Source organism: Mangifera indica, chromosome 17 (genome assembly GCF_011075055.1).
Source record: "Mangifera indica cultivar Alphonso chromosome 17, CATAS_Mindica_2.1, whole genome shotgun sequence".
Lineage (NCBI taxonomy): Eukaryota > Viridiplantae > Streptophyta > Magnoliopsida > Sapindales > Anacardiaceae > Mangifera > Mangifera indica.
In genome coordinates this window covers 5,152,389-5,296,567 of record NC_058153.1, presented here as the reverse complement: position 1 = coordinate 5,296,567, position 144,179 = coordinate 5,152,389, and the positions used below count along the sequence as shown (strand labels likewise).

General features: G+C 32.7%; 13 protein-coding genes and 1 pseudogene across 25 annotated transcripts in view; 6 read left to right on the top strand and 8 right to left on the bottom strand.

The window, feature by feature from the left end:
* Positions 1-24,077: 24,077 nt before the first annotated feature.
* Positions 24,078-26,057, bottom strand: LOC123201106 (probable 2-oxoglutarate/Fe(II)-dependent dioxygenase). Its single transcript, XM_044616566.1, has 4 exons — positions 25,716-26,057; positions 25,293-25,540; positions 24,567-24,894; positions 24,078-24,368 (listed from the first exon to the last, which is right to left on the bottom strand). Exons 1-4 carry the CDS (start codon positions 25,959-25,961, stop codon positions 24,132-24,134), a joined length of 1,059 nt encoding a protein of 352 aa, XP_044472501.1. The 5' UTR covers positions 25,962-26,057; the 3' UTR covers positions 24,078-24,131.
* An 8,098-nt stretch (positions 26,058-34,155) lies between these two features.
* LOC123200373 (U-box domain-containing protein 35) lies at positions 34,156-37,667 on the bottom strand. The gene is made up of 8 exons (XM_044615543.1): positions 37,320-37,667; positions 37,124-37,212; positions 36,579-36,700; positions 36,304-36,507; positions 35,956-36,226; positions 35,780-35,881; positions 35,225-35,653; positions 34,156-35,146 (listed from the first exon to the last, which is right to left on the bottom strand). The coding sequence occupies exons 1-8, from the start codon at positions 37,516-37,518 to the stop codon at positions 34,445-34,447; spliced, it is 2,118 nt and encodes a 705-aa protein (XP_044471478.1). The 5' UTR covers positions 37,519-37,667; the 3' UTR covers positions 34,156-34,444.
* Positions 37,668-49,833: 12,166 nt separating this feature from the next.
* LOC123199882 (protein ALP1-like) lies at positions 49,834-51,852 on the top strand. Its single transcript, XM_044614904.1, has one exon. The coding sequence runs from the start codon at positions 50,169-50,171 to the stop codon at positions 51,639-51,641; it is 1,473 nt and encodes a 490-aa protein (XP_044470839.1). The 5' UTR covers positions 49,834-50,168; the 3' UTR covers positions 51,642-51,852.
* A 13,683-nt stretch (positions 51,853-65,535) lies between these two features.
* Positions 65,536-75,504, top strand: LOC123200699 (serine/threonine-protein kinase tricornered-like). 7 transcript variants are annotated; one of them, XM_044616034.1, is made up of 14 exons: positions 65,536-65,754; positions 67,308-67,482; positions 67,657-67,740; positions 68,838-69,079; positions 69,211-69,454; positions 70,267-70,346; positions 70,468-70,552; positions 71,307-71,438; positions 71,524-71,637; positions 72,490-72,537; positions 72,983-73,067; positions 74,095-74,133; positions 74,248-74,340; positions 75,269-75,504. In XM_044616034.1, exons 1-13 carry the CDS (start codon positions 65,618-65,620, stop codon positions 74,337-74,339), a joined length of 1,557 nt encoding a protein of 518 aa, XP_044471969.1. In that variant the 5' UTR covers positions 65,536-65,617; the 3' UTR covers position 74,340; positions 75,269-75,504. The 7 variants fall into 7 exon arrangements, with proteins under 7 accessions (XP_044471969.1, XP_044471970.1, XP_044471972.1 ...); XM_044616035.1 differs by lacking the exon at positions 75,269-75,504 and adding an exon at positions 74,430-74,706; XM_044616033.1 differs by having other exon boundaries at positions 65,537-65,754; positions 74,095-74,145; positions 75,269-75,502.
* A 1,131-nt stretch (positions 75,505-76,635) lies between these two features.
* Positions 76,636-78,220, bottom strand: LOC123200129 (NHP2-like protein 1). The gene is made up of 4 exons (XM_044615263.1): positions 78,063-78,220; positions 77,741-77,965; positions 76,954-77,085; positions 76,636-76,871 (listed from the first exon to the last, which is right to left on the bottom strand). Exons 1-4 carry the CDS (start codon positions 78,063-78,065, stop codon positions 76,845-76,847), a joined length of 387 nt encoding a protein of 128 aa, XP_044471198.1. The 5' UTR covers positions 78,066-78,220; the 3' UTR covers positions 76,636-76,844.
* A 4,299-nt stretch (positions 78,221-82,519) lies between these two features.
* Positions 82,520-86,966, top strand: LOC123200612 (protein phosphatase 2C 53-like). 5 transcript variants are annotated; one of them, XM_044615884.1, is made up of 6 exons: positions 82,521-83,119; positions 83,212-83,264; positions 83,940-84,899; positions 84,994-85,311; positions 85,393-85,498; positions 86,363-86,966. In XM_044615884.1, the coding sequence occupies exons 3-6, from the start codon at positions 84,009-84,011 to the stop codon at positions 86,695-86,697; spliced, it is 1,650 nt and encodes a 549-aa protein (XP_044471819.1). In that variant the 5' UTR covers positions 82,521-83,119; positions 83,212-83,264; positions 83,940-84,008; the 3' UTR covers positions 86,698-86,966. The 5 variants fall into 5 exon arrangements, with proteins under 5 accessions (XP_044471820.1, XP_044471819.1, XP_044471818.1 ...); XM_044615888.1 differs by having other exon boundaries at positions 82,529-83,264; positions 83,940-84,042; positions 84,147-84,899; XM_044615885.1 differs by lacking the exon at positions 83,212-83,264 and having other exon boundaries at positions 82,520-83,119.
* On the bottom strand, positions 86,948-100,077 carry LOC123200615 (annotated as a pseudogene).
* On the bottom strand, positions 92,469-97,951 carry LOC123200611. The gene has a single exon (XM_044615882.1). The coding sequence runs from the start codon at positions 97,939-97,941 to the stop codon at positions 92,695-92,697; it is 5,247 nt and encodes a 1,748-aa protein (XP_044471817.1). The 5' UTR covers positions 97,942-97,951; the 3' UTR covers positions 92,469-92,694.
* A 186-nt stretch (positions 100,078-100,263) lies between the features above and the next one.
* Positions 100,264-102,405, top strand: LOC123200614 (uncharacterized protein At4g33100). 2 transcript variants are annotated; one of them, XM_044615891.1, is made up of 4 exons: positions 100,264-100,399; positions 100,494-100,578; positions 100,690-100,827; positions 102,203-102,405. In XM_044615891.1, exons 1-3 carry the CDS (start codon positions 100,314-100,316, stop codon positions 100,792-100,794), a joined length of 276 nt encoding a protein of 91 aa, XP_044471826.1. In that variant the 5' UTR covers positions 100,264-100,313; the 3' UTR covers positions 100,795-100,827; positions 102,203-102,405. The 2 variants fall into 2 exon arrangements, with proteins under 2 accessions (XP_044471826.1, XP_044471827.1); XM_044615892.1 differs by lacking the exon at positions 102,203-102,405 and adding an exon at positions 100,998-101,421.
* Positions 102,338-106,345, bottom strand: LOC123200613 ((S)-coclaurine N-methyltransferase-like). The gene is made up of 8 exons (XM_044615890.1): positions 105,912-106,345; positions 105,291-105,399; positions 104,721-104,945; positions 104,458-104,557; positions 103,122-103,232; positions 102,896-102,979; positions 102,752-102,810; positions 102,338-102,668 (listed from the first exon to the last, which is right to left on the bottom strand). The coding sequence occupies exons 1-8, from the start codon at positions 106,096-106,098 to the stop codon at positions 102,476-102,478; spliced, it is 1,068 nt and encodes a 355-aa protein (XP_044471825.1). The 5' UTR covers positions 106,099-106,345; the 3' UTR covers positions 102,338-102,475.
* Positions 106,346-108,251: 1,906 nt separating this feature from the next.
* LOC123201010 (probable WRKY transcription factor 50) lies at positions 108,252-109,735 on the bottom strand. The gene is made up of 3 exons (XM_044616454.1): positions 109,364-109,735; positions 109,154-109,277; positions 108,252-108,685 (listed from the first exon to the last, which is right to left on the bottom strand). Exons 1-3 carry the CDS (start codon positions 109,590-109,592, stop codon positions 108,562-108,564), a joined length of 477 nt encoding a protein of 158 aa, XP_044472389.1. The 5' UTR covers positions 109,593-109,735; the 3' UTR covers positions 108,252-108,561.
* A 9,845-nt stretch (positions 109,736-119,580) lies between these two features.
* On the top strand, positions 119,581-124,952 carry LOC123201175 (AUGMIN subunit 1-like). Of its 2 annotated transcripts, XM_044616650.1 has the most exons (6): positions 119,581-120,006; positions 120,086-120,218; positions 120,302-120,436; positions 120,544-120,667; positions 124,368-124,505; positions 124,601-124,952. In XM_044616650.1, the coding sequence occupies exons 1-6, from the start codon at positions 119,748-119,750 to the stop codon at positions 124,706-124,708; spliced, it is 897 nt and encodes a 298-aa protein (XP_044472585.1). In that variant the 5' UTR covers positions 119,581-119,747; the 3' UTR covers positions 124,709-124,952. The 2 variants fall into 2 exon arrangements, with proteins under 2 accessions (XP_044472585.1, XP_044472586.1); XM_044616651.1 differs by lacking the exons at positions 119,581-120,006; positions 120,086-120,218; positions 120,302-120,436; positions 120,544-120,667 and adding an exon at positions 122,817-123,679.
* Positions 124,953-127,520: 2,568 nt separating this feature from the next.
* LOC123200068 (17.9 kDa class II heat shock protein-like) lies at positions 127,521-128,275 on the top strand. The gene has a single exon (XM_044615171.1). It carries the CDS (start codon positions 127,623-127,625, stop codon positions 128,094-128,096), a length of 474 nt encoding a protein of 157 aa, XP_044471106.1. The 5' UTR covers positions 127,521-127,622; the 3' UTR covers positions 128,097-128,275.
* A 10,358-nt stretch (positions 128,276-138,633) lies between these two features.
* Positions 138,634-144,179, bottom strand: part of LOC123200172 (17.1 kDa class II heat shock protein-like) — a 5,746-nt gene continuing 200 nt past the window's right edge. The window contains exons 1-2 of the mRNA XM_044615315.1: positions 143,802-144,179; positions 138,634-138,761 (exon numbers count right to left, since the gene is read on the bottom strand). The exon at positions 143,802-144,179 is cut by the window's right edge and continues 200 nt beyond it. Of these exons, the coding sequence (XP_044471250.1) occupies positions 143,811-144,179 (369 nt within the window). The 3' untranslated portion in view covers positions 138,634-138,761; positions 143,802-143,810. The remainder of the gene's footprint in view (positions 138,762-143,801) is intronic.

Below are 144,179 nucleotides of genomic sequence, written 5' to 3'. Positions count from 1 at the left end.
GGTTCTTTTAATACTATCTTCCAGCTAAAGCAGATGTTTAATCTACACTATCGAATGTTCTGTTAAAATTTGAAAATAGAGAGGAGGAGGAGGACTTTGGGAGAGTAGATTGGCAAAGCAGCAGAGATGAGGACAACAATACTGCATGAAATTAATTATTGAATAGTTCCTTTTATTATCCTTTTTTTTTCGTGCATTTATTATCTTTAAATTCAAATGTTTAGGTTATACGTGGTACGGTAATTATTTAATCTTCAAAGCACATAAAATTCAAACCTTTTTTATATGTACATCAAGCAAGTCATCGTTGAACGGGTTCACCTATAGTCATCCAAAGAGGGACACATTAGATATGCGCACTGATGTGGTGCACTCGTATTTCGGGTGCATTCATTGCATTCAAGAATTATTTGTGTACATAAACTTTTAGTGAAAAAAATATATATATCAAATGTCTGTATAAATAGATAATTAAATATAATATATAATTATTTATATTGTAATTCTCTAATCGGAACATCTTGATATAATTAATATTAGAATCAAGCTTAATCATTAATTCAATTCAATGAGTAAATCCAATTATGTTTTAACATAGTCCCATTATCATTTTATGAAGAAAGAGCTATTGAAGAGTATAATCTAAAATTTTTAAGTTGATCTAAATAAAATATTTATTCGATCTCAGTATAATAACAACTTATATTTTTAAGGATTAATAGTTAATTTTTTCCCACCCTTTCAGATACTAGAGTACACCCTTGGCATCATGAAAAAAATACTTTCACACCCTAAATGCTATTTTCATCTCACAGTCTCTTTTTCCCAAATCCCATTATTGTTTCTTCTTCTATGCAAATTTTTATTTCCCTTCTCCAGCTGTGGTATCTGTTAAAGATTTTGTTTGCGGTAGCAGTAAGCTTGTGTTGTGAAAATTTTGTTTATCTATTTGTTGAAGATTCTATTTATAGTAGCTATGTTGGAGATTCTGTTTGTAGTAGCTGTGAAGTTTTGTGTATCTGACAAAAAAATTGTCAATGCCTCCGGGCAGCAGTGAAGATTTGTGCAGTTAGTGAAAAAAAAAAAAAAAACAATAGAAGTAGTTTGGTTTAAGTTGGGATGTTGAGTGTAAGTAATGACGTGCATAAGAGTAAAGATCAGAAGGAGAAATTAGAAGAATGTTTGATTCAAGTGGGGACGTTGAGCAGAAAGTTGTCATTAGGTCGAATCAAGAGTCTCTAATTAAAGTGGGGATGTTAAGCAAAAGGTTGTCAATTTCCAAATATGTTGTGTAGTTTAAGTTATAATGAAATATAGATGTAAGCTCTGAAATGTAATTGTAGTTATAAGGTTACAGTTTCCTACTGTTAATCTCGACGAACTCCATTAATTGTTTTTCACATAAATAGAAATTAGCCCATTTTGTAATTTACTGATGAGAGTATCGCATTCTATCAACTAAACAATTTTTTTCTCTCAAATTTCTTGATTTTACTCAATCCTTTTCAGATTTCAAGCTCGAAGAAAGTGAGAAAGGATAGGATCTTGCCTATATTGCTCCTACAATTTATCGTTTTGAATAACTATTTTATTATTTTGGTATTTGTTCTTTGAAGAAAGTTGAGGGATATTATCATCGCAATCGAGGGAGAAATCAAGGGAGTGATTTAAGGAACTTTGTTGTATTTATGGGGTATCCATTTTGATTTTAAGTAGAGAATTATTTTGACTAAAATTTCAAATATAAAGAATTTCTTGAACTTGGCTTTCTTTTACTTATAATTTTTTATTCATCTTCCCTGTTCGTATCACTTTCTCCCTCAAAACCACCGTACCCATAACTTAGAATCATCATCTTTAAATTGAATAGAGAAGATGAAGACAAAATTACTGAAAATACTTGGTGCTTAAACGATGATAGAGGTGGTGGCCAGTATTGTTTGGAAGCCATTTTAATGGGTATACACGTCATACCTATTTTTCTAGTTATTAGAGAAGGAGGAGTAGATAGTACGAGAAGAAGCATCAACAACCAGATTAGATTCTATTTATGAGATTTCAAAGATCTGAAGAAGAGGAAGGAGGTGGGTAAGAGAAGAAATTTTTTAGACGTGAAAAATGGGAAGAACACTACAACAAAAATGTTTCTTAGTGGTATTTATAATTGTCATTTGTGTAGCATGGAAACAGAATCATGAATACGTTGTTGAAACATATTTAAAAAAAAATATATAGGACGAAAATGTAAGGAACGTATAAATATTAAAAATATAAAACTTATTTAATTATATTAAATATACAATTTTATACATAAATTATGATATATTCATATATAATTAAGTAGTTTTTAATTAGAAATAAAATAATACCGTATCACATAATAATATGTATAAAATTGTATATATTATTTATACATATAATTTTGTTATTTTTTTATAAATACCAATTTTTTAAATAAAAAATACAATAACATGTATTAATAAAAATCAGCAGCAATTGCATACATTTTCCACTTCTTCCCAGAAGTATTTACAAACTACATTAATATAAATAAAATCTAAAATAATATTTTAAAATATATTCAACTTTTAAATTGAAAAAGAAACATGATTATAAACCAATTAACTGTTAAAAATTAATAACTAAAATTATAAACCAATGAAGGTAGTACAAAAACTACTTAAAATGACTTATATTATTTTGTTGGACAAAGATCGTTGAAGACGAACCATTCCTAAAGGAACAAAATTGTTAACAAAGATGGTGCTAAAATTCTTATATTATTTAAGATTGTTACTCATAGCCAACAAAATTCTCATATTAAATCAACTATTAAAATGTTATTGTGCTAAAATAAAAATTGCATCAACATACCAGAGATAGATCGTCGATTTATAGAAGACAGAACATAAAAGATGGAAGAACTAATGAACTTCTCGACGAAGATGAACTTTTGATGGAGAGAGTTGAGACATTGGAGACGAACTGAGAATAGAAAAGACGGTGAAGATGGAAGAATAAAAAAGACAAACTAATGAAGTCAGAGACAGTGAGAGCTGAAGCACTAGAGATAGAGAAAATTCGTGAACAATGGAAAGGGGAATGAATTAGGGTTGCACTATTGTATTTTACTTTCAGCGTAAAAGGAGAACAAGGTTTGCTCTCCTTATTTTCTAGGAAGAAACGTGTTTTTGTTGCATAAATATGTTTCTTACTTATTATGAATAACTAAAATGACCTTAAAACGTTTCAAATTTATTTTAGAAACCAAAACGTTTTAAAAAGTAGAAACACACGCCATGCTTCTTAGATTGTCACTAATATTCTTAGCAACATCTAGACATACATCATTGAATCTTGCATAATCATAAGTTTTAGTGACAACTATTTACAAGGCAAGTATAAATACAAAATATTTGTTGGCAAAAGTTTGATAATATTGTGACAATTATTAATAGTTGTATTAGATTAAACTCACATTTTTCAAAAAGTTAGTTTAAAATACATTTTAGAGGCAATTACAATTACCATTAATGAGAAACCATCATAATCTATATGGGCATTTATTTTTGTCATTAAAGAGTAGCTATCATAATCTTTACCTACACATGTAATTGTCATTAAAGAGTAATTATCATAATCTATATTGGTATTTTCAAATATCATTAAAAAGTAAATATTATAATTTATACCAACATCTAAAATTGTCCTGATAGAGTAACTATCATAATCTATATGGATAGTTGTAATTATCATTAAAGAGTAATATTATAATCTATACTGGCATTGACAATTGACATTAGAGAGTAATTATCATAATCTATAAGAATATTTACAATTGTCATTAAAAATTAACTATTATAATCTATATTGACAATTACATTATCATTAAACAATAATTATTATAATTGGTACTGCTGTTAACAATTGCCAATAAAAACTTAATTATATTATCTTTGCATTAATTATTACTGTTTTTAATAATAATAGTAAATTACATAAAAGTTTTAAATAAGGTTAATCATTAAATTATTATGTCAATCATGATAGCCACAGAGGACTGTTTTGTCAATTAAAGTCTTTTAGATATTCTTAAAATAATATATATATATATATATATATATATATATATATATTAATTGAAATATCAACCTTATATTATAAATAAAAAAAAATTATACAATGTCAATGCCTGCATGAAAATTTAAATTTCTTTAAAACATATATCTAACTACTTGATTAAAATTTTGTCCAATAAAAATCGAAAATATATAAATTAAAATGAAATGTAATTTAAATAATCAATCAATTTATATTATATAACCTTAAAAAAAAAAACTATGAGTGAATGATTTAAATAAAGCATTAAAACAAATATATTCATATTATCTAACTCAAGAACATTTTATTTTTTTATTGTGCATTACTTTATAAACATTTTATTAACTCTACTTTTATAAACTTAAGTAAACCATTACCTGATAAATAAAACAATTCTTAAAAGAGTATCAAAATTAATGATGAGAGCTACTTGTATTATGTAACTATCACAAACAAAAAGAAAAAAAAAACATATTTATGTGACATGTTATTTAATTTTTTTTCCTTAAAGCATTATATGAAATCTTGTAGATGCGTTGCTTGTCCATTAGAAACTCCATTAGCTTCAGACTATGATAAAATCGTAGAAAGTTGAGCCTTTAATGTTTCTTAGTTTTCTTTCATTGCCTTGATTTCGTTTGCAAGATGTTGTTCCATTTGTTTATTTCTTCTTCCAATTGTTGTATTCTTTTCATTAGATAATGTATCATTTTTTGAAGTTCCTCCTAAGTGATTGACATGATTATAAACCCCACAAACTTGTAGGAGTAGGATCTAATCCTAAACTACTCAATTTGGAGTGTTTCAGTTTAGATGAAATTGAGAATGAAATTGGCTTATCTAGTAAGATTGAATTTAGCCAGTTTGACTTTTTCCTTGACCACAAATGACCATGCATGATGAATCGAATTTGGCTAAAACTTTATCCAAAACTGTGCCCTGAAGATCTAGATAAATCACGAATTGTACAGGATAAGGATCAAGGATGAAAAGACCGTGCATTCACAATGAACAATCATTAATGGAGTTTTTATAAATAGAGACACGATTTTGCAATTTCACATCTTTACACATAAATCCCTAGACAAACATTCGTTTTTGCAAACACTCTCCTCATGCATCATGTTCTAGCGAACTTTGCTACACGGTTTTAGCCTCCTTCCATTTGTATTTCATGTGGATATCAGGGTGCCCTCCATCATGGGTTAGAGAGCAAAAATCTTGCCATGCAAAAACTGAAGGAGCCTCCAAACCTATGTATTGTTTCGTTGAAACCCCTTATGGTTGCGTTAACATATTCATGTAGAATATCATCTAAAACTTAATCCAAAAAAGGAATTTTTGGGTTTTTTGCTTTTAATTTATAATTTTAAAATTTTTTCTGTTGCCTTTGGAGGTTTCTAGTGACCCAAAAATTACCTACAAGAAGAATCTTAAAAATTAAACAAAATATGCACAACTTATGATTATATTAATTGCTAATAAAACCAAATTAATATTAGTATGGGTATGATGATATTATATCTGATGTATTTATTTGAGTCCTCCTATACCATCAAAAATTGTTATCATATCCAATACTAGGTCCAATAAGGAGTACTTAACTTTGTGATAACTTTTGAGGATCATTTGGAGAATGTTTGCTTCATAGCATTTGTTCTTGAGATTGGATAGCAATATTAACTTTGTGCAAAACTCTTATTTCTTCCGTTTGTTACCAACAATATGCTCTTCAAAGAAAGATTTGTATGAAGTACTAGTAACTATAACCATATAGAAAATAATCTCACAACAAAATATATATATATGTTCTTTAATAATTGATGTGGAATTTCACACACACACACATATAAACTCCATCAAGTTCATTACAACTTATTATTCAAAAAAAAAAGAAAGAGAAAAGAATAATAATAACATAGATAAAGCTAACCTTGTTCTCAAGAGCCTTCACTATCAAATGAAGTTTCATGTTAATTAACACTAACTAGATCATCATCTTGTATTACTTGATTATAAAAATTCTTTCAACATCATTCCTTACCAAATCAAAATTATCATTTTCTATCTTTAGCTTGATTCTCCAAATCACCAACAATAGAAATTTCATCAACCATCTTCATATTGATATTTTCATCAAAAGAGTCCTCTCCTAAATCAAAAATATTTCTAGACTTTATTGGCAAAGGAACAAACCACTCATGATCTCAATGATCTTGGACAAAAATAATTTGTTGAGCTTGGGATGCAAATACAAAAGATTCATCAAGTGTATGATCACCCTGTGTGTGTCAAATATGAAAAACTAAAAAGAGTAAATCTAAAGGGATCTTGTAATTTTTCTCTACCATGAGTTACGTCAACCCAGTCACATCTAAATAAAACAATTTTAAATTCATCATAATAGCAATGCACCATAGTAAGCAACATCTCCTAACATCGATCTTGAATCACTAGTACTTGCATAACTTTGAGTTTTTGCAACCACCATAACTCCATTATTTTGAATATTCATGACTCTTTCGTAGTCTTTTGTTGGAGACCTATATCTATTATTTACATCAAATACTTTAAATCTTCATTCAATATAATTTGGACCATGAGCAAGTATTCTAATTTCATCTGTGATTTTCCCATCATTTGTATTTTTCAACTCCTTAACCTAAATTAAGTTTCAATAAAATAGGAGTAATTAACATTTTCCACTCAAGGTTTGATGCAAAAACATTTTTCCACCTGTAGTTAATATTAATAACATTTTCCTACTTAAATTGTAACTTTGTTAACAGAAAATTTTGAATAAAAGGACAAAAATGTAATTTTGGGTTAATATAAAAATGATTGCATTGGGCTCAATGTATAAAAATATTTTTATTTAATCAAAGCAAAATTATTTATTGGGTGATACATGTTCCAAAATCTTTCTCCCTCTATCTTGGTTTTCTCTTTTTAAAACTCTCTGTCGCTTTCTTTCTCTCCATTGTTGCTCAATCAAATTAATTATTTGTCATCCCCATTGCCTTCCATTTGTTTGTTGCCCTTGTAAAGTTCAATTTGTATTTGTTGATTGGTGTTAACTGAGTTTGAATTGAGTTTCGTTTGATTGAAATTGGAATCAAGTTAAGTTGATTGATATACCTGTGCTCAATTAGAGTTTGATTGTTGTCTCATTGTTACTGAAGATGTTGATTGGGTTGTCTTGATTCTATGCATGTTGGATGTTCAATAATAAGCCCGTGAGGAGAAGTTTTTTGTTCCTTGCACTGAAGGTATTTGTTTTATTGCTCGATTGAGTTTTTCTTGCCCCTCACGTTTTATCAAATAAACACTCACTTGAGAGTTAAAAAGGATATTTTGGTAATTTAATATTTTACAATACTTTTTTTGTTAACGAAGTGGAAGAATATTATTAATGTTCACTACGGGTGAAAAAAATTTTATACTGAAACTTGGGTGGGAAAATGATAATTACTCATAAAATAACTATTATTTCCGTTTATATCTATATATTACTAATTTAAGCCTACAATAATAGCAACACCACTTACTCTTTCTTTGAACCATTCATGAAAATTTGATTATGTAATCGATCTATCTTATGTTGGGTTGGACGTTGTAATTGAAGAAGTCTTTTAATAGCTCTTATGTGTTCTTTGTGATTTACAAAGTTTTCAATAAATTTTCATCACTTATAATAATTATTTTTATGAATATTTTTGTTACTACTAACTCTTTGCAACTTCGAACTATAATTGAATCATAGTTGAATAAGTCATATCGTTCTGCTTGTACCCATATTTTCTCATCGATCAAGATACCTTGGACACTTCCATATGATTGTCTAATGGTTGCCTTTGTTTCATGGCCAATTTCAACTTATTTTTTCAACTGTATATATCAACTTTTAGGTATCAAGACCAAAATGTTGAAGCAAAGTATGCTTCGGCTATTACGAACATGTTATTTTAAACCTAGATAAAATATAAAAAGATATTTTTCAATAAAGAGAATTAGTTTGTGATGTTTACCTTTCAATTGGATACATTCATTAATGACACATTGATCAGAAAATTCTAACTTATGTTGCCAAATGAACTACTAAATGCACCATAATTATAAAAAATAGAGGAAAAATTGTTTCCATCTTGCAAAGTGTTACAACAACCTTCGCTTCATGAATCATAAGAGATTTAACAGATAATGCACAAAAGAAGTTAGATAGATCAATCAAAGCTAAACTTACTTTGATGGACAAAGTTCCATATAATGCAAGAGGGAGAAGGTATTGCATTAAAACATGACAATAATGGGTTTTAAGACCGGATACTTTGCGTTCCTTGCGAACACATTTTGATATGTTTAAGGCATAACCATCTGGAAATTTCACATTCTCCAAAACTTCATAAAAGATTTTCTTCTCAAGTGAAACCATAGTATAACATGCATGAGGCAAATATGTTTTTCCAGAATCTCATTGTTGAGGCCACAATTCTTTAATTATATTCATCTATTGCAAGTCACAACAAACATTTACGCTATACTTTGACATGTTATCAATTTTGAGTATAGTATTCATTACATTATTAATCTCAAAAATTTTTCTCTATATGCATCACATCAAGGTTATGTTGTATTAAATTATACATCTAGTAAGGTAATTTTAAAAATATACCCTTCTTTTTTCATGTTTTTGGTTTAACTTCAATAACTTCCTTGTTAATCTTCCCATAGGCAAATTTGATATCTTTTAATTGATTGAAAATTTCTAATCTAGAGGATGGAATATGAGTAGATCTCAATTTAGAAGTCCCATCAAATGATCTTATATCAAATAGAAACTTACGATTTATATCTAAGAACGTTAATGACTCATAAAATAAAACTTTTTACTACTTTTTAATCGCCTAGAGCAAGTATCTATCTTACTAGAAGGACATGCAAAATGACTATAAGTGTTCCAACCAAAAAGATTATTATAAGCTAGAAAATAATTTGTTGTCCACATAATAGTTGCATACAATTGAAAACTTTCCTTAGATGATACATCATAGGTATCAACCCTTACCTCTCATAGTTTATTCAACTCCTCTATAAACGGTTACTAGTAAACATCAATATCATTTCTAGGACCGAACAAACTAGGAATTAACAATGAAAACATAAAGAATTGTTGTTTCATACACAACCACAGTGGTGAGTTATAGGGAATTAAAATAACCGGTCATTTGTTATAAGTTTTTTATATTATACCAAACCAATTGAATCAATATATCACTTGCTAAACTCAATCTATAACATTACGAGGGTCTCTAACAAGTTTAGGGTATCTGGAGTCAAAATTTTCCATACTTCAAAGTTAGTTGGATTTCTCAAAATATCATCCTTAATGTTGTCTTTATCATGTCATACTATCAAATATAAAGTTTTAGATGACATGAATAATCTTTGAAGTCTAGGTTTTAAAGGAAAATACCTTAACACTTTTAATGGGTTTTTTTTTTAATGACAAAATTCAAATTTGATACATTATTATAAAAATTATTGTCACTAGTTTTCCAACAAGAAGCCCCACAAATTGATTACACATCATCATTAGACTTTTCTTTCCTAAAAAACATACAATCAACAGTATAAGCATCAATTTTTTTATACTTAAGATCTAATGCATCAATAATCTTTCTTGTTTCAAGGAAAGAATTTGATAATGTCTCACCCTCTGGAAAAGCAGTGTTTAGAAACTTAATCAAGGCATCAAGTGATTCATTAGACCAACCAAAACAACATTTAAATTATGGAGATGCAATATAAAAGACAGTTAATTAACATTCTTAGATCCTAGATATAATTGTTTGTTGACATCTTCCATTAATTTTCTTAAATTTTCCACATTTGCATAGATTGCTCTACATTACGCTCCATTGAATTCATCCTATCCATATTTACATAAACATTTTGTTAACATTCCCATTATAATATTATCTCTAGACATTTCTTGTTCTCTTGGACATCTATGTGAGAACTTTGTGTAGACATTGGTTCCAGTATTATACCCTGACATAATACCATCAACCATAAGATGATCATATATTTATGCTTGATCTCTATGGTGGTAAAACACACATTTTTTTTTTGCAAGGATATAGAATTTTTTCTTCATTTGATTTGTTTCTAAATGCAAAATTTATAAAACTATTCACTCTCGTATAGTATTCCTCGCTTAGTGCAATAAAATTCATCAATTTCGGATGCGTGCGATTATTCATTAAAGATAACTAATAAAATAAATAATATTTTTAATTATGCATTTATTCTTATTAACAAATAAAGTAAAATGATCATATTTTTGTGGATATAAAGTAACACGCATGTATAACTATAATTTATTGTCATAATTTTTCGTTTAGCGCTAAATGAAAATATCATTGTTATTGAATCATCAAACAAGTTGATTTCAATTATAACTATAACATAGTTAAAACTATCAAAACTAAAACTATAAAACACACCTCGATTTGGATTGTAGGTTCAACACAAAAGTATGTCAAAGAAGCTACTTTTTTTTTTTTTTAATTATAGTAATTAAAAGAATGACCAACGATAAGACATAAAAGTGAAGGCATGAAGACATTAATTTTAATAATTAATATCATGTAACTGCAAGGCAAGGCTCCTAAGTATTATAGAATAATTATCATGATTGGACTACAGAATTGAGATCTGCTCCTGAATATTATTGAAGGAATTGAGATCTACTCCTGATTATTATAGACATGAAAAAAATTATATTAATTTAAATAATAAATATCATGATATATATAAGAAATTTAATTCTGAATATTATAGAAGCTCATAATTTGACTTTGCGAATTCATGTAAAATTCAATTACATGTAAATACCATGTAAGAGCAAGGCAAGGCTTATAAGCAGAATCTAGAACTATGGACTAAGAAGCAAAAAATGCGCACCTGAACCACCAGGCCACTTTATTTCTTCAATAATAAAGCTATTTTATCACACATATCTTTTGGGGCCAAAAGACTTACTCCCACCAAAATTTTAGTCTATTATCAAATTTATATTTGCCAACTTTGTAAAATTTAAATATCTATCCATCAATTATTAAAGTTAATAAAATTTATTAGGTCTAAGAGTATAATTGTCATTTAACCTGTAATATTTAAAAAAAATAAAATTTTATTTCTTTTTTCCACCTAAATTTTATAAATTAACAATTTTCCTCTAGTCTAAGTTTTGAAAACTTAACTTTCTCCCCGAGAGTTTTTTTTTCCTTCCTTCTTTGGTGACCATCTCTACTTTGACCAACCTTGTCTTCCCACTCATCTTGTATGTCGGCTCTCTCTCTCCATCGATTATCTTTGTCGACAAACCTTTATCAAAGACAAATCTTCTCTCTCTTCATCAATGAAAAGACAAAGACAATTTGTTTTTATCTTCGTCTCTTTGTTGATAAAGACAGACAAATCATCCAAAGACAAAGACAAGTCGTCTTTGTCTTTTCATTGACAAAAAAAGAGATGACTAATCTTCTTCATCATCATGGGTTTTTTGTCGGCTCGTTTTCTCAATCTTATGTTTGTTCAATCCTTTATTTTTCATCAATTATCTTAGTCGGCAAGATTGAGCCATTGTTCTTTGGATTTCTTCGTCGATTGAAGATGAAGGGAAAAGTCTCTTGCATTTGCTGTGAAAATTGTAGAAGACGAAGGTGCAAGTGTAATGTTTCTAAACTTTGGGGGGAGGGAGGTGACTGTAAGATGAAATTTTTGAATAATATGAAATCCTAGAACAAGGGGGGGAAAGTCATTTTTTGAATAATGCACTCCATCAAATGTTGCTTTTCCATGTGTATGTTTACATAAATATTAAAAATGGTAAATTAGTAATTTATAATTAAATTAATAAATTTTGATGAGTAGATATTTAGATTTTTGAAAGTTAGCAGGTGTAACTTTGACAATGTACTGAACTTTGGGTGGGAATATGTCTTTTGGCGGTAAACCTCATAAAAAGGCTATTTCTCATGCGTTTTTTTTTTTTTCTACATTTGACTGTCTACATAACATAATATGGTGCGTGAAACTTTAATGTATTCCTTTACTATTTATAATAATAAAGTATTATATTCCATATTCCACACTTAAATAACCTTTTGCTGATATTCTTACTCGTAGGTTTTTAAAATCAATGTCCCAAATTTCTTAGTGTTTATATTAGCCAAATCAGATCTTTGAATTCCAGAATACCTTTTATTTTTAAATCATTATTACAGTATATAAAACTTAATCCACAATCTAATGGAAACAAGACCGAATATGTTCATCTCCATAGAAGAACATTCTAATTATAACAAGTTAAATCCTCAATGCCTCTCTTAGAAGAAATTGTCCAAATTCTTTTTTGAACTTTATTTAGTTGGAATAAGATATTTAAGCTGTCTAACATTGTTTTCCTTTGACAGATTTCAGTGAGAGAAAGTAAAATGCTTCTTGGCTTCTCTGATTCATGAGAGGAATTGAGCACAACCCAACAAAGTGAGGGACCACAAATGAGAATTAATGAATCCATGTATAGCTACATCTCAAATTAAACATATATAAACTCTCCCCTAAGGATACTTTTAGCATCCCTTGTGATTTTTTCTCATCTTCCCCCTTTTTTTTTTTCTCTCTTAAGAAGTCACTCTTATTGTTTTGACTTATTTGCAATAGTTTAAGGTTGTGTGATAATTAAACTTATACCTAGATTTGACTTGTCTCTTCTCCATTTTTGTTAACATCTCGAGTGATCACTCAGAGTTTTTTTACCAGCAACATAAAGCGTGATTACGTTAGTTGTAGTGCAGCAAATTTTCTAGCTAGTGGTATTAATGATTTTTGGTTTAGCATATCTTATCTGACGCATACAAGTCATGCTTGTTGGAAACAGAAATTCTAACGTTGAGGCTGAAGGTAAAAGAAATATAAAAAATGAATTCAATAATAACTGAAAAACTATAAAAGTGGAATATGGCTACACAATCTTAGTCATAAACAATTTTTCACTAACAAAAAAACTGAAAGAAATGCGGAACAGAAACCCTACTTTTTTTGCCACTAACAATATACAGCAGAAAAATAGAATGAACATAACAGGAAAACTAAGACTTGGTCTTGCCAACAACTTCTCCTACTACTGAGGCACAACTTCAATAATGCCATTTCCATTTCAAATGGAACAGCAACTGGTATTACAAGTACTGGTGGTGATCATGTGAAGGTTGGCCACACCAGATCTGGAAGATTTTGGAGAAAACCACCAAGGCTTACTCCAACATCAATCAGTTGTAAACCTAGGTAGATAGTTATGCTAGCAATTCCAAGCAGTTGCCAAGCTCATCTACAATGTAGAAATTAGGGTTTTTATTGTTTCAAAGTTGTAAAATTTCGAAGTTATACTATGTTAGTGAAGATTCAAACACTCAAACAAAAAAGAAATGAAACAAAAATAAAAGAATAAAATTTATAGTAGATAAAGGGAAAGATTATACACGCCTGAGGAAAGAAACAGAGATAGATGGTGCAAATTGTTCAAGCCTTAATGAGTGCAACAAAAAAAAAAAAAAAACGAAAAATACCTTTTAGCGGAAATTATTATAAATGCCACCATATATATTAAACTTTTTAGCTCCCCATTATTTTTAGTCACATTTAATGTAAATAAAATAATAAAAATGCTACTAAATATTCCTATACCGTCACTTATTATAAATTTGAGTCTTTATCCAAAGACAAGGTAATGCATATTATCTCCATTCTTGGAAGCTAGGGCAAGCAATTAAGCAAATCAAAAGCTTTCATTAGTAGAGGTCATGAACATTAGTAGTGTTTAGAAGCATGGCTAATTTCAGATTAATTAATTAATTTAGAATTTATGAAGTATTAGACATACATTCAGGTGTCATCAGCTTGAGATTACTGACAAAACGAATCAAAAGAAGCTAGGCTTTTGGGCTCAATTTGAAAGACAATAAACCTTCCACAGTGACTACTGAGGATTTAAAATAATTATTCAATATATGGCAAAAACCTAGCTAGCTGAAGGGATGCTAATATACGCTCGGTCTGAATTTGTAATGATTTTCATAATTTGACAGTAAGCTCTTGCTGAAAAAATCAATGACAGAATTCTTACTGACACACACGGGTACTGCAAATCCACGCAAAATATAAACACAAAAAAGCCAACAAACAAACATATAAAGAAAATTCAGGCAAATTAAGAAAGAGAGAAAGAGATGGTGATGTTGATGGGGTGACAGATAGAGACTGAGCACGCAAAGCTTCAAGCATGAGCCAAACATGCAAGAAAATACCAAGTGTGCTCACTCTCTTCTGTCACCTCCACTTACTCTCAATGGAAACAATTCAATTCTAACACATGAAACCGGCTGTTGCCTCTTATTTTGATTGCTGATCATTTCCCTTCCATTGGAATGGAACATATGTTTGTTTGGTTTGTTGTGTGAAGAAGTTGAAGGCCTGTTGTGGTTTATATAGCAGGAGAAAGAGGCCAGCTGCATCATGTATCGAATAAATGTATTATCTCTTATTGGTCACTCACCCTTATTTTATAAACGTAAACAAACATTACCTGATTTAAACAAAAAACAAGTATAAAGACCATATCTTTTCATTTTCAACGCTTTCATTCCAAGACAATATCTAACCACACTCATTTATTCAGTTACTGTTACCAATGCGTCTTGTAATTCTAAATTTTTCTAACCGTTCCGGTTCTCATGTTTTCTCCTTTATCATCCTCCCATGCTCTCATAAATTTGTTTGTCCGTATTAAATGGCTTCTCGGTTTCAAGATTGTAATTTTTGGATCTGTGCACGTTCTCTGCGCAGAAAGAGAAAGAGGAAGAGATGTCACATTTTACTCACCCTGCTTATTTCTATAAAGGCCGAATTACTCTTTCCTATTCAAGGCAGGATGAAATGACAAATTTGCAAATTTTAAGTTTGAAAAGTTCAATTTCTTACTCATCTACTTCTTTTATTGAATTGCGTTTGATTTCAATGTCAATTACTGTTTTATACAAATTTCAATCATCAATAAGTTTATAGTTTTATTAAAATTACAAGATTCTTATATCAAAAATATAAATTTAATTGACTAATTTATCCTCTAATCATATTTAATTTACCGATTTATCTTTCAATAATTATAATTATAATTTTTTTCTTTATTTATTCATTCTCCTCCAATCATCTTCAATTCTTCACCACCCATCATCAGTCATTGACCATTTATTTCTCCCCTAGTCAACTTCATTAAACTGTCGGCATCCTCTTCTCCTAATAACTCTAGATTTGTATTTATTTATTGAAAAAAAAAAAAAAAGAAAGAGTGGGATAAATAAGAGGAATGAATATATTGACATTTATTGAAAAATATACATAGAAGAAATAAGAGAAATAGATAAATTAAAATTTATTGTAAGAGTGAGAGAGAAGGAAAAAAGATAAATAACATTAATTGAAAAGAATTGAGTGAGAAAAGAAGTGGGAAAGTTCTTGATGAAAAAATGAGTGGGAGTTAAGAAAAAGAAAGATTGAGATTTGTAAAAAATAAATTAGAGAAAGAAGAAAATGAAGACATAATTCTGGAAAATTTAGATTTTTCAAACTTAAAAGCTTAGAAGTCCTTTTGTGTGAAAAATAGTTATTTAACATCCTACTGTTCATCATTGCATGATTTATAAAGTTCACCGCCCCGCCATGGATGTTTATATTTTACATCCCAGTGTTCATCATTACATGATTTATAAAGTTTACCGCCCCGCCATGGATGTTGATATTTTACATCCCCGTGTTCATCATTACATTATTTTGCTTTAATTTTTCATCTAAACATTAAAGCTACCCAATCATAGTTGTCAATGTCTTGTTAAATCCTGACAGAAAGTACGGATTTAAAGTATACATGCATACATACATACATACACACACATATATATATTTATATATATATATCTTCTTCTCAATCTCTAATTCAAAGTTGATTGTGTTTACAATTAAAATTAATTATATGATTTAACCCACATTAATTTTTAATCTACAACGAATATTAAGATATTCATAGATATCTATTAAACTGTTGCCATGTCTATATGAATACTAATAGAAATGTAAGAGAGAAAGAATTATCTACCTGGGGTTTCGGTCTCCTAAATGTTGGTTATAATAAGGAGGTTATATCTTTGTACTTCAAGACATGAATAATAGACCTAAACTCCACAAGGATAAATAAATTAACTTTGTCATATGAATATATTGGATTATAATTAATTGAAATTTTGGTCATTATTTTAGCTCTTATACACACAATTTAATTTGACTAGTTCGTCTAGTTGTGACAAACAAATAAATTAAAAGAAATGTTACCCTAGCAAAGAATATGTAAAGATAGATATCCATTGGTTTGCGCCAACAAGCATGCAAACTATGAAGTATAATGTAATTGGATGGTCCCTTGGCTTTGGAAAAAGTGAAAGCAAAAGCAAATGCAAAGAAAATTGTTAATAAATGATCAACCAGTAGAAGTTCAACAGAGCTTTATAAACGCATGGCCTCCTAAAGATCTAATACTACGCTAAAGCAGCTTAAAGTATATATGATTTAAATTAATTATTATTAGTTAAACAATTGCATATGCTTTAACCTAAAAAATAATAATTATGCAAAGAATCATTGACAATTTACCAACCAATCACTGCAAATTGCGTGGTTCCCGGAACGTCATGCCTTTTCTACATTCCTTGTTGAGATTTGATTTGATTACTTGCGTAAAGCAATTAACAAACTTAATCCCCCAACTTGATTCCTTAATCACTCGTCATTTCTTTTAACAATCATCCATGCAACATATGTATATATATACATGGTGCTTGTTATTTACCTATTGGTGAACCGAAGAGACCCCAAGAACTCTATTCATGATTCCTGTTAGATGGAGCCACGAAATATTTACTTGGGATATTTTTACCTTTTTACTTGGTTGATTTGGTTAAACAATATGTAACATGGGTAGATAAAAAAAAGTTTTGAAAGTAAAACCTTAAATTTAGTAATTGATTCTATAATTATTATACCAAATAAGTAAAAAATTTAATATTAAAATATCGTCAATTTAAACCCATGCCCTTTAACAAATACATGAAACTCTTTTATTAAGTTATCTCTTAAGAGCTTTCATGTCACTATATTATTAAACAATCTCAATAAATCAATCAAATGAGATGGTGTGACTGTCATATGTATTTGTGTTTCAGTCATTTGATATATAATCTTGTAGTTGAAACGATGGTAAGTGTGATCGATGATGGCTAGAAAGAATAACATAGCTGGACAGAACCTATCAAAGAAGCCGCTCTTCTTCCTTTCGTTTGTGCATCTTTTTTTTTAAAACATTCCCATTTTGGAAGTGGAAATTTTTTAAATACGTTAAAACTTTCCCTTTCAAGGGTGGGGGACCCCATCATACGCGTTGATTCCCATCACAACTTTGAAACAAGACAATATATGCAATTCTTTTTAAATTATAGAAAGAAAGACAGAGCTAGAGCCACTTGCATCGCCTGTTTGGATAAGCATCTTCTACTATTTCAACACTAACTTTTTCTAGTAATCATAAATAATGGCAGAGTAAAAGAAGTCTTTGGCCAGGCGTGTTCTTGTTCTAATCCTATCTCTTCCACTTTCGGCAAGAACAAACGTGGAAATATGTTGAGATAGTCAGTGGCTTTATAGGGTAATTAGAAGATACACACATTCCATATGATGGTTTAAGGCCATATCCATAAGAGCTTGTTGGTTGCATGCCAACCATAAGTAATTGTTGCCTTAGCCACTGCCTGTGGCTCAATTTGTTCCCTTCTATCTTAGGGTTCCATCTTTCAAAATATGAAAGAATCCAAAAGATTTGAGGTGGGTTTAGTGATAAAATGAGAGAATCTATTGATGTGGTCCAATCTGTCCATTATATGTGACTGGGGGAAGAGTTTCTTTGAGTCATGATCCAAATAATAAAGAAATAATGCAACATTTTTTTTCCTTTTTCTTTTCCTTTTGTGTTATTAATAAAATAAAAAGATAATGAAATTGTGTACTTTTTTAGTTGGGGTGGAAAAAAAACATATGCTTTACAAATATATAATAGAAAATTATATATTTTATATATATGCAAAAGGAAAATTGAAATGGTTAAATTAATACTGTTTAAAATGTGGATATTCCCATATTGATGAGGCAGCTGTGTGTCCCAGAAACTGAGTGCAAGCCATGTGAACATGTGATTCATCACATATTTCTATCTAACTTTGCAGTATGCATGCCATTGCTATTGGCTTCATGAAGAGGTGTGGCAGATCTCATCTGCTCCATATTTCTTATTTCCTTATGACAATGATCAATCTTAAGTTATTTCATTCTGCACTGTAGGTTCTTTTAATGCTATCTTCCAACTAAAGCAGATGTTTAATCTACACTCCCTTTTTAGAGATAAATGTTAAATTTTTTTTTTTTAATTGATGTAATTATTATGGAAGAAAGAACATTTTTTAATTTCAACTAATTATTATTCTTTTAATGCTATCTTCCAACTTAGCAGATGTTTAATCTACACCATCGAATGTTCTGTTAAAAAAAATAGAGAGGAGTATCATTTTTGGGTAGTAGATTGGTCAAGCTGCAGAGATGAGTAATAATAAGTATGAAAAACACCATTGCTATCGTCTCAATGCACAACTAGTATATAAACTCCAGTTTCTTTCTTTCTAATCCCATTGTTGTTTCTTCTTCTTCCCATTTTTCACGTCTAAGAAATTTCTGTTACCTATCTTCTTTCTCTTCTTCAGATTTTTCAACTCTCATAACAAAAGTCTAATCTGGTTGTTGATGCTTCTTCTTGTACTTATCTCCTTCTCTCATAAATAGAAAGAAAGGTATGATGTGTATACCAATACCATGAGTGGCGCCTGAAGCCGCATGGCAATGCAAGGTCGTCACTACCTGAATTGGTTGGGCCACGCGTGGCCGTTGCTGCCAAAACACGACACCCACCCCCATACCTATTGCTATATATTATTTTAAAACAATACTGGCCTCCACCTCGATCATCTTTTAAGCACCAAGTTTTTTAGTATTTTTGTTCTTCATCTTCTTTATTAAATTCAAAGACGATGACTCTAAGTTATGGGCACAGTTGTCTAGAGAGAGAAAGTGATGAAAGCAGGAAAATGAATATAAAAGGCCAAAAGACTTACTCTCACCCATGGTTTGGTTCATTGTCTAAGTGATATTCATTAACTTTTGAAAATCTAAATATTCATCTATCAGTTGTTAAAGTTAATAAAGTTTATTAGTATTAGAAATATAATCGATATTTAACTAGCAATATTAAAAAAATAATATTTTATTTTATTTTCTCATTTTATTTTTAAAAACAAACAATTTTCTCTCAAAGTAAGTTTTAAAAACTTACTTAACTTCCCCCCCCCCCCACCCCTCGAATGTTTCATTTTTTTCCTCCCTTCTTTGGCAATCAGAATCGAACCGATAGCCCATCTTCTCCGTTGACGTTCTCTCTCTCTGAATCCGACTGAATCATGAGATGAAGGAGAAGATGATTTGGCTCTCCTCATCACGCTTCCATCTTTGAATCTAACTAAATCATGAGATGAAGGGGAAGATGAATCAGTTCTCTCTCTCTCTCTAACTATGAAGTTTGCGTTTTCTCTCTCTTTGAGATGTGATGAAATGGATGAGGAAGAGAAGTCTAACGACAACAAAATAGGGGGAAGTCGTGTCATGATTTGCATTGAAAAGGGGCTTAAACGCCAAAGAAAAAGTGGGGTTGACGTTAACTCAGTCTTGAATAAAGAAAGTGGTTAGAGATGGAGGAGTTTGATCACCGAAAGAGAATGTGCATACCATTGAGGGTGAAATGAAATTTTCAAAAAAATCAGGGGGAAGGTGGGAAGGGGCAACTACAAAAATAGAAAATAGAAATAGATGAAATCCTAGAGTTTAGGTAGAAAAAATAACTTTTTAAAATTAGAAAATATGAGGTTAGAGAGAAAATTGTCAATTCAAAATTAAAATGGGAAAAGAGGATAATTTTTTTATATTATTGGTTAAATAACATTTTTGCCTTATAATTTATAAAAAAATTTAACAAAAATTGAATTATGAGTGAATATTTAAATTTTTGAAAGTTAATGAGTATTATTTTAACGATAGACTAAACCCTGGATGGGAATAAATCTTTTGACCAATATAAAAAATAAGTAAAAGAATCCCAAGTTCACGGAAATTCTTTATTCTTGAAATTTTAGTCAAAATAATTCTCTACTTAAAATCAAAATACAGAAAAGTTCCTTAAATCACTCCCCCGATTTCTCCCTTGATTCCTATGATAATATCCCTCAGTTTTCATCAAAGAACAATTACCAAAATAATAAAATAGTTATTTAAAATCATAAATTGAAGGTGTAGTATAGGCGAGTTCCTATCCTTTCTCCCCGCTTGAAATCGGAGAAGGATCTACTAGAAGCAAGAAATTTAAGAGAGAAAAAAAAATTTCGAGTTTGACAGAATGCAATGCTCTCATTAGTAAACAATATTTTTAAAACCGAACCAGTTATTTTATTGATTTATGATTCGATTGGTTCAATCGGAGAATCAACCAATTTAATCTATTATCAAGTTATTATATATTTTTTAAATAGTATTAAACATTTATCACAATTTTGAAACATAAAACATGTAAAACATAATTTTAATTATATTAACTAAATAATTGACATTTCATTACATAGAGAAAAAACAAATTACAAATTTTATCATTAATTCAATTAAAATCTTAAAAATTGTTACTCTTTTAAGCTTTAATAAGACAAAAATTATGTAGAATTATGTAAACCTAATTTTGTTAGTTTTAAATAATTATTTTTGTTCAACAAATTCATCAAGTTTGATAGAATTTTAAACAAGTCAATATTTATATATAAAACAGATCAGATTATAAACTAATTCATAGTTTAATCCGTTAAATCAGTTACTCTAATTTTAAAAACATTGTTAGTAAATTATAAAATGCGGCTGATTTTTTAAGGTTGATTCAGAAATTAATTAACATGTGTTAAATATCAATAAGACTTGGTCTTTAGTTAATAGTGTTTTAGTTGGAATGAGTTCATAATTTTTCTACATGTCTATTGTATGGTACTATTTTTTTTTTTTTTTTTGGTTAAGTCAAGGCATGTTTGTGATTGTGCCCACTTTTTTCTCATTCTGTTTTTGATAATTTTTAGTCTATGTAATGTCTATTTAAAGGTTGATTTTGTTCGTGAATAATATTCAAGTCTTTGAGTTCAGTTCCACAAAAGATAATTGTTCTATTCTTGGTTAAAATATGAGTTATTTTCCCAATATTTGTGGTATCAGAGCAAAGTTCTTTCAAATTGGACATAAAAGTCATGACAACTAATGGAAATGATGTGAGTGTATCTCAACCCATGATTCTTGTCTTCAAAGGAGAATGTCATGAGTTTTGGAGCATCAAGATGAAGACGTTGTTTAAGTCTCAGGATCTTTGGGACCTGGTTGAGAATGGATATACTGATCCAGATGAAGAGACCAGACTGAAAGAGAATAACAAGAAAGACTCCAAGGCATTATTTTTTATTCAGCAAGCGATTCATGAGATTGTTTTCTCCAAAATTGTTGCACCAACTATAGCAAAAGAAGCTTGGACAATACTATAGAAGGTGTCCCAAGGGTCTTCGAAGGTAATCACTGTAAAGCTTCAATCTTTTCGATGTGATTTTGAGGCTTTACAAATGAAAAGTGGGGAATCAGTACATCATTTGGATCGTATGTGACTCTAAAAATATTCTTACGTCCCACTACACTCATATCATCTCTTTGTGTTACCAAGGACTGGTAATTATAAGCTCTAATGAAAAATATCTTGTTTCCAATCAGGACATGACAAAGCATTAATGAAAATATTTAAGGTTGTTTTTATCTAGCTAACATAGAATCAATATTTGTTTGACTGTAAGTTGGATAGTGTTAGATGGTTCAAGAGTTTGGAAAGAATTTTGAAAAGGAAGTTGAACAACCAATTTTGCATCTAGATAGGAAGTAGAGGACTCAACTTGCTAAGGTGAATGTATAAGAGTATCAGACGTATAAGTGACGAACTTATCAATAAATGATGTAGGGTTAGGTGTAGGTGTTTGTAAGATAAGAATAGATGCATTTAAGTCGATATCATTTTGTTCTTGATATGTGAATTCTTATTGACTAGAGATAGATGAGTGTTTCATAGAAATAGAGAGAAAATGTAACATAAGGATATAATTATCCTTCGCTACGATGTATTATCATTATGAACTTAAAGATTTAAAAGTGAGAGCATTAAAAAAAAAAAGGGAAATTCTAACTCATTAAGCTTCACACTTTGAGTAACGTAAATTCTTTCACTTAAGTTTGCCTTTATAAAAAAGACTATAACCAAGACAAATATTTCTCAGTATGAAAACTAAATTTACTTCTATTATAAGAACTAAGATAAGGAAATGTTGCACACCCAGATACATTTAGACTTGAGCAGCTTGGCTTTTATGAGTTATCAATTATCATTCTAGCCTTTGGGCTTGATGATTTAAGCTGTCTTGCCAATTGTAATAAGATGATGAGCTATTACAAGATGACAGTAAACTTATAGTTACCCTGCAAATATAATATTGGAGTATTCCTAATATAAATTTGAATATAGAGATTTATTTCTATTTTCATTGCACAAAAATAAAATTATATAATTCTGATCTGATAGAAGATATTCTTGTGATTTTTAGGTGATGAACTTTCTATTAATATTCTAACGTAATCTACGGTAGATGGTACATTTAGTCACCATCTCAAATGAAAAGCTTATTAATGAATAATTACCTTTTGTGTTGTTGGGTCAAGAAGAGTGTTTTGGGACAACAATGATAAACTAATTAACGATATATAGTTAAGTCTTCTGTTGATTAAATTAACAACTATGCAGGGCTAATTATCATCCATGCATTACAGTTAGGGTAAAATAATTGTTTCAATTTATTGATATATAAATATATAGTTTCAATAGATGAAGATTGATTCTGAACTTGAGTTCGAATCAAAATATCTATTGTATTTGTGAAATCTTAAAAAAAAATAATTTATTTAAAAATAATAATAATAATAATAAAAGGCCTGAAGATATCCACATCAGAGAGGTGATCGACCTTTGGGACAATCAGTACAGGAAACAGGCACATGTACAACGTCACCCAGCTTGGAGTATTCTGGTGAATGGAATTATAATTTATATAGGACGGCAATAATTGTCTCGTTCTGAAACTAAAGAAAAACAACAAATATTGTGAGTTCATGTTTGAAAATGGAACACTTTTCTGCTAACCTTTCTTGCCATCAACCATTTTTCCTGAAACATCTGCCCCTCCTGGATAATTATGGGTTGTTGAATCATACACTAAGATTGGCTTTCTCTTCCATCTGTCTTAATTACCCCCTTCTTCGATTATTCATCTTTTAACTGATTCAGTTTTAACCTTTTCCTGTTTATAGAAAACAATCTCCTTCAGATATGGTTGCTTCCATGTTTCATTGTTTCTAAACCAACATTTGCACGATCGTGCAGAATCTAACAGATATAACGAAATCCACATTTTTTGGTGCAACAGAAACATCAGGCTTAAGATTTTCTACATGCAGCTGTGACTTCAGAAAAGTACCATTCATCTCATCTTGCATACGAAAATAAAATAACTATTGTAATAAAGATTAGAAATTTTAAAAAGATGCGTAAGGCCTTCCGCAAGATAATTTAGCTGATTTATTTTACATCAATTGAAGTTGTCTTTACATCCCAAAAAATCAGTTATATCGGAAACAAACAGAGAGAAAGACTAAACTTTAACAGTTTCAAGTGCTACCAGTCCTTTCTGATAGCACTCGTAGTTGATAGCGCCATAATCCTTCACATTTCGATATATCCTTGGTCTTTGCTCATCTATCAAATCCTCCACCGGTCCTATCTCTCTTTCCGGCTCGGGTTCAATGAACAAGGCTAAAGACATCCTCAACCTTTCTGTGTTTGTCACCACCCTGTGCATTGGGCTCTTGTATATTCCATTAGTCATTATCTGCACAAGTTCATTCATACCAATTAGAAAATGAAATTGCATACAGCTATCCAGTGCAGAAAAAGAAGATAAAAAGATAGAATGATATATTAATTACTGTCTTATATGTACTAAATATCAAAGCGCACACACAAATATGTCACTTGCAAATATATTAGCACATTTGATCACTGAGATTGAGAAAGTATGCAAATATACCTGCATTTGATCACCAAGATTGACAAGAAGAGCATTAGATATGACAGGAACTCTATACCATTTACCATTGATGCAAACTTGAAGACCTTCGACATCTTTATCTTGGAGGAGAATTGTAATTCCCGATCTATCCGTATGGGGTTTGACCCCAAGAACCAAATCGGGTCTGGAACATGGCGGATAGAAGTTAAACCGTGCTTTCGTTTGAGCTCTTGCTCCAAACTGATTAGAGAAACTTTCTTCATCTACATTCAGTGACTTTGCGATAGCCTTGAACAGAACCTCTGTTACTGTCTTTATCTTCATTGCATATTCATCAAGGATCTCACTGAGCAACAATCAAATTCACTAATCAATGCAAGAGCAACATTTCCCACAATTTATAAACAAAAATTCATTCCCATTTGTTACCACTGATTGGACATTTATCCCCTCAATCTTTTATGCAGCACCTGACCATTATTAAGATGTTGTTCTCGGATTTGTCTCTTACCCACCTCATGGTTTCATTATTGGAAATCTTTTGATTCATTTTCAATAATAAAATCAGGTTTGAATTAAGGGGAATGCATTCTGAGCACCACTATACGAAGTTTGTAGGAGACAAATCCAAGAACAGTGTTTGACTATGGTCAGAGTTACCTTCATAAGCTATGTTCTTAGATGCATAAGCTATGATTATTGAAAACGTTCGTAAGTTTGCACTGAATTAATGATGTGCGATACCTAAATTGAGATGGGTTTTGAGGCCAAAGATTGAGCCTTCGTTTATCTTCAGGAAATACAGTTAGAGACAAGCGCTGAGACCAATCAAGAACTTGTTTTTGAGAGACAACCCTGTCACTTCCATACCCTTCTGATTCATTAACAGCTCGACCATAAAAAAGCTTCTCTTCCTCCGGAAAAGCAAAAAATTGTGTTGCAACTTCACGTACTTTGTCAAGAAATGATTCCGAAATCCCATGCCCAATTGCCTGCAACCCATATTGTCTCTTTTTTCTTTAAAAATGATCAAAACACCAATCCAAATCAAAACAAACATTTAAAAACATGTAAATTTAAAACAAGTCCCATATGCAGAGAAAGTCAACTCTCATCGGGGTAACATAAAACTAATGAAAGCAACAATGGAAACTGAAAAAATTAAACCTGGAAGCAACCAGAGGAGCTAAGAGATGATCTGAGATTTTCTAGTTGAAGTTGTGCTTCTGGAGAGGAAGAGTTGGAGAAGTGAGAGATGTCAATGACTGGAAATGGACCTAAAGGTGGAGAAGTATCAATAGACCCAAATTGGAATTCTTTAACAATGAATTCTGAAGGTGGTTGATCGCCATTTATGGACATTATTTCAACATTCTTTGACACTGAAATGGGTTCAGCTTGTTGGACGGACATTTTGGACAGACGGGTGATTCACCGAGCTGAAGTGAGGGCTCACGATTTTATCGAATGAAGCTGGCTGTAGATTGATGAGAAGACAAAAGAGAAAGTGACTGATTACGTAAACCTCTTAGTTATTACAAAATAATTAAATGGAATTTCATTTGGAAAATCACGTTTATATTTTTACTCCAAAATAGGTGCTAACTGCCTTAAGTCAGGAGGTCTAAGTCCTACAGAGTTTATTTATCTCGCAACTAAATTGAATCAATTTTTAAATTTAAAACCAAACAAAAATAATTAACAGTTTAAATATCGATTTAAGAATATAAAAAAAATCAATTCATTAGTTTAGTTATCGATTTGTTTATTTTTTTTAAATCAGTTAATTGAACCAAATTGGTTTTAACAAAATTAAATAATAAATTAATAGAATATTAAACCTATATTAAAAAAATTAGAAAAAATAATAAAATGGGATAATCCTTCGAAATTTAATTTAAAACCAATCAACCGAAAATTCAATTTATTTAATTAGTATTTTTAATTTAATTCAAAATTAATTAATCTTTAGATCAGTTTATGAGTTTTTCCAAACTAAAAATTCTATTTAGTTTGAAGTATTATGAAACCAGTTTGATTTAATGGGTTTAAAATACCTCCATCCGATGTATTACTGATTGTAACAATTATCAACAAAAACACATACTTAGGTAAAATATAATTTTCTAAGATTAGTCGAATATCAAAATAATTGAAATTTTAGTTTTTTAATGAGAAATCATCTCTAATTATTATTTTTATTATAATTTAAAGCAAAGAAGAAAGATCTAATTATAAAAAAGTCTCCCTTGATAATAAAAAGGTAATTAGGTATTTTATTGTGGGCGAAAACGACAATGGGTTAATTGCATCCAGGGCACAATGTTGGGTTAGGAAAATGAAATCCTGCAAATCAATGGTTGCCGAATGGCAAAAATACTAAATTAATTGGGGCAAGCTCTCCATATTTCCGACAGGTATCCTGGTATTATAAGCAATGTATCATTCATCTAATGACCTTTCTTGGTTGGCTGGTTATGGATGTTGATCTGCGCTGGTAATTTGATTGCCAAAAGCTTCATATTAAAAAAATAAGAAAGAATTGTGAAAGCTGCAAAAAGAAAAAAAGGGGGTAATTAATAAAAATAGCTATTTTTTAGAATTTGTGTATGAAATTAATTAACACTCTACGAGTTATGCGAATATAGTTAAACATTAAGTCTTATTTTATCGTTAACTTTGTAACACTTACGAAAACCCTAACACTTTTCGTGGCCTAATTATCACATCTAACAAGTTTATTAACAACTTCTTCTTAAAAATTTATAAAATTAATCAAGAAATTTCATAAAATATTAGGTTTATGAATGTGCATTTGTTTTTTTTTTTTTAATTAATGACTGATAAGTTTTAAGGAAAAATATTGTTGAAATCATATTATCAAATCATTTGGGAAAGCTAGATATGATATGTTTTAATAGACGAATTTCTATCTATTAAACTATAGCATAATTTTGTTTTGTTTTATAAAATTAGGGTTGTTATGCTGTTTTTATATTTTAGGGATTTTAATGATATTTTATGGATATGGTTCTATATGATATTTTATAGATAGGTGTTGTTTGATAGTTTCCATTATCAGGGTAAAATGAAATTATTCACCTAGAGTTTTTCCCTTTTTTCAACGTTTCTTCCTAATTAATTCTCATATATTTAATTTCTTAATGCAAGATTTTACAAAATGTATGATGTTATTAGAGATGGCGATAGTGTAGGACAGACTCAAAATTTTGATTTCACATCCCTGTCTTGTTTTCACCATGAGGATAACTAGAAATTCTTGGCCTCGTCTCAAATAGGAAATATGAATATCTTTCCTTACCCGTCTCATCAACCATCCCCCGACATACCATCGCAAAATGGTGGCAAGCCAATGATGATGAGCCTACAGATTAAAATCAAGGAACCAAAGGAGATGGGGGATGTTGTGTTGGCCCATTTTGACAATGACTTACCAAACAACAACAAATTGGTAGTATTTAAAAAAGTTGTCATTGATCATAACACTTATAAATATATCTTAAGAGTATTTCGGTCATTTTGAATATCTAAGTATTAATGAATAGTTATTTATGAAAGTCAAACATTTATTAAATGTCTATCAAACACGTGCATGTAAAAGAGATGACCATTTATAAGCAAAGTTATTGGATAATCGTGATTGCAAAAAAAAAAAAAGGAAACACGATTCAAGTAGGATAAATTGTTATGAATGCCGGTGCATAAAGGAAACACTACCATTTCTTGTGGTTGAATTTGAAAATCCATATAAAAGGGATCAAGTTTCAAGCGTGAAAAATTTTATACACCCTTTATATACATCTATAGAAACATTTAGAGAGTATTTGAGGGTCGAATTGAAGCTTCTTGAAGGATCATTGGCTGGAATTTATAGCTTGAAGAAATGCTTGACGTTAGGGGATTGGTAAGCAGGAGTTATCATCCCGTTTCAATTGGACATTCATTAATATTTGCAGGTTGTATTATGTCTCTTGTATTCTAGAATTAGATCTATTGTCAATAAATTGTTCTAGTTAGAATATTGACATGAATACAAGTATTACTGGCGTGAATTTATGATGAAAAGATAATGATATTAGCATATTGTACATAATAAGTTATCGATATCACCTACAAAATAAACAAAAAAAAAATCTACCATGATGAATTTTCTGGATATATGAGCATGCAATTTATATTAACTGGACCTAGGTACGTAAAGACTTATATTTAATGCAATAAGGCATAGAAACAATATCCCGGAACATGTAACTTTGAATTACAGACGCAATCGAATGCTTGTTTATGATGGAGATCGGTCGTTCACTTGCAAGGTAGAAGATGATGAGTAATGTACTGTTGATGGGATGATAGATAGATAGATAGTGACGTGATGTAAGACATATAAATGGGCATTAGCCTTGATCCTTTTGAAATAAAGTGATAGAATAAGAGATGATGGCTTAAGTTATGCGAACCAAGGCAAGTATTATGAAATAAGCAAACTAAGAGTTAGAATTATGTTGAGGAAATTGTAGAATGTGTGAATACGGCTAAGTATGAAAGTAATAAGCCTTTGGTTGTGTGATTCATGGCATGAGGTTAAGAAACAAGAGTTAATGTTGTGTGATTTCTTACATGAAAAGATTGAGTGTATGCTAATATCCAATAGCTTATGATCAATGATTAACTACAGTTACAATGACTAAAAACGTCTCCTATCTACTAATCATCTAAGTGTGTGTATACGTCTCTTACTTAAAGACAAAGAAAAAACTCCACAAGATGGTACATCTTTTCAAAACATCGAGAGAAAAAACATTGTTTACCACTGAATAAGAAACACGTAATTAATATATTTATTTTGTTTTAATCCAATTAAAATATAAATAGATCTTATATTTGAATCAGAAATACTCATATACATTTATTTGAATGTAACTTCTTCTCTTCATGAATAATCAATAAAGAGAAAAGGACTAGTCACAAGAGAGAGGTCAAAAGTCACATACACAAAAAAGATATCTCTCTTAAGAATTGTCCTTAGATAGAGTAGAAAATCCTTACAAAAATTTTTCTATTTTCCTTAGAACCCTTGTCCAAAGTTGAGTCATTCTAGGTATATATTTCATTGTATCAACATCAATCAATAATATACCATGGACAAAGGTTTTTAGTCATAGCACTAAACCACGTTAAAAATGGTTGTGTATCATATTTTTTTTATATTTTCATTTTATCTCATAATGTAGTAGATATCAAAATTATTTAAGTGATCCTTACTAGTGGTATCGTAGTTTCTCTTATACAACACTCTAAATTGTGTACACCAATTTGTGACAATAAATCTTATAAGCAAATACACATTAAAAAATACTTTAATTTTATAAATATAACAAATAAATTTTACTTTAGTGTTGGAGAGCCTTTCAACTAGAGATGGCACTGGTCGTATTGGTTTGGCTTTGGCACGACCCATTGTGCCAAAGGTTAAACCGACCAGCTAAAATTATAAAACCTATGACATGACTAAGGCCCCCTTGGTCGTGCCTTTGTGAGCCCTTAACGAGTTGGCTTGCATGCTTTTACAAGTCAGCTCGCTAAATTGTATATATATATTCATTTTTAATTGTTTGGTATAACATCTTTTAAGTTTCTAAAATATTAATTATTAATGTTTCATGAGAACTAAAAGGTATTAAAAATTAATAAAAATTATATAATGAGAAATACAAAATTTATAAACAATCATTAATTCCTATTTGGTTTACAAAAAATATAATATTATTTGTTATTTTATGATAATGTTTTTTGAGTCTCTGACATATTAAATATTGATGTCTCATAGAAACATAAAAAATATTAATAATTAATAAATGTTATATCATGTGAAACACAGAACACATTAATAATTATTAGTGATTTTTTTATTTTATAAATATATAATATTATATTTTTATTTTTATTTTTTAATGTTAAATAGTGCCATGCCAAATTGGACCAGCTCATGAGTCTAATTTCTAGGCCTAAACAAGGCTCGAACAGTTTATAGGTCTAACACGATCCACTATAATAATGGATCATGTTTTTAACACTAGGGGATTTCAGCCAAGCCTTGGGCTAACTAGGATCCCTTAACATGTCTAGTGCTAGCTATAGTGAGAGGGTAAATAAGAAAAAAAAAAAAAAAAAAGTCTTTTTTATTAAACTAATTATGAAGATACCATATATAAATTTTCGCCCTAAAAAAATGTATCCTTAATTATTCCATAGAATTTCAAGCAGTTGCTGGTAGAGACGAAAATGTTACTAACTAAGACTACATAAAGTATGTCCCTTCGTTATGTGAACAAATATGATTGTTAGGCACGAAAGATACATTAGGAGGTTGGCTTTCCGACGTAAATGTGCATACAAGAAAAGGAAATTAATTAGATTAATCATAGTTAACTTAACCTAAACATAATGAACCAACATTTTTAGTGTTATACGTCCATAACAAATATTTTAAATTTTGACGAGAATACCCATTTATAAACAAGCCATGCGTGTGATCTGTGTAGTGGAGCTCTTTTGTTTGGGGGTTTTTATGTTATTTTTCATTTTGGGAGGGGGGCAAATTAATAAACTTCAATTTCAGGTTTCGAAGGGTAGTCTTAAAAAATTTCGTCTATTTCTATTGAATAAAGCTAGTATAACAAAAACTGAGCTATTATTATTTGTTTTCTTACATAATATTGCTTCAAGACATAAAAGAAAGAGACAATAGACATTTGATGATATGAAATTCATTCAAGAACACCACTTTAAGGCACAAATTACTACGTACGACCATTGAGACACTGTGGCCACTAGTTGATTTTGCGAATTGTTGTTACACTTCTTCATTTTAAGGTGGTAAAGGAAAATTCATATGAGGAGTTTTGGTTCAAGATTAATGGTATTAATATTTGATTCATCCCATATAAGTTTGCCCTTATGACCAGTTTATGTTTTAACTGATAATCTAATATTCATTAGTATACTACTTGCCATTGACCACATGGTCTGAGAAACATATTTTGCCGATGAGACCTCAGTTACATACATTGACATAATGCACGTCTTTGAGCAAGAACCATGAGGGCAGGATGAATTTGATGCAATTAAGTTAGTGTTTCCCTAGTATCTTCATTTTGGTTTATTAGAGATTGATAACAAAAAGGCGATCCCGAAGGAGGTTCTCTAATTAGTTGATCATATGGATCGATTTAATGCGTACTCGTGAGAGGTATAATTATGATAGATGACATATCAATTGACCTATGACCATATCGACTAATTAAGTGTGGAGCCCAGCCTGATTAAGAAGATTAGCCCCCCCATGCATTAGGGTTCCCCTGTGCTTTCTAGGTTAGTGTATTGTTTAATCATATTCATTATTATCAACCACAGATTCAAAGGCAACACTGATGACGTGGTACAACACTGCCACCTCCTCAGATAAGCGAAAGGTGCATTGTTGCGGACAAAAGAGTAAAGAGTAATGAGGAGTTTTGTTCAAATGGATGTCCAAGGAGGTCAGTAAACCACTAACATTAATTTGTTATTACTTTTAGCACAATATAGATCAACTAAGTTTATTGTTCATTTACGGCACGTTGACTTGGCTTTGGCATTACTATATCAAAACCAACATTCCGACGTGAACAAGGTTCGTCGCTATTGGACAACTATCCATGCTTTTTTTGTGGCCCATCTTCTATTTGTGTATGCAAAGCTCCTTGAGCGCCCGTTGAAGTGTTTGTGGCCCGATTCGTACGCGAAATTGATTGATGTGCGCACTCAGCCGAGTATGCATTTCAAGCCTCAGAGTTTGGTGGCTGAGGTAGTGATTAAAAAATAATGCTTTAGTTTAAGTACATTTTAAATGAATTTCTGACCATTCATTGAAACACTCTTATGTTTGTAGTTTTTGACCGTTTTAAACTTCGAAAACAAGCATTAGGCGTGCCAGGCTAGAGAGCATTTCTTCTTTCCCCCGGGGTGCGACATTGTGGACCTTCATGCTTGAACGATCATAGTGTATAACTCATCAGAGAGCTACACCGCTAGCACAGAGATATTTGAAAGAGGATGTTTAAGTACATGAGGATGGTTCTATATATGTCATATTGGGTAGACTTAAAATGTACACCCCATGATGACCTCTTGGTGTTGCATCTGGTGGTGGATGTGCCTTGGTAACCAACAAGATCAGGGGATTGTGGCATGTACATGATGCACTTAATTGAATGTCTCGCATTAAATAGGAGTTCAGACTTTCGGGACATGGACATAGGACGCATCTGCACGAGATTGGTCACACAGATATTTCAGGACGACATTGATTGATGTGTGCGTGTGTGTTTGTACATTTATATGTATATGTTTATGTTCTATTTGTTTATAGCTTGTGCATACCATCTGCATTTCTCATGGAGACATTTGACCTCTCAACAAGATTTCATCAACTTACAAACTCTGTACTAGTGTGCATTCTTAATTGCATGCCGTCAGAATGCATCTTGCAGATAGTCTTTATTTGAGAAATGTCATTCACTTTAAAACATGTTCCATCACTCTATACTCCTTGCACATTAGATGTGGACTACTAGTCCGAAAAAAAAGGTAATCAATGAAATGCACTGTTTAGAATATTCTTGACATCACATTGTGCATTATTATGCACCGTATTTGAATAATGGAAACTACTTATACCTGTTGTACCATAATTAACATGTTTCTTCTCTTCGAACTCCAATTTCTCAATAGAAATATCATCCATTTCATCCTCATGATTAAAAAAACCTCAATTCAAAACATTTTCTTCATTGCCACTTTGCCATTTCTCTACAGTATCCAATATGTCAATATCATACAACTCTATCTAGTTGTCATCATCAAATTCTTGTTCGGGATTGAAGTCGACATTTTGAACCCCTGCTAAACCATTATCTTCCTCTTTGACATAATCATGTGTCTCCACCCCTTGGAAACTATCATCGTGTTGTACATCATGATGTGGCTGGCGAACATCGAAGTTTATGGTTTCTCTCGAATGGATGGAAAGGCCACTTAAACAATAACATCTTGATCATTTACAATGTTCATTGGTGTGTTATTGCTAAGACTTCATGGTTTTATGCTCATTTTGCTCCCGGTCCATATAGAGAAGATTATTGAACAATTGGATTTAACCTTTGAATGCCCTCCAACATATTTCATATGGTCATTATTTCCTTTTATCTATTCCCCTGCTTAATAAACCAATGTATAACTCGTCATTTCAATCAATTCTACAAATAAAAATATTCAAAACTAAATTTACAAGAAAAATTCAAAACATTCGATGTATTGATTACACCCATTCCAAAATTATCCTACATAACGTAACTAATCAAAAAAAACTTCACAACAGTCCTAATAAAAATATTATCATTATAAAAGTGCCTATTTGCATCACACATATGTAAGACATATTTCGACCTTATTGCAAATCTCTATTTGCAATGACCAGAGTTGGTTAGTTCAGACTATAAAGAGAGTTAACTAACAATAAGTTTCAAATAATTTAAGAAGTACGTAATTTTGATAATCAAAGGAATAACAACAATCCATGCAGCGGGAACAAAGAGAGCAGAAGTTTTGTAGAAGCAAATTTTTACAAGCACTGACAGGAAAAGGAGACAGAAAATATACATTAATTTCTACTATACATCAATGTTGTATTAGAAATTCTCGAATAAGTGTTGTCTAAGTCTAAGGCTCAGTTAAATCTGTCAACTGGCTCGTATTGCATGAGGTCGGATGTGACCTTGGCGCAGAGTGCAACCATGGCCACTGCTGTGTCCATGGTGGTGGTTATATATACTAATTTAGTGTGTTTCAACCTTCTTTCCAACCTCACACAACCGATTAAGTTCCGGTACTATAACTGTCCCAAGGTCAGGCCTGTCCTTCTTCCTCAGCTCTGCACAACTTATAGCCAATTTTGCAAAACTTAGAGCCTCTTCAATAGGCCAATCAGGCACTTCATGATCGAGCATCTCTTTAAAAGTTCCTTTCTCAATGGCTCTCCCAACATGATGAGCTATACCCATTGGAGGCTTCGCCGTAATAATTTGAAGCAGCATTATCCCCAGTGAATATATATCTGATCTAGTAGTCAACATTCCGGTCTGTTGATACTCCGGATCTATGTAACAGAATGTTCCAGCAGCTGAAGTCATGTGATATTGTGTGACACTATCAGCAACCGCAGGTGGAACTAGCCTTGCAAGCCCAACATCACTAATTTTGCTTACATAATTTCTGTCTAAGAGGATGTTAGCTGGCTTCAGGTCCCTATGCACAAGCGGCTCTGGCTTTGCTTGGTGAAGAAAGAGAAGGGCAGTGGCAATCTCCGCTGCAATTTTGAACCTTTTTCTCCATGAAAGTGGAGGGCTGTTTCCTCTTCGCAACAATCGATCTTCTAAGCTCCCATTGTGCATATATTCATATACCAAACATCCATACTCAGGACAGGCCCCAAGGAGGAGTACCATGTTTGGATGTCTAATGCAACTTAGGACCTCAACCTGACAAGATAAAAAATTGGAAAATGTAACTTCAAACTGAAATTAGATGGCTTCAAGAAAATGAAAATTGCAGCTTACTTCTTGTTGAAATTGCTTTTTCCCTTGAGCAGCATCAGGTCTTAAAACTTTGATGGCAACTGCGGTGTGATCTAGTTTGCCTTTATACACAGGTCCATATCCGCCTTCACCGATTTTCATATTGTCTGCGAAATTACATGTAGCTTCCTCGATCTCTTCGATGCTGTATCTTCGGTACCTGCTGTCATTATGCGCCAAAGCAGTCAGAGCGCGGTTCTTCTCTTCAGCTTCTCTCTGAGCTTTCCTTTCTGCATGTCTTCTTCTCTGTGCTTCCATCTCTGCTAGCTTCTGCGCCTTCTCGGCTGCTTCAATTGCAGCTTGGCACTTGGCTTTCTCCATCTCTGCAACCACAAGGGCTGCTTCTTCAGCTAGCCTAGCCTCCTCGTATTTCTGAGCCTCCTCTAGTTTCCATTGATGAAGCTCTTGAGCCTGTACATGAATAGTTAATTGTACATGCCAGATCAAGAATGAGTAACTTCAACTAATCTCCAAAAACTTTCCATTGTTTTGAACTTTCTATTTTCAGATTCAATCAAACAGTTGGTAAGCAATTACCTTCTGTTTAGCATTGAGTGCTTCTTTGCAAGCTGAGCTATACAATTCCATGGTCTGTTTGAGTTCCAGCTTTAGTCTTCTCATCTCCGCCTCGAGGTCTCGCTGCAAGTAAAAGTAAGGATCATAAAAGTCCTATAAATAAACCCCCTTTTTTTTAACAGGAATTGGGTACTTACTGAACTTGCAGGATTTGCAGGGCTAAGATTGACATTTGAGAAATCAAGATTATGAGCTGACATATCCATGGATCCCGCAGGCCCTGAATATTCTGAATTGTCGGAGAAAGAATCACGGGTCGTTGAACTCCTTGATCCACGAGGAGGATAATCAATACTTTCCAGTGACATATTTGTTGGAGAACTTCTATGTTTCTCCCTTGATACTCCTCTCATTAGTTCGTTGTTTTTATCCCATGAAGCCCTATACATTCCCTTCACTGCTTGTCCCCTGCTTCAATAAAATATCAAAACAAGCACATTGATTCAACTAACTTAAAATATAACCTACCAATAATAGCTAACCACCTGTTGCTATCATCCGCATCACGGTCGGATGGAAACGGAGGTGGAATTCCGGGGGACGGTTGCCTTGGAGGGGCCGGAGTATTAGCAGCCGGCCGCTGAGCTGTCCGCACTGAGATTATCTTCCCTTTGGAAATTACATACACGGAACAGAAATCCGGAGCGGATTTCATCAAACTAGCTGTTACATCATAACTTTTGAACTTCCTGTAACATTCATAACAAATTAGAAACAAGAAAATGAAAATAAAATTTTGAGTGTGTTAATTAGAGACAACCTGGCGAGAGCATTCCTTGTTGATGCCCCAACAACAATGTTGTTGAGTACATTCTTGGAGACAAAATCCAGGATTGCTTTAGGAACATCATGATCTTCAAGAACAACCTCTTTTAATAGAACCTGAATTAGCAATCAACCAGCATTAGGCAAGGTTTTTTATAATTGTAACTCTCGCGTCACTCTCAAAATGTAATCTTTGGGTTTGCATTTTTTTTTTTTTTTAACCAAGGAAAGTTGTACATCTTGGTTGAATAGATAAACCCTAAATACAGTAATCAAACTCATAACTTTTATACTGAATAAATAAGAATTTTAAGCAGCTCCCTTTATTAAACTCAGACCTCCCTCGGGAATGGTCATACTCTACCAGTTTTGTTAATCCTGAAGTCCCGTTTGCCTTCTTACCAACCATCAAACAGTTTCTATGCCAATAATAAAGTCATAGTTCAAGGTGGTTAAAAGACAAATTCAAGACAACATTTTTGACAATGGATCGAGAGTTACAATAATGATATAAGTTTTCTGATGAGATAAATTAGGTACCCCTTTTCTGGCACAATAACCACGGAATGGAGTGAAAAGCTGATGCATTTCAGCATCAGAATCAACATCAGTAGTGCCATTGGAATTCTCTGCAAAAGTCTCAAACAAGAACAATTAGAATGAGAAAAACTTACAGTGCATATTGTAATGAGACAATTAACAACCAATAAGAAAATAAATGAGAAAGGGTACCTACGATGTTGATGCTGATGTTGATGATTATGATGACCGTGCTTGTGCTTAACATGGATCAAGACGATAAGTGGGTTGCTTATAACAAGATGATCAATGGCCCATCGAACGGCATGGGGGCTGTTCTTGTCTTTGTCAATGGCGACGGCTGTGGAGTTGGGGGGTATGCTATCATCGTACGCCACGGGTTGAGGATTAACCATAGCTCAATGTGATCAAAACTCGAAATTGTCGCGTTGGTAGCATAAAAATTTCAAGTTTCAATGGAAGTAACAGAAAGGAGAGACTATTATAAAGAAAGCTTTAAAATCGGAGGCAGCTCGAGGTTGGCCATGCATAATTCTTGTACATATTTAATTGGTTAAACTTGTTTTAGGCATTTGACCTGGTCGTCCATTTTCATCCACTTTTGACAGTTTTCCCTTCTGTTAACTAAGTTGAGGAGGGATGATGAGATTTAATAACTAATTATTCATGGATTATGATAAAAATATTAAATTAAAATTTCTCTATCTAATGCTTTCTCATTTTTGCTTTCTAGCTATTACTTCATTTTTCTACCAATTAAAGATGGTGTTGTTATATAGTATTTACTTGCCAGTAGATTGTAGAATATCATCTTGAGAAACATCTATTCGAGGAAACATATCCAAATAAATATAAAAAATGACCACTTTCAAAACTAGTAATTTAAAAGCATCTCTTCTCCGATTAACAACAAGGGATGCCGGCAGATTCTCCAACCCATGACAACGAGAAAACATTATATAGCAAGAAATTACTTCAAAATCTTCCACAAGGGTTTCTTTGTTCTTTTAGGTGACAGGAGACAAAGTTATTTCTTTTTCCTCAATTGAGATATTTTTGTAATTGTAAATATTTCATTTTAGTTCAATTTGAATATATAAGAATAAATCTATGAAATCATGTTTGAATTAGGAATTCTTTAATAATCCTAATTTGAATGTAACTTCTTATTAGATCTTAATATAAAGGATCAAAATGATATATATAGTCTCATAAACACACATGAAGAAAGATAGACTTTGTTCATTGTAAACTTCCCCTACAAGGATATACATCAACTAATAGCTACACTATAGACATAAGAAATTTGACCATCAAGACAAACCATATTAAAAATCTTATGTCTTGTTTATTTATTTCATTCATATCTCATTATAGCAAACATTATGTCTTATCAGATCTTTATCGTTGTTATTATAACTTAACTTACGCAAAACTCTAAATTGGGTACTTTGATTAGTGATGAGATATCTCATCAATAGGTGTTGAAGGGTCAAACTCCTCCTTAATTAAATTTACAGAAGCAAAACTAAAGAGACAATCATTTGATGCATAACGGTTAGTTATATCTCGTCACTAATTAAGTCCATGACACAATGCAAGTAGATGACCTTTTATGCAGAGTACAAAATGATGAACTCTTGACAGTTATAGTTGTTTCCCATGATTTTCTCAACATGTGTTTTTCATTTTCTACCATTATGGGATTCATCAATTTTCCTTAATAAATGGATTTGTCCATATTCATAGCATAAAGATCATAGCATTCAATTATGCAATAAAAATGTAACTTTTCTTTCTATCCCATAAATGAAGGATTGTACAGAGGCTTGGGGATGACATTTTTAATATTAATATTATTATGTTGTCATATTGTAAACTCAAACATTAATAACGTAATGGTAGACGTAAGTAGTAGGTTGAACTATCTTAAAATGTGACTTTGTTAATTGTAATTTCTTTTATTCTCAATCCCTTGCACTAAATCGCAGTCATGATTTGATGTACTTTTCATTGATGCAATTTTTAATATCAATAATTTGACATTAGAATGTGGGTCATCATTAAAAAAAACTTTATTTTTTTGGTAGAAAATCTCCTTGTTTGCCACAAGCCTCTTTTTGCTTGCTTATGGAAGAAGGATTAAGAAAACCTTTAGTAACCAAGTTATTGAAGAGCACAATCTTTGTCGCAATGTTAATCCTCTATGACAACTTGATCATATCAATGAGATCTAACTTGATTTGGTAGTTGGAGATTAGTTGACTGCACTTAACAAATAGGTGAAACTTAAAGATATCATTGCTGGCCTATAACCAATGTCCTCACCATTTTAATCCAATAACTAGATATTGATGCCCTAACAACAACATAAGGCCTCTAGTCACCTCATGATCAATAGTCATCACGAGAGCCCAAGCCTTTCTCATGTTCACTCCATGTCTTTGCCAATAGAGACAGTGGTAAGGTACCTTCAGACCTAGGGGTTTATACCCTCTTTGGTATACAAATGAAACTTATGCAAAGAAACTACCATTCCATATCACAATGCGAATGCACAATGTGAAAGCCCTAACTTGTGTGATAATAGTGTCGACCCATAACATGTAACTCTTTATTAATGCCATGATAAGGCTAATCAACAACGTGAAGAACACAAGTCAAGTCTGAGTGGTGTCAACCCTAGACCTGAAGAATATAACTCATCTTACAGCAACATAAATCATCAACCTAAATATTGTAACTTATCTCATGACATTGTTAATCAACAACGTGTAAAACATAACTCACCCCAACAAGGAGGCAACCCATGACATGTAAACATTAACTCATTCCATGAAAACATCGACCCTTGCCATGTAAAGGCTAACTTTTGTAATAAGGGTACCATCTACTCACGCCACCTTACGATGGGTCAAAGACTATCTTTCATATATCCTAAAGATACAATCTTTGTAATAACTTAATGAGCCTTTCCAAAAAAGATGGCTAAGGACCTCCCGCTATAAGGGCTTAAGCAAGCCCTTGACAAACAGGTCAACTAAGAGGATGAACCAGATCTAGAGTTGGAGAATCCTCATTCTCATACGCCATATGCCATTACCAAGCAATTTCAAGGCACTATCAATGGCTACATTTGATTGAATTGGTGATCCACATGATAGCTTTGATGCCTTTAATAACCTTATGGAGCTCCATTAGGTTTTTGAGTTGAATGGATGTCATTGCCTAGTAGTTACTTTCATTAGAAGAGCAAAAGGTTAAGTTGTATTACGGATTCATCATATCAAGTAGTGCAGTGGAAGAAAAATTCAAAAATTTTAACATAAGATATTAATTAACAGTTTTACAAGATTAGTTTATGATTCATATTATGTATATTTTACAACATAAAACAACCATAGGATGTTTAGATTGACTTACTCACGTCGAGGCTTTTTTGTCTTTAACACAGATATGGTAAGTGTCTCACCCTTCAGTCTAATGGAGTATGGCACTAAGGTGATCCAAATTTAGCTCATAGACAAAAAGAGGTTATAGAAATGGTCAGGTCATCACTAGAAGACCTAATGGATGAAATGTGGAAAAAGTGTTTGCAAAATAGTTTGTTTATGCACCTACTGGTTTAAAAAAAAAAAGAATTTCAAAAGGACAATCACTAGTTATAGGTGTGATATAGTTGGCATAGTAGTATGACACATCATTTGAACGATCGTTACTTATTCATGCAAATCTATTTCAAATCCACAAATGATATTCGAGATATTCAATATCACATTAGATAAGGTCAATTAGAGATAAGAAAAGGTCGTTCATTCGACATGAACACCCATTCATCTAACATGGCACTTACCTAATATATAAATCCATTTTATCCAATTCTAATAAAGTCAGTTATCCACTATGTCATTCTAACTCCTTCATTTTTGGGTTATTTTTGTTTGGTCTCTGAAGTTGATGAAGTCACATTTAAGTCTAATAATTAATCTTATAAAGTTTAAAACCAATGTCTTGGATTCCCGAAATGATTCACTATGTATAACCAAAAGCCTCAAGATATCGTGATCTGGCTCTTTAATGTATGACCTTTAGGCTCTCTGTCATGTTGGTAGTAAGCAGAATTATAAAGAATCTAAAATCTATCTGCCATCTATACAAAAGCCAAGATTAGCCGCAAACAAGGTGGCTATCACCATACAATGCAATCTTTTCATCAATTAATATCTCTTTGAGGTTAAAGGATAGAAGTACTGTCTACCTCAAATAACCATTGACTTGCATTAACTGACTTTTTTAATAATGACAGGATAACATTGGATTGAGTGACAACTCAATCTCATTATAGGCACATATTGAAATGAAATTGGCATTTGTTAATAAGCCTAGTAAAGATATATACTTTTATATTCGAGAGCAATGACTCCTCTATTACTCTACCATAGTTTTCATATATATCTCAATATAGTCAATCACTACTGTTCTAATAATCTTTTTTGAAAAACTATATTGGGTTGATGTCAAATCATATTAATACTTATATAAGACACTCTGGTGACCTCGAATTAAATGATTATATGTATCATCGTTTGTTGTAGACACGTTCTATAGACAGTGGCAGACCCATAAATGATATTTAGGGGAGTCAATGTTACAATAATATAAATATATTTTAAATTAAAATAATTATAAATATTTATATTAATATATATAGTGTGGCTCACAAATATTAACATAAATATTTATTTTGGAAAAGGGTTGATAATGTTACGGAGAAAGGGGTAAGCAAGTAAGAAACACAAATGACTTTCTCTCATATACTTTGTCTCTATTACTTGTTTATAGCGTTAGATTCGAGTCAAACTAAACTTAAGTTTGACTTGATTTGAGGGGAGTTAAACTTAAGCTCAAACTTACCAAACTCCCATTAAAGTTGTTCAAGTTCGACGCACTTGAAAGGAAAAGAGCTTAAGTTGAACCAAGTCAAGCTTTGAGCTCAACACGATACTATAATGAAGCAAAAAATGACTAAAATTATGTTGTTTTGATATGTACTGGTCAAAACGATCATTATTTTAATTTATTCGTATTAATTTTTTCAAGTTTGTGAGCTTAATTAGTCGAACACCCCTTAAACTTGAACTCGAGTTCAAACTAAAAAGTTTTAATTTTCAAACTTGAACTTGAACTAAAGCCCAAATTTATTTTAATCAAGCTTGTTCTGGGTTTGTTCGAGTCAAACTCATTTTCGAGTTTAAACAAACTTAACTCAAATCCAACTACCCTTGTTTACTTATTCAAAAATGGAAAATACACTTGATAGCATAATATATCATAGATATAATATAAGGTGCTAAAATGGTGTGTGAGTGTATATATATAATTGATTTTTTTTAATAAGTTAAGGGGGGTCAAGTGACCCTGCTTGACCCCCGCTCTGTCCACCCCTGTCTATAGAAAATGGGGTTACCATTTATATAAAATCCTCTTAACAAGTTAGTTTGGTAAACATGTCTACTCAATATGCATGCATGTATTGCATATGTTGTACTAGGTTGTTAGCAAACAACTTTGACATGCGAGGTATTGTCACTTCTTTTTTGTAAGGTTATTTAATTTTATGATAATCATAACCATATTATGTCTTAGTTCAAAATAATAGCGAAACTATGGATGTTTTTATAATGGTCATCATATGAGAACATAGTTCTCACACAATCAATGACATGCACTAATTCTTTTATCACAATTCTATCATCCTAAAGGCATTCATTTAAATCCATAAAATAAAACAATTGATGAAGGAATGCAATTTTTATTAATATGAACATGATAGAATTACAAATTAATGCTAATACATTGACTGGATGATCGGCTTTAAAGCATATACTCTAACAATTTTCTATTTGCATTATAGTTAATCAGTCGTCGGTCATATCAGAAAATGTTACATGGCTATCATACTTCTGTTGCGATAGAAGCTCAGTTAGTAAGTCTGTTATATCATCATATATATCAACTTTATAAATCTATAAATGACCACAGTGAACTATTTCTCTAATCAGGTGGAATTGTTTGAAATATTGGTGAGACTGCAACTTCTTTGCTTGAGCTATTGCCCCATTATCTTCGCAATAAAACTCTATTGGGTCGACTATACTAAGAATCACATCATGTTCAGAGATGAAATTCTTTTTCCAAACTGCCTTTTTTGTTGATCAGAAAACTATAATGTTAAAGTCTGCACTTGAGCATGGCTAGGTAGACTTTGTCTATTCCTTAATCTCCAATTGAATTCTTTTCACTTATCTGTAAGCTTCATGCCAATTATATGTGCAAACATTTTACATTTACTGTCGTCTGGAATCGACCTAGGAAAAGATGAAGTTGGAAACAGTGCAAATTTCCTTTTATTTGTGACCTAAAACAAAATTATGATGATGAGTCTAACTATTAGATCATTTATACAACATTTTTTTGAATTGTATCTTCATATGCAGTTGGACTGGTACTGTAATCACTTATTTTTTGGCATGGTTTTACATATTAATTTGGTTCCGTGTCTAGATCCCCTCACTGGACTTAAAAGTTTTTTCGTGAATCATTGTGCAGAATCACATGTCCCGTAAGGATGACACAAAAATGACATGTGCATGATCCTCTTTTAGAAACTTTGTATTTAGTGATCGATTTTGTAACCATTATATCAAGTGAGTCACAAATTTAATTTTAAAATATCTTTAAAAAGGATTTAAGCTCATTATTTTCATGCTTGAAATCCAACTTCATTACCATTTGAACTACCTCTTGAAGCAACCATGGAAAGGTTACTCAAACGCCATTCAAGCCAGCATCCAAGAAACTAGGAAGAAGTTTCATCCAGCCCTGAGTGCGTCTTCAACTGAAAAAGCGAATTGCTTCTCTTTTGGTATGTTGCTTTTCTGCTTTTCCCTCTGTAACTTGATCTTTTATAGGTTTTACATTAGGTAAGGTTGGACAGAGCAGATATGAATTTTCATGTTCCGTATGAAAATGGTTTTAAATGGCATCAAATACTTGGACTGCAGCAGGTCCCAGTCATTCAACCAGTGTGAACAGTTCTGAGATATGGGCTGCTCCATTAACTAAAATTTGAAAACTCTATAAACATTTGACTTATAACTTGCGAAAAAGGGCATCTTTCCCTGTCAGAGACTTTAGACCATTTGAAGGGCCAACGGCACCAGAAAGATTTGACAGGACAGTTGGCTGTCTGTAGAAAATCACATGGGCTGTGTTAATTGTCTAGTTTGACATTGGCCTCAGCTCACCCATCATCGGGATGATTCAGGTAAGTAGCTGTCAATTAATAAAGAATGAAACCCATTTCTAGAATCACACCATCAAAACTATGAATTAAGTTAATGAATTGACATCCACAAATGGATTGTTTGGCATATGACACCTTATTGGGATAATATTCTTAGGGTACATAACTTTATTGAATCATCTATCAGAGGATTTAAGTTTAAGAAATATCATTCAAAGGATATTTATCTGTATGACCATAATAATTGATGAGCAATATTATGCATATCTACTTTTGATACATAATTTATATATACAAATGATGTATTTTATATGAATGAATATTATTTTATTTTTAATTTAAAATTATTTAATCACATTATAACACATTATCTGTATACATTAATTTGTAACAAAAGTAAGTACACAAATTTTATTAATAATAAATAAAACTATATATACACACTTTTGTTAGATAATTTAGGTATATAAATAATGGGTCATCATCTGATTGAATAATTATAAAATAAAAATAAAGTAACATCTAATCACATGATAACAAATCATTTATGTATCTAAATTGTGTATCAAAAATACATACACGTAGCATTGTTTATTACTAATAGTGATTAATAAGTAACATGAAAGGTAATTTAATTATTATTTTTACCTTAAGTATTAAAATATTACTAACTTAATCTTAATTTTGTTATAATTTAATCCTTATTTATTAAATTTTTAGAATAAAAATACTTTTATTTTCAATTAATATACCAACTAACATGAAAAATATTTTAGAATAATCACACCCAATAATCTCTACCACATTTAAGTGAAATAATATCTTAATATTCTTCTGTTATATCGAAACAAACATAATAATTATTTACACCTATCAATTTCGATCAATAATAATTTTTACCCAATAATTTTCTAATAATCTATCTTTGTGAAAATTTTTCATTTTTTGATAATAAAATATTATCTAAATCAAATGTTTTTTTAATACATTATATCATTTTAAATAATCATTGTAAATTATTTTTTTAGCTTTTAAATTTTTTTAAGTGTCTCATTTTACTTCAATTTTTTTTCTTGAATTATAGGGGTACTTGTGTTATTTTCTTATTAAACAGTTAAATACAATGGCGGACCCAACTGCTTGGTCTCTCGTTGATATATTTTAAACTTATATACTCTTTGGTAATTTGAAGAAACTTTGTGTACTGTTGTGACAATATCCCAAATTGAGGCTGCGGCACCGAATGGTCATACTTTCTGCTTTAATGTTTTCACACTGGGATTTTCGGATGGTCAAAAAGTGGCGTAATTTGTTGACATTTTAGTGAGACGGGGCTAAAGTCTAATCGTAACGAACACACAAAGATAAAAAATATTAACTTTTACGGCGAATCTTTAACCGTTTTGTCTGCTGCTGCCACATTCACAGTTTGGCGCCTACAAAAATGACGGAAAGGAGAAGAGATCCCCTCAACTACCAGTATTAGGCTTTTGCTTCAGGGGTACGTGTTTTCAGATACTTCTTCGACGGTAAAAAATGAAAGATTATTTTTAAAATAAATTATTTTAAAAAATTAATAAATATAAATAATTATTATTATATTTAATTAGATATAATAAAAATTAATAAAATTATATATAATTTTATATATAAATAATAATATATTATTATATGATTAGATAACTCTAAATTAGAGGTAAAATAATATTCAATTACATAATAATATATTACATTTAGACACAAAATTGTATACATAACGCTACTCTAAAAGAATATTAAAATATTATTTTATTTAAATATATTTATGTATAATTATTCTAAAATAAAATTAATAAATAATAATATAATTATAAGAAAATTAAAAATATCTAAATATTTTTTTAATACTTAATATAAAGATGATCAAATTACTTTTTCTATTACTTATTACATCAGTATTAATAATAAAAAATTACTAAAATATTTTATTATTTTATAAATTGAAATATTTTATTATTAACAAATCAAATAACATAACATAAAATACTCCGATAATCTTTGGTTAGTGAAATCAAATGCCTCTTTTAACTATTAATTTCATATAATTTTTAACTTAATAATACTAATAAAATTATATATATCTATTTTAGATATATAAATGTATATACACTTATATGTTTTATTATAAATTAAATTATTTTAAATTAAAGATAAAATAATAATATTATAATAATCTTAAAGTACTCCAAGGGTGAGTAGGTTTTGACAATTCATGCTTTACTTTGGATGGCTTTATTTGCAATTTTTTCTTCTTACTTCCTGGTGAAGGATTATATATTCCCTTTTTATTATTATTATTTTTTCGCTTTATTATTATATTATAAATATTAATATATAATTGGCTTGACATTTTTCAAGTATAGCCTATATTGCCAGCTAAAAAGAACATCATAATCAACAATTACATGATGAAGATGACATCCTTTTTTAATCATTTATGGTCAAATGACTATTTCCCATTTGAATTTTGATCAAACCAAGTTTTTAATTTTAAAAAATCTATTTTTTTATTTATCTATTAAATTTATTAATAAAATTTACTGAATTTTTTATAAAATTGATTGAAAAAAATACTCTTCATCTTTACCCAAGTTAAATAATAATTTGTTCTCTCCCAAATTTTCAAAATTTGCATGCACCTTGTCATCACCCACATTGTTTGGCTCTGTCTGTATTACACTAGTTAACTTTTTCCCTTGTTATTGTTTGAATATATAAACTTTGATCGATAAGAGTATAAGTGATATTACTCATATTATATATTATACAAAATAAGTAAAATATCTTTTCATTGTTAAAAATAACGTTGTACTTTTGATATATAGATGGAAAATGGAGTTTTCAAACTTTAAAAGAAGGAACTTGTTGTTTAATTAAAGTTTTGGTAGGAAATAGTCATTCGGTCATAATTTAAATAGTCAGTCTACACGGCACCATTTCAAATTAAAAAATATATAATATTGTATGTACATATTTTTTATATATAATTTAAGTATATGTCATTATATGATTAGATATTATTTAATCTTTAATTTAAACTTATCCACTTATATGATAACACGTTATCTGTATACTTAAATTTTCTTGGCAATCCTTGTTTATTAACATTTTAATTTAATTAGTTTTAAAGTTTTTGTCCTCCAATGCCATTTTTCACTTTGCTTAAGGATCTTATATAAAATGAGGTAACAAACATGATTCTTTCTAAGTTTCACATTATTGGTGTCAATCAATAACAGTTCTATATTGGTCCTGGTTAGGACAAATCATTCACCTTTATTGGAAAATTGTCAAAAAAATAATAGGAAATGTTCCAATATTCCATCAACACAAATATGAATATGACCCCAAATTAAGTGGAGGCGGTTTGACAAATTTCTCTTGTACAATTGTTTGAAGTTTTTAATGTCTGTATAAAATGTTAGGGATCCATTATTAATCTCAACAAATGCAAAAAAAAAAAAAAAAGGTCATCAATTATTAGTTTTAGCCAAAACCATCGAATCGAAGAATTGCACACATGCATGAGGGTTTTCTTGTTACAATAAAATTATATGTATAAATAATATATTATCATATGATCGGATATTATTTTATCTCTATTTTAAAACTATCTAGTTGCATACTAACACATTAATATTTATGTATAAAATTGTATATATTATTTATGTATATAATACTACTATTTTTACTAACACCGTTCTATTATAAATAATGTTCTAATGTACAAGGATCTCATGTATGATCATATCAAAGGAATCATCCTTAAACATTGTTATAACAATAAAACTATAAGTACTCGTTTTAAATATACAAATGTATACATATTTATATGTGTTATTATGTGATTAGGAGATTTTAATTACGAATAAAACAATACTCAATCATGTGATGATACATGTAAGTGCATATATATTTATGTATCCAAAATAGGTACTATAGTATTGCTCTTGTGATAAAATATGTATACGGAAATTGTTAAGTTGTTGTATTTAAATAAGATAGTATGACATGGTAGTTATATTTATATTTATCCAAAATTTCCTAATTAAAGAATTGTTTTATGTATATTATAAGAGTTTTTGTGTATTATTGTTGTGTTTCCTACAACTACCCACTGATAATGAAAACAATTGAGATCCAAAGTTGGGACAACCCTCACTCTTTCAAGGAAACAACAAAAGGGGTGGTTGATTAATACAAACAAAATTACCTTTTGTTTAAGAATTTTGAAAATTCTTAATGCTAGTCTTTAAATTTAGACATTCCAACTAGGAGTGGCACGATGTTGTGTTTTCTATTAGGGTTGCAAATAAATGACGATAAATTTATAACAAAATTAAGATTATCTTAAAAATATTTAATACGGAGATGATAATCAAATTATCAAATTTACTTGTATACCATGTCACCTTAATAATAAAATATTTATTACCTAATATTAGTAATTAAGTATAGATTATCAATATAATCAAATATTAGCTCGAATTAAATATCCCATTAGGAGTATACATTAAAACAAACAAACTTACCACTTATTTAAGATATGTGAAAGCAAGTGGAGGAGTTGAAAACAAAATTTAGACAATTCAAATCCAAAAAAAGTAACTTAAACTTGAAAAAAAAAAATAATGTTACATGTAAAAATAATATATATAATTTTATACATAAATAATAACGTATCACTATATGATTTGATAGTTTTAAATTAGAAATAAAACAATACCTAATTATATAGTAACATATCATTATTTATATACAAAGATGTATACATTATTTATATATATAGTATTATTGAAAAAAGACAAAAGAAACCCATCCTCGGTTATTATTATAATATATGATACGGATAAAAAAACGATATGTGTTTTAAAATATATTAAAATCGATATGATACGGTTAAGTTATTATATGATATAATACATATTTATTTGTATAAATAATTTTACCACTACAAATTAATACATAATTTTAGAAACAATAAAACTATGCAGTTGTCTATAATTTTGTGTATAAATAATGATGAATCATCATATAATTAGATTTTATTTTTGTAATTTTTATCTATTTAATTATATAATAATATATTATTATTTATATATATAATACTATTTTTTAAGAAAAGTGATAACATATCAGGATAGAAGTGTATTTCAAAACTTTGGAGTTTGATTAAATTAAAATTTGGTGTTGTTTCTATGCACAATTGAAGCAGTATGATCCATCTGCATCCGCCTAAACCAAGTCACCGTCCAACGCCACCTACCCCACCACCCCCAGCCCACATCATCAATTATTATACTGCTGTAGTTGCCGTGTTCGTTCACACTACCACCGCTATTTTGTTTATATTTTACTTAATCCTTCAACCCAGCCATGTTTATGTTTGACCTTTTTCTCATCATTTTTCTTTGACATTTTATGGCTTTATGACAAAGCCAAACGAAATTTCATCTATTTTAATTATTATAATCAAACTCTGCCTTCTCTCCCCCGTTTCCATAGTCCAAATCTTTGTTTTCACACCGTTAACAACCCAATTTCAAAGACTGTTGTTGATTTTTAGATTTTCTTTGCCCCCTTTTTCTGTCCTTATATCGAACTCTTCCTTCTCTCAATTCAAGTTCAATCAACGAACCCATCATTTGTATTTTATTGTTTGTACAGTTAGTTGATCAAGCTTCAGTTTTTCTTCAAATTATGAACGACGCCACCACTGTTAGGAAACGGAGGCGAAAAGATGAAGGAGATCATCGTGTTCAAAGCGGAGACGATGATGGAGAAGGAGGGAAGAAGAAAGACTTGAAGGGTATTATTACTTCATTGATATTGTTGGAAGAAGAACACAAGGGCGATGAAGAAGATCAAAACAAAGCCTCTGCTGAAACTAAATCACTTTTTGAGACGAATCGCAAGAAGAAAACGAAGACCATGTTGGAGTATTACTCCAATCTTCAAAATTACTATTCCGAATTTGAAGAAACTGAGCGGACAAACAAGAAGAAATCCCGCCTTCTCGCTTCTTCCGTTGCCACCATCGCCGCCGTTGCTGATTCTGATAATATGCAAAAGTCCGCCAAGCAAGGAAGCGGTGGGCCAGGAACAGCCCAGCATAGGCGGTTGTGGGTCAAAGACCGGTCAAAGGCCTGGTGGGATGAGTGCAATAGTCCTGACTACCCCGAAGAGGAGTTCAAGAAATGGTTCAGAATGAGAAGGCAAACGTTTGATATGATATGTGAACAACTGAATTCAGTTATTGCCAAGGAAGATACAACTTTGCGGAATGCAATTCCTGTGAGGCAAAGGGTTGCAGTTTGTATTTGGAGACTTGCCACTGGTGAACCACTTAGACTTGTGTCAAAAAGGTTCGGTTTAGGCATTTCAACTTGTCATAAATTGGTTCTTGAAGTTTGTACAGCTATTAGGAGTGTGTTAATGCCAAAGTATTTACAATGGCCTGATGAAGAGGGTTTAAGGAAGATTAAAGAGGAGTTTGAAGTCTTGTCTGGGATTCCAAATGCTGTTGGTTCTGTGTATACCACACATATTCCTATTATAGCCCCTAAAATTAGTGTTGCAGCTTATTTCAATAAGAGGCATACTGAGAGGAATCAGAAGACATCGTATTCGATTACATTACAAGGCGTTGTCAATCCGAAGGGGGTTTTTACTGATGTATGCATCGGTTGGCCTGGTTCGATGCCTGATGATCAGGTGTTGGAGAAGTCTGCTTTGTATCAAAGAGCAAGCGGGGGTCTTTTGAAAGGAGTGTGGATTGTTGGAGGTTCAGGGTATCCTTTACTGGATTGGGTGTTGGTACCCTATACACAGCAGAATTTGACATGGACTCAACACGCGTTCAACGAGAAAATTGGAGAGATTCAACGGGTTGCGAGGGATGCATTTGCAAGGCTGAAAGGAAGGTGGAGTTGTTTGCAGAAAAGAACAGAGATTAAATTGCAGGACCTACCTGTGGTTCTTGGGGCATGCTGTGTGCTGCATAATATATGTGAGATGAACAACGAGGACATGGATCCAAGCTTGACATTTGACCTTGTTGACGATGAGATGATCCCCGATGCTCCTCTGAGATCACCCAACTCAATGAAGGCAAGGGATGCCATTGCTCATAATCTTTTGCACCATGGCCTTGCAGGCACTGCATTTTTATAGTTGAACAGAGATGTGTTTGTTTATTTATTGAGAATATGATTCTTTTGTTAATGAATTATCATAGTTGGGCATTCATCCTACTTTGATCGCCCATCCCTTAAATTGATAAACACTGCATGTCTTATATAGCTTCAAGTTTATATCCATAAATCACAATGTATTCTAGGTTCCATACTCCAACAAAAAGAAATAAAGATTATTCTTTTTGCAATGGTTTGTAAGTATTAGTGTCCATTGTTAAAAGTTTGTGCTTGCTTAGTTGCATATAAAATAAAATCCCCAGAATCACAAACTAATGTTCTTGCATATTTGTTTAAAGGCAAGTCTTCTATCTGTTGCAGAGGGAGATCCTGGATTATACCCAGTTAGCTTATTCAGAAGGTGATTTAGAATATTTTTCATTTTCTATTATGTCAAAGCATAGTGCTGTCTATTCTTCTCGCACTTTGACATAAGTGGCATGAATCTGTCTTTGACAAATTGGGAGTTAGAGGAGAATGGGCATATCATTTTCTATTGGTGCCAAACACCTGAAAACATAAAGTTGGATAATGATATAGTTAAGATTCTTCTCCTGTTTGAACATTCAAACAAGTAACAATGAATATTTTAATTTTGGATAGGTTTCTCCATACTGAAAAAATGACTCAATATATTTGGTTAAGCAGTATATGAAATAGGGGATCATGTTCCTCTGCTAAGATTCCTATCCTAATATGGGAAGGTGTTATTTATGTTGGTACTGCACCACCTGCCTAACAAAATCAAGGTGTTATTTATATTTGTCTTCTCTTTTCTCTAACTAACCATTATTATAACTCATCGTTTTAAACTGTACTAGGACAAAATCAGCACACATCTCATCCAAGACTCTGAAATAAATGTAAATAAATTTGCTTATCATGGTGCTCTCTTTTTTTTTTTCTATTTTCTAGACAAACTTTTAGTTAATTAACAATAACGAAACTACTTACAATATGGTTTTATACGCTGGCCAAATGTAGACATGGTGAAGGGGTTCATCTAGGTCAACTAATCATCAGACCAATTAAGCAATGGTCAGATTAGTAAACTCTTTAGGAGTGTTATTGTATATTTTATTTTATTTAGAGGTTAAACTAATATGTATTTAAAAATGGTTTTGTCCTTTTTATTTTAAGTAGAGCCTAAAGTAAAAATTTCTCCGAAGTATATAAAAACCCAAGTTGAAAAACTCAAGTTACACATTGATTCTTCTAGTTTTTCTCTTTATTGACAACTCCTTCCGACGATAATATTGTCATTTTCATTTCCTCCCAACATTGATCTCATCATTTCTAGTGTCTATTTCATCATTTGATTCATTTTCAACATCAATTGTAACTTTTTTGATGACTTATTCCTACCCTAAACCAAAGAACCAGCCACAAATCAGTACAAGTTCTCCGATTGAATTGTGATTCAATAGAGTCCAATTGCTAATGTCATTGTACCATCATTTGAAGTTGTCGTCATCAATGTATCCCAATCGAACCGATTAAATTGACTGATTTGATTGAGGTTTCAAATGTTGGCTTAGAGGTACACATTCCCTTAGTTTATGTTGTTTCCATATGTTCTAGCAAAGAAACCGTACAATATTTTTGGTATGAATGAGCGAGTAATTCTGCGATAATGAATGTAACTCGATGATGAGAAGATCCATATATTTCACACAGGACGAGGATACTGAAAATGACACCTTTCCAATCCCATATATTCACTCTGAAGCCATCAATATTATCTCTTGCCAAGAATCAAAAACATTAAGGAACTCACAGCCGCACCCACAAATCAATGACTGACAGAATTTTCCTGACTGTACACTAGGAAAAATCCATACAAAATGTCATGGAACACACTCAAACTGAAACTTCATCCAATTTCAATTCTATGTGAAACCATGAAGCATACCTTAGCCAAATTAGAAATGGCAACCGCAGGGGCAGAGAAGAGATCTAAATTCTTGTCTCTGTCTTTATTCTTATAGGAGATATCAATTTTCATCCCTATTATAGGGATGACAAAGATTTTTTATCTCTTTCCTACGAAAAATTTTTTTTCCTCTTTTCCATAGAAAAAAATCTCTTTTCTGTACTCACAAGACAAAATTCTCTTCTTGTATTCGTAAAAAAAAAATTTTTCCTCCTTATACTCTTTAAATACAACATAAATATATTAAATAGTAAAATTAAAATCAACTCATTATTTCAAATGTCACAAATATTATATATTATCACTTTAATATGTATAATAAAAACTTAAATAAATTTGAATAATATAAATAACTAAAACTATAAAGATATGTTAGTATTTTAAATAAATATATTAATATAAATAAGTGGGGTCAAGGACAATAACAGAGACAAGACAAGACTTCTGTACCCCTATCTTTAATTGTGGAAATTTTTTTCATTTTTATCCATATCCCTTTCCCTATAAGAATTGAGGAGGGTTGAAATTTCTAAATTCGAATTAAAATTGTCATTTCTAAACCAAATATCTTTTTCCTTCGTATGGAGACAAGATTTTTTATTAATGAAGCATGCATGATTCTAAACATTTCAACCATTTGACTGGCTTGATGTGAGATTTCAATTTTTTATGCGCTGGATACAATACAATTTCCATTCATATGTTAAACTTTAAAAATTTTAAGATTATTTTACACCTTTGATAACCAATTTAAGGCAAGGAGGAAACTCATGTGATAATGAACAGAAGGATTAAAGAAAGGCCAAAAGACTTATTCCCACCCAAAGTATGTTGTTTCCTCACATTTCCATCTCTTAATTTTGAAAATCTCATTTATTAACTCATAGATAGTTAAAATTAATCGAATCTGTTAGTTATATTATTCTCCCCCCTAAACCCTAAAAACAAATAATTTCTCTCAACCTAAGTTTTCAAAAATAGTAGTTTCCCCCTAGAATTTCCAATTTTTTAGATTCAATTTTTCCAGTGACGAAGAGACTTCTTTGACAATCTCCAAACAACGTATCTTCCCCTTCGACGAATCCTCTTTTCGGTGTTGTGCGGTGTTGTCGTAGTCAAAGAACGAAGACAACTCGTCTTCATCAAAGATGAAGACAAGGTCTTCTTCGACAACGAAGAGTCTTCGTCGACGAAGACTCTTCATCTCTAGACAAAGACAGTTTGTCTTCGTTAAAAACAAAGATGAGTCGTCTTCATTCTCTGATGACGACACCGTCAAAAGGAGGGCGCATTGAAGGAGAACTTGCTGGAGAGGAAGAGACATTGTCTAGAGATCATCGGAGAAGTCTCTTCATCACTGAAAAAAATTAATATGAAAAATTGAAAACCCTAGAGGGAAAATGCTAATTTTAAAAACTTGGGTTAGAAAAAAATTGTTAGATTTTAGGGTTTAGAGGGAAAAAATGAAATCAAATTTAAGTTTATTTTTAATATTAAATATTAAATGGTGATTTTATCTTTAAAACTAACAAAATTAACAATTTATGAGTAGGTAAATAAGATTTTCAAAATTAAAAAGTGAAAGTTTAGAAAAATAACATATTTTGGGTGAGAATAAGTCATTTGGCCTTAAAAAAAAAATTGAAGATGGAATTAGAACGTGTTAAGCTAACCCGTAGAAAAACCAACCAAATAGAATAAACACACAACATAAAACAATTGATTCTGAATATTCCTTCTTTTGTTCACTTACTCAACAAGATTGCACCCTATTACTCTTACCTGTAGGTGTCAATGGGTTGGATCGGACCAGCTTTGGTTTGGCCCATCGGGCTAATGGGTCGGGTCAGCTCGAAGCCCAAATAGTAATGGGCTTTCGGGTCGAACTGACCCATTAATATATAAAGACTCAAGGCCTAACCCATATAATAATGAGTCTTAACCGAGTCGGGCTTTAAATGGGCTAGCCCGACCCATTTAATTAATATTAAAAAAAATTATTTAAAAATTTTTAAACACAAATTATTTTTCAATTATTAAAATTGAAGAGAGTACTTCAAATACTTTATTTATAATCTCTCACTTATAACGGAGGAATATCATAGTATAAATATTATAAATTAATAACATAGTATAAATAAATTAATTTACATATTGTATAAATTACAAAATATAAATAAATATATATTATGATAATATTCAAATGGATTGAATTCATTTGTAATATTTTGTAACGATAAAATAAAAATAAAAATAAAATTATAAATACAAAAAATTATTATTTGTGAATTTAGATATTTTCTAAAAGAGAGTTGATGAGAGAAAATGAGATTGAAAATATAATAAAATAATTGAGATTGAGATATTTGTAAATAAAAGTGAAAATGAAGAAAAATTGAATGGATTTATATAGAGAAAAAATAAATAAATTACAAAATTTTAAAAAAATAATTAAGAAGGCCAAGACTTTTGCCACAAGACAGAAGGAAGCACACAAAATAGAAGCAAGAAAAAAAATATTTTTATTTTTAAACAGTATAGGGTCGGGTCGGGCCAGCCTATGGGCTTAATATTAAAGCTCGAGCCCAATAGGCCCATGAACCTAGCTCAACATACTACAATACCAGGCTGAGTCTTCTTATGTCGTGCTTTTTTTCGTACTTCATGTCAGGCCTCCATTTACTTCGGCTCAATTGACGTGTCTACTCTTACCACAACCTGAACTAAAAGAAAAGAATATAATAAATTTGACCGTGGATAATCTTTGCAGTTCGAGAAGTCGGAGACCTCCTTGCTACTTCAACACAAACTTAATTCAGACTGCTCATTCTCTCCCTCCTTTCCCAGTTAAATCCTCACTCTCTAACCATTTTTTTCTCCCAGTTATGTAGTAATTTCAAATTAATTACTACGTATATTTTGTGTTTTATTATTTATTAGTTGAGCTTGATTATTTACTAGTTTAGTTTGGTTTCTAGATTCCAATTTATCGTAAACTATGTACATATTTGTTTGTAATCTATGAAAAAAATTAAGCAAAAATTATTCAATTTCTAAGTTCTTGTTTCACGGCATCAAAAGTTGAGCATTCTTGTTGACATTTCATTATAACGTGCTCACATTGCACCTATGTGTAAAGATGAGTTTATCAATTTAGTACACTCACACTAACAATTATATATATAATGAATTTATCCATTCGATACACTTACATCGTCACCTACGTGAAAAGATGAATACCTCAATTTAGCACACATATCATCATCTTTGAAGGAAGGTGAGTTAGTAAACAGTTACCTAAATGACCATAAAGTTAGACATCATTAAAGTCGCATTGGTAGCCGAAATCTTTAAAAATAATCTCATCTAATTTGGAAACTTTTCTCACTAGATCATCTCATTTGATGAAGATAGTATCTATTCAAGGATAACATATAAAATCAACAACAATCCATGTTGAGAATAGAAAATACACTTGGGGAGGAGTTTTGGAAACTAGAAATAAATTCCTAAAGTTTAGAGATCTAATTTCAAATTAATTAGTGTATATATTTTGTAGTTTAGTATATCCTAAATTAGCTTGATTATTTTTTTTTTAAGTCTAATTTTCTAGGTTCTAATTTATTGCGAACTATATATATATTTGTATGTTCTTTATGCATAAAATTGAGTAAGAATTATTCAATTTCTTATTTCTTATTTCACATTGTCCATAAAAAGGCATTTTTTTTAAACAATTGAGTGAGTGACTCAACAATCTTCTTATACCCTTTATGAATCTTTTATAATAGTTTGTTAATCCTAAAGAACCCCACGATCTTTTAAGGGACACTTGGTTTAGATAATATTTTATTATTAAAAGGCCAAAAAACTTGTTTCCACTTAAGGTATAGTGAAATCTCAAAGTCCTATCCTCAAACTTTCAAAAACCCAAACATCTACCTATAAACTAAAATTTATTAAAATTTCTAGTTAGAATTAAGGGTAAAATTGTTATTTAGCAATAATATTTAAAAAAAATAAAAGGTTATATCATTTACCCCATTAATTTAGAAAACCAATAATTTTCTCTTAAAATTAAGTTTTGAAAAGTGACAATTTCTCTCGTACCTAGGGTTTCAATTTCACTGACGAATTTTTGACAAACAACAATTGATCTCTCTCCCTCTGATGTTTTTCCTTTGGTCAATGATGGCTGAATTTGACTGAATCCAGATAAAAAATTTGAAACTCTTCATCTAGACAATGAAAGACGGTCCATATGAGGAGTCTTTCTCATCGGGACCATCGTCATCATCCAGACGAAGAGTTTCAACTCTTTGTTTGGATTTTATTTGGATTTTATTGAATTCAGATGTCGTCGATCAAAGGGGAGGCACTGGAGGGAGATATGTTGTCAAGAGGGAGAGAGATCGACCGTCATTTGCCAAAAATTCATCGACAAAATTTGAAACCCTAGGTGGGGGGAAATTGTCACTTTTCAAATCTTAAATTTAAGGAGAAATTATTAGTTTTTCAAATTAAGGGGGTAAAATGATATAGACTTTTATTTTTTTAAATATTACAGTTAAAAGATAATTTTACCCTTAACGCTAACTGAAAATTTTAACAGATTTTAGTTCATGGATGAGTATTTGGGTTTTTGAAAGTCGAAAAATGAGACTTTGCGATTTCACTATATCTTGGGTGGGAATAAGTTTTTTGGCCTTACCAAAATTGAAAAATTACCTTAAAGATAAATTATTTAGAAGATTAATAAATATAAATGATTACTATGTTTGACAAAATTTGATAAAAATGAGTATGTACAAATAATTATTGTGTTTGATTAGAGATAATAAAATAATACTAATAAATTAATTTACTTAAATACCCTTAGATATAATTATTCTAAAATATTTTTTATATTACTTATTATATTAATTGAAAATGAGATTATTTTTTTTCTAAAAAAATTAATAAATAAGAATATAATTATAATAAAATCAAGATTACTTTGGTAATATTTTAACACATAAAATGAATGTGATAATCAGATTATCATCTACATTACTTTTCATATCACTATTGGTAATAGAAAATTACTATAATATTTTATTACTGACAAATCAAACAAGGTAATATAAGTAATAAAAGATAAATTACTAAAGTAATCTTTATTGACTGAAACCAAACGGTCCCTTAATGTCTTTTGGATTGGGCCAACTCACCGTGCTCTATACCTTGGCCAGATTAGCCACCACTTCTTGTGTCGAGATAACTTCTTATAAGCAAAAAGGGGATGATCCTATTACACAACCAAAGTTATCCCCAGATGCTCCAAATGTGAACTCAAATCCTTATTATATATTAGAATATCATAAAAAAAAAAACCAAAATAAATTTTCAAAAATAAAGACAAAAATTTTCATTCATCAATGATTGCAAAGTCATTCATGCATTTGATAAGTCCAATGACATCCACAAAAAATTAGAATGAATATCACATGTTTGAAATGTCACTTTTTCATATCTTTATCTCAGGATTTGATGGTAACTTGACTTAAGATCTAACTTAGAAAAAATTGTTACTCCTCCCAATTTATCTAAAAATTCATCAATGACAGAAATCGAGTATTTATCAAGAATGGTCAATTTGGACGGAAGCATTGAACAATACAAGACTAAATTGATAGCCCAAGGTTATTCTCATGTTAAAGGGCTCGACTACAATGAAACTTTTGCCCTTGTTGCCAAGTTTGCCACAGTCAAATGTTTGACTCCAGTTGCAACAATGAAAGAATGACCATTATACCAACTGAATGTGAACAACACATTTCTCAATAGATAATTAAACAAAAAGTATGCATGAAGGCACCACAAGGTTTACAATCCCAAAACACAAAATTGGTCTGCAAGCTTCATAAGTCCTTTATATGACCTCATGTAAGCTTCATGATAATGGTTTGGTAAAGTTTTTGAAGCTTAACTTACTTATCATTTTAAACAAAATAACTCAGACAATTCTTTATTCACTCTTCATCAAGACAATGTAAAATTGATCGTTCTAGTTTATACTAATGATTTGATTCTTGTTAAAAATACTGATGAAATATGTTCTCAATTTAAGAAATATCTCCAAAGTTGTTTTCAAAAAAAAAATTTGGGATATCTACATTTTCTTTTATTGGCCTCGAAGTTTAAAAGAGTGAAAAATGAGTCTTTCTCAACCAACATAAATACACAAACAATATCATCACTAAAGCAAATGTTAAAAGTTCAAGTAAAGTCGAAATTCCCATTCCAAAATAACATAGACTCTCAACAGAAGACAGTGAGCTCCTAACAAGTGCAAGAGAATATCAAAAATTGGTTAGAAGGCTCTTGTAACTAACTTTGAAGTGACTAGACTTGGCTTATATAGTCCATCTACTAAGTTAATTCCCCCGAACTCCAAGAAAACCATATATAGAAATGGAACAACTAGTGATTCAATATCTTCATAATGTCCCCAACTACAAGATTATTTATTCTGAGGATAAAAAAGTTGTTCTCAAAGCCTTCAATGGTGCAAATTAGGTTCATCAAAATCCTAAGTAATGCTTAACCAATCATTGAACTCTCTGTAATAGAAACAGAATATCGTGGTCATGGCCAAAACAATGAAAAAGATAATTTGATTAACATTAACTTAAAAGATTTATTAATTAAAGTCCCTAAGCAAATCACCTTGCAACAATAAGTCAGTGATATACATTGCTACTAATTATGTTTTCCCTGAGCAAACCAAACACATCAAAATAGATTGTCACTTTGTTTGCGAGAAATATGAAGAAAACCATTTCAATTCAGGTTTGTCCCTTCATGTCAGTAACTTGTAGACATTTTCACTAAGGGACTTGCACATGCTTACTTTCAATTTCATACTTAAAAAGTATTGGCCTTAGACAACATACATGGTAGATCGAGGGAGCCAACCCTTCAAAAAGATATTTGATTCTACACTTTTGGCAAGTTGACAAACAATTCATTTCCAGCTTGAGGGAGGTCATTGACAAAATCATACATCATGATTCTTTTCTAAAATCCTTCCCTACAAATGCTCATATTCCTATTCAAGATGCTAATTGTCAAGCACATTTGCAACTACTAGATTACAATCCAAAGGATATTTATGTTTCCTTATCCACCACATTTCCTTATTCTTTTTTTAATTGTTGTAATGTTCTCATGGAAATAGACATGGAGGAAAAATCATTCTTTTCATTTTTATTTTTTTTCAAATGGTAGATGAGATTAGTGCATATTGTCAAAGTGAGGAGGTACTTGTATTTATTTATAATGAGGTATTTAAAATTGACCAAGTTTGAAGCTTAGGAATAAATAGTTATATTAAAAAAATTTAGTAAATTTGTATATACCTTGATCAATTACAATCATGGTTTTAGAAACTGAATCGAATCGGCTAATCTGACCTGTTAAACCATCAATCATTAGTCAAACGATTCCAATTCGTTTAAAAATCATTTTTGCAATTAAACCGAATTAGATCAAATATAAACTAGGTTTGATTCAGTCAACATAAAAAATTAATTTTTTTTCAAAAATACACTATGAAACTTGAACCTAAGATCTTATTTATCACATTTGAATATATATATATATCACAAATTATATTTATAAAATAAGTAAAATAATAGACTTAATAATAAATTATATAAAAAAAATTTAATATTATTTTTAAATAGTTAATTGATTTGATCACCGGTCAACAGATCTGACTATCAGTTAAATTAGATTGTCCTCTTTATTATATTGATATTTGATTAAATTTGAAAAACATTCATCACCCTTGCTCATGGGTTTTATTCGAATGTACCTTAAAAAAGGGATTGGATGGATATTTTTATTAAGTGGAAAGTTGAATACCCTAAATTAATCGTCCCAACCTATTTTGGCATAAACACCATCATCGATTTAATTAGGAAAATAAAAATCTAATGATTAATAGGGCCCATAAATTATTGGGCTAGGTGCTGGCCCAAGAACAATAATTTAAAATCTAGAACAAATATTGAGGGCCGTCTGTCTATATTTAGTTCAACATCTGCACTGATGCGTTCCACGTGTTTTTTGTTTTTATTAATTATATCTTTTATATTTTATTTTGTCCTTCGGCCTTGCATCTCTTAATACACCAAACGTAACAGCTGTTTCGCTGCATCATGTGTTGTCGGCCTTGAATCTTTATATAATAGGTCAAAGTACTATTTTTCATCCAAATTTTAATCCAATTTAAAAAATAAATTTATGATAATTAAAAAACTTAAACATTTATTTAATAATTAATTTTTATTAAAATTTTTATTAAAAATTAGGATAAAATTATTATTTTATTATTAAATTTTATATTATTTTTTCTAAGTTTTAAAAAACAAATAATTTTCCTCGTATTAAAATTTTAAAAAGCTGTATTTTTCTCTTTAGGATTTCTATTTTCTTTTTCTCCGGTGATGAAGTTCCTCTTTGGCTAATGTCATCTTCTCACCTCTATTCTTCGATGATGAAGTTTTTTCTTCTGCCGAAGAGCATCTACACTCAATTAACGTTTTAGCTTTGCTCTCTCGTTCATCTTCTCTGAATCCAGATCTTTGCAACGAAGTGAAAATTCGTGCTCCTTGCTACGTTGCATCTAGATCTCTGTGTTGCAACACATCGAATCCAAATCTCTTGGACATGATGGGACAAACCCAAATCTCTTCGTCTGGAAGACGATGTATCTAGATGAAAATCGTTTGAATTTTTAGATGAAATTTGATGGTTTTGTGGTCGACAAGGTGAGAAGACTTTGACGACAACGTTTTAGGGTGGATTTGATGGTCACAGAAAATGAAAATAGTATTTAAAGACGAGAAACAAACCCTAAGAGTAAAATGTTAACTTTTCAAACTTGAAAAATTGAGGTAAAATATTAATTTTTAAAATCAATGAGGAAATGATATGAACTTCTCTAATTGATGATTTTACCCTTGTTTCTAATTGAAAATTTTAATAAAAATTAACCTATTAATGGGTGTTTGAATTTTTTAATTATCACGGGTGTGTTTTTGAGATTGAATTAAAACTCGAATGGGAAATAGTTCTTTGGCTTATATAATAAAACTATGTGTACAAATAATATACATACTTAACAAAGATAACAATTTAACAATTTGGTAGGTCTAATGATCGATCTCACGATTACTGAATTAGGTAAGTCAAGATTTTGATTGCGATATTCAAAAACGTGATCATGATATATCATCAAAAAAAACTTGAACTCATATTTTCTAATATATAGAACTTCTTTTTCTTTACTATTTAAACTATTTGTTGTAGTATTATAAGTTATGCATACTCACTTTTAATACAAAAATAGATATACATTTATATATTATTATATAATTGAGTTTTATTTTATCTTTAATTTAAAATTATTAAATCATATGTTAATATATATTAAATATATATTTATTTATATATTCAAAATGAGTACACACAATTTTATTCACATGTCAAATTTTGTTTGTTAACCAATCATTATCTGCCAACTCAATCAGAAAAAAATAAAGACTGGGGCTGTAATTATGCTACAACGCATTCCACCAGGTAATATAGCTGTGTCAGTTTACAGCTAGACTGACGAGCTGAATTTTTCTGTTAATATTTTTTATTTATTATAAATTTTCTGCACCCAAAGTTTGAGAAAACTACAGTTTCTACCCTTTCAATACTTTTTTTTTTTTTAATTTTTTATTTTCAAACATGAGCGATCTACTTGAATTTAGTTTGAATTGTACAAACCAAGTCGTGATCTCGTTGATTCGCACTAAACCCTGTATGATGCAGACTAAATCCAACCATATCACACTCTGCCAAAAATGATGGCATCTAATAATTAAAATATACATCAATCAAAGTATAATCTTGTCAAATTATACACCTTTACTTGGTTGAAATCCTACCGTATTACACTTAAAAATGTACTTAGAAATGTAAATTCAGGCTAAATTACACTTAACAAGTTTGATTTTAATCAAATTACACCTTTTTAGATAACCATTAGATTGAAATCACGCTAATCCAAGATGTAATTGAACAATTTAGCATCAATCATTTTTTTTCACTTGTTATTTTTTAAAAAATTGAAAAACTTAGCTTTTAATTATTTTCTAACAAAATTAGAATTTTATTGAAAATTTCTAGTTTATTCAATCAAATTGGAAATTAGTTCCGGGTCGAGAATAATTTACTAAATTAACACTTGTCACTTGTGTCCTTTTCCAATGTAATATGCAGGGAATATGAGACAACTATGCTTCTCTAATTAATTTCAGAAAAAGTCAGAGGACTTGTTCTCACCCAAGGTAGGTGTAAACCCAACTCATAAAATTTTATTAGAATTTTTAATTAAAATTAATGATAAAATAATTATTTAATAAACAAATTTTAAAAACTAAAGTTTTATTAAATTGTCCCCCTTTAATTTAAAAATTAACAATTTCTTCTCATCTAAAGTCTAAAAAGTGTCTATTTTCCCCTTAGGGTTTCCATTTTTTTTCAATGCCTTCTCCAGCAACTAGCGTTGGCCTTCCCACACATCTTCCATCAGTGGTTGAAGAAGAAGGAATGCCTACAAATTCATATATCCATTCGGTCATATCGAAGAAGGAAGGTTGTGCAACGATCTTCCATAGATCTTGTCATCTTGTCGCATGACGAAACATCTCCCCAATATCGTCAGAGTGCCTCTTATCATCCTTTGAGTGCGACAAAATGAGACATCGACGGAAGTAAGAGCGACAAAGTTTTGTCATTTTCATTGACGCTTTGTTGTCTTTCGACAAAAACCCAAGAGAACGAATTGAACGGTAGTTGATCTTCCCATCCAAGGAAACACTTCATTGTCTTCCAATCTTTAAAGATGAGATCAGTGGTTACCAAGGAGAAGGATAAAAACTCCTAGAAGGAAATGATTACTTTGACAACTTTGCGTGATAAAAAATTATTAAATTTATAAACATAATAAGAAAATATAATAAATTTTTAGTTTTTTAATATTTTAAATAAAATAATATTTCTACTTTTAATTATATTAATAAAATATTAAATTTTTAAAAGTAAATATAAAATGAGTTTAGAATTTCACCGAACCTTGGTGAGACAAAGTGTTTTGGCCATCAGAAAATCACATGTTTTATTTTATTTTATGCTCTTCTTATTATTCATTATTTCATTAATAATAAAACCCTTCATAAATATAAATAAAATTAAATATAAATAAGTTTAAAGATTATTAAAAAGTAAATTAAATTATTTGTTAATGTGAATGGTCGATCTACAAATCCATGAATTCATAGTCATTTGAAACGTTTAACAGATGTTCATCAATTGGTGTTGATTGGAAATAAAATATTTTAGTAAATATTTTATTTTTCAACTAACCAAAAAAATAAACAGGCTATTTAAATAGTTAAACTTTAATTAAAATTTGCAAAAAAAGTAATTGTGCGAGAAGCGGACAAGAGGTACAGCGTACAGTCCCACACTTTAAGCAGTGACATCCAATCACTGACCGAGAATTAATAAAATCCACATCGTTTCCAAGGCAAGTACACCTCACTCGCCTATCACACCCAACACCTGGGCCCACCATGTGTTTAAAAAATCATGTATGACTAGAAAACGACGTTTTATTTCTATTTCGATTTCTATTTCCACCACAACTCTCCGGTTAGAGCGCGTGCACCCATTACTCCTTTACTCGAAAACAATCGTTTAAGGCTTTACACTACAAGTGAGTAAACAACAGCTCAGATCCTCTGCTTCGTACATCACGTGAAGCACTGATTACCTACATTAAAATATACACGTGGCGTCACAGAGATGGCGAAGAAGTGAGTGTATGTCCGCAGTGAGTCTGGCTTCAATCTCCTAGTCGTTGCAATTAATAAGAAGTCACTTCGAGAGAATTTTAGAGAGAGAGAGAGAGAGAGAGAAAGAGAATGAATACGACGGAGGAGACGGAGGGAGAGGAGGTGTTGGGATCCAGGTTGACGATGGAGAAGGTAGCGGCGGCGAAGCAGTTCATAGAGAATCATTATAGAGCTCAGATGAAGAATATTCAAGAACGGAAGGAGAGGTGCTTCGAAATCACTGATTTTGTAGTTTTAATCACTAGCTTTATTTGTTTGGTGGCTGAGAAAATGATATGTTTGTTTCGGATTCCTTGCTAATTAATGATGTTTTCATCAGCTAAAACTGATTTTAACTGTTGGAGTTGAGTTTTACTGTTGTTTGGTAACCTTTTGTTGTGTTTGATAAATGAGAAATCAAGGGAAGAAGTGGTGGTAAAACTACTTCTTTACTTAAGCTAATGTCAGACCACTCATTCGAAGTGCTCAGATTCCTTTTTTTTTTAATTTTAAACTTAATTTCGTTTGTTGTAATTAGATTATAAAAAGTAAATCTGAATTAGTTACATTTGAAAGTGTTTTTTATTACTAATACTTGTGCAATCTGTAATTTTCTCTGTTTGGATGGTTGATCTATTTATAGTTGTTTGTCAGCTGGATTAATTACATTGAGTTAATGAGTAAAATGTTTAGGAGTATTTATTTTTAGTAATGAAGTTGCAAGATCATGCACTTTGCGTGTGTGCTCGCTTGCGCGTGTGTATATATATGTATATATAGGCTGAAAATGAGTAAGAGGATGCTGATTGCGAGATCTAGACTGGGTCCGCATGGATAAAGTAAGAGATCTGTCAACTGTTAGTAAGCTGTAAATGCTCGATTTTCTGAGAGTTGATACTATCTCAGAGAATTTGCTTGTAGAATATGAGTGACTCAACCTAAAGTTACAAGGTGTGAAAGTCCCATAATCAGTGCCCATTTCAAAAATTTTGATCCGGTCTTGAGTTGGACTAATGATAGCAAGTTGGAACTTTTTATTCTGATTACAGTTTTTAATGATTTGTATATTAACATCTAGGAAAACTCTCTGTTGTGATATTGACTGGATGCAGGTTTAGTTGGACATTCAACTACGAAAATTGGAATATAAATGAGTGCTTTCTTGTTGTTAATTAGGATGCATCCAACATTGAATTGATTGGAAGCTCAGAATCTAGCAGATTAGATTGGTTTCTACTTGAGAACCACATCAATTAATTTTTTCTTTTGTGTATGTAGTAAAATGATGTGTTTCCCCAGTTGGACTACTGCGTTTTGTATATGTCTGGTAGATTGGCTTCATGATAAATGTTCCAGCATATGTTTACTTTGTATTTACACTCGACGTCTTGCTATCTGGTACTCTGACTCTCACAAGGATATCATGTGGCATAGCTAGATACTTACTAGTTGCGTCCATTAAACTGATAGCTCTAAATAAGTATTGATCATAGTGATGAGTGACGTGAAGCTACATTTTAAAACTTCGAAACATCTCTATTATTTAGAGCTTCATTTAAAATAGTAGTGAGCCAATATTTTATCTTGAAAAATCTTCAATGTTAAAAGAGGGCTTTAGATGCTTTGGGTTTTGAATTTCACGTCTACCTAGCTACTCAGTCTCAATAAAATTAGTTTCTACACATTGATATGTGGTCTTGATGAAAACTCCTTTGGTTGGTGTAAACTGACTGAGAAGTTGTGTTTTAGAAATGCTGAAATAATTTCCCTTCATTTACAGACGATTTGTGTTGGAGAGAAGATTAGCTAGTTCTGATGTGCCCAAGGAGGAACAGATCAATCTCATAAAAGATTTGGAGAGGAAAGAGACAGAGTTTATGCGACTTAAGAGGAACAAGATTTGTGTTGATGATTTTGAGCTTTTGACTATTATTGGGAGGGGGGCCTTTGGTGAGGTTAGAAATTTGTATGGTACACCTGCAATGCATCACATATTCTTTATTCTCAAATTAAGTAGACAATTAACAATTTTGACAAGCAAGTTTAGCTCTTCTGCTTCTAACATGTATTTTTCAAACACAACAATGACATTTTGAAAATCATTTTATTCATAATTTCTCATACCGCAGGTTCGGTTGTGTCGGGAGAAGAAATCTGGTGACATCTATGCTATGAAGAAGTTGAAGAAATCTGAAATGCTTAAGAGAGGACAGGTGAGATGAAACTTGCTACCCTTCACAATGTGATAGTTCTGCAGTTTAATCTAAGAAATGATTTGTAGGTTTTCCATGATCGACTGTTGCCAAGTATTTGCAGTTTGTACCACACTAAATCAGAATTGTTGTCATATATAGTTATGGAGGATTAGAAATCTGCATCTCAGGTTGTGTTCTAGCGTTATTCAGAGAGTATTTCCTTCAAATTCATTTCTAGTTTGGGCTGTTGAGTTTTGTTTTATAGTACAATATCATTTCATTAAACAGTGGTTTTAAGTGCGAACCATTCACACTACTAAATATTGGTGTAAGTACTTACTAGAAGTTTGACTACCAATATGTGTTTGGATTTTGGTTGCCAAGCATTTCCATTGTCAATAACACTTTGGTATCAATAGTTTCCACTTGGCTCTATGTGTGTGTGTGTGTACATATATGTATTTGATATTGACATGGATGAAACAGCAGTAGGAAACCTAAACACTATAGTGTTTTGTGCATGGATGAAACAGCGGTATGGAACTTGAGCACTATTATTTTGTCTTCATGTATCTTCATTGGAAGTCTGCTTAAAGGGTTCCATGTAAGGAGTTGGATAATAGGGGAGAAGGATGCCAATATCCTTGTATCTTCGCTAAAATTAATTCTTTAAAAATATTTATAATATATTAAAAATCAACTTTAATTCAATGGAATGAAATATGATATAATAATTTACATTTATTCCAATGTAGATAAGTATTTAGACAATTAAATTTTAGTTAATATATTTTTATAACAATTTCAAAATTAATTTAATGTTGGAGTTTAAACTGATTATTGTAAATAATTTTTGTTTCGTTTTTCAACCTATTTAGTTCAACGTCATACCATGCAGAGTATAATAATATATATTATAAATACAGTCCCAAGGAGCAAATCCAGTCTATAATATGCACCCCTTAAAAAACTTTATTTAAATTATATGGAACATTTGGGTGTCAATTATCTGTATGCATTACCACTTTGACCATTTTTACTTCCTATATATTAACCAAGGAGCTGTACCTTTTATATCCACAGTTTGTGTGTATTTTAACAGAATGTATCTGTAGGTAGAACATGTCAGGGCTGAGAGGAACTTACTGGCTGAAGTTGCTAGCCACTGCATAGTGAAGCTCTACTACTCATTCCAGGATGCAGAATACTTATATTTGATTATGGAATATCTTCCTGGTGGTGATATGATGACTTTGCTGATGAGGGAGGACACATTAAGTGAAAATGTGGCTAGATTTTACATTGCTCAGAGTGTCCTGGCTATCGAGTCAATTCACAAACATAACTACATTCACAGGTTAATACTTTAGCTATGCACTTGTACTGATGAATTGAGTTTGAAGTTAGCATTTTTTGAGATCTACCCCAGTATTTATTTAAAGTAGCTATTTGCCTTTTCTCATTAGTTTATGTTCACATCCATTACAGAGATATCAAACCTGACAATCTTCTTCTGGACAAAAATGGTCACATGAAGTTATCGGATTTTGGCCTTTGCAAGCCTCTTGATTGTTCAACTTTGTATGCAATTCATGAAGATAAAACCATTGATGATGAAAATATGGCGGAACCAATGGATATCGATGGGTGTTTTCCTGATACCGATAATAAAAGTAGTTGGAAAAGTGCCCGTGAGCAGCTTCAGCACTGGCAGATGAACAGAAGGAAACTGGTCTGCAACTTACCTATTTTACTATATTGCATAAATTCTTTGCACGCACTACAGATCATATCTCCAACCCCGTGTGTGGTGATAGCTGAAATTGTTTTTGTTGTCATTTATTAATTGAAAAAAGAACAGCATTGTTGTGGTATTAATTGACATCAAGTTGGAGAAATTACAGAGTTTTGATGTTTCAAATTTTTTGCAAACAGGTTTTCTTACACATTTTTTTTTCAATAAGTAATTTTTTTAGTGTTTCACAAGTGTGGCAAAGATTCGAACCCAGGTCTTCTACCTGAAAGTTTCAATGTTTCATAAGTTTTGCTAACCCAGATTTTTACTTACACACAAATTTAGGAACACTTTGGACATTGCTTTCTTTCAACTTTCTCAATTATTGAGCCTTGGAACAAAATAATCCTTTCTAAGTCTTCCTTGTCTACAACATTGGGCATTTTCCCAACCAAAAAATTTCTGTTTTTAGTAACAAGAATGTGCATGTCTTTTCACCTTTTTAATGGATTTGTGCTTATCTGGCAGTCAAAATCTGAATTGTTATCCCAAACCAATAACGGCTTAACACAAAGTTCCATTTAAGAACCTTTCCCTTTCTACATGAGCAGCAAATAGCACCTTTGTTAGCTAAAATTAAAACTCTTAAAAGTCAGAGGCATTAATTTATTCAAATAATTGCTTATAGCATGGCATATATATTATTGGTGCACTTGATTTATGTTTTGAACAGCAGCAGTTTAGATGCCAAAGATTCTTCTTTTATTTTTGGAACTAATGGCTGTTGGTTTTATTATATGATTTTGAAGGCATTTTCAACTGTGGGAACACCTGACTACATTGCTCCCGAGGTTTTATTAAAGAAAGGATATGGCATGGAATGTGACTGGTTAGTCTCATTTGTGGCTAATTAACCATGATGATAGATTAAATATAGTTCCTTTTTGTGCGCCTCTCATTATTCTACCTAAATAGTATTTATATGTCTTCCATAATGGAATTTTATTCAGGTGGTCACTAGGAGCAATAATGTATGAAATGCTTGTTGGATATCCTCCATTTTACTCAGATGATCCAATCACCACATGTAGAAAGGTGTGTTCTGCTTTTAATTTGTATCTTGTTCTCTTCAACATACGATCTTTAATATTTTTATTTTATTTCAATGTTTGTTTCATTATTTCTATGCAAAAAAATTATTTTTAAGTTCAAAACTTCTGCTTTGCATATCTACATAGTGTATGATACAAAATTTTCCTTAAAGTCCAGCCAAAAAATTTAAAAATTACAACAATTCTAGGAATAAAAGAAAAAATTTAGTTCAAGTTTCCATTTTTTAATTTATTTTTTCATTTGTTGATTGAACTTGTACCATTCCAGCCCTTCTTTTCTTACTTGCAGAAGCAAATAAAATGGCAGTTACAAAAGGCACCAAAGTACATTTTCTTGAAATGGGACTAAATTTTGGTGAAACTTAGGATGTACTGGTATATATAATATGATACCTTCTTGTCTGCCATGATTTTTGTTACATGAGAGAAGTATTCATTTCCCTTTAATAGTTCAGATTTGTGGCTGTTTACCTTGGCAGTTTAGCTGAGTAAGGTTGTAGGCCACTATTGTGGCATCACATTTTGACTGTGTTAAACTAATTTTCAGTTTAAAGCCTACAACAATATCTTTGCACAATGTTACTTTTGCTTCAAGCTGTACTTTTTGTTTTGTTTATATATATAGTTCTTGTACTTTCATCTGACATAGCCACTAAATGATGTATCCTTAGTGGTTATCTTATAACAAGTTCCATTGATGTGCCATTTTCTTTTCTGAAATTCTTATTTACTGTCAGATTGTCCATTGGAGGAATCATCTAAAATTTCCAGAAGATTTGAGGCTATCACCTGAAGCAAAGGATCTCATTTGTAGGTTACTATGCAATGTTGAACATAGATTAGGCACTGGAGGGGCTCACCAGATAAAAGTAAGATTTTAAATCTTTGAGAATGTAATCTGTCTTTATCAACCATGTTTTCTTTTTTATATTTGCCAAAACTCCATTTTATCAGGCTCATCCTTGGTTCAAAGATGTTGCATGGGATAAACTATATGAAATGGAGGCAGCATTTAAACCAGAAGTCAATGGAGAGCTGGATACCCAGAACTTTATGAAGTTTGATGAAGTAATTTCTGAAGTCATCTATTTTATTATCCTTGATGTTTGTAACTACGATTTAGATTTGGTTAGTTGCACGTCTACTTTTGTTTTGGATTGGTTTTAGACCTGCTTCTGATTATTTGAATCAGAATTGCAAGAAGGTTATTATAGATGTGAGTAATTAATGCTATTCTAAGTCACAGTTGAGAGACTAAGTCATTTAATACTTTAATTTGAAATATAATGAGCAGAAGTAAGCCCATTAAGGTGTAAGATTGAATATAGCATTAGTAGTCACATGAAATGGATTATTAGATTTTGAAAGGTATTTTTCTTAAAAATAAATTGTAAAATTTATTAATGATTTTCTCAATTGATGAATCACTTGTTGATTGTAATCCACTTTATGATATCTACCAGTTATATTAACCAAAGAAATTGTTTTAGCTGAGAATATAAATATGTTTTTAAAACTTTGGTTTTTCAAATTAATTATAGTTTTTTAAGGATCTTTTGTTCATATCTATATCTAGAATTTAATCATGCTGTATACTGTAATAGGGGGCTTCAGGTGAAAAAAAAAAAGAAGACAGTCATCCATGTTATATCTGCAAATTAGATGTCGTACTACTTATGGTTGAACATTCCTGTAAATAGAGTGAAAGCATGGTCATTGGAAACTCGGTAGTTTAATTTTCTCTGCAAAATTCTATTGTATAAATTGGAAAATGAGTGTCCTCGAAACTTACACTTTCTTTGGCTTTTCTGTGTGTTTTATCAAGTCTTTTTCAATGCTTTCCCTCATTTTACTATGATCCATGATTGCGTTTTTACAAATTTCCTGGTACGTAAATTGACATGTTAAACTTTTCTTCAGTTGGATCCTCCAGCATCAACAAGAACTGGCACAGGACCTTCACGGAAGGTTTGTGATTAATAATCTTCTTGCATAGGCATAACTCAATCCATTTATACTTTTAGTAAGTTTGTCCTACATCTGTGCATAAGATAGTGGATAAGAAACAGAATTATGTGTTTACTGAGGAACAACTAGTTTTCGAGTGTTGAGTTTCAGGGTAAAGAGGTGGGAATTTCTAGGTATCATCACATTAATATGAGAAGTTTTAAATGGTTAGTTGCAGTTGTGAAATGACTGTTTGTGCTTTTTCCTTGCTGGAGCTAAGCAGAAGAGATTGTGTGCATGGTTCCAGGGAAATGTTTAACGCAATTTGTTTTCCTTAAGCATTTCATGCCAATCAATGGTTTTAGTATTTCTATATTTTCCTTACTGTTGCTGCAAAGTCAACAACTCCTAGGCTGCTATATCAAAGCTATAATAACGTCTAATATTTTCTTCCCCCTTTCTACAGATGCTATTAACTCCCAAAGATTTGAATTTTGTTGGCTATACATACAAGAACTTTGATGCTATCAAAGGGCTAAAACATTCATATGGTATGCGATGTTACTTAGTAGAGATTTCCATTATTCTCTCTATAAGTATAGTTTTTAATGTTTTATTATTCAGCATGCTTGTGATTGTCTTGTGAATTTTCTGAAGCTTAATTTGATAATCATAAAACAGGATAAATTTCCAGATTGCATTGAACCGTGTGCTAATGTTACAGATACAGATGTTTGGAAAGCCTAGAACTCGATGACTCAATTTGAGACTGGAAAAGATATGTACAATGTTTAATTACTTTTAGAGAGTGAAGGTAGGGGTTGTTTCACGGGAGCAAGAGATTTAGCAGTCAGTTGCTGCTCCAATTTTTCTTCCTAGTGAATTATTTGTTAGAATGAAGCCTGAAAACTTTAGCAAAATCAGGCACCATTATAGGTGCTTGAAAGGGGCTATTTGTTAAGATTTAGACTGGATCATTATGGCCCAACTCTGACTGATATAACTAAAAAGAAGCTCATTTTAGGTATTGCTAGAAAGAGTTTGCAGACGTTGCTGAAAGATTTTCTAGGGATAACAGGTTTCTGTGTGGAACGACGACTAAGTTCTGTTCTGTACAAATATGACAGAATAAACCTGAAATGAGATGCCTGTGGTACTGGACAGAAAATAGTATTTTACTAGACTCAAGTTTTCAATAGATAATCTGATTCAGAACCAAATACATCTTACTCAAGTCTGTCAAATTTTGGTCGTTATGGGATGGTAAATTTGGAACCCATATTTCCACATGAATCACCTAACAAATGCTCAGAATTAGCCATTGTATCATTTAATAGATGAATTATTGACTAGATAAAGCTTTCAAATGGTTCCCAAGGCTTGAAATTTAGAGCAGTTACATTGTGAATAAGCATGTCAGGATGTTTTGTTCCACGTATGATTTCAACTTTTTTTCTGGATTTCTTCTGCTCTTAATTTTTGTTGCCAACTGTTTTCATTGGAAAGGGGACAACAAAGTCTCTACTTTCTGATGGGGGAAATTTTAACTTTTAGCTTGTACCATTTTACTGCCTGCAGATCAACAAAGAAATATGTCACAAGAACAGCCATGGATAGGTTCTATATCCAGTACTGGATCTAACTTTATTAATTTTTCTCTTTTCAAGTCAAAGGTATTACTTTGCTAGATTTCTGGTATACTTAATTAGATTGGCTTGGTAATGTCTGCAGGTGAATCCATGGCAAATAGTATTCCTAAACAGACAGCTGAAGAAATGGAGGTGCAGACTCTTGCAACATCTGGTGACACCATGTTACCATAAGGTAAGTGACCAAAAGGCCTGCCTACTAGCTGGATACTTGAATACAACTGCATATGTTGACTGAGGTTTTGCTCTGCATTTTCTTCAGAACTAGTCTAAGTGTACAGCAGAATTTGAGAAAGCCCTTGGGAAGCCTAACTGTGGTTTTAACTGTTAGGAGTGAGAAATTTTAGCTGAAAAAGCTGTTTATGTATTAGAATTTAGAGCAGTGCTGTGGGAACTTTATGCCCTGGCTGCCCAGGTTGGCTGTGGTAATAACAATGCCTTCTCTAGTGGCAGTTTCTGGTTAATTTTTAATTATTTACAAACGATTAAGATACTCGTGTGTAAACTTTAATTTTTGTTGAGTGAGAAGTTATTTGAGGTATGATGCTGTTAATAAGCCTGAAATATTTTGGATAATATTTCGTGTACAAAATTATGTTAACTAGTGTTATATATACAAATAATGATATGTTGTCATGTAATTAGGTAGTTTTAACTTAGAAATAAAACAATCATTAATTATGTAGTGATATGTTATTATTTGTATATAAAGTTTTATGTATTATTTGTTTACATAGTTTTATTATGTATTACTTTTTTTTTATTCAAGGGAGGAGCACATGTTAAGAATAAATTAGAATAATAAAAGGTAATTATGCAACAATGTAATGGTTGTTTTTACGGGAGTTTATAGACATGTCAAGGGGGGTTTATATATTTTTGTGGGTTAATCTAACATAACAACCCACAAGGGCTTGAGCTTGGCATGGTTCGCAAGCAAGGTGGGCGGCACAGCCCACTGCCGTGTCTTAGAGTTTGTGTAGGTGGTTTTCTAATTAAAATATTATGTAAGCATATTGTGCAAAAGTTTAGTTGATGTTGATGAATTTATGTCTTCCCATCCTTTCGCCTTTTGTTCTAATTTGCGTATTGGATTGGAGCAGGGTTTTACACAATTGCCGTCCCCAATATCCTCGTTCTTAGCCCAAGGAGAATTGTCTGGGTCATTTTTAGTAATCCAGTTGGAGACAGGGGGCTAGCCCGACTGAAATCATGGGCGGTATCATACCTTTGGGCTGAGTGGGTTGCGCCTGTGCCTTAAAACCAGACAAACGGATTGACCCGATATGATCCGTTATTATGCATAAAAAACATTAAAAAAATGGCTCTCTGTTAACCCAACGGCATTGGGCTGACAACCCAACGGCTACTGTGATTTTTTTTTTTTTTTTTTTTTTGAGATACTTGTATATATCCTAATCCAAATTTTACAAAATCACGCTTTTAACTTCCTTCAACTCTCTCAATCTCAATCTTAATATTTATATATCAATTTTCAAGAATTAACTTCTCTCAATCAAGTTTCAATTTTATTATGTTAATTTGTTTTCATTTTCTTTTAAAATTTTACTAATTATTGTTTTTGTTTTATTCATATAAAATGAATCTTTTGCCAAATGAGTTCAATCATTTTGATTATTACTTTGATAACGAAAAAACTCATTATGTTGATAAAGAACTACAAACACAAGTGTATGCAAGAAAAAGCAAAAATTGATAGTGAGAGAATTTTGATTAAATAAAAGAAACCATAAGTGATAAATTGATTCAATGGACAATATGCAAACACTATGATATATGTTTAACTTGTGTGAGTTCAAAGAGAGTTGGTCATCTTCGTCGATATTTAAATGAATATTATAAAAAAATATCACAATAGTTAAGAGGTTAACAACAAATTATCTTTACAAAATTATGATGTGTTTGCATATCTTCTTCATGTTATCCAATTGTAAGGTTGGATTCAAATCGAACCGAACTCGAGCTCGAGCTCAACTCGGTTCACATATCGAGCTCGAGCTCGTGAAAACTAAACTCGAATTCGATTCGAATTCAATTTAACTCGTTTTTCATTATTAAAACGACGTCGTTTTAATACATATTGATCAAAACGACGTCGTTTTATATTAAAATTTTTAATTAGAAAATGTAGCGAATAGCTCGAGCTCGAGCTTCAAACTTTTGTGGGTGATTTTCACAACCTTCGAAAGACATTTGGAGATTGATTATTGGCAAAATTAACTTCCAAATTCAACACTACAAAAAAAAAGAAAAAACCCAACTGGGGAAACCATTATTAGCAAATTTGTTAAAAAAAAAAACCCTTAAATTTGTTTTGACAAAACGTCAGACTAATTAATTAGTTCCACGATGCAAATTCTATTTTGTAATTCAGTTCAACATTTAACGTAAAGTTAATATTGATACCTAATGAAGCAAACACAACACAATGGCCAAATTATAACTACTGTTTCTAGAATCGTTCATCCTGAATTTGGTATTAATATTAACGCCAAAAGTTTTCTCACAATGAAAACATGAAAATAGAAAGAGCTTAAAATATAGAGGTTTACATTAGAAGCTGCATTCCTCAGTGGTACAAGTACTCCAGTCAAAGCCTCTAAAGGAGTAACCACTATCCAAGAGGCCCATCACACCGAATATGCATTCCATACTATTTTATATCAAGAGCTTTTCGATGGCATCCTGCATTTGACAGAAACGGAAACTCAGAAATCTGGTGGCAGAAAATAAGAACAATTGATAGCGACAAACACAACCAAATTACCTTGAGTTGTTGAATTTGAGTTTTCAATTGACTCCCCTCATTCGATGTCACAGAGCAGGCAATGACAGGCCTTGTGACACCACATGCCCGGCCAAGAGCCTGCTTTGACGGGACAAAAACATAGGGTACATTCTGCCACATTCAAATAAAAAGGTTAAATAGCTATACTTACCGTACACCTTCATGGAAAGGAGAACATGAAAACAAAACTGCTAACAAGTTTATGAAAACTAAAATCTGAATCTTTATATTTTTCAATTGTTATTTATAGTTCACTTGAAAAAAATTCTAAAACTTAGAAGAGAAGGGACGTTAAGCTTTCCCTAACCAATGAAAATCTTTACAAGATAGACAAACTTGCTATACAAACAGTCATAAAATCTTAAGGGTTTGTCTCAAATCATACATAATCAGTAGAATTCCAACTCCCAAAAAATAATTCATTAATGTCTTTGAATGTATGTAAGCTTAGGATAGCGAACAATGACCCCTCAGCATGATCTCAGTCCCCTATCTAAATAATCCCGCTTCCCACGATGAATCCTTGTCAGGTATATAGGGATTCATTTTCAGACTATTTGGTACAACTACAGAAAATCATAAATGATATCGATATGATGGAACCAGCTTCACAACACACAGTTCGGATATCATGTTTGCTGTAAATAATTTGAATTATTAATCTTTCCATATCAAAAACACATACAAAAGAGTTGTACTGAAGCACTATGACTACTTAAAATCCTTAAAGTCGTGAACAAGAAGAGATTAATAAAAAAGAAGTGACCTTATCTTCAGCCAGAAGAGGAAGATGAAGAAGAATCTCGAGAGGCTCAGTATCAGCAGCCATGACGATGAACTCAGAGATACCCCTGTTGAGAGTCTTGGTGGCTTCATTAGCGCCCTTCTTGAGCTGTTTGTAGTTGGCCGCTTGCTGAACAAGGTCCAATATCGTAATGGTGAGGTGAGAATCGGCCAGTGGGTATGCCTTTGGGTTTACTGCTTCTCCAGTCTATAAAATTCATTGACAAAAATAACTAATACAATGAATTCAATCATCAAAATCACATAAAAAAAAAAAATCAATTAAGGCAATTAATCGACAATACCATTTTCGCAAACAGAAAGGGAGGCTAGGGTTTCTCAAAGAGCACGAAAGTCTAGGGTTTAAGACGGGAAAGATGGACCTTATTTATACTTGGGGTAAACTATTCCCCCTAATAGTTGGCCTAATTATCAAGTACCACAGATCTTTATTATTTTTCAAAGAGACCCCTGTCTATCAACGTGTCATGATTCATGATTTTGCAAGTCTAACTCTATTAATATTGATGGGTTAATTATTTGTATTTTTCTTTTCTTTTTGTTCATTATGAAATTTTAATTTGAATATCTAAAAATGTATTTTAGGAAAAACTATTATAGGCAAAGACAAAGCATCGAAAAGGTTTTTATAGTATCATAATCTTATTTCACAATTTTCGAAAAAGTACGTCAAACATAAAAATTACAAATGTTTAAAATTATTTAGTAATCAAACTGATTTTTTAATTAAAAAATATGTTATTTAAAAAACCAATTTGGATACATTGGTATGGATGCATATTACACACCACCTTGTGGATACACATGATGAACAATGTGTCCTCTTTATAGGTTTTATATTGGTCTCTTGGCTATAAAGGTGTCAAATCGATTAGAGGGCCAAACCCCGACATTTTGGCATGACTTGACATAGATAAATGGGTGTTGTGCCAAACTTGTGGGCTTAGTAGGTTGTATACTTGGTTGTGAGATAAGGTCTACACGTCAATCTAGCATGATTTAGTATTGTTGGGCAAAATTTTTAAATTTTTTATTAATTTTTTTGAATAGGTCAACCCACCAATAGTGAGCCAACAAAATTAATTGTACATAATTAATATTTATTGGGTTGGCCTAGAAAAGGCCTCGTCAAAGGCCCATGAGGGGCATGGCTTAAGGCCCTAGGCCTTTAGTTTTTATAGGCTCAGTTCGATACAAAAAGCTTGCTAGTGGACCATGTTGGAATCAGTCCGACACAACTCAATATCGCTCAATGACACCTTTATTTGCATACATTTGCACAAACCTTATAGTGTTGGCTAATATCACATAGACTCCTCATAGTTAGACTATTTTAATTAATTTCTTTTTTTAAAATTAAAATTGTAAAATGTTTTCGAAAGGTTTTTCTAATAATGATTTTGGTTTCTGTACTTTAGTTTTGTTTGTTGAAACCAGTTTCATTGGTTGAATCTCTCTCTTCATTGTATTGTTTGTGAATGAGTGATTAACATTTTTCTATCCAAGGTTTGGTCTAAAAATACTTTGTCACCCAGTAAATATTTAATAAAATGATATAATAATTATTTTTATTTCCTAAAATTTGGAAAAAAAAATTGGTCAAAGTCTTGAGTCAAATTGTAGCCAAAGTGCCACTAAACCAAAACAAATATCAAAATCAAAATCAAAGAAAAGAAGCAAAATCACACCAAAAAAACATAATCTAAATCACACTAAATCACACCAAACCAAACCACGCTCAAACAAAACTACCTTCACCTATTATGCCACTCCGTTGAACCACTTTAATTTGCCATCCCAACCTACCAAATCGATAATACACAACTTTTAAACACAGACGAAAATCATAAAAGACCTTGGGTTGGAATGTTCAAGTGATGATGGAATGCTCAAGTGAGCCCTTTATTTGGTCAAATCATGAACCTGGTAGTGTAGCCTAAGCAATAATATGGTTAAAAAAAAAACATCCCAACTAGGGTGGCTTAGGCTATGATTGGCTATATCACAACCTAACCACTGCCCTAGGTTCCCAAGAAAGATGAGTTGGTATCATCCAAGAACTGACGTGTTGTGCACCTTGGAGAGGATTCAGGGTCCCTTGCCCAAGAGCACCTAACAATTCTTTGAAGTGATTAGCCATTAGAGTGATTAGTGCCTCTAGTCTTATTGTTAATGTGACATACTTGATTCTTTCGATTGTGTGTCAATGATGACACACCGAGAATTAACATTGTAAGTCGTTAACTTGTGGTACAAGTTGTACATTCTTGATTGAAGTCATGGTGAAAGTAAGCTCATGCTAAGAAATAACGTGTGAGGAAAAAGAGCAATGTGCTCTTTATAATGTATACTATCAACTTTTTGGGTTAAACTCCATACCTTGAAAGACATATATACACCAAGTTTTGGCCTTTTCAAGGTGTGAGACGTGTAGATTTGGTTGGCATGTTTGATAGAGTAGGGATGTTCAAAGTCTTTCTTGGTATCCTTCAGAAAGGGATGCTCTTCCTAAGGTTGACATGTTAAGGGAGTTTGTTTGCCTTTTAAAAGATGTTAACGGAACCAGAATGTTAGATATTGAAAATACATTAGCATGTTCGATAGAGGCCCTCCTTCTAGTGCCAAACTATTTATAAAATTTTTCATTACCAACTAATGTACGGACATTAAAATCTTGTGTAATATATACTATTGTAGTCATGACAAGATTTAGATAATTAATCTTGAAATTTATTTTGGTGTGAAATAAATAAATGTGGTGAAAGTTGGACATAAAGTTATATTTTAACGTAGTTCAATCTATTACTAGAAAATCTATATCCACAATTATAATATTAATGACTTTGAAAGAATGCTCCTATAAATTATGAATAAAAATTATAAAAGAAATATACTGAGAATGACTCGATTTTGGATAAGAGTATCAAATATTTGACTTCTATGTCTTTGTTTTTCTCTTTTCTCTTCCCCTTCCCTTTCTTTTACATAATCCAATATATTTATACGATGAATGGAAGTGATTACAATCTAATCAATTATATTTAATTTAAATTCAAATTATAACCTCATAATCCATGAGATTGGAGATAAGAGAATGATCACCAATTGATAAAACTACAAAGTAATTGTTTTCCAGATTGATAAAAAATGTCAACAAGTAAATTGTGTTCTTTAGATGAGAGATATCTATTTATAGGTCAAATCATAGGATATTATTTTTGTAATTGATCGTTTTTTGAGAAAATGCTTCACAATTATAAAACTATTGTATATCATTAATAAATATTGAATTAATAAAAAGCTTGTGTATTTAGTTTATTATAACACCCCTGATAATATGATAACAACAACTTCAAAAAATTTATTTTTGAACCTTTTCCATTCAAGACAAATGTAGAGGGAAGAAACATGTAAATTATACTTTTTTTTTTTTCGCTTAACAGAAATATTTTTCCAAAGAGCATCTTTTGCTTTTTCTCATTCTCTTCTATTTTCTCTAAAGTAAATGGCCAATATGTACTAAGTTGGTATTTTAAGTTTGGCCAAAGGATTATTTCTCACCCAAGTTTTAAAATAAAGATAAATACATACTCATAGAGTTTCAAAAACCTAAACATCATCATGGGTTAACTTTTGATAGAATTTTCTGTTAGAGAGAATGGTAAAATCGTTATTTTATCATAACCATAAAACCTTATAAAATTTATATCATTTTTCTCCCTTAATTTAAAAAATTAACAATTTTTCTCTAAGATTAAGTTTTGAAAAATTCATTTTTCCCCCTAAGGTTTCAAAACTTTGCTTCCATTTCCCAACGACCGATTTTGGCAGACCCATCTTCTTCCTTGACAATGATGACGGTTTAGAGACTCTTCCTCGACAGCTAAGACGACGAAGAGATCATTTGGATGATGAAACCTTCATTGTCCAACAGACCCAGATGACAACGAAGACAAATCATCTTTGTCTGGACGATAAAGGAGTTGTCGTTTAGACAATCCCTTTGTCGTCTTGGCTACTAAGGAAGAGCCTCTAAGCCATTGTCACCGTCGAGGAAGAAGATGGGTCTGCTAGAGTCGATCATTAGAAAATGGAAGCAAGGTTTTGAAACCCTAGGGGGACAAGTGAACTTTTTAAAATTTAATTTAAAAAAAAAATTGTTATTTTTTTAAAATAAGGGGACAAAATGATTAAATTTTGTAAGGTTTTATGGTTATAGTAAGATAACGATTTTATCGTTATTTTTAACAAAAAAATTCAACATAAATTAGTCTATAGTTAACTGTTTGAATTTTTAAAATTTTATGAGTATGTATTTATTTTTACATTAAAACTTGGATGGAAACTAGTCCTCTGGCCTTTTTTTTTAATCTAAGAGTTGAGTTGCAAATTACTAAATACATCAATAGAATCCAAGAAATTGTCTATGTAAGAAGGCTTGTTTGTCAGTACCAAAACGAGTTGGAGGGCATCCCCTGAAGTGGGGCTGACATGTTACCATTAACTAACCTTCAAACCCTTTTTCTGTATTGTTAACATGTGACGAACTTTTCTCCCCATTTTTTATTTAATAAATAAAATTATTATCTCGTCCACTCAATTAAACTGAAGCTGAGATAGTGATTTCACTATTACCTTTCACCGTCACTCAGAAGCTAGACTCTTAAAAACCCCAATTATTTATTCATTACCTTATCTTTATAACTAATCATCGTCTTCTGCACTTTTACATTGCTATTGAATATGTTATAATATAATAATATGATGTTGAAATATTTTTTAAACATTTACTGGTTTTTTTTTTTTTTGTATTGAATAAGTGGTTTAAATGATTTTTGGTTTATTGATAGATGAAAGATGATGGTGTTTTTATTTGGGTTTGTCTAGTTTGAATTGCATAATATGAATTAAGAGAATCTAAAAATCTTATCTTTGTTGAGTGGATGTCCACTTATTTTACCTTTTTCAAAGTTTTTGTGCCTTTCCATTTCATGAACGGTAATCGTTAAGCTTAATTTTGTCAAACCAATTTACAATTCACAAACAAAAACAGATCTTTACTTGAATTTAGTAAGAAACGAAGAAAAGTTAATATCTTTTAGAGAGAAAGGACTACAAAGGAAGGAGGAAGAGCATGAGATGGGTTTGGTTTAATAGATGCTTTAATATGTGCTTAAAGATTTGTTAAGTGTCTGTCTCTTGTCTTTTTCTTTTATTCAAAGTCTTTTCTTTATTTTTTCTCTTCTCACCTCCTCCTTCAACTCAACACCAAGTCCCAGATGAATAAATATTAAAGAATGAATAATAAACAATAAAAATTTTTGAGGTGTTAATTTTAAAGGTAAGCAAACCCAATGTCAATATCTTGTTTCTTGATTTTATATATTTTTTAATCCTTCACACATGGTTATTCTTAGTCTTAAATGTTTGCAGTCTTTTGCAAGATACAAGTAAAAAGAGACTCTAATCTACAGTTGACAAATTAGGTAGTTTATCTTTTTTCTTTTGTAGTTTCATTTTTTGTTCTTGTAGTTGTATTGTTGACAATAATTATCATTTGTGAGAGAGAGAGCGAGAAAGCAAATTTACAAGAGGCTAAGGTTGTTTGCCTCAGATCCAGGGAACTTTTAACTATGTGAAAAAGAGTAATATCTTTATTAGGGTTCTCCTGTGATTCTTGGGTTCTTTCACATGACCCACTTTTTGTTTTTTCTCTTTTTTCTTTCTTGTGTTGAGAGCTAATAGGTTGCTTTCGAATTTGATTTAGTTTTTGCTTCACTGTGATTGTTTTGTAAATTTTTCATTAGTTTCATTTGTGTGTGTGTGTGATTTGAAGCGCTTTTTCTGGTTGTTAGCTTTTTTGACTGTAGTTGATGGAGGTAGATAGAGAAGAGTCCAAAGAAGAGTTTAGGGAAGAAGACATTAGTGTCATGTTTATTTAGGGTTATGGTTGGCACAAATGGAAGGTTGGATGCATTATTGTTGACCAGATCTAATTGCCTATTTCACTTTCACCACATTTTTTAGCTCAACCATAAGTTAGCTGAATTTGCCTCCACTTTTTGAGTATATCGAATTTAAGGCTTGGAAAATGGTCTATTTTCATATCATAACATTGTTCTTGATGAGAGAAGAAGGTAACTTTAGTTGTATAATGACAGCTTGTGAGATATTAGAGAGGTTGGAGGGCAACTTTTTGCACCGCGTGGATAGGGATTTTGATAGAGGAGATGTCAGCAGCAGTTGCAGTGCCATTTAGAGCAGGTAATTCAGTTTGTGATAACCCAACTATAGCTCTCCGATTGGATATCAAAAGTCTTCAGGTGATGGACGACACAGCTGACTTGTTATCTAATTCTGTAACTAAGGTTTCTGCCCAGTCTGTTGCCTGTGGACACAAGAGTTTTAATTTTAGTGATTTGGGAAATGAAGATAGTAATATAGAAGGGGTGGTGCCAGAAGATGAGAAAGTGGGAAGAGTACCTTTGTTGGATATGATATCTGAAAATAAAAGTAATTGGATTGGTAGTGATGAAGTTATCAACCAGGGATGTGAGGAAGATGATTCCTTATCGTTGGAGGGGGATCAGATTTTGGATAGCTGTTCACTTTCAGTGGCAAGTGAGACTAGTAGCTTATGTGGAGAGGACTATTTGGGTTTTGAGTCTACATCTGAGGTAGGAACATTGAGTTCAATTGACATCGAGAAGAGCATTTGCAGTGTAGACATCATTGCTAAGGCCAATAATTTAGGGGAGTCAAATGTTGAGAGTGAGATAGTAAGTGATGCCCTTGCTGTGCCTGTTACCATTGAGGAAGAGATTGGAGATGGGTCCAACCAAAAGCCATCTTCAATTCTTCTTCAAATGGCTTTTGCAAAAGGGGTGAGTGGAACTATCGGATGTAGTGTATTTGAGGTGGATTATGTGCCACTTTGGGGATTCAGATCCGTGTGTGGAAGGAGACCTGAGATGGAAGATGCTGTTGCTACTGTGCCTTATTTTTTAAAAATTCCTATTCAAATGCTAACTGATGACCAGGAACTTGATGGCATGAGCAAGCGATTTAGTCAGCAGACTGCTCATTTCTTTGGTGTCTATGATGGCCATGGAGGCTCACAGGTATTTTTTTTTCTGTAGATGTTCCTTGCATAGTCAACTGTGCATATGTTGTCTTTTTGCAAGGAAATTTCTTTTATGGGGTTTGCTTGTTCAGGTTGCAAACTATTGTTGTGACCGTGTCCATTATGCTCTAGCTGAGGAGCTAGAGCTTGTTAGGAAATGCTTGAGTGATGGAAGTGCGAAAGATGGTAGCCAAGAGCGATGGAAAAAAGCATTCACTAATTGTTTTCTTAAGGTTGATTCTGAAGTTGGAGGAAAAGCGGGCCAAGAGCCTGTTGCCCCTGAAACTGTTGGTTCTACCGCTGTTGTTGCCATTGTTTGTGCATCCCATATTATTGTGGCAAACTGTGGAGACTCTAGAGCAGTTTTATATCGTGGGAAAGAGCCCATGGCTTTGTCTGTGGATCATAAAGTAAGAGAGCGTCAATTGTCATCTTGCATGTTTTCAAGGAGTATGGGTAACTGATCTTCATTTATTTATTTTTTATTGTAGCCAAATCGAGAAGATGAATATGCAAGGATCGAAGCAGCTGGAGGCAAGGTTATACAGTGGAATGGGCATCGGGTATTTGGTGTTCTTGCAATGTCAAGGTCCATTGGTATGTATTGGTTCACAATGTTTGTCTCTTTCTCATTTCATGGCTTAACATGGCATAGCTATTCAACGAGGCAGTTTTCCCAAGTAATGCCCTCATTACTGTCATCTTTTTGAACAACTAAGAATTGTCATGTGTGATTGATTTTTCAGAGTAGTTAGTTAAGCTATTTTCACATTTGGGAGATGATTTTGTGGTTTAAATGGCCATTATTTCGAAGCTTGCTCAGTTTCTGTCCCCTTGGCATTGTGGATCAATATTGAAGTCTCACATTAAACATTGCAATTATGTGTTGCATAGAAAGTCAAATGAAATTTTGTGTGTGAAATGGATTGGATAATTGGATATATATTTGGTCAAGTTGTCCTAGTTTTGCTCAAGTAGTTAAGTGGTAAATTAAAGTGTTACTATGTGGCGAAGTATTAGAACAGCCCGAAAAATTTTCACCAAGTGGAAAGAATTGTTTCAAATGGATACAATCATTGATGAAATGAAATGTCCAGAGTTTTAAGGATTCAATCTATAAATGGTTTACTTGATGGTTTTTGATACTCAAAGATGGTAACATGGAAGCCACCAAGAAGTTCTGATCCTACACTGTCATGTACTGCCTCGTATTACACAGCATGTAGAAGAAATGGTTGATGAAAAAATGTGAATATTTACTTTAATTTCATTGATCTGTTGGTAATTGCTTTCCATTTGTCTGGAAGTAGTTAAAGTTGTGCAACTATCAGCCACTAGGCTTTTATTAGTGCCCAGAGAATCTATTTGAGTTCTTATTTTAGATTTCAATGAGCAACCCATGTAGGTTTTGTCTGTGCTATTATTTGTAGCTTGAATTTGTAACCTTCTTGTGGTTGACAGGTGATAGATATTTGAAGCCTTGGATCATTCCTGAGCCAGAAGTAATGTTCATTTCACGAGCAAGAGAAGACGAATGCCTGATTCTAGCCAGTGATGGTTTATGGGATGTCATGACAAATGAGGAGGCATGCAATTTGGCGAGGAAACGAATACTTGTTTGGCACAAAAAGAATGCTGTTACACTTCCCTCACAACGTGGTAATGGGGCTGACCCTGCTGCCCAAGCAGCAGCAGAGTACCTTTCAAATCGCGCTCTCCAAAAGGGAAGCAAAGATAACATCACTGTAATCGTGGTGGATCTGAAAGCTCATAGGAAGTTCAAGAGCAAAACATGATGGTCTGGCGTCTCTTTCTCTGCTGCTGATATTAGCGAATATAGTTTTTGGCCAATCTTTTTTCAACTGGGTTTAATGGCTTAATCAGATTATCAAATAGACCTCTTTCTTTCATTGTTCAAGGGATTAAAGTAACTCTTGGCTTTGTAAATTTCAGTTGTTTGTGGTGGAATTGTAGCCTCCGAGCGAAGTTGCTCTGTGAGGCAATTACTTTGAACCTCTTGGTTATTTAAAAAAAAATGGCTTTAAGTTTTGAGCCCTTAATGTTATTTCATATCATCTATTGAATGAGTGATACAAGTTACAACTGCTACAAACATAAATACATTCCCACAATAGATAAGGGGAAGAGAATCCATGGGAAAGATCTTAGCACTGAATTTGAATGAAAACATGCAAAAAGGCAGCACACAGAGATAACAACAAACACTGTTGGGATTTCGATGATTGTTGTTGAGGCCTGTAAATTTTTTGCGGCCATATTCCCTGGGAATGTTTTACTCATGATGATTTACGCTGCCAATCAATCACAATTTTGTATTTCCTGTATGCCAATTCCTTTGCAGCCTCGGCAAGATGTTCTTTGTTCTGAACACTCTGAACCCACTTTGCATTGATGTCAACCCTTTCAAGGCTCTGCTTCCAGGTTCTAGCAATTAAGGGAATAGATCAGGTGGCGAAAAAGTCCTCTATTTCTGCAGTCTTCTCAAATAAAGCAAACTGAGTAAGGACAACACAATTTTACGACAAAAATTGGGAAAAAAGGAAGCTTAATCCACACCAATTAAATGTGTTAACATTGAAAAGCTAAAAGCAGAATTTGAAACAAATAAAAGAGCCAATAAGAAATTGAAAATAGGAAGGGCAGGGAGGGACAAACTGTTGAGACAACTGCACTGACGAAGTGTGTTATGAGAAATCCAGAACCCCAGCTTTTCGAGATGTGCTCCCAGTTATCCTGTATTACAAATAAAGAAAGAAGAATGAAGTGCATGTATAGTATTGTTCGAGGGGATTTTAATCACTACTGAAAGATTTTCTCCTTCTTCAAAATTACAAAAGATCACAGCATGAATACGTAATAGAGCAGGATTATTAAGTACTTTATGAAAGTGAGTAAATCTTCTTTGGTGAGTTTCCACGTCTCATAAATCCTATCCCTAGAAGAAATTTCTTCCATCCTTTGAGCCGCAGCCAGGATTCACCTCCACTATTTCCTCTTAAGCTTTGACAGTTTAACCAAAACTAGAAATTTAAGTAATAATAACTCTCATCTATTATCACAATATAGTCTCTTAATTCTAAATCATTTTTAACTTCAATGCTGGAGAAATTCTAAAATTTTGAGGTCCCTGGGATACATGCCAGTATGTTCACCTCAAAGCACACAAACATGGAGATTTTTTTTTTTTTTGGGTAAATAATTCTAATCAAGGTTTTAATGACAGTTATCTTTCCAGAACTCCTAATGACTAATGGCTTGGAAGTCCAAACCTCAATTGCAATTCGTTGCCAGACAACCTTGCAATAAAATCTCATAATTAACTAGCCAATTCTTTTGCAAGCTTTGTACTTTCTAGAAATCAGATAAGGTTTGATTAGTTCAGTTGCATAATAATGTGAATCCATATTTTCCCCTACAGTACATAAAGTTTCAGAATTTTAAGAAATTCTAAACTTCACAGTCCTATCTGTGATCAGAATACTACAGACACCTGTCCCTTTCTTCTTATTAATCTTCTTCAAACCTATTTTTTCACTTTCTCCCTCTTTCTGATTGATTTAAGAAATCTTGCATCTCTCTTCAGTTTTCTATCTTATCACTCGAAAACAATATACAATGCATAATGATGCCACCTAACATGCAAAATCACATTTCCAATCAACATAATACCAAAAGACAAAGCATTCACATCGTTATTAAACTTATTCTTCCAAAATTTAGATGCACTGGATATTTAAATGAGTAATACCATCAGCCACTTCCAAGCTGTTTCACGTCCTTCTCCACCAACAGAAAGTCCAAAGACAGCATCTTGGCTGCGAACCTATATTAAATTGGAAATTAAATGAGTGATTGAATGGCTTAATATTGACATCCAATCTCACCAATAAGAAACTACTTGACAAGATACCTCAGAAGACAAAATAAAGTTGAGAACTTCAAGAATTATAATCTGTACAAGATGCTAATGAACCTGAAAAGCATAAGCCAATATGAAATTGCCTCCGACTCTAAAATTCCAAAATAATTTGAATCACTTTAAATAAGGCCATTTTGATACCTAGAATGTGTGTTCTCTCTTGACTCAGATCAGTCTCTCTATATATTCTCAGAAGTGATTCATAACCCTATCTGTCTGAGGAGCTACTCCCTTTAATGTTTCATTGCAGATCAAATTACATATATCCCCCAAGTTTCAAATTCTTACCTTAACAACACTCCTGAAACCATACATTCTCTCTAATTTTAAAATCCGACAACTAGCTCTCTCAATAGTCATATTTAAACAAACCAACACTTCACAATAGTAACGTATACAAAATGCCAAACTTTGCAAAATTTCATGCTAAACTTACTAGTGGGAAGAAGTAAGTTGAATTCCTTCTTAAGAGAGGTCATCCGAACAAGAAACTCTGACATGCTCATTCTTTGTTGTTTGAGATGAACAAAAGTAGACACAACCGAGTATAATTTTTTAATATAATTGGTATGGAGGAGCTTGACCTGAGTCAAGATTTCAAAACATGTTCGATAGACCTTAAAAATGGATTGAAATTGAGGTCAATAGTGTTCCAAAACATGCTACACAAGGAAGCGTCAATCCTAATTTACATAGTATTATCAGACTTATTATCCTCAGCTTTGGTAGTTAAGTGGTCTTCCAAACCTTATCCCATACACCATAATTCAACAGAGGCAACCCAAGAGGTATAATTGGCATTCTTTATTAATTTATCAGTTATAATTGTAGGAAGAGATAAAAAGGGAAAAGAACTTGATTTAGAATTTGATCCCTCAAACACCATGGATGAGTGCAAAATTATACGAACTGAAGTAAAAACAGACTAGGCAAGGGCCAAACACGCTTGAAGAGTGCTTTGGGTGACTTAGGGAGGACCGAAAACTGAACACGAACAAAATCAAGGAAAATCATGTTTTCCAAATATGGTGACGATGCGTCCGACGATGGGGATTTGGGGACGTGATCGCTAGCGTTGTTTGAGTACACTAGTGCCGGTGGTGAGATGTCACACATTGAAGAAAGATGTTAGCAAGTCGAGAGGCGTGTGCAGCAACGAACTGCGACGAGGTTTAAGGGTTTTGCCAGTGAAGAACAAACGATCAATCTAATGTTGTCAGACTTTTGATCCAATACGAGGAGAAGGGAGATTGAGCTTTGTCAAAAATCAATGTTAGAAATTAGTACTCACGTGATGATGTCTGGAAAAAAGGAAAATATTGATTGTCTGGAAAACAAATCTTCCTTCACCAAAAAGAGGCTGACTGATTGGAAAGATATTGCTTGAAGTTGACAGGGTATTGAAGGGTATTTTCAACTCAGATAGCATAAGAACAAAGATGACTGATGAATTTTCAATATATTGATTATAAGAAATACAATCATTATATAGATAAGTATACCTAATGAATTTAAGAAAGACAGTTAGTATACCTAACTAACTTAGGAAAAACATCTAAGTTTTCCTATTTTACACGATACATTCCTTATTTTACATGATACATTTCAACAGTAACTTTCTCTATAAAATTGATAAAACTTTCCATCAATCCTCACCTATAACATATATAGCCTCATGGATCCTAGCCACTCACCATGCTAGAACAAAACATTCCCAACGGTGCTACAGATTAGTTACTAACAAAGAAACACAAGCAACTAAAAGAAAGCATAAATTCATAAAATCTATTGACGATTTAATTCTTGCAACCAAGAATGAGACATGAAGCATTTTTTATTGAGGCCAAGTCCGTGACAATACCACTGATATGTAAATTAAACTTCCCCTTATTAAACAAGCTAAACACATTAGTATCAGTATCTAATTATTTGCTAAAGAAAATAAATAAAGAAAAAGAAAAGCAAATTAAATTCCCATTTACAGGTTATGGAATGAAGACTATTCTTGAGGTACTTATGAAAAGGGTACAAGGCTATGCAAACTTTGCAAAAACTAAGTATTAGATGATTGGGAAGATTAAGTGACTTAGACAAGAAACTTGAAGAAACAAAAAGAATGACAAGCCTGAAAGACTTCAGCACTTGGATAACTTTGTAGCATCTTGATGACAGATGCACCTTTTCTATAACTTATTGCATCAAATATTTCATTGATTTCACAAGCATGATTTATATCAACCTGGAAAGAACAATATGCTTAGGATGTAATATACGAGAAGAACAACTATACTAATTTCCTACAAGCAAACAAAATGAATTGTAGTCAATAATCAAACACCTCAATTGGGTGGGATTTGATGAGTCCATCTAACCTAAGACCCTCAGTAGATTCATCAAGAAACTGAGTCCATATTTTCCATTCTGGAAACAAGCTATCAGTTGCTAAATAGCTCACCTACACACAATCAATTGCATAAACTTTATTTGATAGTTCATGCTGTAATATGTGCAACAAGAATCCATATGAAGCAAAGGAATTACCCATGTTGCAAAATCCTCATTAAGCCATCAGTGTGTCCACAATTCCATTGTTACAAGATTGCCAAACCATTGATGAGCCAATTCATGAGCTACTACAGTTGCAACCTTAACAACAGCCAGTAAAAATAATTAATTAGTAAATATATTGTAGACAATGATTTAAAAAATAGCTCCATCATTGCGACACTCAAAGTAGAACCAGAAAGCAAGACCAACATTGAGAGATGAAACATTACCCTTTGCTTGTTAACAGCTACAGAATGTTTATCATCGTAGAGCAAAGTTGTTTCATGACAAGTGACTAACCCATAATTCTCCATGGCACCAGCAGCAAAATCAGGAATTGCAATCATATCCAATTTAGGAAGAGATTATGGCACCACAAAGTATCTGCAAAAGTTAGCATTATTAATTTGATACCAAACAGCAGATAATATTCTGTGTACCAAAAGAAAGATACTAATGGCTTAACCAATAATCATAGTCAATGCCTGAAATGTGAAGGCTGAGATTAAAAACCAATAAATGAAATGATGAGGTGATGGAAATACATACTCTTTGTAAAGTTCAAGTGTCTTCAGTGCAATAATAAAAATTGTAAAAACCTAAAAAAAAACAAGAAAACATATAGGATAACCGTACCATCAGAGGTGTGATCTTCCACATAATCAAACAAACCAATAACAACTGCCACCAAATAAGTAGACATTATTGGTGATTCTTCGTAAGAAACTGTTTTTTGATTACCATCCACTTTCTCCTCAATGCTAGGCACGTTGGAGAGAGCCACGAGTTCAGAAGGCACAACCAATGTGATCTTGAACGTAGCCTGCAATACCAAGTGCCAATAAATATGAAAATATACTAAAAAGGGATTAAACCAAAAGATTAAACCCAGTAGATTACAAGTTTTAAAACGAAAACTTTTTAAGGTCTTAGCTTGCAATATGATAGGGATCTGAAGGAGGCAGAGGCTGCTTGTGAGGCTCAACCTTGTCCCAGCTACAAATCTTTGCAAGACTACTGTTTAGTTGTTAAGTTCTCTGTAATATTGGCACTGTAAATGTAACTTTGTATGAAACAATATTGAAGAAAATACTATTTGTATTGATCACGTTGCATAAAATAAAGATGTAGCCTCAAACTTGAGCACTCATCACATGAAATTCAGAACAAAGAGTAATTGTACCAGAACTTAACTCATAACTGGCACCATTTACATTTTGTTTACAAACCAAAAGCATAAAAGACAAATTGAAATCACAAGAACAACCAAGAACAGTTTCCAGCTTTCGAGAGGCCGGTTCTCTCCTCAATCTTCTCCCTTCTCTGAAAAAATCGTCTCCCCTCCCCACATACTCTCCAGGCTCTTTATCTTTTCCTTCTCCTCACTGTTGCTTTTCCAGTCCTGATTCGCCAGCTCATCAGCCAGTATAACCGTGGCTCCCTCTTTTTTCTGCATATCCCTCTTTTCTTGCTGATTTGTTGCAGATTGTGTTATTTCTGAATTGCTGTCACCTGCAGGCTTTTTATCATGCTCTGCTATTTGTAACATTTCTGAAATGCTGCCACTTGTTGAATCCACACCTTTGCCACCTGTACTTCCATTGCTAGAGTTATTTAGCATTTTCACAGCCTGTGTATTTAGATTGATGTTCTTGTTTCTTCTCATTTTCTTTACGTATACCCGAGCTCTAACATTACCCCGCCCATCCAAAGGCACCTTGTCCTCAAGGTATAAGTGCGGAAAGGTCTGTATTAAGTTCTTGTACAATTCCCATGAATTCTCATGGTCTGGTAGGTTGTGCCATTTAATGAGTAGCTCCAAATCCCCTTGTTGTGAATATCTGAAATTCAAGACTTCTTCAGGTTGGACCTCCAGCTCGCCTTCTTCATTTAAGCAGTATGGAAGGGGTTGACTTAGCACTGACGGTCCTACTCTCCTCTTCAGCTGTGATACGTGAAAGACAGGATGAATTTTTGCTGTCTCCGGAAGTTTTAATTTGTAAGCAACTGACCCAATTCTTTCTTCAATCTGAAAGGGTCCATAGAAGCGAGGACTCAATTTTTCGTTCGGTTTCGTAGCTAAAGATCGAAACCTATACGGCTGTAGCTTCAAAAAGACTTGATCACCCACTGAAAATTCTAATTCTCTTCTGCTCTTGTCTGCTATTTTTTTCATTCTTTCTTGGGCAGCATGCAGGTTCCTCTTTAGTCTGTCCAAGATTTCATTCCGCTGTTTAATCATTGCATCAACATCATCTATTTTCGAAGGCTCATCTACCAACCTCAGAAGTGGTGGGGGATCCCTGCCGTAAACTCCTTTAAATGGTGTCATACCTGTCGAAGCGTTAAACGTGGTGTTGAACCAATATTCAGCCCATTGTAACCAATTCGGCCATGTGCGCTGTTGCTCAAAACAGAAACATCTAAGATAAGTCTCGAGACCCCGGTTTACTACCTCAGTTTGTCCGTCGGTGTGAGGGTGGTAGGCCGAGCTAAATTTAAGTGTTGTTCCTGACGCTTTAAACATTTCAGACCAGAAATTACTCATAAAAACTCGATCACGATCTGAAACGATAGTGCGGGGAAACCCATGAAGCCGAACAATTTCCCTAATAAAGATACTAGCGATATCTCTTGCTGTGTAAGGGTGGCGTACAGCCATGAAATGTCCGTATTTGGTTAATCTATCAACCACTACAAGTATAGTGTCAAACCCTTTCACCTTCGGTAGCCCCGTTATGAAATCCATAGACACGTCTTCCCAAATTCTTGAAGGAATGGGAAGAGGCTGAAGAAGTCCAGCAGGGGAAAGAGCCTCATACTTGGTTCGCTGACATACTTCACATTCGGCTACAAATTGTTTGATATCGCTCTTCATTCCCTCCCAATAGAGTACTGTAGATATCCTTTTGTATGTTCTAAGGAAACCAGAATGCCCTCCCATAGGAGAAGAGTGAAATTCAGCTAAGAAAATTGGAACCAACCTGGACCCACGTGACACTACCATTCTGCCTTGGTACATCAAGCTCCCATTCTTCAAACAATAACCTCCATGTGAATTAGAGCCTATCAACAAATCTTGAATAATCTGTCGTAGCTTGTCATCTTTGAGTGCTTCCTCCTGTATGACGTTCACACCAACAGGAATCTGAATAGAAATAACTTTGAATTCCCCATCACTTCCTGGTTTCCTTGATAGAGCATCCGCTGCTTTGTTTTCGCACCCTGGCCTATAAACGATGTCGAAGTCAAATCCAAGCATTTTTACTAGCCATTTCTGCTGCTCATGCCCCACGATTTTCTGTTCAGTCAAGAACTTGAGACTTCTTTGGTCAGTTCTCACCTGGAAATGTCGTCCTAACAAATAATGACGCCACTTTTGAAAAGCCATAACAATCGCCATTAGTTCACGTTCATAAACTGATTTTCCTTTGTTTCGGGGTGACAACGCCTTGCTCAAAAATGCAACTGGTCTTTCGGACTGCATAAGAACTGCTCCTAGCCCTGACCCGGATGCATCAGTTTCAACAATGAACTCCTTAGTGAAGTCAGGCATTGTTAACACCGGTACCGTCACCATGGCTTTCTTAAGGGCTTCGAAAGCTACCTGTGCTTCATCGCTCCACCTGAAAGAATTTTTCTTTAATAAATTAGTTAAAGGTTCGGCAATTTTTCCATATCCACGAACAAACCTTCTGTAATATCCGGTTAATCCCAAAAAACCTCTCAAATCCCGCAAGTCACGGGGTGCTGGCCAATTTTGCATATCGCTAATTTTTTTAGGGTCAGCTTCAACTCCTTCTCGTGACACCACGTGGCCTAAGTAACTCATTTTGTCCCTGCCAAACTGACATTTCTTTCTGTTAACTACAAGCTGATGATTTCTTAACACAGCAAATACCTCTCTGAGATGTTGGCAGTGATCGTTGAGTCCTTTACTATAGACTAGAATGTCATCAAAAAAAACCAATACAAATTTTCGAAGATAAGGACGAAATATATCATTCATCAAGCCTTGAAATGTTGCTGGTGCATTCGATAACCCGAAAGGCATCACAAGAAATTCGTAGTGGCCATCGTGCGTACGAAAAGCCGTTTTCTCTACATCCGACTCTTTCACTTTTATTTGGTGGTACCCCGATCGAAGGTCTAATTTACTAAAAATCACAGCTCCTGCTAGCTCATCAAGAAGTTCATCTATCGTCGGAATCGGGAATTTATCAGGTATGGTTATCCGATTCAGCGCTCTATAATCCACGCAAAACCTCCATCCTCCATCTTTTTTCCTTACCAGTAACACGGGGCTTGAGTAAGGGCTTACGCTAGATCGTATTATTCCCGCCATTAACATCTCTTTCACCATTCTTTCGATCTCGTTCTTCTGAAAATGTGGATAGCGGTATGGTCTCAAGTTCGGCGGCTGCGCTCCTTCTATTAAGCGAATGGCATGGTCCCTTTCCCTTTCTGGAGGCAGTCCGTGGGGATCCCTGAATAAGTCTTCAAATTCATTTAGCAAAGGTACTAAGGTAGGAAGGATTTCATTAATTTCAGCCTCACACGTATCAGCTTCTTCTCCTGATTTTAGGCAAAACCCATGACCCCCATTTGAAATAATTTTCAACAGCGTACTTACAGAAGACTCCAATTTAGACAACGAAACATCCCCCTTCAATTCCACTTTTTGTCCCTCCCATTCGAATCGCATGGTTTGCTTACCCCAATTTGATTTCACCTCTCCGAGACGACTGAGCCAATCAATTCCGAGTATCATGTCCACTCCTCCCAATTTGAAAGGAAGAAAATCTTGAACTATTCGGACTCCCTGAACCATCAACTCAACATCCTTGCACCTCCCAATCCCGGACACTTTTCTGTTATCTCCTAACAACACTGTGAATTTTGCAGGCTTAATAGGGATTTGTAATTCAGACACCATTCTATCTGAAATAAAGTTGTGTGTCGCACCACTGTCCAATAACACCAGCACCTGTTTTCCCCTCACAGTTCCAGCGAATTTCATTGTTTTTGGAGAGTCAATTCCCACTGTAGAGCTAGAGTTTAAGCTTGCTTCTAACTCTCTCTCTTCCGTTGCTTCTTCTTCTGTCCCCTCTTCATCATCTTTTTCGGACTCATCTTCACAGGATACCATTACTCGAAGTTGCCTGAATCGACACCGGTGCCCTGGTGTGTATTTTTCATCACATCTGAAACATAGCCCTTTTTCTATCTTGGATCGATACTCCGCATCTGACAACCGACGTGAGTTGTATTCACGACGCTGATTAGAGGTTGAAGCCATCGATTGGATTGGAGCTTTGGCCTTTGATGTTGCGTTAGTGTAGGGAAAGATGCTCTCTGTTTTGTTTTGGCTGAATGGACGAAGGCTTAGTGTGGGATGGTTTGTACTAAGACTTGAATTCATGGGTGGGTTAGCTACAGGACGAGTGGGCTGGGTAGTGGATGTATAAGATAAGTTGGGGTTATTGGAAGCATTGGGCCGTGAGTTTGGATGATGAACTGGGTAACTTATGGTAGATGTTGGGTTTGGGTTCGAGGGAAATGTGTAACGGGTCAATGGGTGATGGGTTTTTGAGTAGAGTTTTCCAGGTCGATTACTTGCCTTCTCTTCAATCACTGCATTTTTCCTTTCTATTTCCTGTGCTCTTTCCATGGTCTCTTCCAACGTCGTCGGTCGGAACAAACGGACCTCCTCCCTAAGCTCTTCTGTCAGCCCATTTAAGAAAATTACTATCAAAGTGTTATCCGATAATTCCTCTATCTCTGCTGATAATAATTCAAATCGACACCTATATTCTTTAACTGAATCGATCAGACGAATGGAAAATAGCTCCTCTTGGGCTGATCGTTCGTCATCCGGTCGAAAGCGCTTAAGTGTCGCGCTTCGAAAATCTCTCCAATCGATAAATGGTTGCCTGCGTCTTCTCCATCGGAACCAGTGAAAGGCTGCTCCCTCCATACACACTCCTACTGCTGCAAGTCTTTCCCGCTCTGCTATTCCGTTCACATCGAAGTAACGTTCAATCTTTTCTAGCCATTCCAAGGTTTTCTCCCCGTCGAACAAGGGCAAATCCAGCCGTCGAAACTGGATATCCCTTCTGGTCCCTCCCCGATAATTATTGTTGTTTCTGTCATCTTCTGTGGCCTCTTCATCATTCCCCACTTCCTCCATTCTTGCCGACGGAGGTGCTGGTCTCTCTCCAATGGATGGGTTATGGAAAGGAGATGGTTCCCTGTCAATGGGCACTGTGTTTTGCTGAGTGGGCGTCTGAGATAAAGAAGGTCCGGCTCCTACAGAAGCCTTCCCTTTGTCGCCTCCATCTCTCCCAATCATAGCTTCCTTCAAGTCCCGGAGATATGCTTTCATGACCTCCACGCTACCTTCCAATCCTTCCATCCTAACCTTATTTTCGTTCATTTTCGTTCCTATGTCTCTGTTCAGTTCTTCCAATCGCTTATCCACCTCGGACATCTTCTGTCTAACTTCTGTCATCTCATTCTCTAATGCTTCTACTCGGCCCTCCATTCTCGTCATGCTCTGATACCAAATGATAGGGATCTGAAGGAGGCAGAGGCTGCTTGTGAGGCTCAACCTTGTCCCAGCTACAAATCTTTGCAAGACTACTGTTTAGTTGTTAAGTTCTCTGTAATATTGGCACTGTAAATGTAACTTTGTATGAAACAATATTGAAGAAAATACTATTTGTATTGATCACGTTGCATAAAATAAAGATGTAGCCTCAAACTTGAGCACTCATCACATGAAATTCAGAACAAAGAGTAATTGTACCAGAACTTAACTCATAACTGGCACCATTTACATTTTGTTTACAAACCAAAAGCATAAAAGACAAATTGAAATCACAAGAACAACCAAGAACAGTTTCCAGCTTTCGAGAGGCCGGTTCTCTCCTCAATCTTCTCCCTTCTCTGAAAAAATCGTCTCCCCTCCCCACATACTCTCCAGGCTCTTTATCTTTTCCTTCTCCTCACTGTTGCTTTTCCAGTCCTGATTCGCCAGCTCATCAGCCAGTATAACCGTGGCTCCCTCTTTTTTCTGCATATCCCTCTTTTCTTGCTGATTTGTTGCAGATTGTGTTATTTCTGAATTGCTGTCACCTGCAGGCTTTTTATCATGCTCTGCTATTTGTAACATTTCTGAAATGCTGCCACTTGTTGAATCCACACCTTTGCCACCTGTACTTCCATTGCTAGAGTTATTTAGCATTTTCACAGCCTGTGTATTTAGATTGATGTTCTTGTTTCTTCTCATTTTCTTTACGTATACCCGAGCTCTAACACAATACCTTGCAAGTAGGTTCATCCCAACTAGGAAAGGATCGCCTAGCATCAGCTGGCTCAAACTGGGTAACCGCCATATTTTTCTTCTGACCATTATGCTCATAAGTACTGAAGAGGAGAAATCACAACTTAAATATCTGGACTAATAGTAATATTAACCTTGTTGCAATACAACTAGGGCAAGAAGTAAGAAAAAGAGTTATTACACAATACTTGTTCTCTTACAATATGAAACTTTCTTACTACAAGAAAGCTGTATAGTAGCATTGTGAGCATTCCCAACTCCACGTTTGTCCTGACTAAACTAAGATTTTGAAGTTTCTTATTACTTTAGTTTTCTCACGTCTCAGTTTTTATAAAGGCATTATTCTCTATAGAAATATAAGAGCAAGAAAGCAATTTGATCACCTAATTTCTAGTTTCTCATATTTTCGGTCTCTATCTCTAGAAGATCTAGTTGATCATCTTTTGAAGCACTCCATTCAAAATGTCTTCAATAACTTAAACTTCCTGATTAAAATTTATTTCAATACCTTGTTTAATATTTTCCTAGCAATAAAAAAAAAAAAAGAGAAAAAAAAAAAAACATTGCAACACAAAAGTGAATCAATTTATTGACTTAATATTCAACATCCAATTTCCTTTCTCATTGCAAATCTTGTAAACGGTAAACAATCAAAAAGAAAGTTTGAATCAGTTACCTTCTATAGAATCCTTTCATTTTGTCATTTAACAGTCCGTCGAGTCCAATAGCCAAAACACCTATCCCCACTGGAAGGTTCTCGGAGAACTCCAACACCAAAATCTCGTCATCTTCCACCAACTCAACTTTTGTGAGCCCAAATACCTGTTTAAACATCCATTAACTATTAAAATACCAATCATCCACATATTCGGTTGTCGAAATATCACTTAAAAAACAGAAATTTCAGTATCTCAGGTTAAAGTTCAGTTTGACAGCTGAAAAACCACAAATAAAATTAATAAAAAAGGCATAATAACAAAACACTTTTCCAATTCATCACATCTCATCTCAGCTCGAAATACTTTCCTCCTAATCAAATAATTCATTCATTAGTCATCACAGTTCCTTAACGAAAAGATTTTAGCTTCTGATAACTAAGCAAAAAGTTGTTGAAAATGGAAAAAACCTTGGAAGAGGATTTGGTTGTGAAAGATACGGATCGGTCGTTGATGGAGAGGTCGGCATCATTGAGGACGATGAAGCGAGTAGCTTCGAAGATGTCCAGGTCGTTGGAGACGAAGCCAGTGAAATAGCAGGAGGTGAGGTCTGGTTTGAGATGAATATCGTATTGTTTGGAAAGTGCGAACTTTGGAAGACGAGGTTGTCCCCTGAATTGATCCATTGCTTGGGAGGAAAGAAAGACTGAAGAATGAATGTGGTGGTCGGGGTACAGATTGCCCTGTGTACAATTACTCTTTGAAACGACATCGTTTTTAATTTGTCATTTCTTGTAAGTCGACTTCCGCTTGCCGTCTCGTTTATTATTATAAAATCATAGCCGACTCTTCTTCATCAAGGAAGTATTTTTAGCGGCAGCCAGCGGAACAAAGAGAAGAACGAAAGGACTTACACTTAGTGAGATGGGGATGAGTAAAAGAGATAAGAAAAGCTCTTCTACTTCGCCTTGTGCCCATCTCAGAACTGCTTACCACAACTGCTTTAACCGGTCTCACTCACATACTTTCCCTTCCTTCCATTTCTATTTGGGTTATTTTTCCTTAATTAATATTCTTTTACTGATTTATTGTGTTTGTTTGCAGCTGGTACTCTGAGAAGTTTCTAAAAGGCATGTGGGACAAGGAAGAATGTGTTTCTGAGTGGCAAAAATATAGAGCTTGCCTATCTGTATGTTCCTTTTTATTTCAAGTCATTTGGAATGTTTCTTCAGTAATTTATTCTGTATTCCTAGTTACCAAAGGCTATGATTCTTTTGGTTTGTTATGATTACTTTGAAAGGAACATTTGGATGATAAACATCTGAGTCGGTTCTTGGAAGCTGAAGTCATTGTTAATTCAGTTACAGAAGATGTAAAAAACCCAGTTGATGGAGTCGCTCAGTGATATTTATTCCATTTTTAATTGACTAAAAACAAGGTGAATGCCACTATTTTAAGTTTCTTTTTTATATTGTTGATTTGATAGTTATATTTTGTTTCAAGTTAGCTCATATTTGATCAATTTGGGTTTACAAAACTTTTCATTTGTTTCTATGTTAAATGTTCATTTTCATATACTGGATAAGTCTGACTCTCTGAGTAAAACAGGGGTTAAAGGATGCTAAGGTACTGTTATAAAAATTTGAAGGAATCATCTTTAGATTTATTAGAGAATACCTGCCTGTCTTTTTAAGGGTGACTACATCGGTTGAGTTGGGTCATTCTGGTTGATGGATGCACACCAAGTTATGATGGCAACATTAAAGTGAAGTCTCATAGTTTATTTGACTCGGTATTTATTATGGCATTCTGGTTTATGTGCAGAGGTTTAAGTTTTTGTTACAGAATATACCAAGGAAATGCAGTTTCAAATCTTGGACCTGCATTAGACTTTGAGATTAAACAAACTAGGCATTGCCATTAACTATCACTTGGCAAAAATTTTAAGTTTTTTCTTCAAATATGTAAGGAACTGCCTTGTAGAAATTTCAATATGTGCTGCAATGCATTTTGCCAATTCCATATTATAATCTATTTTAGCTATCTTTAGCCTTCTTTGCGTGTGGCCACAAAACGATGTCAAAGTGTATTATGTCTGGTGTTTAAGGGAATTGCTTTACATGATGGAGGTTGAGGCATTGCTCAAGTGAAAATTTGTTAGATTGGAGGGCTCAATTATGAGCCCTTAGATTTAATACATTTAGAGTGCGAGCCGTATACTGAAGGGTATTGTGGCTTGGCATGGTTCGGATGCGCTTAGTGCCTTACTAAGACCAGTAGTAGTAACTGTAACTGCTTTGGAATTTAGATTCTATTTCAATTTCAATGTCATTTTGGGGCTCCATCTTTTCAGAGTAAACCTTATCTTCTTCTATGTATGTTTCTTTATCTGTCCAGGTTAACCAGCATGACAAATGCATAAGTACTTACCATTTGTGCTGAAAAAATGGGCATCTGCATTCTGCAAATTTTCCATTGTAGCTAGCCATTGAACCATGTTTCAACTTGACTTGTATACTGGCTATGCAATTGACAACAAAATAGTTTTTATTAGTGGTATTATAGAAACTAATTTACATAACTGGTATCTGTGCGCCTGAAAGTGTTACCATATCTGAAATATATCTTTCACGCATGCCGCAGAATAGTGCAGTTTTTCATTGGTTGGTTATTTAAGGCATGAATTTGCTTACAAGAATGAGTATTGGATCAGGAATTCTGATATATCCGAACCTATCAACCATGTGGACTAATATGTAACAACTTTATATACTTGGAGAAAACTTCAGCTTCTAACTTGCATATTTTATCAGGTATGGAGGAGTTGATTTTCTTTGACTAGTGTGCTGCAGTCGATTAATAACAACAGTTCAGATTATTTGGTCAATCAACCTGCTTAATGAAGGACATTTGATTCTGAATAATTTGTGTTATTTGCATCTGGATTCTGATGTGAAAATCCCATGTTATTTTTGAGCAAGAGAAATTTATTTGATAATGTCTGGCTTTACTAGAATCACAATGTTGAGCAGCCTCATGCTTCTTCACTTCTTTATTATTTTTTCCAAGGGAAGGATCTGATAAATTCATTTCTTTTTGAATAAGAAATGTGCAACCATCCATTCTTCTCCATTGTTGTATCCAAAGAGTTCTGCGACGGCAATAAAGAATGTTCTCCAATAAACAGTCCACTTGACTGCCTGATCCTTGCCATAAGTTGACTCCATAATCGGCCTAATGGAGGCCAAGTTCTGGTCCATTCTCTTGAGCCACTCGTTACTGGAAGAAAGACAATGGGTGCCATCTCAAATTCTAGTTGAGTTCTGAACTCTATCGATATTACGAAATAATCCATAGCCTACCTTGTTTGCGCATAATGTTTCCCATTCAGAAGCCAATGATTAGAAATCGAAACATCATCCTACAGATAATACCACTAATAAGATATAGATGGAAAATAAAAAAATCATAGGTTGGAAAAAAAAAAAAAACAGTGCATAATTCACCTGGAAATAAAGAAGCAGATTAGCTGAAGGCATTGTACCTCCGGTGAAGAAGTTCTTAGTGATCCAGTCATCATCACTTGTTTCCTATGTCAAGGAAAAGGGCAGAACAAGCAGTCATTACTACGGCTAAGAGCCTGATGATAATATGATTTCTCTACACTTACAAAACCGAAGGGTAGTGTTGTGAATCAATTGTATCATTTGTAAGCATCTAGTCAAGCGGTACCTCAAAGTGGTAGGCAAGCACTTTGTGGCAGAAATAATGAACAAAAAGAAGGCTATCCTGTTTCATCCACTTGGATATCTTTTTGAGAAGATCGTGATAGTTCTTCATATGCTGTCAAGTTACAATATAATTCATCCTTAGAATATAATAAAAACTTTGAAACGACGATACTTCCGCAAGTTTAACCTGACATGCAAGAGTCCAATAATATTATTGAAGTTTTAACATGCCTCCTCCCGTCTCAGCCCGGATTTAAAGAATAGGCTTGTCACATGGATCTAACACAAACCGAATTAGACCTCCATTGTAATTTAATTAATAATATATATTTAATTTCAGATTTCAAATAAAAGGTTTATTGGTTAAAAATAGGCCAAAAGACTTATTCCCACCCAGGGTTTAGTATATTCCCAAACTGCCACATGCAAAGTTTTGAAACCCAAATGTCCACCCGTCTAATTTTGCAATTAATGTTATGAGTAAAAACATCATTTATTAATTTTATTTAAAGAAAAAAATTTGTTCCTTTAGTTTAGAAAATTAACAATATCTCTTTAACTTAGTTTTAAAAAATTACTTTTCACCTCCACCATCTAGAGCTTCCATATTTTAGAGTTAATGTTGTCCCCCTCAAACTTCAAAACATTGCATTTACACTCCAAAAAAAAATGCATTTTCTTTTTTTAGTGACTATTCTTCCTGACGATTCACATCAACCTTACCAGTAGCACCCTATCTCCCTCCCCAGGGATTTTCCAATGTGGAAACCAACCAAAATCTAGCCTAAATGGTCGAACGACGTAGCATAGAACTGTGCGATGTCGCTTGGATTTATGCATTGGCTGGAAGACGCATAGATGACATTTGTATAACGTCGCACAGATCTATGCGTCGTTGTCTGACCATTTTGGTCAAATTGTGGGTGGTTTCCACACCAAGAAAACATTGGAGAGGAGGGAGGTCTGTTGATAGCCAAAACAGAGACTGTTACTGGAGGAGGAGAAAAAAACCCTAAGGGGAAAAGGTAATTTTTTAAATTTTAGGTGGAGAAAATTGTTAGTTTTTTAAACTAAGAGAGAAAAATACGATAAAATTTTAGTTTTTTAAATATTTTTAATTAAATAATGTTTTTACTCTTAACCCTAACTGATTGGGTTTTAGAAATTTTGCGGGTGAGAGTTTGGAATAAGTCTTTTAGCCTTAAAAATATCTTAACATAATGTTAAAACTTCAATCCAGAAACTTGACCTACTAACAAGGGCCAATAATAGTAATATAACTCCCAATTAATAATGAACGTGGGTAGAAACTATATCATAACGTGAAAAGGATTGACCTCAAACATTTCAATGGAGAATATACGATCATAAGAGGCATCCATTTCAAGTTTGCTAATATCTGCAACAATGATCTCCACATTTTGGAGCTGTCGCTTTCTGCAAAAATGTTAAAAATTAATGGTTTAGATCATCTTTGCATTGTTTAGTTAGAGAACCTGCAGGGAATATAATTGATATGTTGATTTGGTCAACATATGTGTACTGATTATCATCTTCAAATGTAAATCAGAACCATATAGTAATTTGTCAAGTAGCATACCGGCATTGCTCATCAATATGTTCTTTCTGTGTTTTTGAATTGCATATCCCTGTTATCTTGCAATTACTGTACTTTTGGGCGATGTATAAAGACAGTGACCCCCATCCACATCCAACATCAAGAACAGTGTGACCATCTTTCAGTTGTGACCTCTCACAGTACAGTTCCATCATAGCAATCTCAGCATCCTCTAAGGTGTCTGACTCATCAGAGAAGTAACAGCAGCTATTTGTGCATAGATGAGACAATCAGCTCATAAAACAATAAAGCAAAGTAATTCCAACACTTCCATTAACATCAAAACCAACAATAATCAACCCTTGATATAGATTTATCAACATCTTCACTTTAACGTTTTTATATTACACAAAAAGCATAGCATACATTATAAGCAGACACCTGAAAAGGCAATCATGCTCCTTAGATTGGAATCACAGTATCAGCTTCTTTCAGAAGTTAAAACATATTGGATTGCATCATGCAGCTACTAAATGATAATCATCTATATTCAGTGATTACAAGACAAATTATAAAATTTGCTGAGAGTGAGTATGTGATGCATGGAAATACCTGTATTTTAAATTTTTCCCAAGAACCAGCTTGAAGAAAGAGGTTGGTAGTTCATAATGTTGGGCTTTTGGCTTATCAGTCCTGATGGCTATAGGCATCTCTCTTAAAGCTGGAAGAGAGTTGCAAATCAACAACGTTAGAGAAATTTAAATAGGATTATAAGATAGATCAATCCTCTCATTAGTATATTATGAACAACTGACCACAACGAACCCATTTGTTCACTCTAACCCAATACATACATAAAAACTATAATGTACAGCATCCAGTTAAGCACAAACCATATCTGTCATAGTTGGAGCTGTGACAAAACAAAATAGTGCAATACAGGTATGGATTGAATAATTTCAGAGAAATTACAAAATATTATGCGTAACTCTACTCATTTATTCAGTCTAAAGATATTATTTATGCAAAAATCAATGCTGGTGCTCAAACATACTCATTATCTTCTCATCCATTTACATGACAAAAAATCAAAAGCAAATGGCCATGAATCTGATGTTAAAATGAAATCATTTTGTTCCTTATCCAAACTTGAACATACTAATTTCTAAATTATAACAAAAAAAGGGAAAGATTCATTCAGAAACAGAAACGAAAGTGGATAAAGTAGATTACAATGTACGAATTGCAAGAGTTCAGAGAGTTGTAACTCAGAGGAAGCTTTGTAACAGGAACGCAGGCGCCCGGCCAACAGCAAGCGACTGAGTCTTCTTATAACAACGTCAGGTAGCAGATTGCGCTCGAGTGATGCTAACATAAACCGTACCGTTGCATCGTACGGCAATTGCACGATCCCCTCCATTTTAGTCGTTTGCTTCTTCTTTCAGATAGAATAGTTGATTGATGAAAGGTTTAGTGATTGTGTTAAGTGAAAGCTCCGAGATTTCAAAACCTATCTCATCCACTTCGTGGACTAGACGTTATCCTGTCAACTGCAAATTGACTGTAAATTTTAAATTTGTATAGGAGGGTTGGTTAAAGAGTGATTTACGTTTCCCCAGCCTATGGTTTGGCCATAAACACCATAAAAAATATATATTATAAAGGTAAAAGAGTAATTTTGCATACAAATAGAGCGACCATTTTACCTTCTTTTTCGATTTGAAAACCTATATTTCAATCCAAATAATTCAAGTTTGGAAAACTGGTCATCATGACCGCTGCCTATCTAACTATTAAAACACTCAAATAATAATTAAATGACAGATAGGCCAATATTTTTTAATTTTTTTAACATTTGGGCCCAAACCCTGGGATCAAACCCCTATACAATCGAGATCTAAGATTAGGTTTAGGTTAAACTTGTTTGTATCAGTTAAGGTTGACTTAGTTTACCCAAGCTTAAGCCCTGTTTGGTTTGCCCAGCTTGATCTAATTGTCCCTTGTTAGTCTCAGTTTGGGCTCAGCCTAATCCTAGGCCCAAGCCCAAGCTTTTTGAACCCACCTCTAATCACAAGTACGTGTAAACCATGCCTGCCTTAAAATTTTCATGTAACCCCCACCATGCATGACTTACATGTGTGATTAAGGATATATCAAATTTCAATACCCCCTCACATATGAAAAATTATCAATTGCAACCCTTCATGCACGCCACACATACCTAAAGAAAATATTAATAAACCCCCCACATTAATCAGCTGCCGCCATTTGTGACCCATACATGGTCTTAGAATCACACATGAGGGAATAACATTAAGCATCAATTTTCATGCTTAATTTTACTAATAATTTGTTTTAACCCTATTCAATAACAAAAATATTCTCAAAAATCAAGAAAATCACAATTGATTTAATCTACTTTGTACAAAAACACAAGAACCGAAAAGTTTGAATCTTGTATTCATAGATTCTCAATTTTTATTGCAAAACCAAGTAAATCATAACATCATAAGCAATAAAAAGATGAAGATGAATTATTTACTCATTATTTCCCATTTTCAGTAAGAAAAATCAACGATAAACTGGGAATATGCAAAAGGCTGGGTATGCCAATTGTGCATGCATAATTTTGAATGTTGAAACTAATTATAATACAAGTTTATATGTGATGTAATTTCGTTCAATTCTAATAAGTTCATCATATCCATATAACTCATGAAGGGTTGATCAATTGGTACATCTTGTAAAGCTTATTTTGTATAAACTGAATAAATAAATCAATCCTAAACCTGTAGGATCTACGCATATGATATAAAATATTGAATTAAATTTTAGGGTTTTAAGAATACCTAAAATGTCATACAGTTTGAATTCGATGAAGAACCTTTGAGATTCACCTGAAATTAAAGATTTATTATGACTGATCTTTTACTCTAAAAAAACATTGTAGCAATTAGGTTTTGGAGGGAGTACCTAGTCAATTTATAAAAAAGATTACTCGAACCTTTTTATCAAATGTTCAATAACCCAAAGACTTACACTAAATTATCTACCTAGATCATAACTTTTAAGTGTATTGACTTATTTTTATTAATCACTCAAACTCATTTATAAACAGACTTTCGACTATTAAATTACCTGATTTTATAAAACTAAAATTATAATTAATGTTAGCCAATATTAGAACAACTCTAACATAATCTCTCTCTATCAAGGTCATTTTAATTAATTAATAATTACCCTATGAGAAATTTATCAATATAAGTAACATGACAAGTGATATTATGAAATAATAATATTAATTATACCAAGAAATGATGCAAAACAACCCACTTTTCAAGTGAAAAAAGAGAAATATTATGAGGCGGCTGGTTAAAGAGAAGTGCTATTATGCATAACTTTTATGTATAATTTTATGTATAGTCATTGTATGATTGAATATTTAAAAATTAAAGATAAAATAACACTTAATTACATGATGATATATTATTATTTATGCACAAAGTTAAGCATATAGTTTCATTGCCAGTTAAAACAAGAAAAGGAAGAATATTTCACAACTTAAAAAGGTGCTTCAATGAAACTTACCATGCAAATGTATTATTTCTATTATAGTAAATACATATATTATGAGAGCCAAAAGTGGGCATATAGAGCTCGACAATAATGCAGTGAAATTGACCAGAGTTTCATTAACCTAATTTCTAAGACCTTAATGATTAATTATACATGCAAAATTATATTACAAAATTTCAAGAACATACTGCTTTGCTTAGCCCGGCTGAATTGTCCACAAATTGTAGCTTAACACTGGTTCTTCTTCCCTTTTACAGACGTGCATGGGTGAAGCAGTAATAATATTTGCAGAGAAGAATTCGAAAACCTAGCTGGAGCTTGGATGAGTGTGAAAACCTTCATATGTTGTAATTACATAACTTGGATCTTCTCTATCTCTCTCAATTCTTTTCTTCACTGGGCATCCTTCCATCGAGCATTTATAGTAGTTCCTGTGTTATTAGTCACATCAAATGATAGATAAACCTGTTAGAAATTTCTAATATATGCTAACATTAATTAAGATTTTGATTTAATAAAATGGATAACAGTTTTTATATGAACTTAACTGATTAATAAATATAAGTATAATATAATTAAAGATTATGATTTGGGTAAATAGTATTGGTGGAGACCTTAAAGTTACTGGATTTTTTATGAAAAATTTATTACTCTAGACAATACAGTATAACTTTTTTCGCTGAAAGCCCTTATTTTGGATGGTTTCAAGAGCAAGAAACTAGTCTAATTCATATTGTATGGTGGAATTACAGACATTCCTAGAACCCTAAAATATTCAATTCAATAATTTTTACCAATAGTATTAGAATTGAATCAGTTTTATTTAGTTCATGGTATTAGAGCGGGACGCAAAAATCTTCTGCAAAACTTGTATTTAGACGTAAAAATCTAACTCTTACCTGGGATTCGGGCTGTTCTTCACCATTTTCTTCCCGTATTTCCTCCACCTGTATCCATCATCCAGTATCTCAATCTCTGATTTCGTCTTGAATGCAACTCTCTTTCTTTCCCCGCCACTTTCATCTAATGCCACGCATAACCCAGGAACGGTTAGTGTAAATACTCACCAGGCTAAAATTTTCAAGACAAATTTACGGCTTATTGCTTACTGGTGTTGCTTGGCCCTTCAGTTTGGCTAACTTCGGATCCAATAACTTCATTTGCTCGATAAACCGGATTCTGGACAGCCCCGAAAATTGTGACCGCTTGATCGTCCTCTAGCCACTGATCAAATGTTAAGTAATCCGATAACTCGAAATTGGTCAGCTCGGCGGTGTAGTCACTCTCAGGCGAGTCCTGGGGCGGAAATTTTACACTACTATTTGACATATCGGACATATCTAACAAGATAGGGTTGTGAGGAAGAGATTGCAGCACTGGCTTGTTTTATAGAAATATAAGTTGGAGGTGGGTTCTTGCTGAGGTTCGTGGGATATTACTGGAAGCTTCAACGTGAATTCTGAGTGGTGAGGAGAAAAGGGAAGATTGTAAGACGTACAGGGAGTGGGGCATAGGGGGATGACTTAAAAAGAAGACCAAGAGATGTAAAATTTGTTAAGTAATACTATGTGTTTAAAAAGAAGACCAAGAGATGTAAAATTTGTTGAGTAATACTATGTGTTTACATTTTGAAGTACAAATAATATATCATCATATGATTATGTGATTAAATGTTTAAGTAGATCAAATCTCATACCACCCTTCAACAACGGGGAAAGATTGATTCATCCTAATCAGGAGAGAAAGTGACTTCAGTTTTCATTATGAATTGAACTCGTTTAGTATTCCAGCAGAATAACGCTATATTCTAATTTTTCATGTTCTTCCTTTTTAATTCTAAGCATGGATCATGAATGGACTATAAAAGGATAAGAGGTCAATATTAGCGAACAATGGAGTCTTGATTGGGAATCTTTGACTGGAGACTCCAAAACCAACCAACACTTTAATAAATTTTGGTTGCCCACAAAATTAAAACAAGACTTGAGATTGACTGGGAGAAATTCACGAGCAATTTCCCGGGAAATTTGATACTTGCTGCAAATGCCAATCAGCTTTAGGGTATTATTTCCAAATTTCAATTTTAATTAATGGCAATTCCTTTAGTCATATGTCAAATCAGCTCAGCTGCATTTATCTTTTACTTCACATTTATATCTGGTTCGAGGAAGCATCATCCACCAAAATACATCGCCTCTGTCATCTAGAACGAATTGACACAGTTCATGAAAACTCAAATTTAAGGACAAGGCATTCATATATATATATATATATATATATATATATATATATGTTGACTTCCGCCATCTAGAAGCATGCAAGATTAGGTTGTAATTTCAACCAAATATATGACTGTCAACAGGATATTTTATAGTGGTTCGGTTTGTTACTCAACACCTATATTCATTATTATGCTATTAAATTTTATGGGTGAAAGTCTAACAAAGTTATTGTAACAAGCTAAAATTACTCCTTTTGTACAATCTTGTAATTATAGGATTTAAGGAAGGAGTCATTGAATAATAGGATATATATATATATATATATATATATATATATATATATATATATATATATATATATATATTTATTTATATTAGAGTAAAATGAATTTAGTTATCTAATGAACTCTATTTTTGAATAAATTGGATGATCGTGGGATTCTAGGAAAGTGGGAAGTGATTTCTATCTCATAATGACAAGGGGTGAAGATGCTTATAGTAATAAGAATCAAAAGTCACACGTTGAGGAGGTTGTAGAATGGCTAAGGATGGAGATGCTTGTAGCAAAAGAAAACTGAAGTGACATGTCGAAGAGATTGTGGAAACAATTAAAACTTTTAAGAGTTCTTTTTTTATAATATTGTTTATAGATAGAAGGTCTTCTATCCATACTTTGGATTGACCTATATGTAAGTAACGTGTTTAATCGTTATATGCTAAGCACACATTGGTTGCTTCTTTGGTGCAACACTCATTCATTTGAATAGGGTGAAGTCTGACATTTAACATCCTTTCGTGTCTCAAACTCAAGGTGTTGACTTGAAGTTCTAAATTTTCTCCTATACTATCTTTGGCTATAATACCAAGATTTACAATTATATTGTGGATCAACCATCGTTATGTTGGCTCTACCTCGCTGAGCTATGGTGACACACCAAAGAAATGGCACTAGAGGATAAAGACAACTAAAATGTAATATTGATATTTGAATGAGTAACCCATTTATTGGATACATATATTTGGTTACAAGCGTAATATTACCTCCACTACCTCACAATTAAATTTGTTTAACTTCATCTTCGATGAAGACGAATGATAAGAGATGAAGATGCTAAAGAAGGGGGAGAAGAGAGAATCGTTACCAGAGGGAGAGAAGGCCAAAAAATGCAAAACCTAGCAAGGGAAAAAAGTGATCTTTCAAAATTTAATTTTAAAAAAAAATTATTAGCTTTTTAAACTTACAGGGAAAATAAATAATATTTTATTATTTTTAATAATGATTTTACTTTTGAAACAAACTATTTCTATTAATTTTAATATCCTACAGGTAAAAATTTAGATTTTTAATATTTAACAAATTCCAGTTTAGGTTTGCAATAAACTTAGGATGGGAATATGTCTTTTGGCCTTTTGCTAAGAGGTGAATTTGGAGTCCTTAAAATACTTGGATTGGATGAGTGGAGAGTCATAATATTAGGGCATGAAGGTGATATTGATGTTTTTGTTTGATACATGATAAATCAAACAAGTTGAACCGTGACAATTCTCATTCATTTATATAAATTGAATAAAATAAGAAAAAAAAGGCAGCAGAGTGTCTGTTGAGTTTTTGACCACGGCAAAGCAACTTAAAAAATGGGCGTTAAGTGATATAAAAAAAATTAAATAAAATTAAATAAAATTTCTTGAAATACTTCGTCCCTCTAAAGCAATTCTTAACCGTTGGATTAATTGGTAGTTACTCAAAAAGATTGGCTTTTACAACCACTCTGCCACTTGATTTGTAATTTAAAATAGGCCCTAACCAAGTTTTGGTGAAATGAAAAATATATATAAATAGTAGATAAAAAAACTAAAATATTTATTTAAGTTTTACTCTATTAGAACACATTCATGAATTTTTTATTAGGATTAAAAGGTAAAATCGTCATTTTACTAATAATATTAAAATAATTAAAATTATTATATCTCATTTTCTTCCCTTGATTCAAAAACTAATAATTTTTCTCATAATTAAGTTTTAAAAAATTCATTTTTCCCTTAGAATATCAAACTTGAAATCTAGCCACTTTCTTCAACAAACGGTGGCCTTACGACAGATAAAGATATCGTTATCCAAAGGACGACCTTTGGACAATGAGTGTCATCCTTGGAGTCTAGTGAAGGACGATACTCATCATCTAGCAAAGTTTGGGGCCTTTGACCATCAGTGGTGGCCAGTGATTGAAGGTGTGAAGAAAAAACTTAGAGATTTGGTGGAGAGGGGGGAAGTTATTTTTCAAAATTAAGATTCGATGGTGAAATGTTAATTTTTAAAACTTGAGAGAGAAAATAAGATAAAATTATATATTTTTAATATAATTATTAAATGATAATTTTACCCTTATATTTAACAACAATTTTAACGGAAGTTTATAGATGTGTAAGTGTTTGAGTTTTTTATTTGTCGCATGTGTGCTTTTAAGATTAAACTAAAACTTAAATGGGAAATAGTCCTTTGGCCTTTAAAATAATTAGAACAACCAAAAGCCTTTTTTTCATCCAAGGTTTAGTCAATTTCTAAATTTCTATATGTTAAGTTTTAAAAACTCAAATATTTATCAATTATTCAACTTTAGTATCAAGGTTTTTAGAACCGGTTTAGGATAAAAACCGTTTTAAGTATTGGTTTCGATCAGACCATTTGGATTGGTCAGTTGGACCGTAATTACAATTTTATGTAAAAATCTTAAAAAATTATATTTAATTAGTAATTACATATATTTTACATGTTAAATTTTTATATTATACATACTTTTTAGTTTTCACAATTAACAAAATATATGCATTATTAAACATAAATCTAATAAGTAATAATTACTAACTTTTTATCAAAACAAAACATATATATTAAACAAATCTAATTCAACAAACATATGCATTATTAATTATCGAACATCCAAACAAAACACAAATCTAATATATGCATTAAATAAAATATAAAATTAACCAACCAACATACTCATTATTGAATAAATAATATTCAATCCAACATTCAACAAAACATATCAAAAATATAATTCACTTAACATAAAGTTTAATAAATGAGTAATTGGTCATTCTTCATTATCACTAATGATAAAAGATTTTGTCATCGCTCCTGTTGCACCCTCCATCAGTTGTTCATCTTCTATGTCATTCTCTTCAATAGCATTATCTACAAAATTTATGACTAAACATTTTATTTTTTTTCAACCTAAAACTCGGTTATTTATATAAGTGTGTAAATATTTGTGTAAGTGCCAAAAAAATGTTTTTATCAAGGAAATTATGTGATAAATCATAATTCGTTGGATTATTATTGATGGGAATAGATCCTTCTCTATAAAGTATTTGATCCAATTCATTTGCATTAAGTTCACCAAACTCCTCTTCCTCGTTCACTATCTAAAAGTCTGTTTTATTGATACTTTCATAATCAGTTGGATCAAAATTTGATTTTTTGTAACATAACCTAAATAGCTAAAATGATAACAAGTAAATAATTAAAAAATTAAAGAGTCATATATCAATACCCATTATGCAGGGTACAATCATATGTAAAATTGTAAAAATAATCATTAAATATGATAAAATAGTCTCAATAAAAATATTTATAAATGTAATGATGCATAATTGATAATTGTGTTACCTATTTTATAACCGTAAATTATAATAAATAAAAACAAGATCATTTACACGTTGTTGCTCCAATCTATTTCTCATCTTAGTATATATGCGTTTAAAAACACTCCAATTACGCTCATAGCCTGAAAATGTTGACGTTTGACTAAGAATTTTAATTATAAACTTGTGTAAATTGAGAGTACTATAATCATATGTTCTCCACCATTCATCTAATACAAAATAACATGTAAATAATTATGTAATAGAATTTCATAAATTAGAAAAAGAATAAAGACAAAAAAACATATAAATTAAATTCATACCAGGTCGTGTGATTTTAGATATTTGAATATCAAGCTAACGTGAGAAACTCCTTTCACAATCATGAAACATTTGACTCTCTTCCACTAACTTCGTCTTACTAACATTAAACATACACGTTTTACTCTCAATAACATCTAGGAAACCCTACAATACCTCTGGTTTTGTGCAGAAAGATTCATATTGAAAGGCAAGATTCAAGTAATACGCAGCTGCATAAATACCTTGACACAATGTCTTACCCCACCTCAACTTGATTATTTGAGTATAAGGCTTGTAGAATTTCTTTTTATTCTTAAACAACTTTTTTATCCCCAACCTAGCTTTATACATTCCATCATAGATATATCCTAATGAAGGTCTCTCATCTGAGTCTACAATACAAAACAAATGAATCAATGGTCTCACAACTTTTACAATTATATATATTTCGTTCCAAAAATTATTGTTCAAAATTATGATCACAACCTCTTTGCCCTGATTACTCTTCGCATATTTGGAATCAATAAGAAAACCTATTAGTGACTATCGCTTACACGTCATGCGTACGTTCAAAAAGACTTTACAATGCAATGAAAGTTATAACAAACCGGGTTGCACCAGGTCATATAATTTTTCTCCATCATTCTCTTTTCCTTAACCAAGCTATCAATAATGTATGATTATAAATAAACTTTGTGACAAGAGATGCATATCTAGAAATTCTGACAATGTGATCCATTTCACCAATATCCTTGAAAATCAAATTAATACAGTGTGCTACACAAGACGACCAGGTAATATTTTGATATTTTTCAGATAACAATCTTTCAACTGTTTTATAATTAACTCTATTATCAGTCACAAAGTGAAAAATGCTCTTAGGCTCAACCCATAATACTATTTCCTCAAACAACCCAAATAACGTGTTTGCTCCCTTTCAACATCAGATGCATCCATTGATTTGATAAAAAAAAATCCTTTTTGGACAATACACTAAAAAATTTATCAATGACCTACTAGAAATGTCTGTTCAACCATCAGTCATAAATGTACAACCAACGTTTTCCCAATTTTTTCTATAACTATCAACAAGTAATTGAACTTCCTTCTTTGAATCGTTTAACAAATTCACCCATGATTCATAATATGTTGGTCGCTTATATCCAAACCCAATTGCAGTTATGACATCTAACATAAGCTAGAAATAAATAAAATTTAATGTATCAAGAGGGATGCAAACATCATATAGGAACCTCACAACAATTATGTCAGCTCTCTATTTGGCTTCTTTTCCGGCCAAAACACTCCTTATTGAAGGTTGAGACCCATTAGTAGTCATTGGAGCAAAAAAATCACTAACACCAATTAGTCTTTTTCTTTTTGAATCATTTGTCGATCTATTTTCTTTTTTAGAAGATCCAGTATTACTTTCATCTATGTTCATTGGAGGAGACAACCCTTCGAATTCTTCACGTGCAATATCACCCTTAAATTGAGATACACTAACACCAAAAGAAATTGCATGCCTATGAAAATCTTGTTTTTCTTTATTTTTTGTAGCAATATCATCTAATACATTTTTCATTTGATATCTAACATCATGAGGAACTTTAGTGCATGGACCAACATCACCATTATTTACGGCCAAATGTTGTTTCATTCTATATGTACCACATCTTTTAATTGTTTTACCACAATATAAACAATTCAAGATCTTCTTCCCATTCTCATCAATATTCTCATAAATATATGCCCAAGCAATATCATCTCTCACTCGACATGGTGTCGAAGAAGCTCTAGCCCCGGATGATGACATACTTCTACTTTATCGATCTGTTGGACACAATAACAAATCACCGTAAAAATATATATCAAATATATATATATATATATATATATATATATATATATATATATATATATATATATATATATATATATATATATGTTATATACATATGTATGTATGTATGTATGTATGTATGTATGTATACACACACAGAGAGAGCATTATGAAAAGAAAACTTGTATAATTTGCATCTGTCATGATTAAAATGCGAAACATAATTTCTATGTGTATGAGTAGTAAAGTAAATAATAAATACCATTTATGCAAATAAATGTATATATCTTTATCATAATAACATAATTAGGTTTTTAAAATATAATTTTTAATTTTTAATTTTAATAACAACAATATTCGTAATGTGAAAGTTGGAGACTCAAAAACTCATAATCAAGTTTATTATTCGACATACATAACTTTATACATTCGTAAGAAATAACAATATTTGTAATTTGATTAATCACTACTCTAGCTTGCTGTAAGAAAATTGTCATATATTGTTTTATTATATATATAGAATTCTATAGAATATTGATATTTAACTTTTAAATTCTTGAAAATTAATTACATTACAAATGAAATACATTTAGACATCTAATATAGATTCATAATAAAATTACAAATTTATAGCATAAAATTACAAATTAATAATAACATATTAAATACACAATAACGATAAGTCAATTATAAATTAAAAATAATAAATTCACTTATTATTAAGCAATAAAAGATAAAACATATTAAATTACAAGAACAAATAAGGATGATGATGTATTGTTTGCTTGCTGTGCACCAATTAACCAAAAAAAATAAAAGTCTACTGTTACACCGATTGATAAAAGAAAACAAATATAAAATGCCTACTGTTGCAACAATTGACCAAAGAAAATATTTATAAAAGTCTACTTTTTACTTTTCTAAAACTCAGATTTCACAAATTTCAAGCTATCAGTTTATTTATTCAAATGAAAAAAATTTTATACGATTAGACGGAAAAAATTTAAATAAAGATAACACAATCTTACAATGACCAACCTGTCGTCAGTATTGTTGAAGTACAATCATTGGTCACTATAGCATGGGAATCTGTTGTCATCATTTATCGTCTCAACTTGCGATATTGTCGACAACAATAGCAAATACAAGTGTTAATATTTGTTGTTGTCTAAACCTGTGATCGAAACTAATATTCAGCGGTGTCCTTGTCATCGTCAACTATTGTCGTCATCGGCAAACGTCTTCCAACTGTCGTTGGCAAAAGATCAACTATTGTGATGAAGTTAGAATAAGTCATCAACAACGAAAACTTCACAACATGGAAGAAGGAAAAAAAGAAAGAAAATTGTTCACTTTTAAATAAAACATTGAATAGTGAATCGCTATACCGGGTTTGACTGTGAACCGGTTATGAACTAGTGGTTCACCCATGGGTCAAACTGATTTTTACTCTAAAACGGTTTCACACTTTATATCAACTATCTACAATATTGGTTCACGATTCGACTAGTCAAACTAGCTGGTCTGTTCGGTTTTTCAATCCTTGGTTAGTATAAAGGGTGAAAACAACATTTAATAATTTTATTTAAAAAAATTAAAATCTATCTCCTTTTTCTACTTTAGTTTTAAAAACTAATAATTTCCTTCTAAATTAATTTTAAAAAGTCCCCATCCCCCTTTGGGCCCCATCTAGGATTTTGATCTTTTTTCTATTTGCAACCATCCTCTCAAACTTATGAAAACTTCAATTTCAACCCCTTTTCAATTTCAATTTATAGATTTTTATCCGACGTCCTCTCCCTTAATCTTCAATGATGTTGACCTTGTCTTCTCTCTGACACTCAAGCTATCCTCTAATGATGTCACGTGCGATTTCTCCTCTCTTAAGTTCATCGCACATCTCCTTCTCTCTAGTTTGTCGTTATGATTCTCTCCGACTTCAAGCACAATGTTTGAGTTCTTCTTGTCAACAACATCTCCCTCTGTTGTTCACGTTTCTGACATCCCTTCCTGTCATTTGTTGGAGGATAACTCGAGCATGGGAGAGAAGGCAAGACCAACGTTGCTAGAAGATATTACATTAAAGGACGCTGGAGACTGAGGGAAAGGATGCTAGAAAAAAGATCTGCAAACTGAGATTGAAGAGCGGGTGAAATTGAAGTTTTCAAAAGTCAAGGGGTGCCTAAAATGAGAAAAAGATGGAAACCCTATATGGTGGAGAGAAGAAGTAACTTTTTAAAACCAAAATAGGATAAAAATTGCCAGACTTCAAAACTAAAATAAGAAAAATGGATAGATTTTAACTTTTTTAAATAAAATTATTAAAGACATTTTTACGCTTTATGTTAATAGCAAAATTTAATGGAAGTTGAGTGACGAATAAGTATTTAAATTTTTAAAATTTAGTAAATCAGAGATTGAGAATACAGTAAACCATAATGGGAATAAGTATTTTGGCCAAATTAAAATTTTAAAAATATATTTAGTATAATATAAAAAATTATAAAAACAATTTAATTCATGTGTATAAAATTTGTTGCATCCTTACCAAAAACTGTATATAAATTTAAATTTTCGGTTGACCGTCTTTAAAAGGCCAAAGGAATATTTTTGACCCAAAATATATTGTTATCTCAACTTTTTTTAATTAACTTTGAAAATCCTATTTATCTACCCATAGATGATTAAAATTAATAGAAACTCAACCCCTTAAATTTTTATCTCTTTTTCTCTCTTGAACCCTAAAAACTAACAATTTCCTCTCTAGGTCAAGTTTTAAAAAATGACATTTCCCCCTAAGTTTTAGTTTTCAATCTCCGACTCAAAATCCGACGCTATCGCCAATGATGAAGCTTCCCCGACATATCACCATGCTCCAAGAGTCTCTCTCCTCTTCTTTGGAACACCGGTTGATACGAATCTGACTTAAAAAGACGAAAAACTTTGTCTCTTCATCTTCCCATACATATTCTTTTGAGAAGATGATCGTCTTCCCAAATAAAGACTAGGTCATTATCTTCATCTTTTCAAGTTAAATTCGCATTAATTAACGTTCTAAAGGAGGGGATAGACACTGTTAGAGTATGATGATACATCAAATAAGCTTTGTCATTGGTGATGACACCAAATTTGGTATTAGAGATTGAAAACTAATCTTTTGAGGAAAAATGTGAGTTGTTATGATTTTATAAAGAAAAAGAAATTAAATTTTAATTTATTTTTAATATTATAGATAAAATAATAATTTAATTTTTAAAACGGTTAATTTTAATTATTTATATGCAAGTAAATAAGATTCAAAATTATTACAGAGAAACTAAGATAACAGCATTCTTGGGTGGGAATAAGTCCTTTTCGCCTCTTCAAAATCGAACTTGTTTCTTCAGGTGCACTCGTTAACGCATCAAGAGGATCCCATTCTCTTCGTTTTCTTGATCTCACCATTGATTGATTCTCTCTCCGTTCACTGATTGGTTAACAATGAGCGACATACTTGATACTCCGGCGGCGGAGTCCCTAAAGAGCGGAGGAGGTAGCGATGCGTCGCGAATTGCCGAAGTCAAGGCATGGTTGGCTTCACAATTTGAAGCAGCTGGAAAAGAAGTTCCTGATTTTGAATACACTACTCGAAGCGTCGCTCATTTGTACAATTTAGCCACTCTTTCACAAGCCAAGACCCAAGCTGCTAACATTGTCGCCGCTGATTTTCGCCAAAAGGCCACTGAGTATCGCTCACAAGGTACTAAATTCTAATTACCTCTAATTTTATTTTGGGGCTTTTGGTTTTAATTCGTTAATTGCTATTTGGATGGTTTTAGCTGCAAGAATTAGAGAGATCTTAGAGAATGTGGGACTGGCACAAGAGAGTTTGCCGTCTCACGTGGTTTCTTCAGCTCAAGTTCTTGCTAATGTAGCTAATTTGTTGAATGTAAGAGATACTGAACTTAGCAGGTGCGTTTTTTTTCTATTCTTCAATGTCATCGATCTTCTTTTTATTTATTTTTTGCATGATTGATTCGGTCAAATCTATTCAGTTTTCTTGTAGCAATGGGTGACATCTCGTTGAGAAAAACAGCTGTAGAAGAGAAGAAGGCTAAAGTACAGAAGGAGTCTAAAATTCTTCTTGATTACACCCGCAAGGCAATTTCAAGATTAACCTATTTGAAGCGGTAATGCATTTTATTAGCTTTGTTAAATTTAATTCTATTTCTTGCCGTGAAACATATTTGTATTGCATCTTTCAATCAATGTCTACTGGTTTGATCTATTTTGATAGAACACTTGCACAACTAGAAGATGATGTAGCTCCTTGTGAAGCTCAAATGGAAAATTGGAAGACGAACTTGGCAGTAATGGCATCAAAGGAGCGACAATATCTGCAGCAGTATAACAACTACAAGGTATTGACATTTTGCTGTTACTAGTATTAATTTCCGAGGTAAAATTGAAAGTTACGGCTTTTATTTTTGCAAATATGGCCTCCCTATATTAAATGGAGAAGGATGACTTGCAAATAAATTGAGAAAGAAAGCCACTCATCATTATGACATTTAACTCCCACCTAAGGCCCATTCTGCAACTTACTGTTTTTTAAGAGATTATTTGATTAATACACAAAGATTACTTGTTGAGGAAGATGTTAAAGTAGCTCTTAGGATTGGAGAAGGTATCTTTTAATCATATCTTGCATCAATGAATCTTAGAAACTTCATTTGATTGATAATGTGCTAAGAGCAATAATGAAACTTGATGAAGGAACCTTTGCCAGGACAGTTGTTGGTTGTATCTTTTTATAACTTCATTGAACTCAAACTAATAGATTTGGAGAGAGATATGGGAGATTAGATATGGTAATAGGAAATTTTTGATGTTCTTCAGTTGTTGGTATTGCAATATTATCAACAATTTTCAAGGATGAGAGAAGCTTTGAGCAATTATTTATTCTTTTCACACACTCTCCAAATTTTGTTTTAGTGATGAAGTAGGGCCAGATCAGATCCTATGAATTTATTTCTAAGCTTTCTGGAATTCTTTAATTTAGGCCAGTGTAACTGTCATCTTAGGACTTGACAACACAGTTTAGCATTATTAAATTATACAAAGACCTTGTCGAGGGCATATGCATGAATAATGCTTTTGAAGATTCCTTACCTTTAAAGGTTTACAAGAATTCCTCCATGTATGATTTACTGAAAATTTGATATTCATGATATATGTTAATCTTGTTCTAGGATCTGATCTTGTCTACCATAGATAATACTCATTTCAAAAATTGAGGCTAATTGACCTACGTAAAAATCTAAATGTGGTTTTTGTGGTTACTTACCTTAAGAAGTACTTGATAGATTATGAGTTACAGAGGTGAGATTATGAGAGTCATTCTGACAAATGGTGGAGTTATGAGAAAAGTGAAGGAAAATGGTGTTTAATTGTGTGAAATGTATCACATGACTAGACAAATAAATATTGTATATGACATAGAATCAGTTCATTGAGAATTACACAACGATCATTTGTCTTGATTTTACATAAAGTTTAGGGATTAGAAAATTTTTAACGTCTACAAGAACCTTATTTGATTTTGGTCCTCATTAAGGAGTCCCATTCATAAAGTATTTTCAATTTTGAAAAAATTGATGCTAATTTATTATTTAGAAGCTTAATGTTAGAAATATTGACAAAGTTGACCTGGGAAGATTAAGGAAAAATTAGGTAGTTTTATTTGTTTCTTCAGTTTCTTTGTGCTTGTTTGAAATCAGTAAACTCCACTTGAATGTTTTTCTGTGTAATGTGATCTCAGTCTCTAATTATTGTTTAACTTGAAGCCATCAAAACAGGTCATGTACTTAGCCTTAGCCGTTGAATTGAATTTGGTTTTCTCTCAGGCTTTGTTGGCCCTCAAAATTTATTGAACCCGCAATTACCTTTAAAATAATTGATGCAGGGCAAATGTTGATGGGCTTGTGATCCTGTTCACAAGAACGAATTGTGTTGAAATCGTTCAACAAAGCTTAAGAATATGTAGGAATTATATGCAAACTTGAAAATGCAAATCTGAATTTTTATTGACAACCAATTGAATTGAATTTGTTGAATTTACAAAGGCTTAAATCCTTTATATAGGGTAGTAACTCTCCAAATTAAAATAGAAATTTAAGAGTTTATTCAGCTAGATACCTACAATTAAAAAGGATAAGAATAATCTTTACAAGGGATAAGAATAATTTTTATATTAGACAAGGTTTATTCTTAAAAAAATCTAATTCCTAAAAATCTACCTAGATAACTATTAAAAGAAAACCAATTCAACTTGAAATAGTATACCTAATTTAACTAGGACTTTAACTTCTAAGAAACTTGGACATTAAAAAAATAAATTTTAATAGAACTAGGACTCTAGGAAGACTTATCTTTAAATAAAACTAATTTTACAATAAATAGAAACTTCTAATTTGGCTAGATTTAAGACTCTTTGACAAACTAAAAAATTAATTCTAGAACTTAAGACTCCAATTATACATAAAACATTTTTCCTAAATAAAACCAACGATTATCAAAGAAAAGGATCCTACTCGAATTAGGACTCAAGACTTCTAGTAAAACTTGATTTTTCTTCATTCCACGCTTCTTGCATTTTTTCCACCCAACCTCGCTACCTCTTTTCTCTCTATGTTATAGTTTTGTGTTCCCTCCACAAGTTGAAGGCCTTGGTCCTCCATCAATAGTGAAGTTTAATGCTCTTTCTCTTCATAATTTTTTTTCTTGAAACATTGGATGCAAACATTACTTTCTTTCAAGTCAAGCTTGGTTGGCCCTTAAAAATTGCTGAACCTCAATTTACTTTCTAAAACAATGAAATTTATTATCCTTTATCTTGATTATTTGATTTCCTTGAAATACTGGTGCAAACAATTCTTTCTCTGAGATATTGCTGTTGAATGGATTTGTTTTGTCTCAAGCTTGTTGGCCCTAAAAAATTATTTACCTGTAATTTCTTTCTAAAACAATAAATAATCCTTTCTCTTGACTATTTGATTTCCTCGAAACACTGGAGCACACAATTCTTTCTCCCAATATATAGCAGTTGAATGAATTTTTTCTGTCTCAAGTTTGTGGGCCCTAAAAGATTAGTGACCTGTATTTACTCTCTAAAACAATGAAATAACCCTTTCTCTTGGTTATTTGATTTCCTTGAAACACAAGATGCAAACATTTTTCCCCTTTTTCTCTTTCGATTTTTAAGTATAACCTTTCCGAGGAGCAACCTTGATTGGGCAGCAAAAAATTTAGAAAGTTCAACTTAACTATTCTTCGGGTATTTTTAAAATTTACTTTGCCTGGTGGTGGAGCATCTATCAGTCCAAGTGCATATTTGATGGATTCTATAATAGGAGAAAAATCATTCTTAAAAGGTAATAAAACACTAAGTGAAAACTAAAAACAGTGCTGAAAGTTATGATTCACTATTTTTGTTTGTCATTTATAGCAATATAAAACATTGATTTGCTGTCTGGACAATTAAAAGACAAAATAATTCTGTGCAACTCTAGCTCTTTTTTTCTTCATTACTCTTTAGCTATTATTAGATATTTCATAATTTCTTTTAAATATACATCTGGTTTCTTGCACCAAGTATAACTAGGTGGGACACAATTAGTTACTTCAAAGCAAATGCAACAAAAAATTCAAGACTAGAAGAAGTCATATGGGGCTTTTATATTTTTATAACACCCAAGATCCTTTCTTTCTTCTCTTGTTATGTTTTCTATTTCTAGTTCTTGTTCTCTTTTAAAATTTTTAACATATTGCAATATGAAGCATAAAGTATTGGATTTTAGATATAGTATTTCTTCTCAAAATTTAGAACTTGTCACTCTTTATAATTTTTGGAGTTGATGTACTTGCACTCTTGCTTTTAAATTGGAATCCTGGATCTAGATTGTATAGAGCTTCTCTTTTCTGTATTTTTTTCAATTAAGTTTCAAGGGATGAGTCGCTCTTAAATAATTATTTGTATATCTAAGAAGAGCATATGGTTAAATTATTGCCAGCATTTTATTAATTTGTGTGTATAATCTGCACAAAAACCCTATTGCACAGGCATTACTCAATCGTCTGGGCTACACCCCTGAGATTAGCCATGGGGTGTTAGCTGAAATGGCTGAGCACAGAAAAGAGTTAGAGAAGAAGACAAAACCCATTTTGGATACTCTAAGGAGCTACCAAGACTTGCCACCGGTAATTCCGAGCTCTAGTTAATACAAAACCACAGTTATAATTCTAAATCCTTACATTTTGGTTGGGATTGATGTACATTTTTTGTGTTTCTGCAGGACAAAGCTTTGGCTGCTTTAGCCATTGAGGACAAAAAGAGACAGTATGCTGCTGCTGAGAAATATCTTGAAGATGTGCTACAGTCTGCCCTTGCCACCAACGATTGACTGACACCCACCATTATTTTTCATTGTAAGAAACATTAGACCTAATTGGATGCTTTAACTTGTAGTCTTCCTGTTCATATGGCCCAAAAGAATGATTAGATTTCTTGTTTGCAAAATTTCCCACAGCCATTTGCCTCTCCCTGTGCCTGAAAATTGTTTAAGTTGATTTGTATTACAATGTCTTCTTTTGTTACGTTTACAGAATTCTGAAAATTATATTAAGTCGGGTTTTATTTGATGTGAATTTATGCCTTGACATGGTTCATACTCTCGCCCCTTTTTTCCATACTGACATTTTTTCACTCAAACTTTAAAAGTGACAATTCATTCATTTCATCTAGAGGTGTCAGTAGGCCCGATTGGGCTAGCCCTAGTACAGCCCACCAAATCCATAGATCAGGCTTAAGGCTTACACAGTAATAAGCTTTCGAGTTTGGTTGCCCACAAAATTAATAAGGCTTAGGGCTTGTCTAATATATATCAAATCGGGCCTTAAACGGATCGATTTATTAATTTTAATAAAAAATAAAATTTTATATTATAATTATTAATTAATTTTGTATTAATTATGTAAACAATAATGGGTCAGCTAACCCATAGACCTTGTTTCATTCATTTTATCTAGAGGTGTCGGTGGGTCCAATTGGATTAGCTCTAATGCAGCCCACCAGATCCATAAATCAGGCTTAAGGCTTACACAATAATAAGCTTTCGAGTTTAGTTGCCCACAAAATTCATAAGGCTTAGGGCTTGTCTAATATATATCAAAACTGGGTCTTAAACGGGCTGGTTTGTTAATTTTAATAAAAATAAAATTTTAAATTATAATTATTAATTAATTTTGTATTAATTATGTAAACAGTAATGGGTCGGCTAGCCCATAGACCTTGTTTCTAGGCACTAGGCTGAAGGCTCAAGATGCTATAGTATTATATCAAATTTTATTGTGTCAAATTTTTTTGCAAGGCCTCGGGCCGACCTAGCCCATTTGACGCCTTTAATTTGGTTCAAACTTTTTCATTTTCTTTGCCAGTAAAAGGATATTAAAGTAATTTTATTGTTTAATTTCAAATCTTAAATTATATTTTTAAAAACAATAAAACTATGTATATCTATTTTTGATACAAAATTTGTATACACAGATGAGGTGTTATCATGTGATTGAATGTTTTTTTATCATATGATGATACATATTTTAAAATCATCTAATTACATGATGATACATTACTGTATATATAAATTATATATCAAAAATAGGTACATATAGTATTACTCTTTTAAAAATTTCTTTCCTATTTCTTTCTTATTCTTTCATTTTCCCACCCTACTAACACTTTCTTCTCTTTATTTTCTTCTTCCTCGTCTTTTTTTTTTTTTTCATCTTATTATTAGCTTTTTTTTTCTCTATTTTCGTTTTATTTTTTTCAATCTTTTTTTTCTTTCCATCTCATCATCATTTTTTTTCTCTTTTTTTTCATTTTTCTTTTTTTAGTCTGAATACCCAATTTTTATCGTTCTTTCTTTCTTTTTCTTCTTTTTTTTTTTCCCTCTCTCTCTTTCTCTTCCACCTCCTTACCACCGCCCATTAACTCCTATCCTCCACTCAATGTTCTCCCTCTCACACACTTGATTAAAATTAGATTTAAATTAAATCAAAATTGAATTTATCAAAACTCGAACTCAACTTGATTTAGATAAAATCAAGTTTGAGTTTCAGTGTGAATTTGCCGAGAGTGAAAATTTGAGTGTAACTATTTCACATTCATAGTGCGATATAACTAGAATAAAAATAATTAAAGAGAGCAATTTCCCCTTTGGACACCAAAGCTTCCCTTTCAGATCGCACAAGACAGTTGAGGCGTGCAGGGTGATCAATCTATTAATTGCTTTCATGTTTTAAATATGAGATATTGTAAATAAAAAGTAAAATTGTATTATATTAATATTATAATTTAAGGCATAGATAGAGTAATATAGGGTTGGGGTGGATATAAATCAAAAACATTTCTTAGTTTGAGTTCAGTTTGAAAAAAAAAAAAAAATTTAAATTTGATTCAAATTCATTAAGCGAACATTAAAGGTACTTTGAGTTTGGTTTAAATAAAAATAATTCGGTTCAAGTTCGATTCAAATAAAAATAGTTATGTTCAAGTTTGGTTTGAGTTTTACTCAAATTTACGATTTAAATTCATGAGTCGGATATATAACTTAGATTCATGGTTTAAATTTATGACTAACTGACAAAACAACGTTATTTAATAATTATTTAATATAATTTAAATTGAGTTAAACATAAAATTCGAATTGAATCAAACTCTCTATCTAATTCGTCAATCAAACTGAACCGAATTCTTTCTAACTCAAATTCAACTAAATTCTAAAATGAGCAAACCACTTAACTTAAATTTAATTTATATTCGAAGTAAACAAATTCGATTTTAGTTAAATTAAGTTGGACCAACTTTCGAACCAAACTAATTTGATTCGGATCGAACACTAATATAGGGTGAGACTAAAATTATATTTAATTTAAATAATTCATTACATTGCCGTAAAATTAAAATTAATAGTTTTTTTTTTTATAATATCTTCCTAAATTTGATTATTTTAATTAAACAAAAAAAATTAATTCATCAAATAATAACTCCTCAAGGACATGGGCCATGGGCCAGCCCGAACAATTCAGTCTCAATTTTGACCTTCCATAAAACTCTGGAATGAAGTAGAACATCTGAAAAAAGAAGCTCTAGAAAACTCCCCACAAATTCCGTCTTTCTCCAGAAACTTCCTCATTTCTTCCTATAAAAGTACAGACTGCCTCCTCCCATTTCATCACAAAGAAATTCAAAAGCTTCATCTTCTCTTGAAAGTAAAATAAAATCTTCCGCATACGCAAAAAAATTGTCTCATCGATATGGATTTCAGGATCATGGCTTTAGACGATCCCCTCTTGTCGACTCTGCAACACCTGATAGATGCGACCGAGCACGACGCCGACAAGCCGTCCAACGCTCCGACGCGGACCTACGTGAGGGACGCCAAGGCAATGGCGGCGACGCCGGCTGACGTGAAGGAGTATCCCAACTCGTACGTGTTCATAGTGGACATGCCGGGGTTGAAGTCAGGGGATATCAAGGTGCAGGTGGAGGACGACAATGTGCTGCTCATAAGTGGAGAGAGGAAGCGGGAGGAAGAGAAAGAAGGGGCCAAGTATGTGAGAATGGAGAGGAGGGTCGGCAAGTTTATGAGGAAATTCGTGCTGCCTGAGAATGCAAATACCGACGCCATTTCGGCCGTTTGTCAGGACGGAGTGTTGACTGTTACCGTGGAGAAAATGCCACCTCCCGAGCCCAAGAAGCCCAAGACTATTGAAGTTAAGATTGCTTGAAGAATTTGAAGTGGGCGTGTTTTCAGGCAATAAGATAAAATTGTGGGTTTTTGAGATGGCTTACGTTTTCTTTGTTGTTGTGTTTGAGTTTATAATGTTTTGTTTTGTTCTGGGATGCAGTGAGGATTTTCTTGTGGATGTGCATAGTAAATATTATCAATGAAGCCTATATTTCGGAATTTTTTCTTTTTAAATTGTTGTTCTCCCAAGTTTATTTAATATTCATAATTAATTTACCCAACGGGCAAAATTATATCAATTAAAAATTAGGGAAATTATCAAAAATGGCCAAAATACCTTTCTACTAAATAAAAATGTTTAAAGTTACTATTTTTAAGTAAAAATGACCAAATTTATTATTCTTAAACAAAAATGTTTATGGTTTTCTAAAACGTTAAAATTATCTTTTTTTTTTCATTTATATAAACCTCTTTATTTATTAAGAGAGGTTAAATGAAATTTTATTAAAATTAGGAGATGTTATGATATTAAATATTATAAGGGTATTATAAATTTTTCAATGAAATTTTAGGAATAGATAATTGAGGGTCAAACGAAATATTATTAAAATTTGGGGGGTATTTTGATATATTGATTCGTATTTTTTAGATTTCTGAAAAATTTTTCGATTGTTATCATTTTAGGGTTTTTCAATTTTTAGAATTCGAATTTTAGTTTCGTTTTTTCGAATTTTATCGTTTTACGAGATATCGATTCGTATTTTTCAGATTTTCAAAGAATTTTTCGATTGTTGCCATTCTAGGGTTTTTTAACTTTTAAAATTCGAATTTTAATTTCGTTTTTTCAAATTTTATCATTTTACGATAGATCAACTCGTATTTTTCAGATTTCTAAAGAATTTTTTGATTGTTGTCATTCTAGGGTATTTCAACTTTTAGAATTCGAATTTCAGTTCCATTTTTTCGAATTTCACCATTTTACGATAGATCGATTTGTATTTTTCAGATTTTTGAAGAATTTTTCGATTGTTGCCATTCTAGGGTATTTCAACTTTTAGAATTCGAATTTCAGTTTCGTTTTTTCGAATTTCACCGTTTTACGATAGATCGACTCATATTTTTCAGATTTCCGAAGAATTTTTCGATTGTTGCCATTCTAGGGTACTTCAACTTTTAGAATTCGAATTTCAGTTTCATTTTTTTGAATTTCACCGTTATACGATAGATCGACTCGTATTTTTTAGATTTCGAAGAATTTTTCGATTGTTGCCATTCTAGGGTAGTTCAACTTTTAGAATTCGAATTTCAGTTTCGTTTTTTCAAATTTTACCGTTTTATGATATATCGATTCGAATTTTTCAGATTTCTGAAGAATTTTTCGATTATTGCCATTTTAGGGTATTTCAACTTTTAGAATTCGAATTTCACTGTTTTACGATCACTCAAATCACATATAGAATGAAATCAAATGCATATCTATATATAATGACAGATAAAATATATCGTACACATATGCACATACAATAAATATATACATACGAACATATGAAAGGTATTATGATATTAAATATTATAAGGGTATTATAAATTTCTCAATGAAATTTTAGGAATATATAATTGAGGGGTCAAACGAAATGTTATTAAAATTTGGGGGGTATTTTGATATATTGATTCGTATTTTTCAGATTTCTGAAGAATTTTTCGATTGTTACCATTTTAGGGTTTTTCAATTTTTAGAATTTGAATTTGAATTTCGTTTTTTCAAAATTTGACGTTTTACGAGATATCGATTCGTATTTTTCAGATTTTCAAAGAATTTTTCGATTGTTGCCATTTTAGGGTTTTTCAACTTTTAAAATTCAAATTTTAGTTTCGTTTTTTCGAATTTCACCGTTTTACGATAGATCGACTCGTATTTTTCAGATTTCTAAAGAATTTTTTGATTGTTGCCATTCTAGGGTATTTCAACTTTTAGAATTCGAATTTCAGTTCCATTTTTTTGAATTTCACCGTTTTACGATAGATCGATTTGTATTTTTCAGATTTTCGAAGAATTTTTCGATTGTTGCCATTCTAGGGTATTTCAACTTTTAGAATTCGAATTTCAGTTTCGTTTTTTCAAATTTCACCGTTTTACGATAGATCGACTCGTATTTTTCAAATTTTCGAAGAATTTTTCGATTGTTGCCATTCTAGGGTATTTCAACTTTTAGAATTCGAATTTCAATTCTATTTTTTTGAATTTCACCGTTATACGATAGATTGATTTGTATTTTTCAGATTTTTGAAGAATTTTTCGATTGTTACCATTCTAGGGTATTTCAACTTTTAGAATTCGAATTTCAGTTTCGTTTTTTTGAATTTCATCATTTTACGATATATCGACTCGTATTTTTCAGATTTTTGAAGAATTTTTTGATTATTACCATTCTAGGGTATTTCAACTTTTAGAATTTGAATTTCACCGTTTTACGATACATCACTCAAATCACATATAGAATGAAATCAAATACATATCTATATATAATGACAGATAAAATACATCGTACACATATGCACATACAATAAATATATACATACGAACATATGAAGAACGATAAACAAACAACGAGGTAACTAAATATACATCCGTGAGCTACTTAATACAGTTAAAATATAACTGCGACGCTAAATGTCGACGCATAGAGGTAGTCGACTCTCGGGGAAAATCGTAGCTCCGTGACAATGCCAAGCACTCAAAAAAACATAACATAAACACGCCACAGTCACTGGAGCCCAATCCCTGCTGAGGGACATCCGTCGCTCGATACAAAACGAGGGAATCACGTCATGAAGTCTTCCCAGAAGCTATCCAAAAACTCGTTGCGTCTAATAACGTGGGAATAAATGTCAAATACAGTCGCATGCGCTACTTAAGAGAACCCATATTCCCCGAATATGATACCTCCGAATCGTATACCGTAATCGATCACTCACGAAAATCTATAACTCCGACGACCCAATGTGAGTTGTTGAAGTTTATAGGGATGTAAACCTATAAACAATGACAAATTTTAGTTAATTATCGTTGTCGTCAACCAATTCAATGTAATAGAAATATATATATACTATACCTGATCGACTATCCCCCATAGTTTGTACAACAATCCCGGGGTATATGCTACCTCAACCATCCTCGTGAAGAGCCCCGAAAACTCAAACTCGTCAATCGGTGTGGTCTACCAACTCTTTCAAGCCATCTCAATATGACCTCCGAAGAATGTGTGGGCAGTCATCCAACGCTGGAAAACAATTGCACGGTGCTCGTCCTGGTGCCAACGTAATAAAGCCAAAAAAGAATCCACATGCTAAAATGGTATAAACAAGTTCACGTGTTAGTTATTAATAAATATATCAAATTTTTTACCAAATTATATAGTATAGACAACTCACATCGTCGGTCAACCACTCGCGCAACTCTACACCAAGCCTCCAAAAGCTGTCATTCGATTTCGATCCTATGAAGTAGACATCATGTGTGTCAGAAGCCGCAACTCTGGTATACCATTTGACAAAAGATTCCTCACGCTCTGACGTAGAGGATGGAATCGTCGTGAGTTACCGTTTCGCCCTCCCTCTTAGTGGATTTGTATATGGGGTGCGAACTAGCGGACCCTTCTGGACGATCAACCACGTGCTGTACGAACTAACTGCATGATACAAAAAACTATTAATTCATTATTTCATTCTACAAAATCATACACATTATTCGATTTATATTACCTTCTCCATGTATGCGGGAGGAGGTTTAGCTAGAGAATCCTGAATCACGGTCAAGTCCACAACACGTGCTCTCTCGACAGACTGCATAATTATATATAAAAACATCTTAGTGGCATATATTTGTCAATTATATTTATTTATTAATTATAATTGACAAACCTCAATGTGGACGGTCTCAGAAACATCCTCCTGGAAGTCCTCCTCCTGTGAACTAATATCCACAAGCTTTTTGGTCAAGCTCGAGATATCAACAAGTAACCATAGTTGCTCGTCCTGAAAAAGAGACAAAACATCATTAAAAATATATATAATATATTATATATATATTGATCAATGATATTTCTTAAATCCTCATAACCTGGACTTCCGAGGAAGGTGTTCGGAGATAACCCTCGATCGATGATATATCAATGTCGATTTCCTATATGCATCAAAAGGAAAAAATGGTAAATGATTTTTCATATAAAATATAATATGAACAATAATTTTCATACCTCTAGCGGAGGATCTAAAGCGATAGGAGATCCGATCGGTTGGCTTTCATGACGAAGACCCTATACAAATATATAAAATGAATTAATCGATAACAAAACAGTATTAAAAATTAAGTTCTATTGATAAGTGACATACCTCAGGTCGGATGGGTGAAGGCACCGAAGGGTCAACCGGTGCCCCATCCTGTCGACTACCCTAAGATAATAGTAATATTAAATCTATTCAGTGACATTTTATATATAACGATATTGTAATATATCCGTGGAGACGTATATTTACAATAAGATCCGTGGAGACGTATAGATAAACTAGGAACGTCCCTCGTACGCCACCTAAACATCCGTGGAAACGTATAGTTATCAATAAGATCAACCCAGTCGTGCAAGGTCTCCAACGTCTCATATATCCAATACTGCAATATAATCATTTACGATTTAAATAAATCAATTTATATTTTTTGTAAATTAATATATTATATATATAATATTATAAAACTTACCTGAAATGCGAAAGGAAATCCATAGAGGTCGTATTTACGAATTTCAGGTATCCATCCGAAACACACTCTCTCGTTTGCCTGTGACATAGAATCGTATGTCATCTGCCACACAGCAACGCCCCAGGGGTAGGAATTAAACCCGTCCAAATAATCAACTAACTGTAAATAATCTGTGGACACCTTCTTTTGTCGATCATTCCCTAACAAAACCATATGAAGAACATACAACAACGCCATCTTAACAGCGTCAATATCGTCATCCCCCCATGGCCTCGACAAGAAAACACGCTTTATGTCGTGATACTGCACCGTCGAAAACCTCGAAAGTAAGTATCCCTGATCCTATTTTCGGAGGAGCGAGACATATATAAAGAAACATCAGTCCGTCGACTAAACGAAAGACCTGTCACCAGCGCAAACTCAAACGGGCTAAATCTCACATCAACCCCACTAACCCTGAACCAAAACTCATCTCTGGCAAAGGGTCGATGTAGCTGTCGGAGTAGAAATGCATGAACCAATATTCCAGAGAATTTGGTTTCGGGTAAACGAAGAAGATACCCGAAACATGTCTTCTCAAATAGTCGTAGCTGATCTGGGGTCAATGTAGAAGTAATTCAAGATAATGCAGTATGCTGTGCATGACATATCGCATCTGCCTGGAAGTGTCTGGACTCGTCGGAGATTCGCAGCTCGCTGTCAACCCGTTTTCTTTTGCGAGAAATATCCTGTAACAATTTTAAAATTTGTTAGACATTCATAAAAATAAATATGTAAACAAATGTATTTGTGGAAAAAAACATAAAAAGATGAAAAATACCAAATAATCAAAAAGAAAATGACAAAACTTAACAAATAAGAACTGAAATTCGAGTTTTATACGTTCAAATACCCTAGAATGTTAACAATAAAAAAATCGATATATCCTGAAAAATCGTTCGGAGATCTTGAAAATACAAATCGATATATCCTGAAATAGTGAAATTCGAAAAAACAGAACTGAAATTCGAATTCTATACGTTGAAATACCTTAAAGTGATGATAATCAAAAAATCGTTCGGAGATCTTGAAAATATGAAATCGATATATCCTAAAATGGTGAAATTCGAAAAAATAAAATTGAAATTCGAATTCTATACGTTGAAATACCTTAAAGTGACGATAATCGAAAAATCGTTCAGAGATCTTGAAAATATGAATCGATATATCCTGAAATGGTGAAATTTGAAAAAACGAAACTGAAATTCGAATTCTATACGTTGAAATACCTTAAAGTGACGATAATCGAAAAATCGTGCAGAGATCTTGAAAATACGAATCGATATATCTTGAAATGGTGAAATTAGAAAAAAACGAAATTAAAATTCGAATTCTATACTTTGAAATACCTTAAAGTGACGATAATAAAAAAATCATTCGAAAATCTTGAAAATACGAGTTGATATATCCTGAAATGGTGAAATTTGATAAAACGAAACTGAAATTCGAATTCTATACATTGAAATACCTTTTAATGTTAATAATCAAAAAATTGATCAGAAATGAATCAATACGAGTCGATATATCCTGAAACGGTAAAATTAAAAAAAACGGAACTGAAATTCGAATTCTAGAAGTTGAAACGACGAAATTTGAAAAAACGAAAATGAAATTCGAAATCTATACGATAAAATACCATAGAATGTGAAAAATCGAAAAATCATTAGATAATTTGAAAAGAAGAGTCGATTTATCCTAACACGGGGAAAATCAAAAAAACGGATTTGAAATTCAAACTCTATCAGTTGAAATACCTATGAATGTCACTAACCAAAAAATCATTTAAAAATTTGAGAAAAACGAATCGATATATCATAAAAAGACAAAATACGAAAAAACGCAACTAAAATTCAAAAGCACGAATCAATATATCCTATAAACGAAAAAATGGAAATATTAAGTTGAAATTACATCATTACATCGTAAATTGTGTCAAAAAGCATCAAAATTCGAAAACTCGAATCTCAAATTTGAAAATTACTTATGGAAAAACCCTAAAACAGAAAAAACGGATATAAAATTCAAAAACTACACGATCAGAAACCCTAGATAAAAAAATTCTCAATTTACCCCCTCATGAAAATTCCTTAATTGAAAAGTCCACTGTTATATGATAAATTTCAAAAAAATTCACTGTGTTTTAACGAATCTCATCCGGCTCCCCAACATTTCAAAAAAGCCACTTTACCCCCCTAACCCATGGTCAACGTCTGCTACCGTGGGAAACGCTGTTCCCACAATCAGACTGCCGATCCTTTCGACAGCCATTTTCGGCTTCCGATTTTCGTATAAATCAAATCTACACGTTGTATAACACAAAACCCCTCAATCAATTCAACGAAAACAACCAAGAATCAAAACATTTTAAGCATTGTTCAAACCGTAAACCCTAAAATTTCAAACCGAAAAATCTCAATCAAATCTCAATAATATGAGCAATAACTTGATCCAAACAAGATTACGGGAGATATACTAACCTTCTTTGCCATTTGCGGTTGCCGGAAAGCAAGAAAATCAGCGGAAATGAGGTTCACCATGGGATTGCCGTGGAAGAGTGGAATTTTCTTTGAATTGCACAGTGAAATCGCAAATATTGTCGTGGGAAGAAAAGAAATTTTGCTGTGTTTATATAGAGGGGCAGTTTCATAATTTTGCCAAACCCACGATCACGTGGGAAATTTCAGAAAAACCCGACGTGCGCTAAGGACTCTCTTCGACACCCCAATATTTTAAAAAAGCCACTTTACCCCCTAACCCATGGTCAATGTCTGCTGACTGTGGGATAAATTGTTTGACCGTGGGAAACACTGTTCCCACGGTCAAACTACCGATCCTTTCGGCAGCCATTTTCGGCCAAATTTTGGTCATTTCGGCCTCCGATTTTCACATAAATCAAATCTACACGTTGTATAACACAAAACCCCTCAATCAATTCAACGAAAACAACCAAGAATCAAAACATTTTAAGCATTGTTCAAATCGTAAACCCTAAAATTTCAAACCGAAAAATCTCAATCAAATCTCAACAATATGAGCAATAACTTGATCCAAACAAGATTACGGGAGATATACTAACATTCTTTGCCATTTGCGGTTGCCGAAAAGCAACAAAATCGGTGGAAATGAGGTTTGACCGTGGGAATGGGGAAAGTTTGAATTTTCTTTGAATTTGTACAGTAAAATGTGCGTGGGAAGTGATGAAATTTGCTGTGTTTATATATGAGGGCAGTTTCATTATTTCACAAAACCTGGGCATTTTTGCTTAAACTTGAATTTTTTGGGCAATTTTGCTTAGACCCCCTTAATTTTGCCTATTTTTATAATTTCCCTAAAAATTACTTTGCTGCAATTTAGATCACTAACCCATTCTTATGCTGCAGAAAAAGATTTGAAAATAAGAACATTTACAAAGCTTTTATTCACTATCCCATTCCCTCCTTGTCAGCCTTTCGATACTAATAAGCTTCTTGTCTTGACCCATATTCGCCATTACAAGAGAACATTTACATTTTTAATTCCCTTTGACCCTGCTATGAATATGAGAAAGGCAGCTCACACTCTTATGCCCTAAATCGACTTCTTTCTTGTTCTTCTTCTTCTTGAGAAGACATTTGGGTTTTATAGGGTCATATCACGGAGGTGAAAGGCCGCTCGACATCTCTCTTTTTCTTGTCACAAATGATTTTGAATTTAATATAAGTACCAGGAGGAATGGAATCACTGATATATAAAACTAGATTAGTTGTCAAAACTTTTTATATAGTTTGAGGGAGTGAACTTCAATTCGAATGCCATTCTCTTTGGTGGTACAATTTAACAAAGCAATTGAACTTAGCATCAAAACAATGATGTTATTTAGTGCTTGCCAAAGTATATATGAAATAAAAGAAATCCAAGATGTTAATTTATTCTAAGTTTTAAATAAGGAATCTTAAAGTTGCCAATTGATTTCTGAGAATGAAATTAGCATTGAGAGGGAGTCTTATTTCTAACTGAAGTTGAAACAAAAGAGGTTCAAACGATGCCCCAAAAAAAGAAGAAAACGGCATCCATGTCCTATTCAATTGCAGTTGACAGGTCAATGTATCTAATGATGTGTACAAGGCTAGAATTAGCCTTTGCAATTAACATGAGGTGAGTAGATTTATGGATAACCTAGAAAGATTGATAGGCTCTTAAATGGGTTTAAATACATTAGGCGTACGAGGTCAATTGGTTTGATTTTTTAATAGAAAGCTATAGATTACATCAATGTTAATTTGTCAGGGACTCAAATAAAAACTAAAAAAATTTCATATCTAATAAATATATAAATATAGAAAATTAAACCTTCGTATAAATTAATTAATTTTATTTAATATAAATTTCAATATTTATATATAAAGGTCCAATATATTTTTTACAATAAAACTATGTATATCTACTTTAGATACACAAATATATACACATTTATATATGTCATCATGTGATTATATGATTTTAAATTAAAAATAAAATAATAACTAATCATATGATGACACATATGAATGTGTATACATTTATGTATCCAAAATAGATACACATAGTATTGCTCTATTTTTTATATGAGTAATGCTATGTATATCTACTTTTGGTACATAATTTATATACAGAATAATATATCATCATATAATTAACTGATTTTAAAATATGTCATCATATGATAAATAAATATTCAATCATATGATAACACCTCATTTATGTACACAAATTGTGTATCAAAAATAAGTATACATAGTTTTATTGTTTTTATATAGCATCGAAATATAAATCAAACGATGAATTTAACACCCTAAAAATATTCGGTATATTTCTGATATAATATCAAAATATCAACCAAACTGATGTGATATTAGAGCACACTAAATAACAAATCTAACAATATAGATGATTACATTTGAGTAAAGATACTACGACTATAACAGTTTAGATAATTATACTTGAATAAGGGTATAGAGGGTTTAGTACCTTAAGTGATTGCACTTGAATTAAGATAAGAGAGTCTAACACCCAATCTAAACCTTAAAATATTTTTAGATACAAATAACAATATACTCAACAAAACAATGAATCCAACAAGTTAGATGATTATACTTAAACAAAAGTACGACATGCCTAACAGCTAGATGGTTGCATATGAATAAGGTTGCATATGAATAACAGTACAACGAGCCTAACAACCTAAAAATTATACTTGAAACAAAGATACGACGAATCTAGTTGCTTAAGTAATACTTAAATAAAAAAGTTAAAAACTTAAGTTAAAAAGAAAATCTCATAATATAAATACACGATATAAAAATATAAAAAATTAAATCTTAATACAAATTAATTAATTTTATATAATATAAATTTTAATTTTATGATTTTACTAATAGCATAGACACCAGAAAATCTACAACTAAGTTACACTTCTACTTTCAAAGGCAACTTAATTAACAAGAAAAGTTATCATGCAAGCAATAGTTATTCTTTCCACCACTTGAGGCGGAGCATGGGATTGTGTGGGTCAAAGGCTTCATAGGAGAAAGTGATTGTGTTTAGCACAATCTAAGGGCTATGCACTTTCAAGTAAGAACTAAACACAGATGTTAATTAAGTTGTCACTTGTAAGGGAACTGATTGGTAATTATTTGATTTTAGTAAGTGAAATAGTTTGGAAGTGAGAATCCCCAAAGGTGGTTGTTGAAGAGAAGTTAAAGCTTTGAATGAACCTTCTTCAAATTGAGTGGGTTTCAAGGAAGTAAAGAGGCAAACACATCCATAAGAAAATCTTCAGTGGATTCCAGAAAGAAAGATGAACTCAAAACACAACAAGAAAGAAAACGGAAACCATCTCAAAATTAAGCACATAATTATATCTTATTGCCACGAAATTAGAGCACGCCCACTGTTACGTGGCCAAGAATTCAGCACCCTTATTCTGCAGTTATGACCCTTTTTAATTTCTGTTATGTTATTGCTTTCTGTTGCAGCCATGATCTATGGCCATTTTCAGCATTTTCCCAATTTCGTAGGAGACGTTTTGTTTAGTTATTTTCAGCTTTCAGCATTTTCCCAGTTTCGTAGGAGACGTGTTATTTAGTTATTTTCAGCTTTCTCAAAAACTGTATAAAAAGGAGAGATTAATGAAAAACAGTAGACTAATCTTTCCACCAAAATATACTCTATAATTATTGAATTGTAACCTCCTTGAGAGCTTCTTCACGTCAGGAACCATTCCGCGACGAGGCAGAGGCCGAGTGAGAGCTCACCTTAACCGAGCACCTAACAACATGGTATCAGAGCAGGGATCCGATAATGGCGCCACCCACCGTAATCCATCGAAACAGCCAATGGAGGAAAACCTTTAAGCAACCCAGCAACAAATGATGCAAATGCAGCGTGAGATGCATGAGATGTTTATTCAATTGCAAACACAAATGGATGTGCTGAGTTCAAGAAGAACTGAAATTGGGACATCACAACAACATTCCAATTTTCAGCAAGCACAAGGAACGATCGTACCACGGGTAGTTCGTTTGGATTTTCCACGATATGATGGCACTGAAGACCCCATCACTTGGATCGATCGGGCGGAGCAATTCTTTGCCTTTCACAAGACTCCTCCAAATGAGAAAGTTCCATTAGTCGCATATCACTTAGAAGGAGAAGTACATCTCTGGTTTCAATCCTTCAGAGGAATTCGAGTATGGGTTACTTGGGAGGAGTTCAAGCAAGCGATAAATGAGCGTTACGGACCAACACTTCTGGATGATTTCTACGGAGAGCTCACCAAGCTCACACAGATGGGGTCAATTCGTGAATACCACACTAATTTGATCGGCTTCTTGTAAGAGCTGGTTCGCTAACAGAACAACAACAGATCAACTGCTTCGTCAGCGGCCTTCGAGAGACCATCCGAGCTGATGTGCGGGCTGCAAATCCACAAACTCTCCCACACGCTACTGGTCTTGCACGCCTCTATGAATCCAAATACCAGAATAAAAAAAAACCCACAAACATAGAATCCAAACACATTACTTACAACCAAACCACTCAAAACCTCCAAAAACAAAAACAAATGTCAAGTCAGATACAACACGTTACCAATCCACCAATTAAGCGACTTTCCGCTGAGGAGATCCAGGATCGTCGGCGTCGAAATCTATGCTACAATTGTGATGAAACCTACACCCCAGGGCACCGCTGTAAACGACTATTTCTCATTGATTGCGAACTAGAGGACGAGGAAGATATTGACGTGGGGGAGCAATCTGAAACCAAACTAGAGGTAGCCGAAATCTCCCTTCATGCCATCACTGGGACTATTGCACCACAAATCATGCGGATTCCAGCCAAGATTAAAGGGCGTTCGTTGGTGGTTCTATTGGACATTGGAAGCTCCCATAATTTCCTCAATCGAGCATGGGTGACACGACTTGGGCTGAAAACAGATGAAGGGGCACGACTGAGTGTGATGGTAACTAACGGTGAGAAACTTCCTTGCATGGGTCACCTCCCAAATACCCCAATCGAAATCCAAGAGAATTTATTCCAGGTGGAATTTTTCGTGATCACCTTAGAGGGGTGCGATGCCATGCTGGGAGTACAGTGGCTGACAACTCTTGGACCAATTATCTGGGATTTCACAAGGATGACGGTGGAATTTTAGTGGCAAGGGCGAGCAGTGATTCTCACAGGTGAACGAACCCCGACAGCTCGGGCGATCGACCGACGCCACATGGAGAAGGAACTTCGGGCCAATGGGGGGCGTGGGACCTTGATGCAGCTGATTGCAGGACAAAAAGATGGAGATGAAGAGGAAACAAAGGAAGGGACAATATTGATCTCTGGAACCAAGTGCCAGCACTCAGGTTTGACCCAGATTTTTGAGCAATATTATCAAATTTTTCAGAAGCCCAAAGGCCGTCCCCCAAATCGGACTCGTAGTCATCAAATCAATTTAAAACCAGGAAGTGGTCCTATCTCTGTGAGGCCCTACAGGTACCCATATTGCCAAAAGAAAGAAATAGAAAAGTTGGTGGAAGAAATGCTGGAAAGTGGGATAATCAGACCTAGCACCAGTCCATACTCATCCCCGGTACTACTGGTCAAAAAGAAGGATGGGTCATGACGATTTTGTGTGGATTATAGAGCCCTCAATTTGGCTACTATTAAGGATAAGTTTCCCGTACCGGTGATTGACGAACTACTGGATGAACTATATGGAGCCAAATATTTTTCCAAGATAGACTTGCGAGCTGGGTACCATCAGATACTGATGCATCCTGCAGATGTGGAAAAGACGACATTCCGCACACATGATGGGCACTATGAATTTTTGGTAATGCCTTTTGGACTCTCTAATGCGCCTTCCACTTTTCAGGCATTAATGAATGACATTTTTCGACCTTATTTGCGAAAATTAATCCTAGTTTTTTTTGATGATATCTTGATATATAGCTCCACTTGGGAATCACATTTGCAACATTTGCAAATAGTATTCTCAATTTTAGCTAACCAACAACTTTATGTCAAAGAGGAAAAATGTTGTTTTGGAACCACAGAAGTACAGTATCTGGGACACATTATCAAGGAAGGAGAAGTAAGAATGGAACCAAGCAAAATTGCGACTATAAAAGACTGGCCTAAGCCGAATTCAGTTACTGCACTACGAGGGTTCTTGGGGCTAACGGGGTACTATTGAAAATTTATCAAGGATTACGGAAAGATTGCAGCACCATTAACTGATATGCTGAAAAAGAATAACTTCCAGTGGTCTTCTAAAGCTGAAAGTGCATTTTTGGAAATCAAAAGGGTGATGACACACGGATCGGTATTGGTTTTACCTGACTTCACTAAAACCTTTATTATTGAATGTGATGCCTCTAATTTTGGTGTAGGTGCAGTGCTTACTCAAGAAAAAAAACCAATAGCCTTCTTTAGCCAAGCTCTAAAAGGGAGGAATGCAATTTTATCCACCTATGATAAAGAAATGTTGGCACTAGTGCTTGCACTACAGAAATGGCGACCCTACCTTCTAGGAAGGACATTTGTGGTTCGTACCGACCACAAAAGTCTAGAATATTTATGGAGCCAAAGAATCACCACTCCAGCTCAACAAAGGTGGCTTAGTAAACTCATGGGCTATGACTTTTCCATTGAATACAAGCAAGGGAAAGAGAACTCGGTAGCAGACACTCTCTCCAGAAGAGAAGAACCAACACAAATGATGGCAATATCAGTGTTAGTCCCTATCTGGCTAGAAACCATTCAAGAAGAAAACAAAAGCCACGTAGAGATGCAAAGATTGCATAAATTGTTCCAAGAAGGGGAATTGCTTGGACCATGGGCATGCAAGGATGAAATACTTTTTTACAAAGAACAGATTTACTTGTTACCCTCTTCTCCGTTAATAATGGACGTCATTCAAGGTTTCCATTCTACCACTCACGAAGGGCTCCACAAAACCCTTCAACGCATACGATCCCAATTCTATTGGCAAGGAATGAAGAAACAGGTATTGGAAACCATTAAAGCATGTGATATTTGCCAAAGGAATAAGAGAGAACAAGGCGCACCATCCAGGCTTCTCCAACCATTGCCAACACCCACTATTGTATGGACTGAGGTTTCCATGGATTTCATCACCGACCTTCCAAATTCCAGAGGTAAAACAATAATTATGGTAGTGGTGGATCGATTGTCTAAGATGGCACACTTCATTGCAATGGCAACACCAGTCACTGCAAATAATGTTGCCCAAGCATATTATGAGAATATCTTCAAATTATACGGCGTACCACAGTCCATTGTAAGCGATCGGGACCCCTTATTCACTAGTTCATTCTGGAAAGAATTGTTCCGGCTACAAGGGACAGAGTTTCGTTTCTCTTCATCATATCACCCGCAGACGGACGGACAAACGGAGGTAACAAACCGAACCCTTGAAATGTACTTACGCTGTTTTACTAGAAATCACCCAAAACAATGGACCCGATGGCTACCCTGGACAGAGTTTTGCTACAATACTAGTTGGCATTCTTCCACTGGGTTTACACCGTTTGAGGTGGTTTATGGTCGACCCCCACCAGTCTTGACTTTCTACGAACTCGGAACAGCCAAAGACGTCGAAGTGGACCAAGAGCTACGACAGAGGGATCAAGTCTTACGCCAACTACACCAACAACTTACTAAAACCAAAGAAAGGATGAAGGCAACATATGATCAAGGAAGGAAGGAACGCCACTTTGAAGTAGGAGATTGGGTCTACCTTAAACTACAATCGTACCGACAACATTCCTTGACTGGGGATCGACGACATAAATTATCTGCAAAATACTATGACCCTTACAAGATCATTGAGCGTATCGGGCCAGTGGCCTACAAATTACTCTTACCTGAAGGGAGTAAAGTTCACCCGGTTGTGCACATTTCATTAATCAAGAAGCAGCTCAAGAATCATGTCGTGGTGGAGTCCTTGCCAGAGATTAGTGACGACGCAAACATGAATCACGTTCCTTAACGGCCTTGCGGACAAGACCCTTTTCAAGGGGGATGAAATGTTACGTGGCCAAGAATTCAGCACCCTTATTCTGCAGTTATGACCCTTTTCAATTTCTGTTATGTTATTGCTTTCTGTTGCAGCCATGATCTATGGCATTTTCAGCATTTTCCCAGTTTCGTAGGAGACGTGTTGTTTAGTTATTTTCAGCTTTCAGCATTTTCCCAGTTTCGTAGGAGACGTGTTATTTAGTTATTTTTAGCTTTCTCAAAAACTGTATAAAAAGGAGAGATTAATGAAAAACAATAGACTAATCTTTCCACCAAAATATACTCTATAATTATTGAATTGTAACCTCCTTGAGAGCTTCTTCACGTCAGGAACCATTCCGCGACAAGGCAGAGGCCGAGTGAGAGCTCGCCTGAACCGAGCACCTAACGCCCACTTCAAACTTTTCAAGCAATCTTAACTTCAATAGTCTTCGGCTTCTTCGGCTCGGGAGGCGGCAACTTTTCCACGGTAACAGTCAACACTCCGTCCTGACAAACGGCCGAAATGGCGTTAGTATTTGCATTCTCAGGCAGCACGAACTTCCTCATAAACTTGCCGACCCTCCTCTCCATTCTTACATACTTGGCCCCTTCTTTCTCTTCCTCCCGCTTCCTCTCTCCGCTTATGAGCAACACATTGTCGTCCTCCACCTGCACCTTGATGTCCCCTGACTTCAACCCCGGCATGTCCACTATGAACACGTACGAGTTCGGATACTCCTTCACGTCAACCGGAGTCGCCGCCATTGCCTTGGCGTCCCTGACGTAAGTCCG

Bases quoted from the DNA above. Each gene is read 5' to 3' on its own strand.
- LOC123200373 (XM_044615543.1), bottom strand. From the start codon at position 37,518: ATGGTTAATCCTCAACCCGTGGCGTACGATGATAGCATACCCCCCAAC. The intron at 36,227-36,303 runs GTGGTTAGCTAT...TTATTGAAGCAG, and splicing joins GATGCGGATGATAGCAACAG to GGGACAAGCAGTGAAGGGAA. The intron at 35,147-35,224 runs GTAAGCTGCAAT...TTATCTTGTCAG, and splicing joins AAAAGCAATTTCAACAAGAA to GTTGAGGTCCTAAGTTGCAT.
- LOC123201175 (XM_044616650.1), top strand. From the start codon at position 119,748: ATGAGCGACATACTTGATACTCCGGCGGCGGAGTCCCTAAAGAGCGGA. The intron at 120,437-120,543 runs GTAATGCATTTT...CTATTTTGATAG, and splicing joins AGATTAACCTATTTGAAGCG to AACACTTGCACAACTAGAAG. The intron at 120,668-124,367 runs GTATTGACATTT...CCTATTGCACAG, and splicing joins AGCAGTATAACAACTACAAG to GCATTACTCAATCGTCTGGG.
- LOC123199882 (XM_044614904.1), top strand. From the start codon at position 50,169: ATGAACGACGCCACCACTGTTAGGAAACGGAGGCGAAAAGATGAAGGA.
- LOC123200612 (XM_044615885.1), top strand. From the start codon at position 84,009: ATGTCAGCAGCAGTTGCAGTGCCATTTAGAGCAGGTAATTCAGTTTGT. The intron at 84,900-84,993 runs GTATTTTTTTTT...TTGCTTGTTCAG, and splicing joins ATGGCCATGGAGGCTCACAG to GTTGCAAACTATTGTTGTGA. The intron at 85,499-86,362 runs GTATGTATTGGT...TGTGGTTGACAG, and splicing joins TGCAATGTCAAGGTCCATTG to GTGATAGATATTTGAAGCCT.
- LOC123200129 (XM_044615263.1), bottom strand. The intron at 77,086-77,740 runs GTCACTTCTTTT...TGAATGTGGCAG, and splicing joins CTCTTCTGGCTGAAGATAAG to AATGTACCCTATGTTTTTGT. The intron at 76,872-76,953 runs GTAATTTGGTTG...TGTCAAATGCAG, and splicing joins CTCAAATTCAACAACTCAAG to GATGCCATCGAAAAGCTCTT.
- LOC123200611 (XM_044615882.1), bottom strand. From the start codon at position 97,941: ATGACGAGAATGGAGGGCCGAGTAGAAGCATTAGAGAATGAGATGACA.
- LOC123201010 (XM_044616454.1), bottom strand. From the start codon at position 109,592: ATGTCCGATATGTCAAATAGTAGTGTAAAATTTCCGCCCCAGGACTCG. The intron at 109,278-109,363 runs GTAAGCAATAAG...GCGTGGCATTAG, and splicing joins TGAAGGGCCAAGCAACACCA to ATGAAAGTGGCGGGGAAAGA. The intron at 108,686-109,153 runs GTAAGAGTTAGA...CTAATAACACAG, and splicing joins AAGAACAGCCCGAATCCCAG to GAACTACTATAAATGCTCGA.
- LOC123200068 (XM_044615171.1), top strand. From the start codon at position 127,623: ATGGATTTCAGGATCATGGCTTTAGACGATCCCCTCTTGTCGACTCTG.
- LOC123200613 (XM_044615890.1), bottom strand. From the start codon at position 106,098: ATGGAGGGGATCGTGCAATTGCCGTACGATGCAACGGTACGGTTTATG. The intron at 102,980-103,121 runs GTACCGCTTGAC...TCCTTGACATAG, and splicing joins TGCTTGCCTACCACTTTGAG to GAAACAAGTGATGATGACTG. The intron at 102,811-102,895 runs GTGAATTATGCA...TATTATCTGTAG, and splicing joins ATCTGCTTCTTTATTTCCAG to GATGATGTTTCGATTTCTAA.
- LOC123201106 (XM_044616566.1), bottom strand. From the start codon at position 25,961: ATGTCCGTCCAACAAGCTGAACCCATTTCAGTGTCAAAGAATGTTGAA. The intron at 24,895-25,292 runs GTATCGCACATC...ATTGTTGCTCAG, and splicing joins CAAAACCCATCTCAATTTAG to TGAGATCCTTGATGAATATG. The intron at 24,369-24,566 runs GTATATTTGCAT...GAACTTGTGCAG, and splicing joins ATCTTGGTGATCAAATGCAG to ATAATGACTAATGGAATATA.
- LOC123200699 (XM_044616033.1), top strand. From the start codon at position 65,618: ATGAATACGACGGAGGAGACGGAGGGAGAGGAGGTGTTGGGATCCAGG. The intron at 67,483-67,656 runs GTTAGAAATTTG...CTCATACCGCAG, and splicing joins GGAGGGGGGCCTTTGGTGAG to GTTCGGTTGTGTCGGGAGAA. The intron at 69,455-70,266 runs GTCTGCAACTTA...ATGATTTTGAAG, and splicing joins AGATGAACAGAAGGAAACTG to GCATTTTCAACTGTGGGAAC.
- LOC123200614 (XM_044615891.1), top strand. From the start codon at position 100,314: ATGGGGATGAGTAAAAGAGATAAGAAAAGCTCTTCTACTTCGCCTTGT. The intron at 100,400-100,493 runs GTCTCACTCACA...GTTTGTTTGCAG, and splicing joins TACCACAACTGCTTTAACCG to CTGGTACTCTGAGAAGTTTC. The intron at 100,579-100,689 runs GTATGTTCCTTT...TTACTTTGAAAG, and splicing joins AATATAGAGCTTGCCTATCT to GAACATTTGGATGATAAACA.